A 144179-nucleotide genomic window follows, 5' to 3' on the forward strand; every position below is an offset into this window, starting at 1 on the left:
GACAATGACTTCTATTTTTTTAAAAAAAGAAATTATTTATTAATTATGCATACAGTGTTCTGACTGCAGGCCAGAAGAGGGCACCTGTTCTCCTTACAGATGGTTGTGAGCTACCATGTGGTTGCTGGGAATTGAACTCAGGACCCTTGGAAGAATAGCCAGTGCTCTTAACCTCTGAGCCATCTCTCCAGGACAGTGACATTTTTATGCTCTCTGGAAACTCCCATTACCTTCCCTTTAAACACCAGTGTGGTTATTTCTGTGTCCTGAGGAGGGTGAAAATCCAGGTGCTATGGGCTGGAGAGATGTCATCTGTCAGCAGCAGGTAACACTCTTGATCCGACACTTCTGTCCTCCTCGGGTGCTGCATTCACAACAACTTACCCACCCACGGACTTCCACAGAACTACAAAGAAATCATTGTTTAATTCCATACGCACACGCACACACACACATGCGCACACACACGCACACACACACACACACATACACACACGCACACACACACACCTTATTACAGTCTGGTACAGTCTGGTAGTCTAACAATGGCTGCCTCATATTGGAAAGACTGAGAATCTGGTAGTTCATCGGTCCCCATCTGGTGCGTGCTCAGTCCTGCAGGGTTCCCGAGAGCTGGCTACATAGAATCCAAAAGAGGTTGGTTGTAACATCAGGAAGAAACACTGTAACCCCAGGCTAGATGGACTTCCCAGTGAGGGCAAGCAGGTACAAAGAAAAGGATCCTCCTTCCATGTCCATTTATGTAGGTTGCAACCAGAAGGCATGGCCCGGGTTTAGGGTTGGTCTTCCTGCTATAAATATTCTGATTAAGAAAACCCTTCCAAGTGTGCTCAGCAGCCTGGGTTTTAGTTTATTCCAGACACAGTCAAGATGACACAGATAAAGCATCACAAATACCATTGTCTATTGTCTAGTTTTGTCTGTTGAAGAGTGTACCTGTAAATACTCCCCTACATCTAGTGTAATGTTTTGTTTTGTTTCTATCTGAAGTGACTTCTTACAAGTTTGCCTGTCATGTCACACCACTACATTCTAATGACTCTGATGAAGAACCTTCTCGGGTGATCTTATCAGTGTGAGCAGTTCCCTCTGTGGGGCCTCCTGCCCATCCCAGGTGATAGACTTCTTCCATGATTTGTGAAGTTTTCTCCTTGGCTTTTTCTGAATGGAAGCCTGGGGCATACTCTGAGCTATGGAGTCCTTCCTGGGGGCATGCTGGTTGAGTGCTTCAGCTGTAGCTTGGTAGATTCATTGTACTTTTTCACCTTGTCAAAAGCTCAGGCATCCACAGTATGCAAGCCAGTCTGCTTAGAGCCATCGCCTTCCTGGTAAACCAGACGCCACCATAGACCAGAACAATCAGGCACCATTCTTTTTTTAAGGTGGGGGTGTTACATCTTATGCTTTATAGTGGATTTTCATGGGAAGTCAAGGCAGGGGCCTGAAGGCAAGAGCTGAAGCAAGAGACATGGCTTATCAGCTTCTCGGGCATCTCTTTGCCAGAACTTTACAATCTGCCTTCTGACAAATAAATGTGAATTCATTTAAAGTCCCTATCTCATCCAGGCCTGGTGGATCATGCCTAGAATCCTTGCGCTGAAGAAGCTAAGGTAGAGATGGTCACCTGCAAGTTCAAGGCCAGGTTGAGCCACACAGTTCCTGATTGGCCAGGGCTAAGGGGTAAGATACTGTTTAAGATAATAATAAAATAAATAAAGATACAAATGTACACATAAGTAAAATGAATAAAATCTGCATCCTTCCTTTTACTCTAAGGTGATTATAACATAGCTACTTAATCAGAGGCACACTCAGAACTTTGAGAGATACGTTTGAATGGGCTGAAATTGTTTAAAAGTATATGTTTGTACATTCTTTTTTCCCTGAGGAGAGTCTACAGCTTTCATCAACTGACAGAAGAGAATCTAAGCCTCAAGGAAGCTTGAAAGCAATTGCTTCGAATAATCTTGAATGTCCCCTAAGTTATACCCAGCCTTCGGTGACACATCAGGAACTACACATTTAGGCCTTGACACATTGTCTCTGCTTCTTTCCTGCTGTCTGCCAGAGCTCAGAGGGAAGGGGCCAATCAGGGGCACCATAAACAGGGTATCAAGGAGCTTCTTTACAGTGATATATGTGGATATTGGGGGTTTAATGGAGTTGGGGAGAGGCTATTGAAGCAAGGATCGGTGTGTTAGTTGAGGGGAGAAAAATACCAGCTGGAATCTGTCTGTCCTCTATACCCACGCATCAGCTCTGCTCCCATGAACCAGGACAGCACAGAAACATAAACAGGATCCACACAAGAGTAGGACAGAAAGCATGACTAGAGGTCTGGTGGAGTGGGGTTACCTTCTGATGCAGAAAGGTTTAAGTCACCAGGAAAATACAGATATTTAAGACTTTATGCGCGCGCGCGCGCACACACACACACACACACACACACACACACACACACACAAAGTGTTGTGGCACAGCATGAAAACTTGCATGTGGATCACTGATGCATGCAAGGCAGAGACAGGAGGATTTCTGGGACTCACTGACCATCCCCTCTCACCTAATCAATGAGTTCCAGGTTCCCTGTGTCAGGAGGGAAAAACCAAGACAGACAGTACCTGAGAAGCAGCACCTGCCATTGACCTCTGACCTCCACACACAGGCATATACATATGAACATGTACACACACACACTGCTAATGTCTCAAAAAAATATAAAAACCCAACTTCATAATCTTAAAAAATAGAAATCAAACCCTGGCAGAAATAAAAGAATACTTGAGCAAATTCATCATCAAAAGAAGAGAATTATTTTTTTTAAACAATTGAAGAGTGATACGTGTCATCTGTGGGTGTGTTTTTACAAATAGCACCCAGTCAGGTGACTAAAGTCCCGGAAGCAAATGCTTCCCAAGCCACAGAAGGAGAAGGCCACCAGACTGAGATGCAAACCCAAGCTCATCTGGCCTCCAAGGCAACACTCTCCGGGGGAGCTTGCTAGCAAGAACGAAGAATGATATTGCAGTATCAAAATCTTTTTTTAATCCACATAATTCATTTTGTTGAGTATTTCTTTTCTCCTCAGTGGCAGCTCCTTGCTATTTTCCCCCACCTGTTAATTACTTGGGGCTCGTGTGGGGGCGGACTTGGCTTCCTGCAGCAGCCCAGGCAGGTTGTCACCCTGTCAAGGATCCCTTCATTAACAAGCTGTCAATATGCTGCCAACAGCCACCATTTGGTTTGTTCAGGGAGAGGAGCTGTGGTATGGAGTCTTGGCTCGATCAATTAGAGGAATTTAAAAAAAAAAAAAAAAAAAAGGCAAGAGGCAGATGTCTTCCAGTCTGTTCTCCGCTACAGACTTGGGATATGGCGTGGGCTTTTGCTGGGAGGAGGGGGAGTTGAGAGAAAGTGTCAAGGAGGAGGCAGCTAACAGAAAAGTATGGAAAGACAGAGGCAGGGTTCTCTCGTGCCACAGCTTTCTGGGTAATGCTAGCTGTGGTTGTGTCCTTGCTACAGTGGACAGCTCAAAATCAAGCTTTTAAAATGGTTCAGAAGCCACCAGTCCGATTTTTCAAGTGAAAGGTGCCATTTGCCTACAACCTTTTCAAAGTCACCCTAATGAAGCCGAAAAGATCCGCCAGTCCCTGGCAGCGCTTTCACCAGCCTGCAGTCTCTCTGTTAATTGGCACTGTCTTCCTCTGAGCCCCAGGGTCCCCAGGCTTTCCAGTCACAGCATGCCATCACACACATAGTTTTGTCAGAGGGCCTTATGTGAAAGAATGGCAGAAGCCTCGCTTTTGAGCGACTGTTTCCAAAGCTCGGGTCGAAATAAAAGTTTGTGCTGTTCCTGTGGTCCAAGGCCGGACTCCTGCATCTCTCCCCACAACGCTGAGCAGCTGTGCCCACCTAAAATGTACCCAGATCCTCTCCAACCAGGAAGACCTCGGGACAGAAAGCGGTTTCCAAATTGCTTCAGAGCTGTCTGTGTTGTTAACATAAGTGTGCACTACTCAAGATTTCAAGAACTGATAAAACACATTGTTATAAAGGTGCACACCTGTAATCCCAGGGCTTGAGAGAAGGAAAGGGGAGGGCCAGAAGTTCAAGGTCAGGCTGGAGAGATGGCTCAGAGGTTAAGGGCACTGGCTGCTCTTCCAGAGCACACAAGTTCATTTCCCATTCACTTCTACTCCAGTCTCAGGGGGTCCAACACCATCTTTTGATCTCCATGAGCATCATATGTGCATGCAGACATACACGTAGGCAAAATACCACATACATGAGAAAAATACAAAGAGTTCAAGGTCATCCTCAGCTACAGAGTGAGTTTGAGGCCAGCCTGGGCTACATGAGACCTTAGTAGAGGAGTGAGGAAGAAACTCTAAGATGTCCATTTCTATTAGACTCTTCCTATTTCACTGTGACAATAGGACATTTGTAGACCAACATTCTTGGAATGAAGACACAAGCACAGGTTGGCCAGAACTTCAGTGGTATAGATCGGAGAGCTAGGCAAGTGGTAAACATCAAATCCAAGCTTGAAAAAATGACAAAAAGTCCCCTTAGGGGCGTGTAACTATGGCAGAAGTCACAGCATCATCATACAAATTCAAGGAGATTATTTGGGGATTAAATATTTCAAGTTTCTTAACATCTAGAGGGAAAAAAATGATGTTTCGATTGGTTGTAGGCTTTATTTAAATTAATATATTCTACAGGTCCTTCTGGCTAAGTAAATGAAAAGAAAATCTTCAGAAAGAACAGAGGACAGTAGTAGAACGAGGAAGGGGTGGGTCTATTATTCAATCCGAGAGAAAAGAAAGTCTAAGCTGGACGAATGGGAAGTAGAAAATCAGAAAGAAATCCAAGTGCATCGGTAATCATGACAAGTGGAAATGTACTGACGTATTTAAAATAAAGATGATAAAATTAAAATCAAGCTGGGCTATGGGGGAGAGGCTCAGTGAGTGCCTACCACACCAGCATGATGAGCCAGGCAAAGCACTGGTCCTGTGAGCCTGTCTAGAGACACAGAACTAAAGCAACCAGGAGGAGAACACAGAAAGTCACTTTCTTTCCATCTCTCTCTCTCCGTCCCTTCCTCCCTGTTTTCTTCCTTCCCTTCTTCTCTTCCTTCCTTCCTTTCTTTCTGTATTATTTCTGTGAGGCAGCCATAAAACTGGACTACTTTAGAGGTGATAGTAGAGTAAAATTAATACAGATGATGCAAAGAAAGAAATATAAACAAAGGTGGTTGGCCCTGATCCCCAAAGACGAACATGCCTGCCTGCTGCAACCAGAACGAGGGAGAACACGTCTTGGAAGTGTACAGGTTGTCAAAAGCTGGGTATCAGTGTGTGGTTTCACCCACAACTCAAAGAATGAAAAGAATTGGTTTGATGGAGCAGAACTGGGAATCTGAACAAACTCACATCCAAACCGCAACCTTAGCGCTCCTCCTTCACCAGACGGTCCGTGGAAAACAGTATGTGTGACTGTCTAACGTGACCCTCAGTAGAATCATGACAGCAGGCAGATCCACATATGACAATATATGCAAAGACTGAGCATAAAGCCACAGTCCCCACTAGCCCCTGCAAGCTCAGCTCACTATACAGGTTGTAAGAGGACAGAAAAGGAAACATGGTGACTCTCTTTATGCATCATTTTGTCTCTTATGGGAAGTTTCATTTCCCCGAATACATGGGAAATATGTTTCCACCCACAGCAAATTTCTATTTCCCGGTTACACCACATAGCAAACTGGAGGGCTGGGGGAATCCTTAACCCTAGCCAACCAGTGACTGTTTCCGAACCAAGGCATGGGTTCCCATTGCAGAAATTTCTGTATTCTGAGAGAGACTCAGGGGACCCAATGTCTTCACCACAAGGCACATACGAACACCTTCAGTCCAATAGGAAAATAGAGAGCTTCAAAGAGGGAATACTCAACCCAAAATTTAAATAAATAATAAATAAATAGGGTCTCTTAGAGTTGGTGGGCTCATGGCTCTGGGAACCCTTCACTTATGCCTTGCTCTGAACTAGTCTTCTGTCTTCTAATTCTTTAATGAGCAGAGGGAAGGAACCCATCAGGCTAGTTGATGTCATACTTCCTGAATCCTGGCAAAACTCAGTCCACTCCCCAGGTCTCTGCAAAGCTTTGTTGAGGCTCTGGTATTCCATAAACCTGCAGATTTTAGGAATGTTCCAGTCTACAGCCTGCCACGCATTTGCAAAGACAAGTTTGGATGATGGCCCAGAGAAGGCTCAGAGTGGAGACCCAGGAAGCCCTAAGAGTAGGCTAAGGACAACAAAGTCACCTTTGAATGGCTCTGAGCAGGCTTTGCATGAAGTCTAGTGAGCACAGGATACTACTTGGAGAATGAAAAGGTCTGCAAGGGCCTCTTCAGAGCCAGAAAGTTAGCAGGGACCCAAAACTCATTCCTCCAGCCACGCAGACATGAGTTACGGAATGTCCACATGCTGCTATGTGTTGGGATATGGCAATGATCAAAGCAGGCAAATTCAGGGTCAGAGAGATAGCGCTCTGGTTTTTAGTGAGCACTGCTCTGGAAGAAGACTGGGCTCACTTCCCGGCACCCAAGTCAGGCAGCTCAGGACAAACTGTAACTCCAGTGCAAGGAATCCGATACTCTCTCCTGGCCTTTAAATAAAACAGACGAAGCAGCTGCTTTGAGCAACTAAGATTTGATAAAACATGAACATGCAGAGTAAGTGCTGTGGGGAAGAGCGAAGGTTAAGTCGGGGAGGGGAGACATGGGGACCAGCTCTATGTGGGGTAAACAGGAGAAGGCTTCACAGGGGGATGCAGAGGTAAGGGACTAAGAAAATCAAGGGCAGGAGCCACCTGGCTATCTGGAAAAGAGCACGCCAAGCTGGGGAAGCATCAATGTTGAGGCAGGCATGCACACAAAGTGGCCGGGCCCCAAGTTTTATTTACAATGACATGGCTACCATATGCATCAAGTTAATAGACTCCTCTCTGGCTATCCGCGTGGAACTCTGTCAAGGTCTTAGGAGCTATTCCCAGTGACAGGGATTCAGAGTACCCCTCCATCCTCACCCTCCTTGCCATGCACAGCCAGGGTCACGTGCAGTATACCATGTTTCCACCTATGCGAATTTATTGAAAGCTCACGTAGCCTCTAGCCATGGTCTCCCCAGCAATCATACTTCTCTTGTCATTATACTTTATTAGCTTCCTTTTCTTTTTACGGGATTAGTTGTGAAATCCATTTTGTTCTGCTAGAAGCTGCAGCGCAGTTGACACTGCCCAAACAGGCACCCCGGTAGAAACTTCTTGCCTTGCTGAATACATTTCTGACCCTGCACCTGCCATCTAGTCCCTGCAACCTCCTCTTTCTTGCTCATTCTTTCTTTTCCCTGATTTTATTTATGCCCTAAGTGACAAATTTCAGGAGATCTTTCGGAGCTCACTGGAAGCTAATTTTGAGTTGAAGGATGTAAGAGTGTTAAAAATAAATTCATCATGAGCACAGGGGTGTCTATTTAAAATGCTGATGTTCCCTCTATCTGTTAATGCAGCCAAGAAGCTGCGAATCTGCAGTGGTGAATGTCTGTCCTCACCCCACATTCTGCCTCCATCAGCACTAAGTGAGTAGTCCCCTGCCTTCACAGGAAGCCCATGCTCCTGTGCCGTGACTCTCCACAATCCTCAAAACCTCTTCAGGCCCTTAAGTCCCCATTAAATACCGTCCTTCACCACCGCCACCACCGAGCCGCTACCTTCTATTGCATGGACAGTCTGGATCATCGTTGACCTCAGCCTCCTTACAGATCTGTCTTGGTGCCCATTGGTGACATTCTTTACCACCCCTCTGTTTACCATGCCTCATCCGTGGGCATTTCTCTCTCGATGCACTCCAGTTCTGGTGTGCTGAGTTGGGTTCTAACTCTCTAGGCTCTAAAACTCCAAAAACTTTAAGGGTTTCTTACACACATTCTGAGGGCCCCCCAGGCCTGGCTGCCCATTCCTGTCACTCATTACCCACTGATATGGCCCTATAGCAGCTGTCAGAAGACTCACACATCCCTCAAATTGATGAGTCAATAGCAAATTGACTTGTTTCCACAGCCTGTGCACAGGATATTCAGGACTGAGTTTCTCTAGTTTTTCCCATTGGGGCCCTGATTTGCCCACTGTTCCCTTCACAGGCTTTTGCTCATGTGTGTCATCCAAAGCAATGCTTTCTGAGGCATCACTCATTTCTCCTACTACTGCAACTAAACTCTTTGTACGTCAGCTGGCACTAGCATATACTATCATATGAGTGCACTCTGCTGTCACTGGTCTCACACCTGGATCTTTGAAGTCGTCGATGGTTTTGTTGATCTGTGTTTCACTGCAACACAATGAATGTGCCTTAAATAACAGGAGGAGGGAGACAGGGAGGAGGGAAGAGATCCTGGTTTTATACGTGGAGGGAAAAGAGAAATTATAAAACTTGCCCGGATTCCATGGCTAGAAACAAAACAGCAGAGTCCAGGCCCAAGAGCAATGTGTGTGTGTGTGTGTGTGTGTGTGTGTGTGTGTGTGTGCATATGTGCATGTGTGAATATATACACGTTTGTATGCAAGCCTGTCTAGGCCAGAGATCGACCTCAGCCGCTCTTTCCCAGGAGTCCTCCACCCTGTTTTCTGAGACAGAATCTATCACAGTCACTTGGGATTGACTAAAAGGACTAGGCTAGCTGGCCAGTCACACACACACACACACACACACACACACACACACACACACACACACCAGCATCTGCCTGTCTTTGCCTCCCTAGTGCTGGAATTAAGCATAAGGACCACTGCATCCAGCCTTTTCACATGGGTTATGGGGCTGGAACTCAGGTCCTCGTGCTTGAGCAGAAGGCTCTTTCCAAAGTGAGCTACTTCTCCATGCACAGCTTTTAGATGTAAAAAGACCAGGTCTCTCCTCCTACAGCACAAGTGCCTTGTCCATCATTTTCCTCTCCATTTTGTTAGAAATGGCTTGAGTGTGCTTTAAAAGACAAGCCAAGAAGGAAAATTCTCATGACTTCCCACTGGGCCAGGGCTTTTCAGCCAACCCCTCCCCATGCTTCTCCAACAGAAGAGGGAAATGGTGTGCTGATTTCCCTGCTGAGCCAGAAGTCCTCAAAGTGCCCTTGGATGACTCACAGGACTACAGGTGCCACATGTAACTGGTCCTGAAGCTTCTCCACACCACTGCCTCCGGGTGCAAGGCTACAAGAGAACCTCACTGTGACAAGTCTGCTCTCAGTTTTGGAATCTACAAGGCTGTAACCCAAGGAAGTGCCCCCCACCACATCAGTGCCTACGATGGTGCAACGTGGTAGCCATGACCATTTTGTCAACAAGGTTCTGGCCATGGTTTAGAGACTCTTGGCTATATTCTCTTTCTAGAAAGGCCTGGCATCCCAACCAATGGGAGCATAGCTATATGATGACTTCTGCCAGCAGCCTTGCCATACCTCTATTTTCCACCCAAACTCAAGACCATGTTCCTCTAGGTCTGCTTCATGGCCTTTAGAGTAGACAACACTATCCCTAGCTACCCCGAGGACAGGCAAGACATTATGTGGCCCGCATTAGGGTAGAATTCTTTTTCTTCCATGCTACCATTTGCTGCCCAGATGTGTCAGGCCCTTCTCCCAGTACAGCCCAGTAGACTCAGGAGTTCTTTCTGGGCTCCTGCACCGTCTATTTGTTCACCCATGATTCCTATTCTCCATTTCCTATTCTGTGATATTTCCCTCTGGTTATTTTTACTCAATTGGAGATAGATTATGGAATGGTCAGGAAGAGGAGGCAGGACTTCTGAATATGATTTTGTCTTTGTTTACTAGGAGAGAAGTTAATTTGCTGAGAGCCACTGTTTAGATTGATGCTCTAGCCTGGTTTGCTTCCAATCACCTACACCCATGGGCACAAGCCTCTGAAAGGTTCCTGGTTCTTCAGCCATTTAATATGTCAGCTGTGTTAACTCCTTCTGGGCAGTTGACTGTCAGTGCTTAAAATGACTTAGTACTGGTACATGTACATAAGATTAAGTATAAGAAGGATTATTTCTTTCCAAAATGGATTTTTTTTTCCTGCCACCTTAATCTAATTGCTATCTAGATAGAGACTTACAATTCCTGAGTGAAAATAGAGCAAATTCCTTTCATATAGGAAAGTAAGTAAGTGGGAATTGAAGGGGGGTGGGAATGGGGCTAATTCCGTGTGCCAATTTACAACCTGTCTTTGCAGCTGGTGTTGTGAATTCACTCCATGTTCTTTACAATAGTGAACCCTCCCCAGCTCAGGTGCATGTTAGCTGATGGCCCCTTCTATGGAACTTCCAAAGCACACACACCGCTGACCTCCCCTGGTGTATTCTACTACCAGTAACACTGACAGAAGGGTGTGGTTAGCCCTCTCTTTACCCACTGTAAGCTGCTCCCTTCAGCCTTTGTCTCCTATAAGATTTCCCTACAAGTTAATGGCTCAGATACTGAAAAGAAAATAGCACTGAATCTGTGCGATGTAGTATTAGAAGACGAATCCATCACTAATCATTCCGTTCACAGATATTAAGGGTATGCCCCCATTAGCTTTATGCAAGACCCCAATAACCAAAGCAATCCTGAGCAAAGAGAGCAATACTGGAGAAATTACCATTCCATTCCATTACAAAACTACAGCTTAAAAAAACAGTATGGTGGTAGCATAAAAATAGACACATAGACCAATAAAACAAAGTAGAAGAGTAAACATGAGTACATGTAACTACAGCCATCTGACATTTGACAAAGACACCAAAAACATACACTGGAGAAAATAAAGCATCTTCACCTCGATGTCCATATGCAAAGAATGAAATTCAACCCTTATTTATTTCTACACCCAAAAGTAAACTCCAAATGGATCAAATACCTCAATGTAAAACTTGAAACTACTAGAAGGAAATATAGGCCATGCCCTATAAGTCATAGGGGTAGGAAAGGGCTTTCTGAGTAACACTCAATTTGCTTAGGAATAACGACCACCTTGACAAGTGGGACCTAGTCGGTCTTTGGTCTATCCTTTGTCAGAGTCCCCTCCCAGGGGAGATGCAGAGAAAGAAAAATAACTTTAGTTTAAGCTCTGACTCACTGATTTGGTCCTAAACTGAAAGATCTAAGACATTAAGATTCATGAGATATTCTATGTATTCATCCTGATTTTTTAAACATTTCCAAAGTTCAAAATTCTGTAACTGGCTCTATGGGGTTTTATGCTTTTTACATCAAAGGGACAGACAGCTAAAATACCTGGGAACATTTTTATCTCAACAAATACTCACCTTTCAAGCCGGTGCCTCCCATCTCTCCTCACAATAAGACTGCCTAATGAACCACTGGGAAATCCTCAGAACACACCAAAAGAGCCTTGGTTCAGCTCTTGGGACTGTAGGCTGGAGGGGTCAGCTAGGCTTGGGGAGAACTAAGGAGGATCCCTTGCATCACCAGGGATGTGGGTGTGGCCCATGTGGGCTGTTAGTCCCTGCTTTACAATTTTCTCTTCTGTCTCTGTGATAAACAGGGGGTCCTAGGCACATTATTCCCAGGGTAGCAGCAGAGTACAAGAGGAACCCAAACACATGTGTGTATTTCCATCCTGTGTAGGTTTCAGGTCTGCAGGCCCCCAGTAGCCAAATCAAGATATATAAGGAAAAACAAACAAACAAACAACAACAAAAAATGAATAGTCAGACAGGTAAGGTTGTTAGCAATTGGCAGGAGAGGGGGATGTGAAGAGCTGGACAGAAACACATGTCCAGAATGCCACTATCTCAGAATGACACTTGTAACACATCTTTTCCCAGGGTCTCACTGGTTACAGCTTGAATTGCTAGCTCTGTTAAGGTATGACCTACTTAAGGTCAGGGGTGGCAAATAGAAATGGAGCATGGCCCTGCCCCGGTCTCTACAATTTCCCAATGGGTATCATCGCATAGTCCATACCCCATGGTGAGGCTTTGAGTGACATGGGACACACTTCTAGCTTCAGGAATGACCACATCTCTCTGAGAGCTCTTGTGGCAATATACCAAGCACCAAGCTCATCCATGAATGATATTCTGCACACAGGAATTTGAGATGGTCTATCTTGGAAAAGCTCGGAGCATCTGCTGGCTTGAAGGAAAAGCCAGGGATTATTCTCAATATAAGTGAAAGGCCACCAAACCACAGCCCACTGGTGACACAAGGAGGGAAGCCAGTCTACCCCAAAGCTAGACAGCAGAAGATGGGGGACAGAACCAGGCTCTATATCTGACCTCTCGGTCATAGCAGACAACCCCATATGCCCACGGCATTCTTCACGGACCCCTCCTTCATCTTCCCCAGTGTTTAGTGTCTGAACTGTGTGTGCTGAGTGAATCCATACTCCCACACCAGAGTGCGAGCTCCCCGTGGGTAGATTCTGCTTTCTTTGCCGCCCCATCTTCATTAAATGTACTCAGTAAAAACTGTGTCGACCGCATGAACACACAGGTGAATTGTGGAGCTTGGGTTGGGTTGGATTTCTGCTTCTTACCACCTAAGGAATCCAGAGACACTGTCAGACCACAAAGCCTGACTGAATATGGCAGGTGGGGGAGGAGGGCTTTCCAGGAGAGCAGAAGACATAAGGGCTGCTATCAGCTGCTAAAGTCTTCATGGGGAGAGAGTGTGGGATTCATTCTTTGTGGTTCCAGAAGGGGAAGTTAGAATAGGGCTGGATGTAAGGGAGTGTTTTCTCAGAAGCTGTGCTGACAGTCGGCAGCAGGCTTCCTGTCACTGGTGCAACAGGTTAATCTAACCAACCAATGGAAACTAGGCAGGGCACGCTGCATGGTGACAAGTCAGCTGCGGGATGATCTATGTGGAATGTGTGGTTTCAGCCTTCTTTCCGGGACCCCCAGACTGTGTGTGCATCCTCAGACCTGAACAGGTGGGCTGTCTCTTCTTTGAATATAGGTTTTGTAAAGCCTTTATCTTGTCCCATCCTAGCTTTGGGGCTTAGAGTCCCTGTGTCTCTGGGAAAGGCAGGTTAGCTAAATTAACTATCCTGAGATTACACTTACAAGTGCCCATCTGTGACATATTTCTGGGCCAAAGCCTTCAATGTAATACAAATTTCAGAATGACAGAAAGCTTTACACCTTAAGGGATGCATTACTGTTGCCCTTGTTTTCCAGGTAAAGTAATAAACACTCAAAGAGGCTTAAGGAACATTTCTCAGTTCAAAAGACAAGGAAATTTTCAAGTCTGGAACCTGAACTGTTACCCATGACTCCAGTGTCAAGATACTGCTTATGTGAGATCTTGATAAGCTCTTCCAGATCTGGGGGACTAGAACCTCAGACTTCACAACCAAATGAGCCAGTAAGGAAGACACCCCATCCTGCAGAGTTCAAATCTAAGTACTGGAGAGTCTCCTGATAGGTTTGTTTCTCCAACATTCCTTGCCTTACCCTTGTCTTTGCATATCCCTGACACCAAGACAGCAAGGGAAGCTGAACCAAGGCAGATGGGCTGGATAAAAGCTCTGTTGTTTACATATTAAAACCAGGGGCTTATCACTCCTAGCTTGGATGGCTTGTATCAGGTAGCCCACAGCGAGCCGGTGTAGAAACCAAGTTCTTTGAACCGCATGTAGGGAATCAAACAGCCTAATCCATCTTTCTCTTTCCCTCTCCCAACTGCCACCCAGTGTCCTCCCACAGATATTGTTCTGGGAGAGACAGAATTGAGATTACAGTTCCACTTCATTAATATTTAAAGGAATATAGAGTCTCCTAATTAAAATTGTTGTGAGAATTATTAGAGCTACCTTTTGTTTACCTCCTCACATCCTGATTCCTAGCCACCACCACCCCACCCCTCCACCCACACTCACACCTGCCAGTGAATGATCACAGAAATGAAATGATTTTACAAAAACTCTGAAGTCTCCTCTTCTGATCTTGGTTATTATATTAGCTACTGTCGCAGTCATGCTGTCTCACAAAACCCCCCAAATCTCAGGAACTTAAGGCAATGAGTACTGACCGATGTGGGTATAGGGGGTCAGTTTTCAGGGGGAAGGAGGCTTCATCGTGAACTACTGTGTATGAGCGTTGAGTGACTTAGACTGGGTCCACCGAGCTCCCTCTGCTGCACGCATGGGACTCTGCTCAGTGCAGCTCATGCCTTTGGAGAAACCTCCTCACAGGCCTTCATGAAGCACAAGAGGATACACTGGGACACCTGAATACCATCCATTCTCTACTCACATAGGGGTGTTGACGTTCTTCCAACCAAAGCACACCATGTGATCAAAGTCAAGAGTGAGTAAATATGATCCATCTATGATGGTGGCACCATGTTTTGCTGGGGAGACCAACACCAAATGTCAGGTGCTGATAACTGAAGCAACAGAAATTTGTTTCCTTCAGCTCTCCAACTGTGAATCTAATATCAAGGTGTCAACAGTTTTGGGACCTCCTGGACCCTCTTTTCTTGGGTTGCAGAAGGCTACATTTATGCTGAGCTCTGAGGTGGCCACTTCACCATGGGCACTGGTAGGGTCTTTTGTTTCTTACTGGGTTTATCGTTGTTGCTTTTTTATTGCTATTTGTGTTGCTGTTACAGTCTGCGGTGCTAGGAATCAAACACAGGCTTTGCACACATTAGTCAAACACTCCACAGCTGAGCTAAATACACCTCCAACCTACTTCCTCATTAAAAGCAAGGACAGCCTTATTGGCCTTGAAAAAATCATATTGGATTAGAACACTACCCATGAGATTTCTTTCAATGGCTTCTATGGAGACACTCGTCCCAAAAACAATTACACTTGGCCCACTGCTCTTCAGCACATGGAGCTGAGGAAAATACAATTCAAGGCATACATGGTATTAGTGAGTCTCTCTGAACAATAAAGTTTGGCCTCCCTTTGTGCGGTTGTGCAGCTTGAAGTCTAACAAAGCACAGCTCCAAGTCCCGACTCTATCACTCATTCGCCATGTAACAACCTTAGAAAGATAACCTTTCCCCCACTTATCACATTAGAATTACAATAATAATGAACTCACACATTTGGCAAGATTGGAATAAAAGAATTAATTTTATAAAAGCATGTATCACAAGATTTGTTCTCAAAGTAATTGCTCAAGGAAAGTCACTGGTGTCAAGGTTCTTTACAGTAGAGGAACTTTCCTTTCCCCAGGGAGGCTGCATGGGCTGAGACACAACCCACGTGCCTTCCCTATCGAGGCCTGGATCCTCTCCTGCAGCAAATTCTATTTTCCCAAATTCATCTTTCCTCAATCTGTTTCTGCAATATGGTGACTCTTTTTCTATATAAAAAAAAGTCTACTTAACATTTCTCTGCCAATAAATTAGGGACCAGAAAGAGGGTAGCACTCACTTGCCTTTCTAGACACCCTACAGATGGCTTGCTGCCTGGAAGCCATGGCATGGCTCTAGTGACCTCCACAGAGAATCTCAACTTTTCTCTTGCTGTGAGCTCAGAGGATTGCAATGCTGGGACTAACTGTGCCCTTTGGGAGTCTCTGTGAGACTTTGGAGTTCTGGGTGTGAAAGCTACAAAGACTTTCAGGGCTTAGCATTGCTCCTCAGAATCACGTTGGTTGGGTCACTAGCTATGGACCATAGGGAGTCTTATGGTTCCATGATCATCCTCCAATGGCTTCACAAAAGGATTGCTGTCTATCCAACACTGCCAGCATCCATTCTTTAAAAAACCAGTCTTTGCATGTGGGGGTGGGAGGTATGCGGTATTGGAATGTGTTGGTGTGTTATGTGTCTATGTGTGTCTCTGTATGTGTATATCTATGTGTATGTATTTCTATGTGTATTTGGAAGCCTTAGGTCAGCTTCAAGTGTCACTCATCAGAAGCTGACCACTTTGTTTTTTGAGATAAAGTCCTTCACTGGGACCTGGGGCTCACTGATTAGGTTGGATGGCTAGCAAGACTCGGGGATGCTAATGTCTCTCTACCTTCCCAGTGTTGAGAATATACAGCATGTTACCATTGTGCCCATGCTTTACAGAAAATTAAATTCAAGTCCCCATGCTTGCACAGCAAGCACTTTAGGAACTGAGCTGCCTCTCCAGCCCCCAAATTACTCTTTACCATTATGTCCAGTGATCTTTAGGTTCATGGATCCCTCCTACCAACAAGCTCATAGGAAGGGTGGGGTCAGGAACACAGGATCAGAACATGACTTGCATTTCCTCTCTACTTTGCACTTGCACCTTAGTTAATGCACACAGTCTCCCTGAACAGTAGATAATGTCTAACAAGGCTTTTCCCCCTATAAACAAGATGTTTAAATTGATGTTTTTGACTAACGTATCAAAATACAAGGAGTATGCAGGCTGCAGTTAGAAACGAGAGAAAATACTGGGTGTGAAAGGAAATATTTGACAACAACTTCCACAGTGGTTAACTCCTACAGGAAATCAAGTGGAATGAAAAGATGTCAGGATATGGAAAGAAAGGATACGTCATGGAAAACAGGTCTGCAGGGTGATGGTAGTCAAAGTGCCGTCTCCAGACGGGTAGCACCAGAGGCTTAGGGACTTTTCTGGAATGTAAATTACAGGTACCAATGTGTTGGGTCCCTTGGTCTTCAGTTGGCAGCACGTTGGGAAGGTTGTAGAACCCGGAGATGCAGCCTTGCTAGAGGAAGTACTTCACTGCAGGGAAGGCTTTAAGACTTTGTAGCCACCTTTAGTGAGCTAGCTTCCTGCTTGTGAGTGAAATGTAATCAGCCAGCTTCCTGTTCTGTCTTCCCTGCCATGAGGGCACCATCATTCTGGAACTGGAACAGAATAGAAAGATTTCTTCCATCCCCATGGAAGGCCTTATCCTCCCTTGGGAGCAGAAAGGGGATGGGATTGGATTTGGGGGAGGAGGTGGGCAGGGAAGGAGGGGAGGGTGAGGGAACTGGGATAGACATGTAAAACAAGCTTGTTTCAAATTTAAATAAAAAAATATTATCATTAAAAGAAAAGAAAGACAGATTTCTTCTTAAATTGCTTTGGTCCTGGTGTTTTATGGTCACAACAGAAAAGTAACTGACATAGTTAAGGCCAGCAAGCCTCAAAGATCTACCTGTCTCCATGTCCCCAGCCCTGAGATTACAAGAGTAAGCCATCAGTCCTGGAAGTTCTCATGGACACTGGGATCAAACTCAAGTCCTTGAATAAGCCTTCCAGCGATCTGGATGCAGCTAGAGTTTGAGAACCACTGCTCTGGAGAGTGGCACACTCCCAGCACATCTGGCCCTCACCAGGGACTTTTTGGACTATGAAGAATCACTAGCTGAGGCCATCCAGGAAACTAAGGACTAATTAACCACACCCTTCCTCATGGTCTGCACACATCCATCCTGGCCACAGGGGGGATTATTATCTCTAAATCAGAGGATTTAGGGAAAACAGAAATAAAACCATGGTATCTCTCTTAGTCACCATGGCCAAGGCAGTTCTTATAAAATAAAACATTTAATTGCAGCGTGCATACAGTTTCAGAGGTTTACTTCATTTTCATAATGTCAGGAAGCAGCTGCTGGAGCAGTAGCTGAGAGCTACATCATGGTCCATAAGCAGAGGGAGAGGGAGAGGGAGAGGGAGAGGGAGAGGGAGAGGGAGAGGGAGAGGGAGAGAGAGAGAGAGAGAGAGAGAGAGAGAGAGAGAGAGAGAGAGAGAGAAATGCTAGTCCTGGCTGAGCTTTTGAAACTTCATAGCCCACCCCCCCCCCAGGTGACACACTTCCTCCAACAAGACCACACCTCCTAACCTTTCCAATCCTTCCAAACAGTTTTACTCCCTGCTGACTAAACATCCAACTCCATGAGCCTATGGGACCATTTTTAGTCAAACCACCACAGTATCTATGAGAAGACATTCAAGTTTGCTAAAGATGTGTGGGCTGGAAAAAGTCAAGATCTTCGCCCCTCCTTTCCCATACTTGTGTCCCTGTACAACTTGCCAAACCCAGAAGCATTTAGGATGGGCTCAGAACTCCTGAGGAAGCTGTGTAATGTTCTAAAGACCAGAGAAAATCTGTAGTCTGGCTGTTCTCCCCCAAGCCCTCAAGTATACAGCCTTGGGTTCAGGAATGAGGAGCACATCACATTCCCCTGGGACACTCAGTCTAGAGTGTGTGTGTATGTGTGTGTGAGAGAGAGAGAGAGAGAGAGAGTTTATGATAGCCACTGGACTCAATGCTTGTCCCTAAAGCTACAGAGGTAGGGGTGTAGCTCAGAGGTAGAACACTAGCCTAGTATGTATGAAGCCCTAGCAGCCTCAACATTGCAAACACATGCAGACATAATAATTAAACATATGAACCACAAATTTGCCTGGTGGTAATTAAATTCAAGGTACTGATAAATGAGAACGTATCCAGATAAATTGTCAGCATTTGGGTAGTATGCTTTCCATAGAAACAAGGTGTGTGGTACACAGATCAAACAAATAACTAAGAATGCACATGCTCTGCTGCATTCTTTTCCCAGCAAGCATAACAAATTGCTGTGACTTAAAAGAAAATCACTCACTTATCAGCCTGCAGTGATGTGAGTCAAAAGTCCAGGGGCAGCTGCCTGGGTTCTCTCCCCGGGAGTCTGGAAGAGCGAGAGAAAATGGGTCTGCAAAGCTGTTTACCTGTCTTAGTCACAGTCACTTCCTGATGAAACACCTTTATCAAAATCATCTTAGGGAGGGAAGGGTTATTCGGTTTATATGTGTATATCACCGTTCATTGCTAAAGGAAGTCAGGGCAGGAACACAAGCAGGACAGGAACCTGGAGGCAGGAGCTGGCTGGTGCAGAGGTCACAATGAATGTTGCTTACTGGCTTGCACTCATGGCTTGCTCATCCTGCTTTGTTATAGAACCCAGAACCACCAGTCCAGGGATGCCACCACCCACTTCAGTCACTAAGAAAAATCCCCACAGGCTTGCCTATCCCAGTCTTAAAGAGGTATTTTCTCAATGGAGGCTCCCTCCTCTCTGAGGAATATAACTTGTGCCAAGTCAACATAAAGCTAGCTAGGACAGCGGGGTCCCTTGTCAACTTTACACAAACACATTACTGTTAAGCCACAACCTTTTGCTTTCTTATTCATTGCCAGGATCACACATTAATAAAGACATCATAATATAAAACATTTTTACAAATTTAAGTTCCATAGCCACCAGGCAATGGTGGTGCACGCCTTTAATCCCAGCAGAGGAGGGAGGCAGAGACAGGTGGATCTCTGTGAGTGTGAGACAAGCCTGGTCTGCAAGAGATATTTCCAGGACAGCCTCCAAAGGGTACACAGGGAAACCCTATCTCAAAAAAAAAAAAAAGAAAAGAAAAGAAAAGAAAAGAAAACAAAAAAGAAAAAAAGAAAAGAAAAAAGAAAGGAAAAAAGAAAAGAAGAAAAAGTTGTCTCTTTAAACCCCCCCCCCCCTCTCTCTCGTTGAAAGTCTCTCAACTGTGGCTTAAATCAAAAATAACTTAAGTACTTTCTTACTTCAAGAGGGAAGGGCCAGCACACGTCACAATCTGAACCAAGCAAAACCAAACTCTAGCGGTGTAAATAACTCAATGTCCAATACCCGGGATTCACTCATGATCTTCTGGGTTCCGCCAGGGTGCTTGGATCATTTCTCCAGCTGTGTCCTCTGCAGCTCACACAGCTTGTCTACTAAGATTAGGCAGGCTCCTGACCACCACTGACGAGGCTGGTGGTAGTGGTCATCCCAGGGTACTGTCATCTCCAAAATGCTTGGGTCTCTTGCTACAACTGAGCTTCACTTTCCCCACTGATGTCTCCTGGGCTCTCTTCATGGTGCCAAGTCTTGAGTTGTGTGTGTGAACCTTTTGGTCCTAAACCTTCCACTGCTTCTGAGGCTGTACCTTCTTCACTGACGTTTTCCCCTGGCCTCTCCCAGGGCCAAGCCTCAGCTGCTCTCCAAAACGCCTTCATGCCTTCAAAAAACCAGTACCACCTGTGTGACTCATACACTACCAAGTCCAGTGCTAGTTTGAGGTACAACCTTACTGTCCCCAGAGCACAGTTTGTGTGCTGGCTCTGAGGAAAGACTTCCCAGATTTCACCTCAGTGACGCTGGTCTCCTCTAAATCACCGCCAGTTTCTTAGCTGCAGCTAACCAGCTTCAAAAGTCCCAGGAATGCAATGCTTTTTAACGGTGCGGGTCTCTTGTTGATCATGGGTGTTTCTTTAACTCCAGCTGACCAGAGTGACAGTATCTTAGCTCTAAATTGCAAACGGCCCTGATAGTCTCTAAACTTCCTTGGGAAACTTCACAGAGCAGGTCTCCATCTTCCACCTTGCTCTCAACAGTCTTACCTTCCAGGCGCCTTCAGAGCAGCCCACTGAGCTCTCCACACTCAGACTCTTCTAGTCCAAAGTTCCAAAGTCCTTCCACACTCCTCCAAAAAACATGGTCAGGTCTGTCACAACAATAACCCACTATGCTTGTACCAGTTTCCATCCTATTAGGGTTACTATTGCTGTGATGAAACAGCATGAGCACAGGCAAGTTGGGAAGGAGAGGATTTATTCGACCTACACTTCCACACCACTGTTCATCAACAAAGGAAGTCAAGACTAGAACTCACACAGGGCAGTAAGCAACCTGGAGGCAGGAGCAGACACAGAGGATGTGGAGAGTGATGCTTACTGTCTTTCTCCTCATGGCGTGCTCAGTCTGCTTTCTAATAGAACCCCAGGACCACCGGCCCATGGATGGCCACACCCACAGTGGGCTGGACCCTCCCCCATTGATCACTGATTAAGAAAATGCCCTACAGGTTGGCCTGCAGCCTGAGCTTATGGAGACATTTTCTCAACTGAAGCTTCCTCCCTCCAGGTAACTTAGATGTGTCAAGGTGACACAAAACCAGCTAGGACAATGTCTCTCCAGATGCTCTGGAGAAGATGCCCTTCCACAATCACTCAGATCATTAACCAAAATTGTTTTCCTGAGACTCTAGACTGAGCTCCAGGTGTCTTCAGTCCTACCAGTGAGGACAGTTGTCAGCTCCCAGAGACCTCCTACCTTCCTTATCCCGTGGCTCTTCTACCTTAAAAGGAGCAAGAGAAATCTCCCTTGTACTTCAGATCTGTGGCTTCCGCTCTCTGAAATCTAGATCCAGCTGCAAATTGCTAATGTGATTAAGTCAGCTGGAATGATCTCTGATTAACTGTTAATCAACTTACTAGTTAAGTAATGAACACTTAAGTATGGAGTGAACTGATTCTTTAAGTAGCATTAACTGCAGAGGAGAAGCCCCCTTTTTTTTTTTTTTAATGTAATATGAGGATCACCAAAAGTCAAATCCCATTATTTTCTTGGATTTTATTTGCACTGGAGGATAGGGTATCATTAGACCATTTTTTTTTTTAACAATTTAGCATATATATGCCATGCATACTGTACATTCTCATTCCTACATGCCTACCATCCTTGTCCAACCTCACCATTCTCTACAAATCTCTCTCTCATGTTCCTGTCTGTCCATTTTATTTTGTGACCCACTGAGATTAACAGGAGGATCTGTGTGACTGCAGATTGGAAGCTATCCATTGGCACTTGGGGAGCTCAGCAGAAGGTCTACAACTAAAGACAGAGATTTCTCCTCTGCAGAATACTGCAATAGTCAATGGTCTCTTATCAAGAAGGGGAAAAAAAGAACCCTGCCTGATAGGAAATACAACTTAGTAACAGACAGCTATGGACCATCTTTTGGAGGTCAATTATTTACAAAACAGAATCAAGCAAAAGGAATTCCCACATAGCTCATAAACAAGTGTTTCCTATGAGAGACAGAAATGAACTGGAAGCTCTGTTGAGTCCAGAAAGCAAGGATACAGAAAGGACCACGCTAGTTACTAGTGGCACAGGAATTTCTACAACCGCCATCACCATCCATCCACTCTCAACCACCATCACTGTCCACCCACTCTCAACCACCATCACTATCTACCCTCTCTCAACCACCATCACTGTCCACCTACTCTCAACCACCATCACTATCTACCCACTCTTAACCATCACTGTCTACCCTCTCTCAACCACCATCACCATCCACCCACATTCAATTATCATCCCTATCTATCCACTCTCAACCACCATCACCATCTACTATCTACCCATTCACCAGGTAAATGTTGGGACAAAATGGAAAAATAGTCATCATACTCTGTTCCCCACCGGAGGTTAGTACAAAGCACAAGTCTTAGATAAATGGGGGAAGTTAGAATTACAGATGTGATTTTGTTCATGAGAACTTATCTGTGAGATAGAAGAAAGCTTTTCTCTTGGGAATAAAAACTAAAGAGATAGTGGGTGTGAGAGAGAGTGGAGGAGCAGAGGAGGAGGTGAGCAGGAACAGAGGAAGGGGTGAGGAAGAGCAGAGGAGGGGTTGGGGAGGAGCTAAGGAGGGATTGGGGAAGAGCTAAGAAGGAGGTGGAGAGGAGGTGAGGAGGAGGAAATTACCAGTGTCAGTAGAATCAGCTCTACTGTGGCCCCACCCTAAGCATGAGTGCCCCTCAGATATGTGATTGCATTCTTATTTTGCCCTCCAGACTTAGAAACCTAGGGTGACTTACCCAAGACACAACTCATAAGGGTTGGGATTCAAAAGCAAGTCTCCCTGCCCCCAAAGCTACTTTCATCTCTTTACCACATCAAGTAGAATTTTGATTATAGGGTATCTTTAAGGTGGATAGAAAGCCAGCCTTCCTGAGTAAAGCTATAATAAACCTGCCTCAGTAAGTAGCTCCTACCATGCCCTTTCCTGCAGGAGGGTCCTCTTTGGGCTACAGGATCTAACAGAGCTTTTCAGCAAGGCCTCAACCATGCCTCTTAAGTAGAATTCCAGAGTCAGGCTTGCCTTTCCAAGGATAAGAATTAAAGACTCTTTGGTGGTGAGAAAAATCTAGTGTCTCTTGCTCAATCTGTTCATGACTCGGGGATAGGATAGGGGTTAACTTGAGATAACTCAGTCTCATTGAGTAGAAAATATACACATGCTCTCCACTTTCCATATTTTGACACAAAAGCATCCAAGTTGAGACAAGAATGAGAGAAGACAAAGAAAAGGCACCTTCTCAGTGGCCAATTCTCCTTTCTGCCTAGGAACAAACTTCCAAGAGGTAGGAAGTGAGATTCAGAGAAGGAAGGGGACAGTTGCCAGCCTCTCCCCAGGCACTGAGGAGCCAGGACATCCCAGGATGCTCTTCGGTTAAGTGATACTCAAGGGGAAACTGAGGAAAGAGAGCAGCTTAAACCAGAATCTGGAGGACAGAGGTGAGTCAGACATGTGGCCAGCAAAACTGTAGGGTTTAAATAGATTTCTGAAGACTCTGGAAAACTGTACTCATCAGAGTCCACAGCTCCCTAAGATTGATCTAGAAGATGAAATTAACCATATTTACAAAAATCTTGACATCCAGTTTGGTGTTTGTCCCTAAGCCATGCTCTATTATTTTATCATAATAATCTGTTCCCAAGAATCATACACAAAATGCAATAAGTCCATTGTGATATTTGGGGTTAGTGAAAAATCCATACACAGTGCCTCTGCCTCCTCTTACCCTGAGTTTGCATTTTATATGAGAAAAATAAAAGTCATTCACTAATACTGTTCATTAATTCTGCTCTCAGGCTGGCAGTTAATCCACATCTCCCAGAAGGAACATGGACCTTCTTCTGGCTCCCTCCTCCTTGGATTCCAAGCACAGAGTAAGAGGGATCAGGAAGAACCATGGACATAAAGGCTGGGTGTCCAATCCATGGTACCCCCAGCAGAAAGCCTCTAAGACAGTAGATCTCAAGTGGGTCATGACCCTTTTGGGGGACTGAATGACTCTTTCACAGGAGTTACCTAAGACCATCAGAAAACACATATGTTACATTATGATTCATAACAGTAGCAAAATTACAGTTATAGAGTAGCAATAAAAATAATTTTACAGTTGGGGGTCACCACAACATGAGGTTCTCACTGCTCTAAGAAGTGAGAGGAAAGTAAGACTGAAGTTGGCAGTAAACTATCTCTCACATGGGACAGAGTGACAGCATGTGAATATCCCTCTGGCCTGTTATCAGCAAGGTGATAATGTGTGTCTGGGCCCAAACTTCTGTCTGTACAAGCCTTATGTGAAAGGCTCTCAACTCTCCTTAGCTACCTGCCTTTAAAATATTCATTTTATAACTTTTAGTTGCATACACATGTGTTAATACATGTAAATGCATATGTGTACAGTTCCTGTGGAGGCTGGAGGCCTCAGATGCCCTGTAGCTGGAGTTCCCAGCATTTGTGAGCTACCCAACCTGTGCTCTTAGAACTCAATTTATGTCCTCTGGAAGAGCAAGCAGTACATGCTCCTAACCCCTGGACAGTATTGTAGGTTCATCATATGTTAAGAATATTCATACACGGGCAGGAGAGAGGGTTCAGTGGTACAGATCACTGGCTGCTCTTCCAGAGGACCCAGGTTAGGTTCCCAGAACCCACACAGTGGTTCAAAACCATAACTACAGTAATGACCAGGGGATCCAGGGATCTCTCTGACTTCACAGGTGCCGAATGCACATAGTGCACAGACATGCAGATGACACACACACATACATAAAATAACAATAAACATACTCTCAAAATGAGAATACTTATAGTTAACATGTGGTTTTATTCACAAAAAAAAAAAAAAAAAAGCAAGACCAAGACATGGCTTTAATCAGAGTAGTCAATAGCAGCTGCTTCAACAGACCCACCATTGCAGTGGTAATGCATGCATGGTTGCCATTTACCCTGGGAGTCCAATGTAGAACCTATTCCCTTCCTCTGATCTTCAGTTACAGTCTGAGACCCAGGGTCTTCCCTGGAGGACTGTATTATTTCAAGAGGCAGTTCTGCTCAGAACTTCTGCCCAGAGCACCTGGGCAAGAACTTAACTGTATGGAAATCTGGGAGATACAGAAAAGCACAGGAATGATTTACCAGTCTTGACATGGATAAACGATAGACAATGATGATGCAATGGGTTAAGTTCACTCTTGAGTTATAATAAAGGTATGACTGTTGCACGCTTGTAGTTTCTCCTTGGCAGGTCTAAAATCAGTTTCTAGGGAAGGAGATATATGAAAAGTCACAGGAAAATAGCAGCAGTAAGATATGTGGGCTAGTTCCACATCCTGTCTGCTGCTCTCTTTGGCAGGGTTAGGGTTAGGCATCTCCAACATCTCTGGGCCTCTATGCAGGAGTTCTCTTGCTACACGCCTGACCTCAGCTGCTCTCCTTAACTGCAGACAATCCTTTTAGTCCTGTATAAACCATTTCATGTGGTGGATGCTGTTGATTGGGGTGCAAAGTGGCCTTCTTCTGGGGTTACATTTGCTTAAGCTTTTCTTTGGAAACAGAGCTGGGAGGGCGGCTCTCTTTATTCCACTTTATATCATGCCTCTCCTTACCTCTTTCAGCACAAGCCTCGGCTCTAACATTACATTTTCTGATACTCGTTTTCTTCTCAGACTGTAAATTCTGTACTTTTTGCTCTACTCACTTCCCTTCATTGTAGATCTGCAGAAGAGTGATTGAAATCTCTTTTACCAACAAAATTAGCCCCCAAACTTTTCAGTTTTGCCTGAGGCAAGGTTTTAGGACAAGGGCAGAAAGCAGCCACATTCTTTGACAAAATATCACAGGAAAGATCTCTAGCCAGTTGATAATAATGTCCCCCTCTGAAAGCTACTGAGTAGGCCTCCACGGTTGGTCCACATCACTCTTGGTATTATTGTCTTCCAGGCTCCTATTAGAATGGCCCAGTAAGCTCCACTTATAACATTCAGTCATTTCCTGATTCCATGTCCCAAAGTCTTCCTCATCCCTCAAAAAAAATAACATCATCATAGTCAGGCCTGTCACAGCAATAGCCCACTTCCTGGTACCAATTCCTGTTGTAGTTACTTTTCTGTTACTGTGATATGACGCCATGACCAAGGCAACTTACAGAAGAAGGAGATTATTGAGGGGCTTACAGCTTCATGTGGTGTATCCATGACCACCATGGTGGGAAGCATGGAAGTGGGTAGGCAAACATGATGCTGGAGCTCAGGGTTTCTGTCTTATTCCCAAGTTGTGATGAGGCATCATTTATGATGTATTACAGCTGGCCTGAGGATTCAGGAAGCAAAGTCAGCCACAGGCCATAGAAGCCAGGTGCATACTTTTAATCCCAGCAGCCAGAATCTAGGAGGTGGTGGTATACACCTTTACTCGGGATTAAGAGATAGACAGATCGCTGTGAGTCCAAGGCCACCCAGGGATACACAGGAGTGAGTCAGTCTTAGAGAATTATAGCTCACACCTTTAATCCCAACATTATGGAAGTATATAAGACAGAAGCAAGGTCTCAGAGAGGCATTCATTCTCTAGACATGCTGAGGAGAGGCAGCAGTTTGAGGCTTGGTGAAGAGTTCGTGCCTGGATCAGCCCTTTCAGCCTGAGCTAGAGGTGAGAGCTAGTGGCCAGCTGCTTTGCTCTTCTGATATTCAGTTTGAATCTTGAATTCCAGTATCAGTCTCTGGGTGTTTCATTTTTCATGTTACACTAAGTAGGAGACAGAGAGAGATATTTGGGAATGACATGGGGCTTTTGAAAAACCTCAGTGTACCCTCAGCCACCTGCTTTTCCAAAAACACCACTCTTCCTATTTCTTCCTAAACAGTTCCACCAACTAAGGATCAAACCTTGCAGTGAGCCCATGGGGCCATTCTCATTCTTTACACCACAGCAGGATGCTGAGGCTCATCATTCATGAGCCCTTGTGATGCAAATCTGTAATCTCTTTAGCCCCAAACTCAATGCACCCACTGGGCTCTTGGAATCACCAGACCTCTCAGTCTCTTTCTGAAGGACACCTGACACTGGAGTCTGGAAGTCTTCTCAGACCCATTGTGACAACACATATGACAGTGATTTTCTGGAATACATACCACCATTCCCATTTTACAAATGAGAGAAACCACAGAGAGGTTTGCAAGTGGAGGCCAAATGTGCTCCGCTTACTTCAATTCAGCTGCCAAATATTGTCCTTGATAAAAGTGAAGAAGGGCTAACCCTTGCTTCCTGCCTTAAAATGGCTGTATGAAAAGATGAAGATACAGGAAATGTGACCACTCTAATGGCAAAATTGCTCTAACGGGTTTCTCTAGAAGCCAGGCTTTCTCAGGGCTCTGAGCTACGCACGCCCAATTGCAGAGATAAAGCATAGGAGCATGGAGAAGTGGGATCGCATCATCTTGCCCTGGGCTAAATGAACTGGACACAGATGACCACGCAAAGCAGCTCAGCTTTAAAAGAATGATGGGGCTGGGAGGGTGGTTCCGTGGCTAAGGGTACTGGCCGCACAAGCACAAAGATCTCAGTTTTGGTCCCCGGACCCAGGTAAAAATCCAGACATGGCTGTCTCAGTGCCATTCTGCCACTGGGGATGCAGGGAGACAGGGTAATTACTGCGGTGTGAGGGCTGCCGATGGGAGATGTCATTCTGTAAATATGTTTCTCTTACTGGTTAATGAATAAAGCACTGTTGGCCAATAGGAAAGCAAGATAGGCGGGACTAGGAGACAAGGAGGAAAGAGGAAGTAGGAGGGAGGAGTCAACATGAAGAGACTGGAGAGAGCAGAGGTCCCAGCCCTCTCTCCAGTAAGATGAGACCACATGGAAATACTTAGATTAATAGAAATGGGTTAATAATTAAGACAGAGCTAGCCAATAAGAAACTAGTACCTGGCCAACAGCATTATATCAAATACAGAGTCTCGGTGTGTTATTTGGGGCTGGCGCCACGGTGGGTCCAGGCCGGCAGGAAAAACCTACTCGTAACAGGCTGCCAGTCTAGGTTCAGTGAGAAACCTTGTCTCAGGGGAGTAAGACAAAGAACGGTAGGACAGGACACTTAATGTCCCCCTCCTGCATGCCAAAGTCATGCATACTTACATATACACATGTGCACACTGTGTACACACACATGAAGAAAGGGGGAGAGGAGGAGGAAGGTAGGAAAGAAGGAAGACAGAAGGGAGGAAGGAGGGAGGGAAAGACAAGGCTCTCCTCACTTGCAGTAGGAATTGTTCTACCCAGGAACCATATGTGACATGAATAAAATATGCAAGCACACATATCCATAAAGTTTTACATCCATAGCACACTCATTTACATACATGCAGAGTCCAATGGACACAAGCAACCTAAATGCAGTTTCCTATTTGTCCTTTAATTCGATGTAGTGGGAAGCCCCTGCTGATGATATCATTTGTATTCTACCCTGAAGCTGAAGCTTCCAGAAACTCATCTGGTAGCCACAGCAAACATCACATCTATTGTATGTCTATGTAAGCAACTCATTCATCATAACCAGAAAAAAATAAATAGCTCCTTCCACTTATCTGCTTTCCAAGTCTGCATGAGAACCTAACCAGGGACCCAGGAGGCCTGGCAAATGGACTCTTTAGCCTCTTATAAAATAAGAAGAGACTTAGAATCAACTGCTAATATCTAACATAAAGAGATAATGGAATATTCAATATATAATTGAAAGGATTGATGTTTAAGAATTAAATAACAGGGCTGGAGAGATGGCTCAGTGGTTAAGAGCACTGGCTGCTTCTCTAGAGGTCCAGGGTTTAATTGCTAGCACCCACATGATAGCTCACATTTGCCTGTAACTCCAGTCCCAAGGGCTCTGACAACTGCACATAGACATATATTCAGGCAAAACACCAATGCACATAAAATAAAAATAAATACATATTAGAAAAAACTTTTTAAGGAATTAAATAACTTTTTCCAGATTCCTTCTATTAATTGTCAGTAGAAATCATGACAGTTTGTTTTTGGTAGTATAATAGGATATATAACTTATAAATAATGGAAATTTATTTCTCATGGCCTTACACATTGAGAAGTTACAAGGTTGAGATTCTGAAGGTTTGGCACCTAATAAGGGTCCCATAGATGGAGGTTTATGTCCCTCCAGGGTCCGCCACCCTTCAGACCCAAATAAGCACACAGAGACATATCAATTATTAAACTATTGGACGATGGCTTAGGCTTCTTACAGGCTAGCTCTTTCTTGGTTATTAGCCCATTTCTATTAATCTATGTATTGCCACTAGGCCGTGGCTTACCTGTAATCTGGCACATTACTCCTTGAACAGCATGGCGTCTTTTCATGGCCCCTCTCTGTCTTCCTCTCCTCAGCCTTATCCTGGTCTGATAGCTCTGCCTGGCTATTGGACAATCAGTGTTTTATTCATCAACCAATAAGAGAAATATGTATACAGAAGAACATCCCCTGTCAGGGCCCAGTCTCTGCATCCAAGATGGTACTTTGACCACTTGACTTTCTCAGAGAACATGAATGGTGTCCCTCCCATTATAGAAGAACGCAAGAACCAATATACTCCCTAAGCCCTTGGTAGAGCAGAATTTTTCCATCATAAGGCCAGAGTTGTCACAAAACCTCCCAGCTGGCCCCACTCCCCAACTCTGGTACGTTGGAAATGACATTTCAACATGAGTTCTGAAGTAGACAAAAAATGTTCAAACCGTATGAAATAGAATATGAAGAAGCCTGGACCATTCAGCCTCTAAAATAACCCAAGAAAGTGAATGGCGTTTTGATTGATGTGGAGGCACAGACTTGCCCATCTAGATCCAGAGGGGACTTTTTCTGCACTTCTATTGCTGGCTCATTTGCCAACTCTGCCAGCACGAGGGAAGTAATTAAGGCATGTTCCTCATCAATCATGCTAACGTCTGGTAGATGTTCGTTCTTGGTAAATAGGAAACGTCTGAAGGAAACATTAAATCCTGAAAGACATTCAAAGGTAGGGAGCTAGGGAGACAGCACAGTTAATAAAATGCTTGCCACGCAAGCATGACGACATAAGTTCAATTCCCAGCACCCATGTAGAAAGCTAGGCAAGGTGGCACACTGGAGAAGTGGAGATGGGCAGACCCTGAGCTTTGGCTGTGCACCACCTGCACAGTTACCTGCATCCACACATACCCATACGTACACACTGCTTTTCAGATGTAACAAAGGGAATGTACATTAAAACCACAAGGATTACTTTTCCCCATTCATGAGATTAGTACATATGGAGTGCTAGGTAGGACACACTGCCGTGCTCAGGTCCACCACAGGTGGGCCATAGGAATTGATAAACTACACCGGAGAGCAACTTGACATTCCCTCTTCTTAAATGTGTTCACAGTCTATGCATAAGCCTGGTAAGAATGTGCCCAGTGGAAATTCTTGTTCTACTTCATAACATGAAACTCAGAGAGAAATGCATGGCACAGTGAATCCATAGCAGTTTAAAATGTAAAGTAAATATGATGGCCATTAACCCAGAAAAGCATAAATTAGAATGTATTCACACCATAACATTGAATTTCAGGACTCAGCAAGGCATAGTATAGAAGCTAAACCGAATCTCCTGCCCATTTTCTAAGTAAAGTTTTGTGTGAACACAGCCATGTCTGTCCTTTTCTGTGCTGCCCATAATGCTGCCACAGTATCATTCATGGTGAACTTGAAGCTACAGAAATGGCTCGGTGGTTAAGAGCAAGTACTGCTCTTTCAAAGTTCAGTTTCCGGGATGCCTTTGGGCCGCACAGAACAACCTATAACTCCAGCCTCTAGGGGATCTGATGACCTCTTGTGGCCTTCATGGGCACTGCACATATGTGCACATAACCACACATAGATACACATAATTAAAAATAAAACTTTAAAAAAGTAATGTAATGTAATCAACCCTGGCGATCAATGGGGTGACAGATGTTGCAGCCAGATCGCCCTTAACTTACTCAAAGAGCCCTCATCTAATACCTGTTGGAAACAGGAGAAAACACCCATACATAAACACTGAGTCGAACTAGAACCCAGATGCAGATGGAGAAGACAAGACCAGGCGGCAGAAACACATAGAGACAGCTGACCTGAACAAGGAGGAGCTAACGGGCCACCAGACTGATAGCTGGGAAGCCAGCATGGAACTGACTCAGGCCCCCCTGAATATGGATCTCAGCCAGAAAGACTGAGCAGTCTAAGAGACCTCAGACAGTGGAGCCAGGATGTATGCCTGGTGCACAAAAGGACCTTGTGGACACATTCCCCGTGGAGGGATAACTGCCTTAATCTAGAGACAGGAGAGAAGCCCTAGTCCCTACTTCACATGACCTGTCAGACCTACATGACCCCAACTGGATGGCATTCCCCTACATATGGAATTGGGGTGGGGGGATGGGAGGGGAGGGTGGTTAGGGTGCATCTGAGAGGGCAGAGAGGGTAAAAGGGAGGGAGGGAGGGAAAGAGGGAACTGGGATCGACATGTAAAATAATAAATAAAAAAAAATGCTTTGACTCCAAAATTTAAGTTCAAGGACAAGTTACTGGGGAAAAGGATTTCTATTTTTGTTTCCACAGAAAATGAAAAACTGTGGATTCCTTCCAGACTAATGTGATTTGATCAAGCCAGACCACCTGAAACAGAGTACCAAGTGATCCTACATTCAAAACAGCTGGACAAAGCAGCCTTGCAGACTACAGCCAGGATTTCTGCATCTTCTTTGAACCCCCCCATGACAGCGCCCCTTACCAGCAGGAAGTAGTTTGGAAAGAACGACGCCCAAATTCCCAAATATTGTCTATAAATGTTTGTTTTCATTTAAATGGACTTGGTTATATAAAATAAAATAAAATAAAATAAAACACCTTTTTCTTTCCAAAAAAAAAAAAAGTAATGTAATCACTTAACTTAAGTCTAGGAGACAAAGGTCACTAAGGTAGTTCCAGTACATCTATTAAAAAAAAAAAAAAAAATGTGTGTGTGGAGGGGGAAGGGGGAAGAGTTAAAAAAAAAAAAACAGGCAAAACTAAATACCATTCTGTTTATAAATTTTTTTTAGGACTATAAAGGAAACCAAGGAAAATGCTAACTAAATATGGAAATGATTCAGTTAATTAATGACAGTGGAATGGAATGGAAGCATACAAGTCTCAAGCAAGACTTTTGTGGGTTTAGTGATTACTTATTCCAAGTGGAACCGTGTGTTCAAGTGAGTCCGTTTTGCAAGTTTTCTTCCCGTTATATTTATATTCACTCTGCTGATGATCTAGAGCTCTCCGCCACTCTCTGCCTGTCCCCAGCTCCACCCACATAGAGTTTTGAGCTGAAGGTGGTGGATTTGCACAGTGTCCCCACCCTGCTCTGGCTTTCCAAATACCGTGTGCTTGATACAACAACAATCTTGTCCAGGCATGGCAACTCCATCCCTGGATTTCCCTGGACCACTTCTTACTTGCCAGGCATTTAATGCAAAATAACTGCACTAACATCCATCTCTGCCACTCACTAGCTTCATGAGTGTGGGAACATCATAGAGGCTCTATGTCTCCAGAAATTATTACACATGCCATTGGCTTTTATGAATGCACAATGTGTGGTACATGGAAAACTTGGAAAAGAATTGAGCACGCAGGGCCGCATCTTTAGTGGTCACCTGTCACTGATATTGGGATTCATCTTGTTGAATCCATTGATCACTCTCCCAATTCAGCTCACTACGACATGAAGGTCAAATCCATTTCACTGTCTTCCTGTTGAATAAAGTTTTTTGTTACAGCACAATTACATCCATTCCTTCCCAGACTTCCTGTGACTGTTGCCATAGCAGCAGGATTGAGGAACTGAGTCAGGCTATATGGCACTTTGCATAAGACGCTGCTGACTTCTGAAGAGTATTACCAAGCTCTGATAAAGTTCTGGTCTCTCCCCTGCCCGTAGCCTTCCCTACTGTAGACACAGTATAGACACCTGTGCCAGCCTTGGGTATAATGGCTGTTCTCGTCTCATTCTTGTTGCTCTGCTACCGACTGTGAATGTCATGTGACTAAGTTGTAGGGAAGTCAAGGCAGGAACTTCAAACAAGCAGTCACACCGCATTCGCAGTGCGTAGCAGAGGGAAATGGTTCACACGTGCTCACTTGTTTATTTGCTTTTGTTCAGCTTGCTTTCTCTGCTCTTACATAGGCCAGGAGTCCCTGCGTAAGGAACAGTGCTGCCCACAGTGGGCTGAGTCTTCTCACATCAACTAACCTTCTTTAAAAATTCCTTAGAGGCATGCTCACAGGCCAACTCAATATATACAATCCTTCACTGAGACTCAGGTAATCCTAAATTATGTCTATCTGACCATTAAAGCTAACACCACAGTGACTAATGAAGTCGATATAATCTTATGCCCTCGGGCTGAAAGAAACACACAGTGCTTTGTCTGTTGGCCAGTTAGCATGCTGAGTGTAACAGTGGGCCCATGCTCAGACCACTACTGATTGAACAGTGCATGTGACAGAGAGCAGATTCTGACTGTCTTGCAATCAAACTTTCTCATAGAAGATGGGGAATCACTTCATTCCGGGACAGAGTGCACAAAAGGCATCATGAACATGTCATTTGTGTATATATGAAACTCATCCAAAGACCAGCATTTCCAGTACTCACTGGCCATAACATTTTATTAATCTTAAATATCACCTACATCCTATCAGAAAAACCAAACAATAATTATGACATCATGCTCTTCTTGAAAATGGATCTTAAACTGAATGGTGCTGATGTGTAAATAAATAAAAGAAAAAAAAAGCATGCCCTCCCTGTCTAATCCCCATCCTGCTATCCATCCTCAGCACCTCTCCCCCCTGAGACGCCAACCACATCTACCTCACAGCACTGACAAATAAACGGGACACACAAAGACAGGGGCTTACAAAAAGAAACTAGAAGGGGTCAGAGACAAGCGGTTTTGACAAAGCACCCAGCCTGAGAAAAGGAAACATAAGAACCCTTTTCTTTGTCGTGTGCTATTTTGGCCACGTGTGATTAATAACCTGCCACACGTGGCCAAATAGCATACAAAGTCAAGCTAGCATGGCATCTCTCTGCACCAGTCAGGGCATATCTCTCTATAAAAGGTACCAGGGAGCAGTGTACGTATATAGAGAACACATTGCTGCCACACTGCATCCCTTCATCCTGAAGTTCGGCTAAAATTCTTTCCCCTTCACATTCCCTCAGAGAGAGAGAGAGAGAGAGAGAGAGAGAGAGAGAGAGAGAGAGAGAGAGAGAGAGAGAGAGAGAGAGAGAGGGAGGGAGAGAGGGAGAGAGAGAGAGAGAGAGGTCTCATTTCATTCAGCGGCCCCTCTGTAAAGGCTGTTATGCTGCCTACGTAGCCACAGAAACAGATCTGCTAAGTGTTGAATGAGGAGGAGGTGCGATGAAAGGATAGGGCAATTAAACTGGGTAAGTTAGAAAAGAATGAGATAATGAACATATCACCATGGAAACCAGGTCATCATCTACAATCTCGTACCGATCTATCTCTAAAGTGCTATGTCCTGAGAAATGGGGTAATCTTTTAGTTTTTATTCATGAATATTGTCCTCATAGAAATATTAAAAGTCTGGTCAGAGTACTTCAGTACCCCACCTAATAGAGAAGCAACATGTAAATGAGATTTTGTAATTCCCTCTGGAACAGAGGAATGCAAAAAACTCTTTGTGAATTCAAAAAGGGCTTTGATTTCTTTCCGATTCCTTATTAAACGGACTGCCACATTTCCCTTGGCTTCCCATAAACATCCTACATTCCAAGCCACTCTTTAATAAACATGCTTACAAGAGCACCCAGGAAATTGATGGCTAACTATAACGTTTGACTTACTAAGCACACGAACTCAACTGATTGCTTCAAGGAGCCCTTCAGTAGCTCTTCCCCTAAATGTTTCCGGGTTAGCTGATTCCCAGGTACGGATTTGTTTATAACCGTTAAAGTAACTTAAGAGTGTCTATTAAAAAGCTGAAATAAAGAAAACAATGTCGAAAGACACCAAAACCTAAACCTCAATGAAACATGAGCATGAGAGAAAGACGGCACAATTGCAACCATTTGACCGGGGCCTCCCATAGTCAAAACAAAAGAGAAAGGAAGCAGAGAGGCGGGTAGCTTAGAGGCATATAACATCCTTCGGAGCATCCCAACCACTGATAGTGTGGTGCAAAGGATACACTGGACGTGCATCTGTGGGTTCATAAGCAATTTGGGCATGCAGTTAAAGTGAGCGCCAGACGGAACAGCCTCAGAGAGTCAGAAGAGAGAGGTAACAAAGAAGGGACAACATCAACATGGATCTTCAGAGCACCACAGTTCACCCTACTTGGTCCAAACATTGTTAGCACTAGCTGTCAGAACTCTCACACACTCACTTCCAACATATTGATTTCAACTTCCTGTGAGGAAAGATCTGGAAGACTTTGTGAATCCCTGACCCAGAACTAAGATATATTCCAAGTGCAGTGTGGTAATGATGATGGCGGTGATGGTGATGATGGTGATGTGATGAGGTGATGGTGATAATGATGATGATGATGATGATGATATGATGAGGATGATGATGATGGTGGTGATGGTGATGATGATGATGAGGAATATGATGGTGGTGGTGGTGGTGATGAGGATGATGATGGTGGTGATGGTGATGGTGATAATGATGATGATGATGATATGATGAGGATGATGATGATGATGATGGTGGTGGTGGTGGAGGAGGAGGTGGTGGTGGTGATGATGATGGTGATGACACTATGTGAACAAGCAATGCTTTCATGAAAATGGAAGGCAAACTCAAGATTGTCCAAAGAACTCCCAAGTGAGAGAGGTATGATGAAAGCAATAGAGCAAATTGCTCTGGTAATTTTCAGGCATTCACGGTGCAACTGGGCAATCCCGGAAACCTGGCTCTCTTTCATGTACTAGCTAAATCAGATAGCATTAATGCTAACAAAACCATGATGGTTTCTCTACCTCTCACCTTCCACTACAGTATAGACTTAGGCCAAATGGATGTGAGCTTTCTTCCCTTTCTCTGACAACTGTAGCCGACATCATATGTTCCACACACAGGGGTGGCTGCATGCAGCTGTGGTATGAGCAAGACAGGAATTTTCACTGTGCTAAATCACCGAGATTTCAGACTCTGCCTCATGTGAGAATAAGCACCACACAGATGACTAATGGAACCCTGCCAACAAATGGCCGTCACCTAACTTTGTAATTCATTAATTTTATTGTGGCATTGTATGTTTTATTGTAAATATTTTTGTAAAACTATAAGCTTAAAGATTCTTGAGGTGAGAATATCTTTGTTTGTATACTTAAACAAATATAATATACACAGAGAAAATGGGAGGTCCTCTCTTCTGGCTCCCAAGCACCTTCTTTCCTAATGCAGAAACATGCAAATATGGTTAGACAGATAAATAATAAGTGCCAGGGATAGATAATGGACAGAGAATCACAATACTCTGGCATGCATGTCAGAATTTCATGTATACTTCCCAGGTGGCATAAATGCCACTCCTGATAATTTATAGACATTGGTGTTGGATAACAGCACAGAATAATCTTAGCCATTAGCCATTACAAAACAATGGAAGAGAGCTTTTTTTTTTTTTGTCATGAATACTTCTGCCCAGAGCCTGTGCCTGAATCTCTACTGCTTTGACTTATTTATCATTCACTAGTCAATTTTACCTACAGTTGATGTTACTTAAGCAGTGAGATGTTATTGCTTCTGTTTCCTGACAACTCATCAAAGGGATAGAGGACAGATGTCATGTATCACAGTACAGACTACCTATTTTCTTTAGGAACAATTATGTAGGGCAGGAGAGATGGTTCAATGGTTAAGGGCATTGTTGCTCTTCTAGAGGACCCAGGTTCCATTCCCAGCACCCACACCATACCTCAAAAACATCTGTAAATTCAGTTTCAGGGGATCTCACACCCGTTACTTGCCTTTGCAGGCACCAGGCACTCACATGATTTACAGACATAAATGCAGACAAAACACTCACAAACACATAAAAAAAGAAAGATAAACTTTTAAGAGAACAGAATATCCATTTATCGGTTTGTTATCAATCTTTGCAAACTTATCATTCCAATCGTGTGCCTCCAATATTTGTTTGCAAACATTTTTCTAGATTTTCCTTTTATGTTATGCTGATTTTCCTCTATTTTATTCCCTTCAACTTTTTCTCTTAAAATTTTCAACATGATTGCCAAGTACTGTTGACTGAAAACCATGTGAACATGCACTTACTCCTCCTGTGTGTTCCAAACATTTGGATTTCCGCCTTAACAACCTGTGTGTGCTTCGGACTCCTGCATATACACAGGCTGCTGTGTCCTCTTAAATTTTATTTAGTGGTTTTTTTTTTTCAGTCAGTTCCCCAAGAACACTAATGAATGTCTATGCCTTACCTCGATTCAAGTGCATGTTTCCCACACGTTAAATCAACTGTAGCTCAGCAAGGAGGGTGCAGAGTCTCCACTAATAGTGAGAACAACTTTAGTGCTTGCATTTCAAGTAAAACCAAAGTGTTCAGTCAGACCTAGTTCTACTACATCCAGATACATTAAGGATGAGACTTCATCCTTAATGGATTTTCCTGTGATGACTGTAAATGACCTCCTTCATGCCTTTTGTTTGAGTTTAGTTTGAAGTCTAATTTGTTAGATATTAGGATAGCTACTCCAACTTGTTTCTTGGGTCCATTTGATTGGAAAATCATTTCCCAACACTTTACTCTGAGGTAATGTCTGTCTTTGAAAATGAGGTATGTTTCTTGTATGCAGCAGAAAGATGGAGCCTGTCTTCATATCCATTCTGTTAACCTATGTCTTTTTATAGGCAAGTTAAGACAATTAATACTGAGGGAAATTAAGTACCATTGATTGTTAACTCTTATTTGCTTTGAATTTGTTAGTGGTGGTGGTACTGTGTGTGGATTTACCCCACTTTTTCTTTTGGTAAAGTGGGATTATCTATTGGCTATGTTTTTGTGAGTGTAGTTAATTTCCTTAGGTTGGAGTTTTCTTCCAGCACTTTCTGTAGGGCTTGTTTAGGGGTTTAAATCTGATTTTGTCATGGAATATCTTGTTTTCTTTGTCTATACTGATTGAAAGCATTGCTGGGTAGAGGTCAAGGCTGGCATTATGTTCTCTTAGTGTTGGTAGAATATCTATCCAAGATCTTCTTGCTTTCGGAGTTTCCATGGAGAAGTCAGGTGTAATTCTGATAAGTTTGTCTTTATATGTTACTTAGACTTTTTTCTTCACTGCTTTTAATATTCTTTCCTTATTCTGTATGTTTGGTGTGTTGCTTATTATGTGGCGAGGAGACTTTCTTTTGTGCTCCACTCTATTTGGTGCTCTGTAAGGTTCTTGTATTTTCATTGGCATGTCTTCCCTTAGGCTTGGAAAGTTTTCTTCTATGATCTTGTTAATATGTTTTCTGCAACTTTGAGTTGGATTTCTTCACCTTCTTCTATACCTCTTATTCTTAGGCTTGGCTTTTCACAGTATGTCCCATAGTTCCTGTATATTGTGTTACACATTTGTTGGACTTAAGATTTTCTTCAATCAATGAATCTATTTCTCCTAGTGTATCTTCAGTGCCTGAGATTCTCTCTTCCATCTCTTGTATTCTGTTGGTTATGCTTGCTTTTCTAATTCCAACATTCCCTCTGACCAGGTTTTTTGTTGTTGTTGTTATTTGTTTGTTTGTTGTTGTTGGTTGGGTTTTTTTGTTATGTTTTGTTTTGGTTTTTTGTTTGTTTGTTTGTTTTTTGTTGTTATTGTTGGGTTTTTTGGTCTCTATTTCAGTTTTCAAACCTTGCACTGTTTAAATTCTTTCTTGCAATTTTTGGTTTGTCTTTTCATCCATTTCTTTAAAGGATTTTCTCATTTCCTCTTTTAGGGTCTCTATCATCTTCATGAAGTTACTTTTAAGGTCGCTCTCTTCTACTTATCTGTGTTGGGATGGGTCTTACTGGTATAGAGTCCCTAGACTCTGGTGGTGTCATATTAGCTTTTCTGTTGTTGAATGTGTTCTTATATTGTTGTATTCACATCTCTTCTTCTAGTGGGTGCAGGTGGGGTCTCTTCCTTTCCTGGTGGGTACTGGTCCAAGGTTCTCTTACAGTGGGTGCAAGCAGGTCCAGTACTCCTATGGGTCTCAAGATGGGAGCAGGCGAGTCTGAGACTCCCTCTTCCTCTCCCTCTCCCAATGGGTGGAGACAGGATAGCATCTCGATGTCAGCAGACTCAGGCCCATGCTCACCTCCACCCTCCTAAGGATTGAATTTAAATATATCTTCTTGTGACTGCTTTTATGTTCTGTCTCTCCTTATCTCTCTGGTTACAAGAATTTTGTCTTTTATCAGCCTCAATTCTTTAAAGAGAGAGGGGTGGGGTTCGGGAGAAGGCTCAACAGTTAAGAGCACTTACTGCCCTTCCAGAGGATGGGAGTCTAGTTTCCAACACCCACATCTGGTACCACACCATGAGTAACTCCAGCTCCAGGGGATCTAGTGCTCTCCTCTTCTGGCCTCTGAGGGCACAGCATGAACATGCACAAATACACACATGCACACACACACACACACACACACACACACACAAACACAGATAAATAATAAAATAAACCTTTAAAATAATCACACACACACACAGAGAGAGAGAGAGAGAGAGAGAGAGAGAGAGAGAGAGAGAGAGAGAGAGAGAGAGAGAGAAGAAAGTGGAGCATGGAAGAGAGAGAACCAAATTCTACTGCATTGTGTTTACTGCTCTCAGATTGTTAATGCCTGCCTACATTTTCGGTCGTGTCTTCCTTGGATTGAATGCAACCCATCACATTCTATCACTGGCTTGTTTTTATTCCATTGCCTGTGTCATATGCCATGTTTTAAGTAATACTTTTTACTATTGCCTTTACTTTGGAATTTTTTTTTATTTTACTCTGTATATCCCTGAATAATTCACCTGGAATTTATAATTGTTCCATCTATGTTTGGACTTTTTTTTTTTTTAACCATTGCAACCATAGGCTGTTGCTGGCTACTTGTATGTTACCTTGACATAAGCTAAATTAATTTTGGAAGAGGGAACCTAAATTGAGAAAATACACTCACCAGAATAGCCAGTGGGTAAGCCTGTTATGCATTTTCTTGATTGAAGATTGATGTTGGAGGACCCAGATCACTGTGGGTGGTGCCACCCCAGGGCAGGTGTCCTGGATTGTATAAGAAAACAGGCTGAACAAGCCATGAAGAGCAAGCAAGTAAGCAGCCCCCTCCATGGCCTCTGCATCAGCTCCTGCCTCCAGGTTTCTGCCTCGATTTCCTGATCTAACTTCCCTTTGTTACTGGCTGTAAACTGTAAGCTGAAATAAACACTTTCTCCCCTCCGCCCCCAGCTTTCCTTTGGTAATGGTGTTTCTCACAGCGATTAAAACCCTAACTGAGATAACTGTCCTTTGAATACATTTTATAACATTTATTTTTGCTGATATCCACTCTTTTGCTTAAAATTGCATGGAAAATTGGGTGTTTCCCTTTGCTTAAAACTGCATGTAAAAAATGTGCATCCCATCATTTTTAAGATTTCTTCTTCAATTTATCAGTACCTACTGGAAAACTCATCTGACTGGATGTCACATATTCTAGAGGTTTTCACATTTACATTTGACAGATAGGTTTCATGGCCTCTAAACATCTTAGTTCCTTAGTATCCTGCAAGATAGTTTTTAAATGTGGGAAACAACAACTAAGATCAGAATGGAAATGCACACTCCAGTACCTATGCACACGTTTACATGCCCAAACAAGAATGTTAATGTGCTCTTGTGTGTGTGTGTGTGTGTGTGTGTGTGTGTGTGTGTGTGCTTGTGCATGGGCACGCACACACACAGATGTTATAGGATCCACACATGTGGATACAGTCTGCAGCCAAAGATGACCACAGTACTTCAAAGATGACCAGACCAATAAGGACTGGGGACAAAAATAAAACCACCATCCCCCCTGGACATCTTTATTGATTCTTCAAACACATGCTGCCTATTGGTGTAGCTCCCATAAGATACAGGGAGTGCTGTCTCCTATGTGGGAAGAGGCACAGAGGCAGCTTTGGGGTGACTAGCTCTGGGATTCCAAAGGATGGGTGAGAGAGTGTTTTAAATAAGACTGCAACTAAGAGGCTGAGAGGGTAGTTTGCTATATAAACATGGTCCCCTGTACCCCCAAAACAGCTGAGCATGGTGGTTCACATCTGCAGTCCTGGCATTGGAAAGGCAGAGATTAATCAGCTAATAAACACACACACACACACACACACACACACACACACACACACACATCACATGCATGCACTTGACTGTAATCAAGACCTATTGGCAGGATTATACTTCAAACGATGCAGAATTCTCTTTTACACCCTTGTCCCTTTAGGTGTCCATCATAGCTGAATAAATATTATAGCTTGCTGTGTCTTTAAAATAATCCAATTTGTGACCATACCCTATGTGTCTTTCAACTGCCTTCTTGGCCTCACATTCACAGGCTCATGCTGGCTCCCATCCTGTCCTGCCTGGCACCATGAAATGCTTCCAAGTTCGACCCGGCTGAGCTCCCTAATTCTTCTGAGGTGAGACTCGGAAGATTGCTGGCCACACAGGGTCACTGCCATCTGCCACACCCTGTGACTGAACTGAATTAACCTTCTGTTTGTGCTTGCAGGAAGAATGGTTCAAGAAGAAGAGGTAGAATCTGGGCTCCCAGCTGTGCTGGAATCCAGTACTGGACAGACAAGGGTTCTCTCCCTCCATTCTGCAGGGGACGATTGGGGACAGCCGATGCCCATCTGCTCCTCACTCGTTAATATACATTCAAAACAGGTATAAATGTATAAAATTGAGTCTTTTTTCCTTCAAGGAAAAAACACCCAGGTATGGCAATATATTCTATAATCTCAACACTCAGGATGTCAAGACAGGAGACTCATGAGTTTGAGGTCACCCCGGGCTTCCTAGTAACCCTGAAGTCAACACGGGCTGTACAGAGAGATCCTGTCTCAAAGAGTAAAAAAAAAAAAAAAAATTTAATGCAGGAAGACATATTGCAACATAGAACTGGATGTTATCACAGGTGTTTGAAAGTGGGTTCAATCTGCTGCCTTCATAAAGAAGTGTTTATCTTTTCTGCGCATTGCCGCCCCCTTTTTATGGTCCTCGAGTGGATCTTACCTGCTCCATAAGCTAGCACAGGTACCGGGAAAAACATGCCTAGATGGGTCATGAGTGTAAATGGCCACCATAGGAGCAGAGCATGATGGGTAAAAAGCCACCCTCGTGCACCTGTTTCCTCCTGAGAGATTCGCTATGACTTTGATGACAAGTGTCCTGGCAGCCTGGGGGAGTGTCTCCAATGGCACTGGCACATGTCATCAGCACGCTGCTGCTGGCAGCTTGAAGATCTAACAACCTACCATGGATGGCCCTGTTCCAAGAGGCCCCTGGAAATTCCATCAACAATGACTTTATGCACTAGTCTCTACTTCTTAATCGCTTTTTAGGCATGCAGCGTTGTAAACATGAAAACCAATAAATACGATAACGAGTGAATGAGACACAGGTGTCTAAGCACAATAAAACCAACCCATTAAAGAGATTTAAATGAGCTACCTTCTCCTTCTGCAGACTTTTATGTCTCACTTACACTCACAAAACAGAAGTCAGATGTGGTTCTGAGAGATGTGAGATAGCAGGTCCTAGCTGGGAAGGAGCTATGTTGTTCCAGGGGAGAATCCAGGCAGCTCATTTGCGTGACTCTATTCTTGGGGGACATAAACAGCGGTCTGCCAACCCCAGGTAGGGATGTGACCACCACACTCCAACCTGGAGAAATAGTGAGTAGAACTAGGGTTACCTACAGGAGTACAGACAGGCGAGGGGTTACTAATGGGGACATGACTGACACAGGGACAGGGGCATCACTCAAAAGACCCCCAACACAGGTAATGACTCATGGAAGCTGTAACCCTGACTCTGTGACTTTCAGTGAGGCCAACCACACTCTGAGAGTCTCCTCAGCCATCCTTTATGCTTACGGGATCTTGAAGATGGACGAACCTTGTGAATCTGGTATATTTCAGGAACTTCCAGACACTTCTGAGTTGTTTACTTCCTGAGTACCACAAGCCACCTTTAGAATCCCCTGGTTGTCAGGGCCTTCACTCCAGGATGGGGTGTTTCTATTCAGGGTTCACTGCTATCCAACAGATCTCTCAGGAGAGGATGGGAAAGCCACTCCATGTCTGAGTGCTGATGTCTGAGGGTGTCAGACATCTCAGAGGAGCCTGATTGATGCCTTGCTTTCTCTTTCTAAACCGTCTCTTCCAACAGTGGTGCCCATTTATAACTACAAAGAGAATCATTGCCTTTCCTAAGTATTACCTTCCCCTGGTCCCCTGATTCTCAGACAATGGACAATCCCAGTGCATTACTTAACCTAGCTTTGAAACACTGAACTGAGTCTGTAAGGCCCTTAAATGGCATTTGGACATTGTTGGATAAGGTGTGACCTGGATGTGAAGAATGGGTGACTGTTTCTCTGATCCATTCTGCCAACTGTGGCTGGTCATAGTGTCAGGCCAGAGGTCATGTCAAGCCTTCCCATAGTTCTTCAAAGGAGTCTCAGGAGGGAATGCTGGCTTATGGCTCTAAAGCCCCATAATAAGCCTCAAATGGGTCATTAAGACAGATGCTTTCAGAAGGACACCCTCGTGTGAGGTAGAGGACACAAATCCTGAGATGCTACTGGTCCCCACACCTAGAACTAGAACATTCATCCTTATACAGAGTTCATTACTCCATCTTGGCTATGATGCCAAAAGAGGAAAATAGGTAGAAGTCAAAGCATAATAAATAATCAAGAAATGAAAATTATTGATGAGACATCATATCTATTCTCTGGTTTTTGATTATAAAAAACATCCCATACAAAACAAAAATATCAACAGGATTTCTATGGTAGATTCACCTCACCTCTGAAGTCCATCATTCAGAACAGCCTCTCAAAGCAACCCTCCATGAATGAAACCTTATGCCACTGAACACACTGAGGCACAAGTTTCATGGTAAAAGCTAGGGGAAAGAGACAAAGACAAAAACTTGCTAGATTCTTTGTTGTTACTATGGTTACCAGCAGAGGCACCAAAAATGAGAGTGCTCTGAAAACATCAAACGTGAATACGAAAAGTATAAATAGCCTCTGCTATTTTCAGCCGAGGAATAAGCCAGCTATCACTCCTATCATTTCCTGACATGGGAGGCTCCAGGGTTCCAGTTGCCTCACAGCATGGATGACTAGTTCCCAGGAGGCATCCATCCTTTGAGACAGAAAATATAAAGCAATCATCACCCTGGCCTTTCTAACCTCAAGCAGGGTCTCTCCAAAGCTTGGTTTTTGCCTTCACAGCTCTTCTTGTAATGAGAAGGTAGGAAGTGACACTTTTCACAGCCCTGTCACACCTCAGTATTAAGGAAATCATGGTGCCAACAGTTATCAAAGGTAGCTGAGTGGGGGAAATGTTTGCAACAGTGTCATCATTGACTTTTTATTTTTTTAGATTTATTTATTTTATGTGTATCAATGTTTTGCCAGCATGGAGACATACCATGTGCATGCCCTGGTGCTCGCAGATGTTAGAAGAGGGCATCAGATTACCTAAGAACGGAGTTCCAGATGGTTGTGAACCATCATGTGGGTTCTAGGAACCAAACCTGGGCCCTCTACAAGAGAAATGAGTGCTCTAAACAACTATACCATTTCTCTAGCCCTGTGACAGTTAGTGTTGTCAACTTGGCACAACTTAAGAATCACCTGAATAGAGAGTCTCAGTAAGGGGTTGTCCACATTGGGTTGGCCTGTGGCCATGTTTGTGGGGGATTGTCTTGAGTGAGTGTGTTGATCTGTGTGGAAGACACAACCCAGTGTGGACAGTATCTTTCTCTAGGTAGGGGACCTTGACCTGCATAGGAGAGCAAAAATCAAGCCGAGCACAAGCAAGCATGCACACATGCCTCCATTCCTCTCTGCTCCTGACTATGGACACGTGTGGCCAGCTGACTTAAGTTCTTGCTGCTGTGACTTGACTTGTGCAGTTACTGATTAACCTGGAACTTTATGCTGAAATAAACCCCCTCATTCTCTACATTTTGTTACGGTATTTTTATCCAAACAACGGAAGTGAAGATAGTACATAGAGCGTGGACTGAAGACCAAACACTGCCAACACACACTCTGCTCTGACCAACACAGTTGTTACAGCACATTTAACTAAACAAAAGTAGCACCATTAAAGTCTATTGAACAACATCGAGTGAGTGGTGTTGCTAGAATGACCAAACAAAATGCCCATGCTCCAACTAGCCACATTGTTCCTTGCCATCTTCTGCCATTTGCTCCCACCAAAAACCAAATGAATTCAGAAAGTTTGGATTGATGTGTCCTAGGAAGGAAATTTGCATTGTGAATGGAATCTTGTAATAGCCAAAAGCCAGGGCTTTGAAAAATGTCATAAAAAGCAATTTAGATGCTTAGTACAAAGGGAAAATAAGCAATGTAGGGACTTGTTGGAAAACATTTAAGATAAAAATACTACTGCAAGACTAATAATGGTTCAAAACTCTATGAATAAGCTGTGAGCCTTGGACAGGACATTGACCTCCCTTCCCCAAGGCCCTGGGAACATCCAGGAAGAAAGAAGGAAAAGAATGCCAGAGCTGGAAGATTGAGAGGAGAGCTGTGAATGCTGTCCTCTGGACATGACATAGCTATTGAACTTCTGAATTCACAGACACTATGGCTACATTCACAAGATCCAGCCACCTAAAATCTCAGCATGGATGAGGGAGAAGCTATCAAAGGCCCTACTTCCAGCTGAGGAGCATTGATGGCAGCAGAGGGGAGAAAGGCTCATTTTACCTGAAGGGTGTGGTTGGTAAGCTTTTCAAACTCTAGTTGCTGTCTCCAAATTCATGCACATATGGGCATCATTGGCTGAACTTGGTGGGTTAGGGTTAAGGTGAGGGTTAGGAGAGGTGATGGGGGAGAATGAAAGAAATAAAGAATGAACAAAAGAGAGAGAGGAGAAGGGAAGGAAGAAAAGAGGAAGGATATGAGAGAGAGAGAGAAGGAGAGAGAGAGAGAGATGGAGAGAGAGAGGGGAGGGAGGGAAGGAGACCAGTTAGAGAAGTTGAAGGGGAGGAGGAAAGGAGGGTAGATATGATCTAGATATTCTGTATACATATTTGAACTTTTCAAAAAATGGAACTACCACTGATTTTTTTAATGCAATCAAATCAGTCATGTAAAAGGAGTAGGTAAAGCAGAAGTAAGCTGAAGTGTGAAATCCTGCTCGAAGAAGTGACCTGTGTGAGCTCCACCATGCTCCTGGCAGCCAGGGTCAACTACAGACATCAGTGTCCTCATGGTGAGAGCTACAGAGCAGGAGACAGGTCTGAACTGTAGAAAGGCAATGGGAGGATGGATAAGGCTGGGCCTGGCAGTGCTCAGATTGAAGTGTGGACCCTTACCCCTGCACTATTGTTTAACCAAGCTACAAGAAAAAACATGAAGGGTGTGGTTGACAAAGGTAAATTGAGATGGGTGAGTGTTCCATATCCTATAAGAGTACAGAAGCTGCTCTGTGAAGAATAAGCCAGAACCCAAGCATCAAAGACAAGGTAAAGGCTTTCATTTCAGGCAAGGAAGCTCAGACTGGAGCATTCTGGCAGAGGATGGGGTCCTCCCCAGAGGACATTGAATTCTCTTATTTTATTTGCTGAGATCAGCAGCTTCTCCTCTGACCTGTGGAGACGACAGAGAGGGCAAATACGTGCAGAGGGTGTAATGACCTTATATTTCAGGCTACTGCTTATTTTATTTTATTGATTTATTCATTTGGTTTTGATTTTCCTACTTCTACTTTGTATTTTATTATTAGTGATAACTTTGTTCTTTGTTTTGTTATATTTTGGTTGGAATGAACATGCCCATTAGTTCGTCAATTTGACACAACTAGAGTCGTCTGGGAAGAGGGAGCCTCCACTGAGGGAATGCCTCCACCAGATGTGCCACCATGGGGGCCATTGTCTTGAAAAATGATTGATGGAGGGGGCCCAGCCCATTGAGGGCACCTTTACCTTTGGACAGGTGACCTCAGGGTGTGTAAGAAAGCAGGCTGAGCAAGCCTTGAGAAGCAAGTCAGTAGCCAGCATCCCTCCATGCCTTCAGGCTCCTGCCTCTAGTTCATTCCTACGGGACCTCTGACCTCTCTCATAGATGACGCAATGGAGACCTGGGAAGCCAAACAAACATTCCCTCACTGAAGGCGCTTTTGGTCCCGGTGCTTATCCCAGCAACAGAGTCCAATGACCGTTCTTTCTCCACACGGGCAACAGATATAAATCATAGGACATAGTCAACCCAAGTTCAAGTAGGAATGAAAATCAGAGTTGATCTTAGGTTTATCCAAACTAATGTTCAAAGCCAAGGAGTAGAAGACAGGCAGGTGGTTTTGCAAATGCAAAGGAACAAAAGCAGCATACAAGGACTCCTTTGTATTTAGTATGTGAAGGGAACAGAGAGTGACAATGGCTTAAAAGCCAAAAGCACAAAAACCTCAAGGAGGCTACCAATTGGCTCAATGGGCAAAGGGGCTTGCCACCAAGCCCAGTGACCTGAGTTCAACACCAAGGATCCACATAGTGGGAGGAGAGTATTTGTTTTTTGTTGTTTTTGTTTTTGTTTTTCCCCTCCTCTGGTCTCCACTCAAGCACCAGGCATATGAACCCCCCCCCCCACTTAACATAGCCATAATATATACAATTTAAAATAAATTTTAAAAATTCAAACCTAAAGAATTAAATTCTACTAGCAAGGAAATACTTTTTAAAAAAATAAACAATACAGAAAGAAAGTATAGAAAAGGACTACTGGTTAATATGAAATTCACTTAAGGGACCAACAATATGGCTTAATGGGTAAAGGGGCTTAAGGTCAAGTCTGGTAATCGGGGTTTGATTCCCAGGCCTGCATGTTGGGAGAAGAGAACCCATTCCTCCCAGCTGTCTTCTGACCTTCATACATGCACTGTGGCACACATGTACCCCTCGACCCTAAATAAATAAATGTGATTTTTAACTTTTTAACTCACTTGTAAAACCTTAATCTGGCAATGTTGGACTCCACTAATACCACTGGAAATTTATCATTTCTTTTAGAGGGTTTTAACATACTTTTAGTAAGTTGGAATTGCTTGGTGATCCCAACATTCACACTGTTTCTGCCTTCCTGTCTCTGCCTCCTTATCCTTCCGTGTATTCACCCACTGAGCTAGTAAGGAAGAGACAACCGCAATTAGATTTACAAACATAATTGGTACTTTGGACATTTTTTTTTCTTCCTTGCATACCCCATTTGACTGCACTTTTATTAAAAATTAGCATATATGTTTATGAAATACAGTAGTCATTATTCTTTCAAAAATGAAAAACAGGAATAATGTAAACAAAACTACAGCCTGTACACAAAAGCCAGGGAAGAAAGTATGTTTCCCTTAGCAACACGGGAGCGGATAGTTAAACATAATCAGCATTCCATGAACACATAATTTAGCAATCAACAAATAACTGACAGTCAGCTTGTAAATTATTCATATTTTAATTTTTCAACTGTTTACTCTTCTCAAATATTTATTTATCCCTTCAACCAAACACATCCATTCAGAGGTCTAAAATTTTTAGAAGAAGAAAACTTTGTATCAAGCTGAGTTTAAATGACACTGGAAACTGAGGTCCAACAGGAAGGGGAGGGATGGTTGGAAGTTCTTAGGGAAAAGCCACAGCCACATTAAGCATTCGACAGGATAATTGGCTGATTAAAACTGTGGAAAGTTGGGATGTCACAGAACCAAACTATCTTTGGTTATTATAAGCATCCTAAATAGCCATTTCTTTCTCTCCTTTGTGTTGGACTCAACATCCTTGCGATTATTAGGAAAATCTTTTGGGGATGTGCAAACAGGACCCCTGTATCCACCAGCCCAAAATCTAAGAATGTCATCAGATAATCCCTGAAGCCTCCAACAGAGACCCACCCCACCCCCACCCCACCACACCCCCACTTTACTGTGTAACCTGCCTACCTGATGTTTCCGCCAATGTATTTTTACAGTACCTTAATTTACAACTTTGTTCTGTCACCATTACCATGAAACTGTACTGTGTTGGAACAAGGTATTGGAGTAGCCTGGAGTCTCCAGGGCATGACTGTCCATACTTGACTCCAGATGAGCTATCCTTTTCTCTGTGAGATAAGAGCTGTGTGTTCCTATCTGCAGAGAGGAAGCATCCAACTGTGGACAACAGCCCAAACTATCTAAATGGTTCCAGTACTATGTGCTTTACTAAGCTCAGTTTCTTTAAAGCCACATTTCCACTTCAAAGATTATCGCAGATCAGAAATGCCTGCCACTTAATGCTCCCTTCTAAGTCATTCATGGCATCCAGCCATGGCTGCTTGGAACCCATCCTCTTAAAAAAAAGTACCCAACAGATTCTGCTATGGCCCCATTGCCACAGTTCTGATGGTCTAGCACCCAGAGTGGCTCCCTATCCAAGCCATTCTCCTCTTGTCTCCTTTAAACTTATTATTAGTTGTGTGTGTGTGTGTGTGTGTGTGTGTGTAAGAGAAACAGAGAGAGCAGATGGTGCATCTGTAAAATGACAAGACGACTTTGATGCTGCCCATTCTCTCCTTGCCCATTTCCATAGGTTCTAGAGATCAAACCCAGGTCACCAAGCTCACACAGCAAGTGTCTTTGCCCTCTGAACCATCTCGCTGGCCCCTCTCCCCTCCTTTAATTCCACTTCTACTCTTTCCTGTATTAGTTACTTTCCTCCTTGTTGTAACAAAATAACCTGATAAAAATAACTTCAGAGTTTGTTCCAGCTCACAATTTCACGCTGCTTGGGGGTGGGGGTGTCTATGCATGGTACCAGGGATGATTGTGGAGGAAGGTGGGGGGTGCAGGGAAATGGGGATGGTTGTCTGTTGGGAGGTCTATGCATGGCACTCACAGTGATCATGAAGTGCAGGTGGAGGATGGTCGTTTGACCCATCTGAACTCCAATGTGTTAGGGCGTTTGGTTTTCTTTTTTGTTTTTATGTGTCTGGGTGTGTTTGTGTGAGTATGCACACATGAATGCAAGTGTCTGATGAGGCCAGAAGATGGTGTTGGATCTCCTAGAGCTGGAATCACAGGTGGTTATGAGCTGTCTGGTGTGGGCCTGATGTGGGTCTGCCCCAGGGCTGTTCCAGTGCTCTTAACCACTGAGCCAGCTCTCCAACCCCTGAGGTAAGGTCTTGGCATGATAACAAATGAGAGAAAACATCAGTGTTTGTATGATCCAACGATAAGTCAATAGACAATTGCAAAGGGAGTGATTGCAAATCAATAGGAAGATCCAAATATGCAAACAATCAGAAAAATACATTAACGCAAAGAACACTAAAATAAATTAAAATATAAAGTAGATATGTAAAACTTATGTGACTTTTTAATAAACAACGAAAATTATTTTTACACATGGAAAATTTAAACTGACAAAAAATGTGAGAGAATGGATAACCTGGGAAATATCGGGGTGGGAAATAATCTATCATTGCTAGTTTGTTGAAGAGTGAACTGTGGATTCTTTGTAAGTGAAGCTTGTGATACATAACACGGCTTTTTTATAAGCACATGGTGTGGACTGAAGATGTGGTCTGGTACTTGGGAGCACTTGTGCACACAGGGGGCCTGGGTTGGGTTCTCAGCAACTATGTTTGTACAGCTCACAACTGTCTGCAACTCCAGTGCCAGCCAAGAGATCTGATGCCCTCTCTGGCCTCCCTGAGGAACTGCATCCACACACACACACACACACACATACACACACACACACATGTACATATGCATCAATTAAAAAATTTGAAAACAAATCTCAAAACAATGCAGAGTCTTTAACCCTATCACCAAGAAATGGAGCTGACAGGAAAATTAGACAAGGTTGGAGACTTCAACCTCGCTGTTCTTTACCAGGCAAAACAGATTTCTAATGATCAATTAATATTTAATTAGGATGTAATCCTTAAATACTATAAATGGCAATTTAAAAACCTAAATGCATATTATTAATATAAGAGCATGACATTACTGATACATTTATAGTTTTAAAAGAAATATCATAGAAAAATTGATGTAATTTTAATTAATTTTATTAAGAAAATATGTATATAATTTCTCAAATTAATTTTCAACACCTATACTCAAATATTTTGATTTTTCTCCAAAACATGGGATTCAAAGTAATCTTAATCAGATTTTTTTATGTCTGATGTTTTTATGATTACTATTTATTAAGTTTTAAAATTCTACACTTGAAAACAGTTGGCTTGTCAGACAGCAAGGGAGAGAGGGAGCATTCTGATTTAGGGACTTGTACCCATTTTAAATGAAGTTGTTCTGTTTAGAACAAAATACCAATGTGTAATGCTAAGTTTCACAAGACAAAAACTGTTTTTAACTTTTGGGAAAAAAATACCTAAAACAGCTTTCATCTCAAAGGAGTAAAAGCTAGTTTATTCTAAAGTCAAATATGAGTGAACACTGAGAGTCACCAAAGTGAATGACAGCAGCCCAGTAACTCAGCCCAGATCCCACTGTGGGGACCATGTGGTGGTCTGAAGATTTTGTTTGTTTGTCTGGTTGGTTGGGTGGTTTCTCATGATAGGGTTTCTCTGTGTAACAGTCCTGGCTTTCCTGGAACTTGCTTTGTAGTCCAGGCTGTCCTTGAACTCATAAAAATCCACCTGCCTCTGCCTCTGGGATGCTTGGATTAAAGGTGTGTGTGTGCCACCACTGCCTGGCAGTGAGTTTTTAACAGTAACAGAAAAAGAAAAAGGAAGTCATAAATTAAGTACTTTAGAAATAATTTGGTTGGAGGTGGCAGGAGGATGAATGGATAGTTAAAGGGCATTTGGTGCTTTTTCAGAGGATCTGGATTTGGTTCCCAGCACCTCTATGATGGATCACAATGGCCTAACTCCAGTTCTAGGGGATCCAATGGCCTCTTCTGACTCCACTCCACTCCAAGACATCAGTCAGAAGCACATGGTACATAGATAGAATCATGCAGGTACTCACATACACAGAAGATAAAATAAATACATCCAAAATTATGGGATATAATAAAGCAAGAAACATTCCAGCTCTCTGTAACATCCAGAAGCTCCAATCAGTCAGCCTTGTATAATGGTTAACACAAATGTCTCTTTTCTCTACCTGGGAACGCTTGTTCTCAAATCCAAACCAATCTGTAGAAGTTTAAGGCAGATCTGAAGTTTCTTTCAAGGAAGCACAGATGTTCATCTTCCCTGAATAAGTGACAGAAGACTGAACAGGTCTAGAAGCTGAAATATATATCTCTTTTAAGATCTCCAAAAGAATGTTGAGAAAGCTGTAGGGTTATTGAAATGAACCCTCCTCTAGCTCCATACAGGGATAGACTAAGCACTAATTTAATTTAAAAACAAAGCCTTTGAAGTCTGCAGAGTACTTATAGATGCCTTCTCTCCAGTAAAGATATGTGCTGTGATTTTCTTGTATCCATTCAGGCATCTGTCTCATCATTTTGGTATTGCTTTCCTCACACAACTGTGATGTGTTGGATGTTGCAACTGGCCCTAAGGAAAAGACTAAAATGTCCTAAACTTCATGTGGCTTACTCTAGTTGAGTTACAGATATCGTCACAAGTCCTGCGACAACCTACTGTTCAGTGACCTGTTCATCCCTGTGCTGGTGGTAATAGAGAATTAGACATTAGCTCTCCAGAGTTAGACACAACAAAAATCACCAAACCAAGATAAAGGCAGATACCCAACCCTGGGATTGGAGCTGGAGTTCCTCAGTCCATCTGAAGATATTCAGAAGGGAATCGCCAAAGAGACGGGGGTTGGTCTAAATCTTGAAGATTGTGAGCAAGCCAGGCAGGAAGGCTTGATAAGTTCCACAGTCCGCTTTCTAGTGCTCTGGTAACCACCATCACCAAAAGCAAGTTGGGGGGGAGAGGGTTTATTTGGCTTATGTGTCCTGATCACAGTCAACCTCTGAGGAAAATGAGGGAACTCAAACAAGAACAGAGACAGTGATCATGGAGGAATGCTGCTTGCTCCCCCTGACTTGCTCAGAGCTTGCTTTCTTATAGAACCCAGGACCACCTGCCCCGGGTGGCACCACCCACATCAACTGTCAATCAAGAAAATACCCTGCATGAATTGTCTTTTGCTAATCTATTATGGTTTCCAATTTTGTGTTTTTGTGGTGGGGGGGAGGGGTGTGTGTGTTTATCTCTGTGTGTGTGTGTGTGCATGTGTGCATGTATGCACACACGTGGATCTACATGTGATGTGTTTCTCAGTCCTTTTCCTTTGCTTTTGTTCTTTCATTTGTCTGTTTGCTGTGCTTAGTTTGCTTGATTTTTATTGGCCTGTTTGTTTGTAAGATCTAGTGAAAGAAGGCCTGGAGTTGGGGGGTGGGGAGGTAGGGAGGATCTGGGAGATGACAGAGAGAAAACTTTGATCAGAATGCATATATGAAAAATATTATTTTCCATGAAAAAAGAAAACGCCCTCACAGACTTTCCCAGGATAATCTGAGGCAATCCCACGACAGGGGCTCCCTTTTTCCAGGTGACTATAGTTTGTGATGACAAAAATCAGCCAGTAGATTTTTTTTTTCATTTGCTAGAAATTTATTTGAAATAATTCTATTATTCTCTTAAAATCCCACATAGGTAAATAATGTATGTTGATTATACATACTCCCACTCCTCCCATCTAACTTCCCCACCCCACATATCCTCCGACAGTGGAGTCCAGTTGGTGCTAGCTACCCTTGCATATGTGCATAGCCATGAGGCATGATCAACCTACCAGTAACCTACCAGTCCCAAACTAAAATGCCTCTGCCCCCAACCGCCATCAACTGTCAGTGGGCAAATGATAATTGTATATTTATGAAGTCAGCATCATGTTTTAATATATGTGGTAAAATAGTTGAATTGAACCAATTAATATATTTGTGCTTACTCTCCCACACACCTTTTCTTAAATATTTTAGCATCCTCCTTTTTCTCTAAGCTCCAGCAGTATTTATTCCACAGCTAGAAGGCTCTCAAATCTATTTTCTGCAAAGAGTGTCATTGTTCCTTGTTTTATATAACATTTATTTAAGTTCCATTTATGATGATCTTACCCCGGGAGAGCGAGGAAAAAAGAAACCGTGTGTCAAATGGTATAGGACATTTTTCAGTGGGTTATTATTGCAGTTTCTCTCCTTAAGGAGAAATTAAAATAAAAATTATATAACCATGTGCATGTTAGATATTAAGTGTATTTCAGTTTGAACTGTGCAATAAATCAGTGAACCTGGCTAGGAATATGTTTTTTATTTTTATTATAAGTAGAGGGCCCTGTAATTCTATTTTGTTCTTTTTCCTAGCACAATTATTAATGGCTCTCATTTCCACTTTCAGAAAGCTCTTGTTTTGAAAAATAAATTATATGGTCATTCTAATCATTTAACTTTTGTCCCCTTATAAAAGCAAAAGGTTTAGAGTAATTGGGCTGTGTGCCTTTGAGGATGTGAACCATTGAGAAGTGATTCTTCAAACCTGATGTTACAACCTTGGGGAAAATGAACTAATGCAAATCTGACCCTGATGAGTTGAACAAGGGCAGAGAGGGGTATGTTATGAAACAGGCAGTGTGAAGCCAAATAGGATTGCTGCATCTGATGACTACATCCATACTTCCTCAGCCTCTTTAAATGACCTTATCCACCACCAGGGGATGGACTTGCTTTGTGTGGTACCCACCTGTGCCACTGGAGCTTGTCTTCCTTTAGTGTTGACAGCACCAACAGATGGGAGACGTTTTCTTTCGGTAGACTTTGCAAAGGCTCAAGGGAAGTTAAGTAGAGCGGTAGTAAATATATGAGTTTGTCTGGAATCTAGACTTCAATAACCTTCCTTAAGGATAGTCCTAAACTTTTATTCTTATCATTTATATTTTCAAATCTAAGCACTTTCACATTTGTATGAAAGACAAACGTTCCAAGATTCTCAAAATTTGTTTTCATTTTTTCTTAATGTTGACATTTTGTGACCTTGATAAATTATTGTGACTTATCCAATTAATGTAAACCCATTTGTTTAATTTTCACTACTGTTTTGATGAAAGGTTAGAAAGAGGTAGAAACACACACACACACACACACACACACCTTGTATTGGCAATGGTAGAAAAGAACTTTATGCTCACATTCTTCTTTAGCCCTAAGATCTACATCAGCCTGGTGTGGGGATACCCATGCCTCTGAGCACTCACATTTAACAGTGTCTAAGTATTTAGGGAAAGGTTAGAAGGAAAAGGAGATATTTTTCATTTATTAATAGCAGTCTTTTAAATAATGTAGAGATGTTTGGGTGAACACAGGCAGACTGGCTCAGAATGGGCAATGTACTGGTTAGCTTTGTCAATGTGACTAAACCACACTCATCTGGGAAGAAGAAGCTTCAGCTGAGGACTATCTCCTATCAACTTTATCTGTGGGCAAGTCTGTGGGACATTTTCTTGGTTGGTGATTCCTGCGGAAGGGCACAGTTCATTGTGAGTGGTGCTACCCCTGGCATCTTAGGGTTTTTTATTGCTGTGAAGAGACATCAGGACCACAGCAACTCTTACAAAGGAAAACAATGAATTGAGGGGGCTTGCTTACGGTTTCAGAGGCTCCCTCCGTTATCATCATGGTGGAGATCATGGCAGCACGCAGGTACATGTGGTGCTGGAGCTGAGATTCCGACATCCAGACTCAGAGACAACAGGGAAGTCAAACTGACTGTCACACTGTGGGAAGCTTGAGAAGAGAGAGAGAGAGAGAGAGAGAGAGAGAGAGAGAGAGAGAGACCTCAAGCCGCCCCCCACAGTGATGCACTTCCTCCATCAGGGCCACACCTCCTAATAGTGCCCCTCCCTCCCTTTGGGGCCATTTTTCTTTGAAACCAGAACACCTGGCCAGGTAGTTCCAGGTTGTATAAAAGGTAGTCTGAGCCAGGAGAGTAAGGCAGTAAGCAGCATCCTGTTTCATTCATGCCCACTGAGCTGCTGTCCTGACTGCCCTCAATGAGCAACTGTGATCAGGATGAGTTAGCCAATAGACCCTTCCCCAAATTGTTTTTGGTCATGGTATTTATCAAAACAATGGAAAGCAAAGTATGACAGATGGCGAATTTTCTCCAGATCACGAATCGTCTGTCCTTTCTCAAAATATTCCACCTAATCAAACAGAAGGAGGCCTATTTGTGCAGGAACGCTAACCCCAAACATCCCGGGTCATTTGTGAATCTCCTCTCCTGAAAACATTTCACTGTACAGAGTTTGTGGACAACCTAACATGGCCATACCACCACCCCCCCCCATACACAGGATTGCTAGAAACTGTTCTGGCTTGCAAGCCCTGTCGATTCCATGGAGAGTTCATAGTGCTTCTACTGGGATTGTTCGGCTCACCAGGAATCACTTCTAGTTCAGTGTGATGACTTCTCTCCTGGAGCAGTAGGAAAAAACAAAAACAAACAAAACATGTTTCAACCTTTAGCATTTCTGCTTCTAGAAATTTTGTCCCCCAAATCCTTGCAGCTTGACACCATTGGCTACTTCCAGCACATGAACCTCTTTGTTGGATCATGTCCATGGAAAAGTGGAAAACTGGACCGATCAGTCTTGGTGCACTCAGATATTTATCTGGGACTGGCTTCAGTGGAAGTTCACTAGTACACTCCAACGTGTTTAAGCTAATGCCTAACCCATCACAGTACATGGACTTCTCAAGATATTTATTACAAAAAACCCAAAGAGAATCCTTTGGTCAGGTATCATGGTGAAGCAGTCATTATTCCCCTCCCCCATTACTCTCCTCCCCATCTAAGCTCCTTAGCAACACTGCTTCCATTACTGTCAAGGCCACCAACAAAGAAACCATCCTGACACGAGCAGGTGTGGAATATACCAAGTGGAAGGGATGACCCTCTTGATGGTGGCCCTCTGAGCCTTGCTAGCTCTGGAACCAAGCCATCTTTTTATTGAAGGGCCTGGAGTTCCGTGACATGGTGTATGGAATGCAAGTCCCTAAGAAGCTCATCGGTGCTACAATCCTGTCGCATCCTAGCATCCAGCTCTGGGATCATTGGTAGAGTGGGCTCTGCTGTGACCATGACACTCTTGCTGCTTATACACATGGATTAATTCTTACCATGTCAGTGCGCTGTGATCTAGGAAGTTGGGTTAAGGCAGAGAGATGGAAGTATAATGTAGTCATTAGTGGCCATTGCTTTCGTTTCTAATTCCGTTGAACTACTGAGCAGATGCTGACAACTTAAGACCATCAACTTAGCAGTTTTGTTTTGTTTTTTTTTGTTGTTGTTGTTTTTTTAATGTGTGAGTTTAGTTACTTTTAACCACACCTACATACACCTGCTAAAACTGTGAACAACTGGAGGACATGTAGTGACAGTCTCTGGGATGAAAGGAGTGGAGGAGAAGCTTGAGGGCTCTGAGGTCTTCTGGAGGGAATTGCAAAATCTGCTAAGTGTTTCATCTATCTGGGGGACTTATCTCTGTTGTAAACATAAAAAAAATGACATAAAGCTGACAGCTACTTTAAATTTCCAGAAGGAAGCATAAATGTGTAGACCTTTGGACCAGACTGTCCCCACATGGGAAAATGAGCAAGGTGTGTATATTAACAGTGAAGGGATAAAAGCCTGATGACTATATGTATTTCCAGCTAGGAGACCAGCCAGTTTAAGAACTAAAGTAGAAGGTGGGTGGTAGTACTCCACTTCCCATGCTCTCATCACCACACTAACTTCCCCATGGTACCTTGCTGCTTAGCTTAGCCTATGAACCCCAGTTAGAACACTAACACACCAAAAGAAGGATTCTGTTCAAGCCCAGGTTGGGAAACCAATCAGTTTATGATGGCCGCATACTTAGGCAAGAGGTTACTTAGAGGGAGGGCCTGGGTGATGACACAAAAGTGGCATTCCTGTAGTCTCCTGCTCAGTTTGCAGGCAGTTACACCACTGAAGGGTCTCCTGTCACCAGCAGTTGCTTACCACTTACATAATCTCTGAGTTGTTTTTTGAGTTTCTGAGTCTTCTAAGCCTCCTCTGAGTTTCTAGTGAGTTTCCTGAGCCTTTTAAGCCTCCCTTCTCTTTTCTCCCCTCCCTTCTCCCCCTGGAAGGAAATGCTTCAATCTATAGGAGACAGTGTTTTATCTGTGGGAAACAATGTTTCTATCTATAGGAGACAATGTTTCGATCTGTGGGAAACTGTGTTTCACTCTATGGGAAACAGTGTTTTGATCTGTAGGAACCAATGTTTCAGTATGTAGGTCTTGGAAGGTATTTGTTCAGAATAGTCTTGCTAAGCATCAATAGGTCCTTGGGAAGGCTTCCATGTAATGGCCTCTGCCTTTACTGTTCCACAGATGCTCACTTTGGAGTCTTCAGCATTTAGTGGTGACTTCCACACAGCAATGAAACACAGTCTTTGCCATTCTATCTTTCACTTTTCTGGGTGTTTTAGTTTAGCTTGCAGGTTTTTGCTTTGGGCCTCTGTTATTATAAAACAGCAAAACACATTTAGAAAAGCCAAGCTTTGCCCTTTGACCATTCCCTAGAATATTGCTAGACAGTCCGATCATCCTTAGGATGCTGGGCGGCAGCAAGTCAAGTTTCTAGGTATCCACTCCCTCATAACTATGTGGTTAAGCCATGAAGTTGAGTAGGTCAGGCATTGTGAATGAGAATGTCACCCTGTCCCAGGCATTTGAACACATGGTCTCTAGTTTGTTGCACAGATTAGAAGTATTGGCTGGTGTAGCCTTGCAGGAGGAGGTCTGTCATTGGTGGGGAGGGTGGATTTTGAGTTGTTGAAGCCATTCCCAGTTCACTCTTTCTGCTTCCCGGTTGTTGGAAATGTAAGCTCTCAGCTTCTGTTCCAGCCTCCATGCCTGCAGCCTACTGCCTCCACACTGCTGTTGTGGACTCTAACCCTCTAGTAAGCCCAAATAAACTTGGCCTTGGTCGTGATGTTATATCACAATAGAAAAGTAACTAATAAAGGTCTGCAGAACTTGCTTTGAATTGCAAAGTTTTCTGCTTAAAATGAGTCTATCCAGACATAACCCCTTCATTACCGAGGATGTCTGTTCATCCTGTAGAGAGATTAAGATTCACTGCCTTCCTGAGCAACTTAGTCTGATTTATCTTCCCTACAGATTCCAATCTAAAGCTCCTAGCACAGGATCCTGGTGCTGGACTAGCCTGGAAGGAGCCTCATCACTCATGACTTCTCTTTGCCAACTCTGTATGTCTGGCTTTGGAGAAAACCAAGAAAAGAATAATGCAGTTATTTTCTAATGCCTAACACGTTGATACATAACATTCATCCTTCTGGGATTTTCCTTTCAAATAATAACAGTTTGAAAGAACATTTAAATAAGGGGGAAGGAATGAAGCCATAGTCAAAATTACTTCCTCCCATCTTGTTTGCTTGTAGTCTGTAATTTTCTGTTCCTGTATCTCTAGATTATTCATTAAGAGCAGGAATCATGAAACCTTCCATTGTCTCACACACCTTCTTGGAAAAGAAGCTTCTATGCCACTGTGCCTACTGTGACAGTCCATGGACATCCTCTGTGACTTAGATGTCACAGAGTCTCATAGCAGCATGCCCAGCCAGAGGAAAGTCACCAGGACATCATTATATCTGCTCAGTGCCTGCCTGCTATCATTCTTCTCCCCAAAGTGGATTCAAACCAAAGAAAGGGTTCTGCATCAGCTAGGTACAAGGCCAATGAAGGCATGCCTGGACAAAGACTAATACCTCATGGCCTGTCTGGGGGGCTCTCAGGAAAAGAAATCAAAAAGTCATGTGTTCATTCCCCCCAGAATTCTCCTGGGAACAGTTTAAGTAAATGTGCTTGAAAAATACAAGTCCGGATTGGGGGGGGGGGCTTTCTTAAGTGAACAGTCCAGATGAAAAAGTCTCCATAAAGGTAAGACTTGGTCAACAAAACCTCTTCCTGATGTCCATCTAGAATTCAACACTCAGCCAAAACATGCTCAAGGAATAAAGATAGAATAAAGACAAACAAAAACTAAAGGGATTCCTCAGTAACAGTCACATGACACTTAAACCAACAAAGGCTGTTCTCTAGTACAGAAGAAATGATCCCAAATGGAAGCTTGGAGACCAGGAAAAGAACAAAGAACGATGAAAAGGTGAAGAATATATGTCAACTTAAGTGCATATGTTTTGTAGAAAACAAGAATAGGGAGCAATAATTGGGTTCCTTGTGGTTTCAAGTATGGAGACAATTGCCATCTGCAACAAGTTTCATTGAAGCTTAGATGGAGTGAAACTTTAACAGTAGAAGAAAGACTTGGCAGTTCTTGACCACAGACTTCAGCAAGTCAAAATTACACATTGTAATCTCTAGAGGAAGCACAGAAATTATATGTAGTATTATGAAAAAGAGTCAATGGGTATTAAAACAGAAAGAGAAAGTTACATATGGTTCTCTATCTCTCTCTCTCTCTTTGTGTGTGTGTGTGTGTGTGCCCACACGTGTGTACTTAAATGTGCATTCACACATACAAGAAAGGATTCTGGCGAGGTGTCTGCTGATCTCAGTTTTACCCCAAGTAACAATATCAGAAGACAAGAGTGTGACACTCATAAAGCCCCAAGCTAAAGGAAGTGTGACCAGTGATTACACACCCCGCCAAGTCCTTTCTCAAAGAATGTTCTGAAATATGTGAGGACTCATGAGACATTCATGAAAAGTGTTATTAGGATAACATATTACATACATGTATATTTCCCATGCTTTAACAGTAGCTAGTGGAGATAAATCAAAATAAAGAAATGAAATTGAAATGCCGAAGTGAAATGCTGATGGCAGGTTTCAAAATAGAAACCGATAAACATAAAAACCAGCATTATAAATCTTAGCATTAAAATTTCAGGCAACTAAAACTGTTAGCAGCATTGAGAATCACAAAGAGTGTACTTGATTTTGCTTTTATAATACTGATTTCCAAAGATACATTCCAAAGCCAAATTATGCAGTTCAAATGTCATTTGAAACATACATTGAAAAAGGATCTGTTGAGACTAATGTATTTCATCCCGTATATCTACCATCACATAACAAGAGAGACATTTCTAATGAATTTATGTTGAATTGTTCAAAGCAATTCTTTAAAACCTCTATCTAGACACATCATTAGCTACCTGAGTAAGGAATGGAGGGAGAGATGTTTCAATGGTGTTAATCAAAATCTATTGTTACCTCTGGTTTTTATTGTATTTCTAGAAAATGGAATTTGGTTCAATTTGTATCTCTGGGTGATAAATATTTTTGGTAAATGCAAGCAGCATTTTAAAATAATAATAATAAAAGTTGGCCTGAATGTGGTGGCCCATACCTTTAATCCCTGCACCCTGTAGGCAGAAATTGGTAGGTCCCCGTGAGTGAGTTTGAGGTCAGCTTTATTTGTATAATGTGTTGAGGTCATCCAGGGCTGTATAGTGAGATCCTGTCTCAAAAAAGAAAAGATTTAAAGAGACATTGTACAAAATAAACTAAAACAAGCAAACATTTGAATAGTTCCAAGGAAGACTAATGTAAGGCATGTCAACATGAGGAAATTAAGCCACAGGAGTATAGAGAGATATTCACTTTGTCCACATCTGTGGCACTGACCACACCCATTGGAGGGGGAGACAGGGGCAGATGTGACCTGGAGAACTAGGTCTGAGGAGTGCTCTCTTGCAGGCTTGCAGACTGGACGCAAACAGGAGAGCATCCAGAGGAACCTGCTGGCATTCATCTATCTATGTTGTAAGTTATTTCTCCCTGAATAAACATATATTTGGCCTGTTTGCTTCTCCCAGTCCTTATTAAACCACCATATGGGAAAGAGATGGGCAGCCACAATCACTAAGGAACAAAAATAGAGCTGGGCAAGCAAGGAAAACATGTTCTCTAGCATTTTCAAAGCACAAAAAATGAGGAGCAATATACAAATACCAATTTGCTAAAAATGTCAATGTGATCTATCCCCTAGAGGAAAAGGGGCAGAGATGGCCCTGTGAATCCTTGAAACATAACTATGTAACACTCCAGGCACAGGCCTTACACCCTGCAGGTAAATAACAAGGGAAGATACACTGTGCATTTTCAAGTATGCTGAGTTCTAGGTAGAATCAGGACCAAGACATGCAAGAAATAGGATTTGGAACAGTAAAAATCCGTGCATAAGAAGTTGACGTATTAGGTCTCTCCCAAAACCGTCTATCTTGGCTTTTTCTCATGGGCTCAGTCACTTGGTTACATCAAATCCACACTAGCAAGCAGCACTTCATCCGCCATCAGTGGGAGTGTGAACTGATACGAGACCTCTGCAGAACTATGTGGCGGTTTCTAGAGAAGCTGAAATACACCCACACCAGAACCCAGAAATTCTATTCCAGACCATGTCCCCAAAAGACCTGAGTATGCCCAAGTTCACAAAACCTTGCGCAAGTGTACTCATAGTAGGTGTATTCATAATTAACAAAAACTAAGGAACAAAATCAAGTTTGGCCAACAAGAAAACATGCCTATTCAGTGGAATGCTACTCAACCATTCAAATGATGAGCCATGGAACCACAATGCAGCATGCACAACCCTCAAAGTGTTCTTTGATCAAAACAAGCCAGACCCAAAAGAGAAGTGCACACTGCTTAATGTCATGTATATGCAATTCTGGAATAGTACAGTGTGTGTACAGAAATAAACATCACAACAGTGCTCATCTTAGAGATCGTTTGTGACAGGAGAGGGGCACGAAGGAATTTTAGGACAGTTTTCACACACTCAGGTATGAGTATGTGCAAAAGTGAGATTTCTAACTGTGCATTCAAAATCTCTGCATTCTATTTGAATAACTTACATAGCACAAACACAGTGCTGGCTTAAAGGAAGGCCACCCATTTCCACATCAAAGGAACGCAATGCCAGCTGCTCTCTGCACCTATCCTGTGGCCCGTGTACGTGCTCTAAGCCATGCTTAGGAGGGTCTGAGGAGCTGTGTAGAAGGGGGCGGCTGACCTCATTTCATTACTTGGGTGGAGTGGCATCTATACTGTTCCTTAAAACAGCGCAAATGTAAACGAGGTGTAAACTGCCTTCACATCTCATTTAGGGAACAGATGAGCCGTGAAATGCATTTCACAGGCTCAAGTGCTGCAGGGGTATGCTTAGCAAGTAAGCACAGTCTCGCAGTACAGTGTTGAACATTTGTTCCTCTTCCCTCGGGATCCAGGATTATTTCTGTGTTCTGACTGCTGGCCGGGTGGGAGGGAAAGGGGGCAGGGTGTGAGTGTAGGAGGAAAGAGGGAGCTGCTTCTCCAGTCCTTGGGACTCCTTCCTTTCTCTGTGTGATCGACTCCTGCACATCTGTCCAAGTCCAGCTGAACTGTCACCTCCCTGTACAGCATTCATCCTCCCAGACTCCATTCCCCTGTCCTCCAGACAGACACAGCATTGGGCTCCTTCCCTCTGTCGTGATTTATCATGGCTAGATCCGTAGGCTCCCTGTAGGCTAATGTCTGACCTCAGCAGTTGCTCAATTAATCATGTGTCCAGTCTGTATATAGGTGTATTTGTGTGCTGTGTGTGCATATGTGAATGCCATGCGCCCACCCAGATATACACATGTAGACTCTAGAGATGGATGTCAAGTGTCTTCCTATATCCCACCTTATTTTCTGAGACAGAGTCTCTCATTGGACTGGAAGCTTGCTGTTGACCGTTGAGCTCCTGTCAATGTTGCATAACATTTGAGTTACAGGTATGTGTGGCTATGCCAGGCTATCTCATGGGTGCTGAGGACATAATCTGAGATCCTCCTGTTTTCACAGTATGTACTTTATCCACTGAATCATCTCTCCAGCTCCTCAGTAATCCTTAAGGAATGAATACAAACTGAGGCAGAGGAGATAGGCAGAGAGACTATCTAGAAATACCCTGTAGCAGCTAACCCACCCCCAATACAAAAGCACCACATACTTGAGTCATAAAACATGGATGTTTCAAGCTACTATAAGCCTGCGATTTTCATCCCTCCTGGGTAAAATGCCAGAAGGTGCTATGCATAGAAAATAGTGAACCCTGTGGGCTGCCATAACCATCAGCTTAGAAAGACATGCCCACTGGTGCAATCATAGCATGAATGTTGTAGGAATAACTAACCCATTTTCTGGCTGGATTCATGTCCTGTTCAACAAGATGAAGTCCATACCTGCCACCACTGTCATGCCAAGAACCCATGGTGAGTCAGGTCATAGGCCCTAGGGGAGAATTTACTGCTTTCATTCAACTAAATAGAGATAGTGTAGAATTGACTCCTAATGACTTATACCCATAGATCAATGTGACTCTCAATCCTCATTAGTTCAGCTTCTGTTTACAGTAATTGGTGATTAACCCAGAGAACCATATAAATGGTGTTTTTTCCCACCTGCCAGTTCCCTGAATAAACACTCAGAGGTTTAATGTTAATTATAATTGTCTGGCCAATGACTCAGGCATATTACTGACTAGATCTCTCAATTAAACTAACCCATTTAGTTTATATTTTACCATGATGCCCATGGCTAGTTGTCTCACATCTCGCTTCTCCAGTGGCTACATGGCATCTCCCTGATGCCACCTTCTTTCTCTCCAAATCTTTATTTGGTTTCTGGCCTGGTTCTATTCTGCCTGGCCATTAACCAAATGAGCTTTATTTATCAACCAATAAAAGCAACACATATTAACAGCATACAGAAGAACATCCCACATCAGATCCACAAGTGAACAGCATGCAGGGATGCTTAGCTCTGAATGGTACATCTGTATCATTATCCCTCCTCCCAAGACTCAGGGATGATTTTTAAAGAGGGAGTGGATGGAAAAAAGGAACCGTGTCTTCCCGATACAGCAAGGCAGCTGCACATATAAACCATAGCAACTGTAAATGCATGCACTTGCCTGGTGAAAGCTCAAGCCTGACCAAATCACAGTATGAAGAGGAAAAACAGACAGGACTTCCAAGCATAGCCAAGGAGCCCTTGGTAATTGATAACTGCTGGGAGAGGAGGAGTCTTTAGGAGCTCTGGCCCTGATCTTGCAGGACCTCATCCTTAGGAACTACAGGCAACTCACAGCTTCTGAGAGAGGGAGAATTCGTCTTCCTCAGGGAGGAGTTCTGTAATTGGCTACCCAATACCAGGGGCCAGCCCTGAAAAATTATACATACAAACAACACTAAATGGACTCAGCAGACTGTTTATATGTTTGTATATGTTATATTAATATATAACAAGAACATTTTTTTAAAAAGGGGTCATGAATTTAAGAGGGAGTGATGAAGAGAAACTTGGGAGGGATTGGAGGAAGAGAAGGAAGGGGGAGATTTTATGGTTCTATTTTAATTTAAGAAATAATTAAAAGTGAAAAAAAAGCATTGCCCCTCATAGGTCGACACGACTCAGCAGAAGGCCCACACATCCAAGCATGTATGAGCAGCACAAATTGCACCTGGAGGGTGAATTACCAAGAGCTGGATAGGTGAAGAAGGATGGGTCTAGGAGCAGTGGGTGGAGACATGAATATGGTCAAAACACAGTGTACAAAATTCTCAAAGAGCTAATAGTGAAAAAGAAATATGACAATTCAAAGGCTATTTAAGAGTGTTTAGACTATCTCTGTAAATTCATGTGTCATCAAGGCACGCATGGACATAAACCTCCAGGACAAGCTCGCTGAAGAAGGTCAGTGCAGAAGTTAGGGGGTTGATCACTGAGATATTACACACTGATGAGTGTCATGACTCCATCATCTATCCCCAGGCCTTTGCCCAATACTAAAGGCACATGTATGTACAGCCTCTGGGTACCACCTGATGGTGGTCTTTATGTCGTTCATATGTTATATGTTTTAAAGTGGCCAAAGCAAGGATGAGGCCAAGCTAAAAGACAACAAACTCAGTATGCTAGAGATGCTGTCCTTAAAAAATCCAGTGGCTAAGATGATATCTTTCTGTAGAATGGATAGATCATTAAAATTCAGACGATCCAAGACTGAGGCTTGTCTCAAACTTGATCTTGAAAAATCTCTTCAGATCCCAGGCTTTTACCTCCTTTGGCATTAAATAAATATGTCTGACTGTAGAACACATTTCAAGTCTGTCCTGTGACTCACTGCTTACCTGACTAGGGTGGATTTCATACAGATGCCCCAGTTCAGACGCACAAAAAGAAAAAAAAAAAAAAAAGATTCATTCCCAAATTGCTTCTAAAAGCAGAGCTGAAAACAATTCCGCTGCTTATTGGTGCAGGCATAGATAAACAGTATTTGCATACGAAATAGACCCACATATCCTAATTAGAGAGGTCTTAAGAACAGAAGATTGGAAAACAAAAGATGCACTTTGGAATTTACAGTCCAACAGCACTTAGGTAAATAGGAACTCAAGTAGAGGAGAATGGGAATGAGGTGAATGAGGAGGCAACAGAAACAGGAAATAAAGAATGGGCAAGGCATTTCAGCTGGCAGAGTGCTTGTCCAGCATACATGCAGCCCTGGGTTTGATCCCAGCACGGCCTGCACCAGGTATGATGGTTCCGCCCTGTGCTCTCAGGAAGGTGAAAGGGGGATCAGGAATTCACAGTCTTCTTCACTCATACTGCAAGTTTGAGGCCAGCCTGGGCTACATTTTATATAAAATGTTAATTATCAGAGCACCTTATAAAGCAAGCGATACACAAACAAATGATCATGGGATCAGCAAACAGGCAGAGAAAAATGAGGTATTTGTAGGTAGACATGATTTCATTTCAAGTGAAATCTCAGGACACTCAATATCTCTAAATGCAGCTTCATATTTCAACTAGGTCATCCAGTCTCTATACCAAAAGGCTGAGCCCCTATGGTGACCAGATAACACTTGCTGTGCATTGCAAATGATGGATTGTCACAGATTTTGCTCAGTATTGACAGTCAAGGCAGCTTTTATTGGTGATACAGTGTTAATTGGGACCATGCTAACATTTAATTACTCTTAAGTACAATAGATCATTTGTCAACAAAGGGGGGTAAAATATTAATTGAAACATATGTGAATGGTTATTTGCTGGGTGTAGGAAATATCCCACATTTAAAGTTAATCACAGTGTGATTAATTGATTCTAATTGATTCAAGAAGGGTTCCTGGGGGCATAACATAAGTCTGTCAATAAAACCTACAATTAAGCATCACTGCAAAAGGCAAAGTTGTTACAGCAAGTGGTGTGTGGCAGAGCTGCAGTGCGTTGCTTTCTTCCTAGTGCAAAAGGGAGGCAGCCAGTGGTCTGTGCGGGGCAGGGTCCTTGCAGGACAGCAGGGGCTCAGAGGCTGATGTTTGATGAAGGTGGAAGACACAAAGATAGAGTTGGAAAAGTCCTCTGCAAAGTATGGAAGTACCCTCAGGCCTGAGAGCAGAGATGCATTTGTGGAAGCTATGACGATGAGAGAGATGAGCAGAGTGCAGAGGCAGACAATGAGGAAAGACAATGGGCCAAGAAGTTCTCTCCACCAAGTACACAGATAAGTAAAGCGCAGATGCCACATTGAGGTACCTGCAATGCGCAGGGATGGGCAGGGCCTGCACGTTTCCCTCTGCGTAGAGATTCATTAGAATCCACTGCTAGTGAACATCCATGGGTTTTCGAGGCCTGCTGGGCACTAGGTCTCCAACCTGAGTGCTGACTATAACTGAAGCATCCCACACACAGCCCTTCAGGAAGGGAGAGGGAGTGCACATTAATGCTCACTTTTGTGTGTGCATGTGTCTATGGAGGGCAGAGATCAATGTTAGGAATCCTCTTCTATTGCTCCCCATCTTGGGTTTGGACATAAGCTCTATCACTGAACCTAGTTCTCATAGACTTGCTAACCAGCCAGTTCTAAGGAGTCTGTCTCTATACCCCAACTCTAGGTTTAGGGTTATAGGCACATTCTGCCACACCCAACTTTTTCCTAGGAGCTAAAGCTCTGAACTCAGGTCTTCATGTCAGGGTAGCAGGCACTATGCTGACCCAGCCCCAAGTCTTAATCAGAATCCCCATGCTGTGTATGGTCTTGATGGCCACTGTGGACAGCACATCCATTTTATGATTCTTTATTTTAGAAATCTCAGTGTCTGCCACCCATTGTCAATGCCACACATGTATCAGAGTGAGTATCAGCAACTCCCCTGACTTCTTATCTGCATTCCATAAGGTAAGCTTGGAACCTGCCAAAATAATAGCACTTTGCCCAGGTGCTGGATGTGAAAACTTCTTGTTTCAGTTTAAATTCTCCCCCGCCCCAAAATGGTGATAGTATAATAAACTCGGGTCTCTGTTCCTAGCTCCTGGTTCAGGACTTCAAAAGTCCTCAGAATGCACTAAGTAGTAAGAGGACATGGTTATGACAGTGAGGTGGCCTATGACAGCGGTTCCTGCAGACTTTCTGAATGAGAGCTGGCCACCAGAAAGACCAACACACAATTAGGAATTTTTGGACCAACCCAATCTGTGGGAAGGGAAAGGAGAGACACAGAAACTAAATCCAGTCCTGTGACCACTGAGTCTAGGATGTCTGTTAAAAGTTGTACATATTAGGATTCAGTGGATCTTCTGGTTAATAGTTATGTACAGGGATGTACCTCAAGGAGAGAGCATGGAGGGTCCTCACCACAGCCTCGGCCTTAGCAAATTTTCCATTGGACTGTTCCTGAGTGGTATCATTTATAAGAAAACTCTAATTATAAGTATGACAACATCAGTAAGTTCCAAGAACAGTTCTGAGGACTGCCAAAGGCAGGAACAGGCATCATGTGCCCCTTAAGGTCATCACCAGCATATCAGCCTATCAGCAACCGGTTGCAGGGACCTCTCCAGACCTGTCTCACATGGAGGCAGTCTCAGCAAGGACTCAACTCACAGAGTCTGCACTAACAGTAAGGAATGGCCAAATCAAACTGAGATACAGGAGACTCGGTTGGTAAGAGAGAGTTGGTATCAGAGCACAACAGCTTGAAGGAAAAAAGAAATGGATGCAGTTTTAAGGATACTATCACAAGAGACCAGGGTAGGCTGAGGAAAGTGAGAGAGAAGTAAACATGGAAAGCTACACAGCAAACTAGCAACTCATTACCTCTGTAGTCAGCTGGAGGAAGAGATAGAAAGGGCACATCTTCAGACAGGAAGGTCAGGCTCTCCATAGACAGGAAGGCCAGGCTCTCTACAGACAGGAAGACCAGGATCTCTACAGACAGGAAGGCCAGGCTCTCTACAGACAGGAAGACCAGGATCTCTACAGACAGGAAGGCCAGGCTCTCTACAGACAGGAAGACCAGGATCTCTACAGACAGGAAGGCCAGGCTCTCTACAGACAGGAAGACCAGGATCTCTACAGACAGGAAGGCCAGGATCTCCATAGACAGGAAGACCAGGATCTCTACAGACAGGAAGGCCAGGCTCTCTACAGACAGGATGCTCTCCCACTGAAATTCTCCCCAGTAGGTTAAGACTGGCTCTAGGGAGACAGACCATTCATTTCTCTACCACTCTATTGTGCCTGAGCAAAGCTAAATAATTCCCTTGTCTTCGTATAAATATCTTAAGCATTAGATAATATTAAATTATTTAAATTAAATTAAGGAGCTATAAACTCAATGTGTCATACCAGAGGCATAAATTAATCAGGACAATGGAGAGGATGTGGCTTGTTACATGGCAAGCATTAGCTCAGAAATCTCATTGTTCTCTGTGAAGTAGCCTCAGTTCCTTTCTTGGACTGGAGCCATCCACAAGTCATTTGCTGGCCACTGCTGAACCTTAAGAATGCTCTTTCTCCCCTCTCGGTTCCACCCATGGTCCTACAGAGGTCACAAATCTAAGATGTGCTGAGAACAACCAACCCTCATGCTCAACCACAATACATGAGTCCTCTTGCAAGAGCTGGTCAAGTAGAAACAATGTCAGTGTACAAACGAGCAATCTGTCGGGGAGCCAGTGGCCTGTGAAGTAAAGATGGGGCCATAAATAGAGGGTAAAAGAACCCTGCTAGGAAAGCATCCTTGGTACCATGAGGGGATGTTGTGGTGACCCAAGGGAAGAGCCACTTTGAACAGAACAAATGTTTGATTCTGGAATTATGATCCATTTCCCACACACACACCCATAAGGATAAGGTCTTACTCCTGGGACAAGAGTCATTACAATGCTATCGAATAAAGCCAGCCTAAATGAGTATTCTCAGCCAGCACAAGAACTTCCAAAACAACAGGCAACTTTCTGGTGGAAAATCTCTCCATCTTAGCTTTGTGCCCTGTTCCTGTGATCAGATACCATGACAAAAACAGCAGGGGAGGGGAAGAAGGGTCTTGTGTTAGTTCATGCTCCATCGGACTGCGGAAGTCAGGGCAGCAGGAACATGAAGCATCCAGTCACGTTACACCCACAGTCCAGAGCAGAGAACTATAAATTAATAAATGCATGCAAGTTCTCAGTTCCCTCTCTACTCATACAGTCCTGGATCCCATGTCCAGAGAATGGTGCCACACACAGTGGATGGATCTCCCAACCTTAACTGATATAACCAAGAGAACCCTCCATAAACTTGACCACAGGCCAAACTGATGGAGACATCCTGCTGAGAGTGTCAAGCTGACAATTAAAATTAACCATCATAGCTCCCCTAGGTGCACAGACTCAAACCGCCCATGTCCACCAGAACAGGTTTGTCTACCTTGAAAGTTAGTATTCACCATTCATTATCATCCTGGACCAACAAACAGTATCCCTGAGCTACTTAATGAGCCAGATTTTGAATAGACAAACCATAGCTACAAAGACTCCATTCAAATAAGAGCGGAATGTGATATGCAGGTGCTCATAGAAACAACAGGAGGATTGGCCGGAAATGTACTTTGGTCAGTTCTAAAGTGAATACATCTAATGAAGCATCAGAGTTGGCATCTAAAAGTCACTCCCTGAGACAAGTCACTATTTCCAACTTGCCTCTTTTGGATAAACCAATATCGCCTACCTATAAAGGAGTTCATATTAATGATGGGGATAAACTGAATCATAATTCCTAACCTGGTATAATAGTTAACTTTTATCCTACTGTGATAAAAATAACATGGCCAAAGGCAACTCGAGGAAGAAAAGTATTATTTGGGTTTATGGTTCCAGGAAGTACATCTTGGCAGGGAAGGCATGGGCCACCAAGAGCAGAGAGCAGGCTATCCCCACATAGGGGACAGAGAGCAGGAAGAGGGATGAGGCTATAAACCCTCAAAGCCCACACCCAGTGATGCACTTCAAGGCTCCCCCTCCTAAAGGTTCACTAACCTCCCCTAACAGCGCCACCAGGTGGGGAGCAAGTGTCCAGATACATGAGCCTATGGTGGACATTTCTCACTCAGACCAACACCACTGGTTTTATTTTATTCTTTCATGTTGCACTGGCGTTTTTACCAGGTAGTGGAACAATGGAGGAGAAACCCTGTATTCCTCCAACTTTGGAACCAACCACCATGGACAGAATGAAACAATACAATTGGTTCAGCCTGAGTCACTTGCCAGTCCTTGGGGAAAGACATGAAACAGAAGATGTTGCTTGGGATGAAGAGTAGAGCAAAACTGTGCCCAAGTTCAATGCCCCAGATCGCCTGTGTACACATGTGCCACTTCTCCATTTATTGCTGTGACAGTCCAGACCCTGTACCGACTGAGTCCTTAGGTTAGCAGAGCAAACCCAGCATATTCATGCACCTCTTAGCTGCATATCCAGGTAAATCTAATTACTCAGCTCCAGCTCCTGCACCTGTAAAATACAGATAATGACTTCTACCTCGAATTGTTGCGAGGAAAGTTAGTTTAGTTCTCAGGGCTCAGCACTAGCAGTTTAATCTGTGCTGATGTGCCCAAGAGTGACAGCAGCGGTGGCCCCATTACTTCGAAGTGTGCAGTGAGATTTGAGATATTATTTTTTTTTTCTGCCTGCACAGCTTCTAGACATCCCTCCCCCCCCACCCCCGAGTCTTCAGCCGTGGCAGAGATTTTGCACATTAATATCCCCTAATAAATTGCCCTTCTGCTCAAACTAGTTTTGATTGTGTGCTACGAAAAACATTAACTGATAAGGAATCTCCTTAATAAGTGGTAACTATAGTGACTAATCCCTGAGCTTTTTGTCCCTTTATTACCAAAGGCATATCTGGAAGCTGGGGAAAGTAAGAACCTAAGGAAGCTATCCTAAGAATAAAATCTGTCCCCAAAGCTGGCTGGGGCAGACATGGAGGGCAGCTCCCAAGTTTGATGGACAGGGAAGGTGAGGAGGCCTCTCTCGTTTCCCAGAGACCGCCTGCCTTCCACACATAGAGGTAAAATAATGGTTTCTCCGAAGAAGCTTTCATGCACCACACTGATTAAAAGTAATAAAGACGCTGCTGCTTCAACTCTGGATTTAATTTCAGACACTTAAATGCGTTATGGCTTTCCAATTGAGTTCTGTGTGTTCAGTGGCGCAGGAAGGTGGGAAACTAAGATTTCCCTTCATTTGGGAGACGTTGCGCAGGAGCCACATCCGCATCCCTGACCTTCAGAGAGCAGACATAAGGGACTCTCTTCTCTCACTGGCCACAGCCTATGTTGGCTGTCCCTGAGGAGGCTAGGTGGGCCCTTCTCTGAGCACCTACCTGAGGGGACGGAACTCGTGTCTTCCCTCAGATACACTAGCTGAAGTTAATTAATATGGCGACTTTTACCTGACCTCCTTTCATTCCATACTCGCCGATTACACCTTCTGTTACCAAGCACTTTGCCACTTACACCTGTGATACTCTGAAGTCAACTTTCCTCAGCCTCAGCTTCCTCCCCTTGGAAACATAAATGGTGGAGCTGAGGAGATGGCCCAATTGGTAAACTGTTCGGTGTACAAACAAGGGGATCAGAGTGAGCTCCAGGACTCACATACAAAGCTAGGGGCAGCAGAGACCGGGAGACCCCTGGGTACCCAGCCAGCCTAGCAGATCCATGAGCTCAAGCTTGAATAAAGGACCCAGTTACAACAGATAGGGTGAAAGAGTGATTGTGGCCAACACATCGACCTCTAGCCTCCACACGCATGCATGGGCATGGGCGTTCCCCAACACAAACGCATGCACACACATGCACAACACACATTAAGAGCAATACACATTAAATAAATGAATAAGAATGGTTTTGTCTCACAGGCTATACTGTAAGCCCATGGGAAGTGCTAAACATGAGTACTACACGGTTTAGATAATATAAAATAGTTACCCATAATCTCACTTTTAAAAAATTAATAATCACAACTAGCTATTACCATCACCCTAACCCTTGCCTTTTCAGAAAGTGGGAAAGCAAGGAATAGGAAGTCAGGGACGCCACCCCCTTGGTGACCAGGCTGTGATGGTCCTAGTTCTTAGATTCCACATCCTCAGAAAGAGAGAGAAAAGCAAACCGGAAACAATTACATTGATGCAGCCCACAGGCACAGTTTGCCAAGAGATGGGGAGACTCCTTTCCCTGGTCTAGACCCAGAGAATGGAACCCACTGGAAAGCCTTCTCTGGGCCCTCAGTGGCTGGCTCACTCACACTTCTCATTGGCACAGTGAGCAGCCAGCTTCTCACGATCTCTCCGTGATCCACCTACCGAAGGGCAGGAAGCACACAGAGAGAAGTCTGGACCCAAGAGTGAAAATGTTTCAGTGCACCCCTGAGTAGAGCTCATTCGGTGACTAGTGTGAGTTGGCTAAAATTTAATCTGCCCTGTGCCCAATTATAGGTATTTTTACTTCCCTTTTCTTATAGGCTTCACCTTAGAATACTTACTAGTATACATTCTGTCTTAGTCCCTTTACAATGTAAATCTTCCCTGTGTGCTGGCTTGCGGATATGATAACTGATAAATGTCTTTCCCAAGAACCTGAAAGCCATCCCTTTAATGTGATTACTATACCACTAGGGACACTATTTCTAGTCTCTGTGGGACTCTAAGATGCTAACTTTTCTAAGCACTGAATAGCATATGCTAATGGTGACTAACTTTTCAACTTCCCCATCCATATCCTCCACTGCTCTTCCACTGGCTCAGCCCAGGCATCAAACCCCTCTCCCTTTGATCTCAGAAGAGTCAGCTCCATCCTTCCTTTCTACTGAAATGGTCTCGAAGTCTTCACCTATTTAGCTTTATTTTCTAGAAACTTCCTCAATACTCCATAAAGACAAGGGGAAAGAAACTAAAGCGCAAAGAAGGAATGCCATCTGTCATTAGGACAAAGCACCTGAGATGCAACTTAAAAGGAGGACAGGTTTGTTTGCCCTGTGATCATCTGTCCCTGTTGCTTTAAGCTTGAGACTAAACATCATGATGAGGGGGAAGTGTAGAGAAAGGCCTCCTCATCTCAAGGTATCCAAGAGGAACGGGAGACACAGAGGGAAAGAAAGATCAGTGATCCAACCTCTTCCCTCCAGGACCCATCTCCTAAAGCAGGGGCTCTCAATCTGTGGGTGGTGACCCCTTTGAGGTTGAATGACCCTTTCACAGGGGTCATCTAAGACTGAACGCACAGATGTTACATTATGATTCACAACACTAGCAAAAATTACAGTTATGAAGTAGCAACAAAAATGATTTTATGCTTGGAGGGACACCACGACATGAGGAAGTATAGTAAAAGGTTGCGGCATTAGGAAGGCTGAGAACCGCTGTCCTAAAGGATCTGCCACTTCCCGGTAGTGCCACAGGCTAGGACCTAGGCTGTAGGTGGACTTTCTCCGTCCCTCCATCCAGCTTCCAGATAACCACACAGACACTTATTACCAATTATAAATGCTTGGCCAATAGCTTAGGCTTGTTACTAACTAGCTGTTACAAATTGAATCAAGCAATTTCTATTGACTTACATGCTGCTACATGGTGTGGCTTGTGGCTTACTACCTCATTTTCTGCATGTCCCGTTCCCTCTTTGTCTGGCTGGAGACTCCGCCCTTCTTCTCAGCATTCTCTCAGTCTGGCTCTCCTACCTAGCCTCTTCCTGCCTAGTGGTTGACCAGTTGGCTCTTTACTATTCCAATGAGAGCAACACATCTTCACAGTGTATAAAAGGTTTATCCCACAGCACTATGCCTCTAACACATGGGCCTTTCAGGGACAATTAATTCCCAATTGTGATAGTTAATATCGGTTGTCAACATGGCACACCTAAGAGAAAAATACCGAGGAACTGCCTCCATCAGGTTGGCCACATCTGGAGCATTTTCCTGATAGACAATTGATGTAGCTGGGCCTATCCCATGTTAGGGCTAGGAAGTACCATCTGAGAGAGCCAGGGGGCGCCAGCCAGTAAGCAGTGTTCCCTCCATGGTCTCTACTTCAGTTCCTGAGTCTAGGTTCCTGCTTGAATCCCTGCCATAACTTCCCTCGGTGATGAATTGTGACACGGAAATTTAACTCAAATAAACCCTTCCTGACCCCCGAGTTGCTTATGGTCATGGTGTTGGTCACAGCAACAAAGAAGCGAACCAGGAGAGCAACCAGAAGTAAAAGGAACTTTGTAATTTGAATGTTTATCTGCCTGGCTTCTGGACAATAATCCTGATACATTATACTTGCAACTGGAGTTCCTCAGATTCTCCCCAGGGAATATGGATTAGTAAATCAACTGTAGAAACAGTATCTACCAGAGCTGGATATTTGCCAGTCCTGGGAATGTCAATTCCTCTCACAAGCAGTAAAACAGCAGAAAGGGGACTGTGTATACAAAATGTGTGTAAAACGGTTTTAATCCCAGCAAAATTTGTCGTCCACTCAAGTTGAAAATAACCCAAATTTCTATCAAGAGGAGAATAAATAAAATGAGATATGTTCATTATACTGAGAGGGGAATAGAGGGGGAGAGAGGGCGGTTAGACGGACAGACTTGAAGGACATTTATCAGCTCTACAAACACTTCAGTGAGAGAAAGCAGCCTGATGTACAACAGCACGCATTGAACAACTGCATATAGATGACGTTTGGAGACAGTCACCATCTCCAGCTTTTGAGGTCAGGACAAAAGTAACCCCCAGTAACATGGACATAGTGAGGGAGCACCTGGAGATTTGGGAGGGTTGCTCATGCTCTGTTGGTGATCTCTAGGCTGATCAGCCCATCTCTTTGCTCTGCTGAAGGTATCTGAACTGTGTTTTCTGTGTATGCCCTACTCATGAGACAACATTGACATGAAACCGAATAAGAAAGGACTCTCGTGGCCTGGATGCAAGTTGCTAGGAAGAAAAGAGATGTATACACTCACCGCCCTGGGCTCCAAGATAGCTCATACAACTACACTCAAAGCCCAAAGCCTGTTGGCAATGTTTGCCTTAGCATTCCTAAAGCCCTGGGTTCAATTCCCAGCGCTGGATACAATGACCAAGGTGGTGCACCCTGCAATCCTAGACCTCAGTGATCAGGAGATAAGAGACAGGAGGACCGGGAATTCAAGGTCATCCTTAGATATATAACAAGCTTAGCTACATCCTCAGATACATGAGACCTTGTCTCAGAAAGGAAAAAAGCCAGAGGCTGGAAAGAAAGGTGTTTGCATGACAGATTTCCTCAGAGAGGAACAAGGGGCAGAGAGATCGGATATATCAAGGAGCACCAGCAGCCAGGGGGGCAGATGCTGATGCTGGCTTCATACTAGACTGGGAAGCAGATAAAGACAATGGCTTACGACCTCTCACACTTGTATTTTACAACTCTTGTATAAAATACGATACAAGCAAAAATGCCCAGATGGGATAACCCTGTCAGGAGTCTAGGTGCTCTCTAGACATTTGCGCAGATGGAGTCGGAGCTTCATTCTGAAAGCCACCCAGGCTTCTCATGAGATGTGTGTGTCAGGGTGTGTCAGGGCAGAGGGAGCAGTTCAGACTTCTTAGGCTGAAAAGCAAGCCTTCTGCCACCCCTCTTCCCCGACTTTGTTCCTCTCTCCGTCCTAGAGCAGCCACACCAGTCTGACCATCAGAACTCCATGTTCCTGCCTTGTGCTCAGATATCTTACTGGTTCTGACCAGAAGTTCTGGGTGGGGCAGGAGCAGGGGTTCCAGGTTTGGATGGAATTGGAGGGGGACCAGTAAGTTCCATCACAGCTGGGCTGGGATAACACTAAGTCATGCCCATAGCAAATGGGAACTCAGCTGTGAGGACATCAGAAAGGTCTCAGACTTGCCTGGCTGCTGATGACTCCCAGGAACTGCCTCTTTCCTTGGCAGCTAAAAATGCTTGCAGGCAGAGGTTGTGACAAGAAGGGACACCTGGTAGCTTTGGAATAGCAGAAATAGAGCTCACTCTCCACAGCATGAAGAGGGAGGTTTCCCAGAGTAAATACATAGGGTGACCGGCATTCAGATCAACAACAAAACCAAGAAATTGGGGGCTGTGGGAATACCTTGTGTAGACATGTTCTTGCTGTGCAATCTTAGGAACCTGAGTTTGTTCCCTAGAACCCACTTAACAAAGCTAGCTGAAGGAGTACATGCTTGGAATCCCAGCACAGGGAGGCTGAGCCAGGAGGGCACTAGGGGCTTGCCAATTTATCCCAATCAGTGAGTCCCAAGCAAAAGTGGGAGACCACATTGAAGAAACAAGATGGCTACCTACGGACAAAAGGCAGTCACAAATGACCTCTAGCATTCACACCCATGAACACATGAATTGTGCATCCACATCAATAGGTACCCATCCAACCACACACAGAAAAGGCTTCCTTCCATCATATGGAGACTTTCTGGCCCTGCTTGAGCCCATGGGTGGAGAAGGATGTATCTGTTGGCCTATGACAGTGCAGCTTAGTCTGGGTCGAGACTCCAGACAGGGAGTTCTCAAAGGACCATCTCCCGGCATGCAACCTCAACACCATATGGCACTGGTTATAAATTTCCCACTTTATACCCATACTCCCAGACCTTCAGAACCAGATAAGCAGCTGGTAGCCCAAAAGACAGGACGAGGCAAGCACCCATCAATTTGATGCAAGTTTGAGGCTAAATAAATAAAATCACCCCTGTGAATCCAATAGAGTACTGAAAACATAGCTTCTTCCTTGCCCTCCCCTCTAATGAGTTTGTTCTGAAGAAGAACACATTGGGCTTTTAGGCCCCAACTGTAAAGACTAGCGGAGAGCAATAGAATGGATGGGTGGACCTCTGGCAGCTTTAACTCACTCTTTTCTGTCTGACTTCATAGTTCACAGCTGGGGCAGAGCTAGGAGTTCGTCTGTGATTCAATCCAGGTGCTGAAAATAGTGTTCCAAGGAGCTGAGTCCATGCCAGAGCAATTGTGCAGGAGGAAAAAAAAAAAAAAAAAAAAAAAAAAAAGACCCAGCCGGGCGTGATGCCCAACAGAGACACAGCTGCTTCTGTATAACAACCCTTGGGTGGGTAACCCCATCATCATGGATACAGGAAAGCACCCTTGTCCTGCAGATATGAGGCTACAGGCTTCTAGGGTTCTTTACTTCTGTGATTGCAGCCATTTCTACCTTCCTGCCCTCTAGACCTGCAACATAAAGCTAGCCCATTTCTAACAAACCCACCACAGGCTGCTCTAGAGAGATTTGCTCTGAATTTCTCCCAGACTGAAAACTGCACACGTCGAAGGTTTAAAAGCTTATGTTGGGAGAAATTGAACATTATCTCCAGCTAATGTTTTCTTACCATGCTTAAATTTCCAGAGGCGTTTACAAAAATTAAACATCAATGGAAGCCGAGTCCTTTATTTATGAAGCCAGAAATAGACATTGATCCTGAGATAACGTTATTATTTTTCTTATTGCTCTTGTCAGTGTGTATTTCATTGTCACCGGGTGGGATGGGTGTAGGGTGGCATGGGAATAGAGTGTTTATTGACTTGCAGTTTCTTGATATTTAAAAAAAAGGTGTGGGCTTCTGTCTTAAGATCTTTGGAAAATTAGTTATGCACACGAGAGATTAAAATTTATCTCTAATTGATATTTTTTAAAAAACAATTCTTCAGAACTGGAGACATAGCTCAGTTGGGGAAATGTTTTCATGCATGAAAACCTGAGTTCAGTGGTCAGCGTCATATAAATTGGTTGTGGTGACACACATATCTATAATCCTAGGACTCCAGAGGCAGAGGCAAGGGGATCAGAAGTTTAAAGGTCATTCCTGGATACATGGTAAGTTTGATGGTAGCTTGGGCAACACGTGACCCTACCTCAAAATAGAAATAACAATGATGATGTTGACTATAATCCTAGAATTTTTAAAATATGGCACAATGGTCACTGCCAATTTTAGTAACACCTAAAAAAATGTAATTAGCTATCTTAGAGTTCTACTAAGTAGCAATTGGGCCATTTAGCATGGATGAGGAAGATGGGCTACTTAGATATTTCTGCCAGTTGGATGAATGGAAAGAGAAGCTTTATTTATAAAAAAAAAAAAAAATAACATTGGGGGCTGGAGAGACAGCTCAAAAGTGTGAGGACATGAGTTTAGATTCTAGAACAGACACAGAAGCTGGACATAGCAGTATTAAGTATTGATAATACCACAGTTCCTCCGGGAGACAGGAGGCAGGCAGGAGACTCCCTGGGAACTTGTAGAGCAGCTAGCCCATCATAAACATAAGACCAGGTCTCAAAACACCAACACCAGAAGTTGTCCTCTGACTCATATACAAGCACATGACATGTATGCATCTGCACTAACACACACACACACATACACACACACATACATACACACACACACACACACACACACACACACACATGCACACACTGCTGTTAAGAATAAGAACACTAACCAAAGGCATTAAATAAGAGAATATCCACCCATTCTTCACCCAAAGATAGAAAGGTCGAGACTAGAATAGATCATGAAAGACCATCGCGTGTCCTGCAGCTGCAGCTCATCTAGTTGAGCCCCTCAGGAAATCAGACAATGGGCTCTGGCCCAGCATGATGAAGATCTGAGGGGTCAAGAAAGAATAGATACTAGGGGTCAAGGCCTGAATGTCACAGCTGGCCAGACACTGGAATGAGAGGGTCTACGCGTGTAGGAAGTGGCAATAGACCTGAGACACACAAGTACCCTTTCCTTCCTGTTGCACACACTTGTCACTCCAGCCACCCAGAACCCAGGTCTAGAGAAAAGCTTGCAGTGGATTATGGATGAGAGAGGAATACCCACTGGCTTGGTAAATAAGAGTTGGTCTTTGAATCCATGAATACCCCTGATGGGACATTTGAGAAGCATCCTTTATCTTGGGTCCTGGGTCTCATCCCTGGTATCTTCCAGCTCATCTGTCTCTCTGCTCTCTAGTCAAGCTTTATTTTCCATTGCATCCCTCAAAAACAGACTCAAGCCTTCCCTACTTCAAAAATATCTTCCCACCATCCCACATTTCCTGCAGTTACAGCTCTACTCCTCCTCCTCAGACCCAGACTTCCCAGACAATTATCCATCCTACAGTCTCCATATGCTTCCCGCCTACACACGGCTCAGTTCACACCATGTTGTCCTCTATCCCCTCCACTGGCTGGAAGAAGGCACAGTGATCCCCAGGTGGCCTTGCTGCTGCTCAAGTACTGGACACTTTCAGCCCCTGTCTTACTGGAACCTCAAGTACAAGTGAGAAGATGACCGTCTTCTTCTGGGGTCTACCTTGGGCTCTCAGGCCCCAGTGTTCTCCTGGTGTTCCTACTGCCTGGGATGCTGTGTGGTTCCCTTCCCAGACTCCTCCTCCCACCCATCACATCAGAGTTCTGACATACTCTAGAGGTCATCCTTGACATAAGGGACCTCTCCCCTTACATTCCTAGCCAAACATCAGCACATGTTACCATTGGAGAGCACTTGATCTCTGTGTGTGTGTGTGTGTGTGTGTGTGTGTCCATCTGTCTCTCTGTCTCTGTGTCTGTCTCTCTGTCTGTGAGTGTGTGTATGTGCATGCACACACACAGATATGTGTGGATGAATGCATGAGCATATTCCTGTGTCAACACTGAGTGGCATCCCTCATCTAACTTACTCTTTGAGACTAGGTCTCTTTGGTTGGCCTGCAGCTTGTTAAGTCGGCCAAGCTAGCTGGCTAGCCCCAGGGAGCTTCCTTTGCTTCCTCAGCCCTGAGATCACAACTGCCGTGCCTGGTTCTTCGTGGGAGTGCTAGACAGCACTCAGGCCCTCTTGCTTGTGTGCCAAGCACTTAATGGCTGAGCCCTCTCCGCAGGCTGCCATCTGTTTCTTGGATGCACTTTCGTCTCCATTCCTCTTGCCCCCATCAGGAATGCAGTGACCTCCCCTAGAACAGAGATTTGCCTGCAATCACAGTTAGGCGTGCTGACTGAGGAAGCAGCCCAGTATGGAGGCATTTCCTCTCTACCTGATATAATCACGCTGTATACAGGAAAGTAGGACATTAGTAAGATATGTGTCATTCATCAGCACCATGGAATGGCTAAGGTGTGGGAAGTTCCTCTAAGCAACATTCTTTCCATCAGCAGGATCAGAAAAACAGAAATGAGATTCCACGAGTGACCTCAGAAACCCCCTAAGGACACAATCTCGGGAAAGTATTAAACTCTCTCCACCTCCTCAGAGTAACAAAGGGAGCTAGCTGGCAGCGGCTGAGGGTGGAAGGAGACCAGTAAGATGGGATCTCAAAGGCTTGGCTTCAACTGTCAGCAAGCGGTGAGAATGCAGAATGGACAGGCATCAGCCCACCGGACTGTCACACGAAATACAAAGCCTGCTCTAGGAGGCGGAGGGAGGCAGGAGAGAAGTTACCCATAGATGCAGTCCAGCCCAGTGAGAAAACAAAAGCACTATTGGCCCTGTCCAGGGCGCCAGGAGCAGGACGGGACCAGGACAGACCTCTGCATGCTGTCTGCTTGTCACTCTGCTGTGGCTGTTTTCAGAGAGTGAGAAAAAGCAAGCGCTGGTTTTCGCACCACACTTCATGGCTGGGACAGTACTCTCTGATTTGACCTTCTCAAGAGCACACGGAGATATCTGGAGGCAAGTGTGCTCTCTGCTGATGCACGTGAAAGAAGTCAGGCTCACGGAGAGTTTCAGAAATGGCTGTTCCAAGAAAAGACTGCATCGCACAACCAACACCATTTGATGGGTCCTAATATGTGCCCTGTGACATGAAAGACAGACAGAGATGGAAAAGTGGGCGGACCCTCTGGATGACTTTAGACTCCAGCCTTCCCTAAATGACCCACTGAGGTCACATCCTTCCTGGGTCACGCCTCTTTGCCTTTCGGCTCTTGTCTCTGATTTCCTCAGACTCATCAGAGGGGTCTCTGTCTTCATTTCTGCTTCTAAGACTCTCACTTAACCAAGCAGAAAGGAGACGGACACTGGGCTGAGATCGGCCGAAGCCCAGATGTGGGAAAGCGGAGGGTGACATAGGACAGCGGGGGGCTTAGAGGACACAGGCTGTAGTGTGTCCTGAGGGACATGAGAGGATGCAGTCCTGCCCTGACCACCTGGCTCAGCCACAGTTCCTCAGGGTACACCGCCTCTGACCCTCACCATCAATGCTCCACATGTGTTCCAGAGTCTATCCACGCCCTAACATGAGTTTACAGAGGTGGGGGTTACAAACTACTTCATTTGTTCAGTAGCATCTCTACAGTGTAAGAGAAAAATAGGCCCCTGGGCTTGACTGATTTAGAGACCACAGCCCACTATAGACTCCGTCTGAGGAAGAGCAGATTACCTCAGTAAGCTATTTTCATCCCCCCCACCCCTCCACCCCCTCCCTTCCCACTGTTTCCTTGGCTCTGTTTGGCTCTGCCCTCCTTCCTGGCCTCTACTCATAAGGTCTTGCCCCTGGGTCTCTCTTAGCACTTGGTTTTAATTCTAAAACTTTCCAAAGCCAATAAAGCTCTTTAGTCATAAAGTCTGGCTGCCAAGGAAAGAATGCTAATTGGAAACTTTCCTTTCTCGAGGTCCCGGGGAGTTTGGATGTGGGTAGTCTTCTTTTGTCTAGTTCGTCATTAGCACAGCATAGACTCCGAAGGGGCAGAACCCAAAACGGCCCCAAATATGAGAAGTGGAGCCAAGAATTGCCAGCTCCTATGCCAAGAAGAAATTTCTGCACTACAAATCCTAAAGAGAATGGAGGCTGTGGACCCTGATTCTACTTCATTAGAAAAGACAAGGTTATGGGGAAGAACACAGGGAAAATTAGAAGATCCTAGGTACCACGACAAGCTTCACTGTTTAGAACAAGCACCCAAGTTAGGCCAACCTTGCATCAGCAACTGGATTCAAAGTAAGATCTCAACCTCCCACAGTCTCTTAGTGTGAAGGTTTTTTTTTTTTTTTTTTTTAAGAACTCAGAAACAGCTAAGAACAGAGCTTCTGTTGAGAAACTGCCTAGACAAGCTTACCTATGGCTGTGTCTGGTGGGGAGGGTGTTGATTGTTAATTGATGTAAGAAAAACAGTCCTTTGTGGGCAGTGCCATTCCCTAGACAGAGGGTGCTGAACTACATAAGACACTACATAAGGCCACTGCATGGGTAGAATCATTTCTCTCTGGTCTTGACTGTGACAAGATACTTGGATCCCTGGTTTGACTTCCCCTCAAGGATGGAACTGTACCCTGAGATTATAAGCCAAGGAAACTCCCATTCTCTCCTCAGCTGCCTTTTGCTCAAGGTATTTTTTCACAACAACAGAAACGAAGCTAAAACACAATGGTTACTGTATGTGTGGCAGGCTCTTTAGTAGTCCCTAGAACCAGACAGGAACAAGATTTGAGCCTTGTTCTCAGTGTCTAGAAGGAAAACCATAGAGGCAGACCAGTGCAGAGCTTTGTAGGCAGCCCCACAGAGTTGCCAGAGCAGAAGGAAGGAAAGCCAACCTCTAGGAAGGGAGGGGGGTCCTCTTCCTTTCCATGGCTGTGCAGTAAGGCTGTGATTTCTTGGTACACACACACTAGCTGCTGATAATCACTCACCCACACCTTTCCAGATTTCTTGCTTCTCCTTTATCTTTGGCTTTCAGAAAAACTCGGACTGGTCAAGCAGCGATAACAATTTGCTTGAACACTCTGTGATTGTTTGCAGAATATATATGGTTAAAGGGCCTGGGCTTAAATAGAGCTTGGCTCTGAGAAGCCCTGGGGACTGTGATAGCAGGTATTAATGTCATCCTGTCAGAGTGACACTGAAGGATCAAGAGACTTCAACAGATTGCTTTTTATGTCTGAGGAAAATAGCATCTACTAGATTCCCCGGGGCATAAGAACAACTACTGTGCCCTTTTCTGCTCCACAGGAGAGAGTGATCCTGGGAGAAGGAGGAAGATAGCCTAGCACAAAGGGAGACTGGTGCCCTCCAGATCTTATACAGGTCCCACCCAAGACCCCTTGCCAAGAACTACTTCGTCAGTTTGCACAGGTGGTTATGGATCTATTGAACCACAGGACTTCCTAGTCCAAAGGTAGAAATTCTCTCCTTTGCTGGATACAGAGACTCAGAGGGTCTGAGGGAAGCCCAGGAATCAATATCTCAACAAGCAGTCAAGTGGTTCTGCCAACAGTTCCGTGAAACCAGGAGATCTCCTGGTGGGGTCTGCTCTTACTCTGTACAGCAGGCATCATCTTGAGAGGCCACTTATATTTAAATCCATTATTAGCCAGACTTGAGGCAAACAAAGAACAGGGCTCCTGCCTGTAACTGCTTTGTCCTGAATGTCATCTGAGTCTTTTTTGGGAAATAACAAAAAGATGAGAGCGAATATCCTCACTGCTCTAGAAAATTTCTGGGCATAACCAGCAGCTCTCAGAGACCCTGATTTTTAGGGAAGACATAGTCAATGTTGTACCTATACCTAATGTACTCAACTGCTGAGCCACACTAGGTTCTCTGTGAGAGAGGGGAAAGTAGGTGGGTGGGAACAGAACTTTCTGAGCCAATCTCCAAAATTCAACCAGATGAATGAATCTACTGAGAGAGTAACTTTTTGCCAGGACCAAGGAAAACAGAATAAAAAGACCACAGCCAACACAGCCCCTTACTTTAAGAACAATATTGTAACCTTTCAAAGGAAGGGTGATATATCAATCAATAAAATGTTTGTCCTGAAAGCATGAGGACCTGGGTTCTATCCCCCAAACACACGTTTGCTTGTTTGCTTGTTTGTTTGTTTGTTTGTTTGTTTTTAAGACAGGGCAGAGTTGTGAGAACATGTAATCCCAGCACTAAGGAGGTGGAGATGGGTCAGAGAAGACAGTAGGATCCCTGGGACTAACTGGTCAACCAGCCCAACCTTCTTGGTGGCTCCAAGCCTAAGAGAGACCTTGTCTCAGAAATTAAGGTAGGCAGTTGCTGAGGGATGATACACACACACACACACACACACACACAAGACTGTCTTACACTATGAATACAAATAAGAAATCAGGAAAACCCTTATACTTGAAACTCTTGAAATAGTCAAGTCTCCTGAGTTCCAGCCCGGTCTACAGCACAGGTAGGACAGCCAGAGCTACAGAGAGAAACCCTGTCTTAAAAAACCTAAAAAAAATAACTAAATAAATAAATAAAATAAAGAAAGAAAAAAAATAAAAGAAAAGAAAGAAAGAAGTAAGTCCAAACCAAATCAATGCTTGAGAATATCTTGTTCATTACTACATGGGTTTGGGAACTGGTAACTAAGGGACAATTCTTGTCCTTGGTCCTCTTCTGAGTTAAACCACAATATCCTGAGATTCAGGAATACATCCAATGGATCTTTGCAAGACTGCAAATAAAGAAGGGTGGGTCCTCAGGAGTGTTGTTAGAGTGAAGGTCTCTCAGCTCCTAAAGAGCATTCATTACCAGGTTCTCATAGAAGTCAGGACCAGATAGAAGTTGGCGATGTTCTCAGTAGTTCTTATGCAATCATCTCAAGGGGCTAATTAGAGCTGCTTTTGTAATTTGCCATCTATGAATTTCTTCTAATGCTCTCACAGTTCTGGAAGATTGGCCAGTGGGAGTCAGGGTTCTGTGCTGATATTGCAAATCTACCCAGTGACCCAGAGTTGGTGGCAGTCTCTTAGATAGCCATCTTGGAATCCACAGCATCCAGACATCTGGAGTAACTTTCTTATTTGCTTATTTCCCCACTCTCTGCAGATTGGGTTAAAAGACAAGTCCCCATACTGTGTCAGGCAGCACCTGCCTTATTCTCAGCTAATTTATTTCAAATTGGTTTAGTACAGACTTTTTGCCCCATGATGTCTACAAAGCTATGAATTCATTTCCTCATCTCCCCTCCCGAATTTGATCAAGGAATGAAAATAGCTATAAAGCTTTACAGCCAGTCTTTGGAAGTACAGTCAGAGAAAACCAAGCCAAGAAACTCCAAAACTGGAAAACAAACATTTCAAAGGTTTGTGTGTGTGTGTGTGTGTGTGTGTGTGTGTGTGTGTGTGTGTGTGTGTGTGTGTGTGGAAATGGCAGGGTGTGTAATTACACAAAACTTGACATCTGATTGTGTGGAAGGATGACTTATGACTTATCCTTAGTTATTAAATTCATGTGAAACACCTAGCCATTTCTATACATTTTCCTTTTTCATGTAATCCTCCCTATAACCCAGTGGGGATAAACATCAACTAATCTGATTTTTTTTTTATCCATTTTAAGACTTTAACTAAGTTGCCGAAGATGACATCAATAGTGGGATTTGAACCTAGGGCAGTCCAATTTCAAAGCCACAGAGAGTTTCCTCATCATCTGTATTCTGAAATCCCTCTGCTCTGAGCCACCAAGCAGCTAAACCAGGAGGGGATCTGGGGCATTAAAAAAAAAAAAAAAGGATTCTTGACAGGGATCCTTGGAATAGTCAACTCCCCTATTGTGCTGGAAATGTTCCAGCCACAGAAGTCTGTTTATGAGGAACATTTCTGCACCACAGCTGCTGTCTAAAGCAGGGCTGGCTGTTGGTACTGCTTTCTCAGCTATGCTGATGAAGGGCCTGTGAGGTCAAGTAGCCTGAGAGGATGGAAATGTTGTGATTGGCATGATGTGTGAGACACAATGAACATGCAAGAACAATCTGGCTGGAAAGACGGCATTTTTTTAGACAGCTCACAATCCAGTCTAAGAGAGATTGCAAAGACAGCCATAGATCCCTTCAGTCAAGACATACAACAAGGGGTGCACAGATGACTAAGACAATAGAGTACTTGCTTTGCAGGCATGAGGACCTGAGTTCTATGTCCAGAACCAATGGTTTGTTTTTTTTTTAAGTATTAATGATAGTAAGGCCAGATTGCTAACATGCTTGTAATCTCAGTGCTGGGAAAATAGAGACAGTGTACTGTGAGAGTTCCATGCCAGTGAGAGACCATACATAGATAGATAGATAGATAGATAGATAGATAGATAGATAGATAGGTAGATAGATAGATGATAGATAGATAGATAGATGATAGATAGATAGATAGATGATAGATAGATAGATAGATAGATAGATAGATAGATAGATAGATAGACAGACAGATAGACTGAAGAATGCTAGAGATTGAGAATTCTGATGTCAACAAGCACATACACCCATACACAAATACACACACAGAGAGAGAGAGAGAGAGAGAGAGAGAGAGAGAGAGAGATGAAATATACTTTGTCAGTATTTGACTCCCAACAGGTCACATACTTTGCCTTCCCAGTTGGATATTAGCAAACTAGATATAACCAGAGGTTTAAAAAGAACCTTGCATCCTGACTTGTCCACCTGAGCCTGGATGCCCAAGTCCACCTTCTGTTTCAGTCAGAGCCTGCCTGCTGGAGGACAAATAAGGCACCCCAAGCAACAAGCATCCGGACTCCAGCTGCCAACTGACAGCCACTGGACCTGCAAGGGGGTTCATCTAAGATCTCCTGGCTAATGCCGAAGTATCAGAGAGTCAGCCATGAACAGTGGAGCCAGCCCAAGCCAAGGCAGGAGAAAACATAGAGCTGTGAACCAAACAAAACAGCTTTGGTTTCCAGCCCCAATGGGAAAGGATGCCATTTAACATAACAAAACCTGACCAACACCAAGTCTTAATGCATTTGTTGTTAATTTTATATCTCAGCCTTCCAAATAAACGAGAAAGGCCTCAGACTGGCAAGCTGGGAAAAGTGTAGCAAAGAGAGAGAAGATGTGCAAAACGGGAACGAAGTCCCTGAACACTCTGGGGACTCAGAATGTGGCAGCCGTCATTAACATGCCCCTTTGCTTCCCTCTCGCCCGGTTCATTGATCTTTCCACTACACCAAACTCTTTCTCCGAAAATTCTAGCCTAACTGGACCAATTCCATGGTCCCCATTGTAGTCGCTAGCCCTGGGGAAAAACAAGTCAATTGGAGATTTGAGTTAATAATACATGAAGGATTTTTCCAGCATGCTCCTTCATTTCTCCTTCTCTCTCAGATCTCTCCTGCAGGTTACCGGAGTCAGCTCGCAAACGAGGAGGACGTGGATGAAAGGACAGACAGAAGGGACAGCGACGCTGTCTGACCGGAGGGTGTTTTTCACCTTCAAAGTACATTGACCATGAATTACAGGCGTACTTCCACGGCTCACATTCCTATGTAATGCCTACCTTTGAGGCCCTTGGCTGAGGAGAATATGTTAGTTTAAAAAAAAAAAAAATGTAACCTGAGGATAATGCATTTCCCTCAGAATGGGGTGCTCAGGACCTATGATTTTTTTTTTCCCCCTTTCTGGTCGGCATTAAAGATCAGTGTTCTACCTTCTGCACTGCAGAGAACTGAAAGTCTCCTCAGACGTAGGCTGAAAAATGGCTGCCATGGCTACTTTTGCTTTGCTAGAAGACATCATTTCAACCTGCGGGTTGCAAACCCCTTGGGGGTCAAACAGCCCTTTGCAGGGGTTGGTTAAGACCATCAGAAAACACGGATATTTATATTATGATTCACAACTGTAGCAGAATTACAGTTGTGAAGTAGCCATGAAAGTAATTTTATGGTTGGGATCACCACAACATGAGGAACTGTATTAATGGGTTGCTGTGTTAGGAAGGCTGAGAACCACTGACCTAGAACAAAATCCTACGTGATCACTTTGAAGGAGGAAGGCTTTATCTGGGCTCGTGATTTCGTAAAATGCAGTCCATCATTAGGGAGGACACGGTGAAGCAGGATAGCAGGGATCTCAGTGGGCCAAGAAACAAAGAAAGATGGGCAGTGCCATTGGACTGGCTTTCTCTTTTTCCCTTTAGTACGTCCAAGCCCTCATCCCACAGAGCGATGCTGCCCATGTTTATGGAAGATCTCCACCTGCCCCCATTACCACCCTTACCTTGGCTAACTCTCTAAAACTGCCTTCACAGACTTGCTCGAGGGTGAACCTCAATCTCCTGGGAGATTTCAGATCTAACCAAGTTGACAGTGGTGATGAACCAACATAGGGACACTACCTCCTCCAAACATACATGGTTACCTCGCCCACATGCCCATGGTTACCCTGCCTCTGTGCCCATGGTTACCCTGCCTCTGTGCCCATGGTTACCCTGCCGCCGTGTCCATGGTTACCCTGCCTCTGTGCCCATGGTTACCCTGCCGCCGTGTCCATGGTTACCCTGCCTCTGTGCCCATGGTTACCCTGCCTCTGTGCCCATGGTTACCCTGCCTCTGTGCCCATGGTTACCCTGCCTCTGTGCCCATGGTTACCCTGCCTCTGTGCCCATGGTTACCCTGCCTCTGTGCCCATGGTTACCCTGCCTCTGTGCCCATGGTTACCCTGCCTCTGTGCCCATGGTTACCCTGCCTCTGTGCCCATGGTTACCCTGCCTCTGTGCCCATGGTTACCCCACCGCTATGTCCATGGTTACCCTGCCTCTGTGCCCATGGTTACCCCACCGCCGTACCCATGGTTACCCTGCCTCTGTGCCCATGGTTACCCCGCCGCCGTGTCCATGGTTACCCTGCCTCTGTGCCCATGGTTACCCCACCGCTATGTCCATGGTTACCCTGCCTCTGTGCCCATGGTTACCCCACCGCTGTGTCCATGGTTACCCTGCCTCTGTGCCCATGGTTACCTCATCACTGTGTCCATGGTTACCTCATCACTGTGTCCATGGCCATCCCATCCCTGCATCAGTAGGTATTCAGAAGTTCAGGCAATATGATTCAACGTCCACATCTAGAGATTGCAGGGGGACACAGGACACCACCACTAACACTCGGCATGTACAGCAATGCATTGTAAATTATTCAAATGTTTTGATACTACCATATTAGCCAATCAATACAGGAGCCATAAATGGTAGTATGACAGACGGGTGATGTGGAGGGTGGGATCAAAGTGTCTACAAAAAAAGAAAGAAAGAACGAGAGAAAGAAAGAAAGAAAGAAAGAACGAACGAAAGAAAGAAAGAAAGAAAGAAAGAAAGAAAGAACGAACGAAAGAAAGAAAGAAAGAGAAAGGCCGCCAAGTAAAAGAGCATGAGCAAAAAAGGCAAACTATTCAAGCGGCCTGGGAGGCTCCCAATCTGCCGGCAACGGGGGCCACTGAGCCTTTGGCCTTTCTCCAGCCCGCTCACCCAACACTCTTCTCCCTCAATAAGCCACCTCTTAGGGGACTCTCCAGGTGTCTTCATCCAATTCCTTGTTCTTAAAAGGAAAAGGAAATCTGGAATTTCCATCTGTTGCCTACAGGACCTCAGTACCTGCCTGTCACTGTAGGTAATGATGCATAATTAGTCGTGTAAATCCTACTGTGTCAGTTGTTGAAGCCACAGACCCTAATGTCAGGTCACTGTCCTGTAGGGGCACAGGATTTGCTGGACTCCACTGTTCCGAGTTTAGTTTCATTTTTCACTGTTTTCTTACTTGACTTTCATTTTTGTCTGACCTAATTGTAGCATGGGCATATGGCATTGTTATTGTAAAAATGCTTCGACACATGGATCTGCTATTCATGGTCAAGTCAAGGTAATTGGTATATCTATCTCCTAAATATTTACCTGTTTTTGCAGTAAGACTGTTCAAATATTCTCTTCTAGCTAGGAAAGTTATTGTTCCATATGCATTGACTTTGGTTTACCAAAGTACATACACCAGAATATATACCCTTAATTAAGGATATTTTGTGTTAATTGACTAATTTCTTCCCATCTTCTCTCCTACCCACTTTCCTCAACCCCTGACAAATACTATTCTACCCTCAGATAAACTTTATAGTGTTTTCTTCTTCTTGCATCCATTCTTTGAGGGTTTCGTGTATATAAGCAATGTATTTTGATCACATCAACTCCCTTCCCCTTTCAACTCCTCCCCTCTCTCTTCGTGGCCCCTTTTCATGACTCACTGGTTCCAACCAGCATTGTCTGTATGTGCTTGGGTTACAGGCTGTCCCCTGGAACACAAGTGTCCAGCTAGGAGACATTTCCCTAAAGAAACTAACTCTGTCACCAGCAGCCTTTAGCTGCTAAAGCTCTCCACTAGGTAGCTTTTTGAAATTCTTCACGACTGGCACTGTGTTTGATATGTGTACTATATCTCTGTGTACATTCTTAGTGTAATGTCCCCTGGGCTCGCTCATACTGTCACCGGTAAGATTTCACCGTGTGTGTGTGTGTGTGTGTGTGTGTGTGTGTGTGTGTGTCTGTGTGTGCGTGTGATGTATGCACGTGTGTGTGGAGATTAGAAGGCAACCTGGGGTGTTAGTCTTTGCCTTCCATCTCACTTGAGGCATGGTCTCCTGTTGTTCACAGCTGGCTCCCTGGGCCATAGCTTATGGGGACTGTCCTGCCTCTACCTCTTGTTTGGAACACTGGGATTGCAGACCCTTGAATTACACCATCTTTACAGGAGGAGTTCTAGGGATCCAAACATCAGTACAGATGCTTGTGTGGCACATGTTTTGCCTACTGAGCAACCTTCCCAACCTCGTGACTTCATCCTTTTTACTGCTCGCTGTACAGTGTCCTGTTAGGTGTCTGTAACACATTCCCCTTCCTATCTACTAGTTCATTCCACTGCTTGGCTTTTGCGAAAAGCACTGCCATGGATGGGAGAGCATGGACCTCTATGCACCGTCCTGAGTCATTTCCTTTGGACACATGTCCAATAGTGGAATTGCTACATAGCATGTTCGTATTTATTGGGAAGCTCCATGCTGGCCTCTGTGGTGACTGTGTTAATTTACATTCTCACCTACAGTTCAGAAGTGTTCTTTTCTCCGTGTCCTTGCCGGGTTTTAATATGTTTTGTCCTTGTGATATTAGCTGGGATGACAGGGTATGTTTTGTGGGTCTCATTTGCATTTCCCTAATGGTTAATGTGTTAATCACTGCTTTATACACCTGATGGCCATTTGCAGGTCTCCCTTTGAGAAATGTCTACCCAGACCATTAGACAGACAACTTTTAATCATTATTTTGTTTGCTTTGATTCAATTTGACTTGATAATTAATTTGTCACAGTTTTATTTTGTTTTTTGTTTTGTTTTGTTTTAGTGACTGAATAATTTGCCTCTGAATCCCAACTGCTTTGAATGTGAGACATAGTCCAAGCCCAAACTGAACTTCTTAAATTGATTATCCTCATTTACAAACTCCAGGGGAAATAGAGTGGCTAGTTTATTAGTTGCCCCCTCTTTCATGAAAACCTCTCTGAAGTTCTCTAGACTTCAGTAATATTAGTACCAACAATTTCTCCAAACTGATAATAATCCATTAGTGCTTTAGTGCCCACAATGCAGAGAAAGGAGAACCGAGAAGGTAGGGTTCAGGCGGTGAGGTGCTCCCTCATAGGGAGGAGGCTACCCCAGACTGTCTGGGAGCAGGGATGAGACCTCATATCAGATTAGATACTGTGCCTGGAAGAACACAAAACCTTGAGGCAAACATTGGGGAACAGAAACCTTGCCTCTGACAGGACACCCATCTCTTCCTGCTAGGCAGTTGGATGGGACCAGCTAGGTTTTGTTTCATGCCAAGTGATTCTTTGGGAGACTGGATCTAAGGGGACAAACAGATGAGGAGATAAGAGTAGGGTCAAATAAGAAGGGGGCATGTTGGTCTCTTGTAGCCTCCAGAGCCAGGATATGGCGCTTTGGTTTGCCTTTCTGTGGAGAGAACTCTGAATGGCGATGTTGCCTGCCCTGGCCAGTCTCATGAGAATGGCCACCGTTACCTGAGGGGTAAATTTGTGGGTGTGCTTTCTACGGAAAAGAACAAGGCTGAGTGGGAGAGGCAGGGAACATGGGCAGACAGAGACAACCTTGACTACTCCTTGGCTGTTTGTGAGGGTTTGGTCTATGTTGGGTTACAGGCTGGTGGCACAGGCTGCTCTGCCAGGAGACCTAGGTAGGCAGAGAGGCTCATGTGACCACTTGATGGAGTTCCCTCTAAGACCCTTTGTATCAGTCACTTGATTGTTGTGACAACAAGGCTCTGTAATAAAAGCAACCTAGGAAGAAAATTCCTACTTTGGCTCACAGTCTGCTGTGGAAAGGAAGGTGTGGCAGCAGGGACAGGAAACAACTGGTCGGTCACATTGCGTCTGCCCTCAAGAAGTGGAGAGAGAGGGGTAGCTCTGATCTCTGAGTTCAGTCCTGGCCTCGCCTCACAGAACGCTGCTGCCCACATTCAGGGTGGACCCCTCCACCTCCGTTAACCCAATCCAGAGGCTTTCTCACAGACAGGCCAAAAGGTTTGTTTTCATGGTGATTCCAAATCCTCCTAAGTTGATAAGGGAAATTAGCAATCACACCATCTGTGATGTCAGGAATGGCTGCTCCCATCGGGACACAGATTGCCAAAGAAATCTGGGTTTTTGCCAACACTACCTAGGCATGAAAAACTATGCTAGCTGGGCCTGGTAACTGCAGGCTTGCAAACCTAGCTAATTGAGAGGCTGAGGCAGAAGGACTACAATCCAAGGCTTGCCTGGGCTACAAAGTGAGTTCAAAACCAGGCTGGGTTTTGAACCTGTCTCCAAATAAAAAGGGAAAGGGGGTTGGGGAAATGACTCAAAGGTGAGGGTGCTTCTTCCATGGTATGTGTGAAGCCCTAGATCCATCCCCAGTAAATAATAGAGGCAGGGAGAAAGGGAAAGGCAGAAAGAGGGGAAGGGAGAGCGGGAGGGGGGGGAAGGAAGAGAAGGGGTAGGACAGGCTGATTTGGAGAGGCATTGGGTGTTGCGTTATAAATATTAAAGGATGCCCACCAGGAAGAAGTGTAGATGTCTCTGTCTACAGAGGTAAATAAAACTCAGTTTTCCTCAGCATGGATGACATGCTGAGTTTAGAATGCTAAAATGTATGATTACAGAAAGGATAATATCTAACAAACCCACTGTCAAAGTCCCCAACTGCTGACTTGTCTTATTCCTTCCCAACTCTACCATATTGCCAGCCTCTAGAAATAGGATGAGAGACACGCCATAAAGATAGCTCTCGTGGGCTGCTGGAATGTATCTGGGCATCCTTCCTTCCTGCTCCTGCCTTCTTGTCTGCAGGAATAAGAATGAAAAAGAATCCGGGCAGAGGAAACAGCTGTCAGTCCTCCATGAAGACCTGAAGTCCATCCTCAGAACCCACATAAAAAGCCAGGCTTGGTGACCTGCACTTGTAATCCCAGTGCTGGGGAAGTAGAGACAGGCAGATCCTGGGACACATGGACCAGCCTGCCCAGCCAAGTCTCAGGATGCAGGTGGAAAATTAAAGGCCCTGTCCAAAAAAAAAAAAAAAAAGCAAGCAAGCAAATAAAAAAGGTGGAGGGTATCCTAGGAATCAAGACCTGAGTTGAGCCCTCTGCCCCCACATGTAAGTGTGTGCACCCCTGTTCATGCATACATACAAATGAAAAGAAAGCAAAGGCTCACCTAGACGACAAATGTCTAATCTAGTCCACAGACCTTTGATGTCTATAGCAACTGGGCTGTTGGCCACTGTATACACTCCTAACCCTACCACCACCACCACCACCATGACCAGTAACATTTAAATAAAGTAGGAACTGGCTTTACCTAGCCACAGCTGTGTTCTGGCTAGTCTGCACGTAGAATGGCTGCAGCCGCAGAAGGAAACTCGCTCCCCAATCTTTCCAAAACTATTCCCCCCAATACTCAAATTCAAGCTGTCCTCTAGATACCTGGGTGGACGGGTGACCTTTCCCTCAACACCACTGTGGGACCAGAAAGTGTTTTGCTGCCTGTGCCTTCTTCGGGGAGCATCAGGAACATTTCCGTTCTCTCTCCAAGCAGCCTTCACTCAGAGCAACAGGAACAAGCAAGGTGGATGAGCCCACCGCAGCCTTGCACACTGCACACCGCTAGATCACTGCCAGACGCTCTCCTCCATCTTCAGGACCAGATAAAAAGGGGAAAGTGATCTGCGCACCAGCATCCATCTCTCTCTGCTTCCTAACTGTGGAAGCCACACAGCCAGCTGCTTCGAGTTCTTGCTACCGTGGCTCTCTCTCCATGATTGACCTCACCCTCGAGCCTGGAGCCAAAACGCACCTTCCTTCCCCAGGCTGCTTCTGCTGGGCATCTTGTCATAGCAAGGAGAGATGTGATTCCTGTGCCGGCCTTAGCCCCTTTGGAACTTGATAGATGCTAGACTGAGTGATGATCCCAGGGGTGTGGGAGGGCCAAGAGGAAGGGCCCTTTTATTGGAATTACACAAGGTATATTAACAACTGCAAACTGCAGCTGGTGAGGAGCAAGGGGGGGGGAAGGTAACAATGAAAAGTTTTCTAGGCCCCTCCTCCAACTGATAAATTCCCATCTGCCCTTGAAAGCAAATCTTCCTGAATGTGTCTGTGACCTGACCGCAGTAGCCTGTGTCATTCAGGGCTAAGTCTGCTTCACAGCCCACCCTCAGCCCATGTCTGTCATCTTCATGATATTCACCACTGAGGGAAGGAAAGGTTCACCATTGTTTTCTGATGTCTGCAATGAGGACACTTTAGGGCAGGGTACATACCATTAATATCTTTGTCATCTCGCCCAGTATCTGGCACATAGTAAACCTGAGTGACTGGATGGATGGATGGATGGATGGATGGATGGATGGATGAATGGATGAATCATGGTACCCTGAGGTTGTCCCAACAATACTGAGGTAGTTGTCATGAAAATGTGTGTTCTATGCAGCCCTAGAGATAACCACCAACCTTGCTATTTGCAAACCAATCTTTAAGGTCTGCCTTAGAAAGCTTTTAACGGAGGCTTCTGACTGCTTCCTCTAGCACACCATGGAGTAAGAATAGTGGCTGGGTTGAGGAAAGCAGGAAGAATCAAGAGCCACTGTTTCCTCTTCATTGGCACCATTGAGGAAGAGACTGGTTCAATAAATACACACACACACACACACACACACAGAGCACGGACGGAGTTAATATTTTTCCTTTCCAGCCAACACTGGAATCCAGCAATTTCCTTGCTTGTTTGTGGCATCTTGTCCTATAGCTCCTCTTTACACTGAGCTTGTCTGGTGGTAACTTTCTTCAGAGCCACGAAGCAATGGAAAAATATACTCAGCGAGGAAAAAGACGAATGGATAGCTGGGCAGAAGAGCGGCTGGGTATTGCTACCCCTCTACTTGAGTTTACATTTCACTAAGCACAATGTCTTTTTCCAGACCTGGAAGACTCCTACGGAGGCTAACTAATCACACAGTGAACCAGCAATAAGCTGAACAATCACTCAGGGTAGGGGACGAATTTCACAGGACTGATGTGATCTGAATAGCTGAGGGTTTTTTAAATTCACCTCAGGCTGCTCCTGGGCCAGGCTGGTACAAACAAAGAAAATCCCAAGCCAACGGCACTCCCTCCCAGGCGAGGTGAGCATCACTCTGCTGTGTGTTTGCTGCTGTTGTTTGACATGCAGTGGGCATTCATATGGCTCACACGCTGTTCACACTCCACTGAGGTCACCCCTGCCTCCAGCCTGCTTGCACTCTGCAGTGACAAGAGGAAGTTTGGTGAGCAAAGGGTCCCTTCTTGACATGGCTGGAAACTCCCATTCAGGAAAGGAGAGGTCCCACGAACAAGGGACCACCATGTTTACACATCACACAGGTGAGTGCCAGAGACCAGGTGGGTAGGAGAGCCTCACCCCTGGTTAATGTAAGTCAGCAAGAGCAGGCACACTAAAACGGCAGAGTAAACGGTTTTGTCAATAAAGGAAATAAGGCAATGGGGTGGAAAAGGAAGCCGTGCTTATGTGGGCAGTGGGCACCAGGCAGAGGAGGGATGGCTGATCTGCCATAGGATGCCATAGATGCTTACTAAGAAGAAACACTCAGGAACTGGGGAGGTGGCTCCATGTATCGAGTGTTTACTGCACAAGTGTAAGGACCTGAGTGTGAATTCCCAGAACCCACTACAGCCAGATACTAAAGCACAAATCTATGATCTCAACACTCCTGTAAGGAAGTCCAAGACAGAGGCATGCCTGTGCAGAAGAAAACAAAGAGACCCCATCTCAAACAAGGTAGATGGTGAGGATTGATGACTAAGGCTGTCCTCTGACCTCCAGACATGCGCGCTCCAGCACACACACACACACACACACACACACACACACACACACACACACCATCCTGCAGGAAATCCATCAATATCTTCTCCCCCAGCTTCCAGCCCCCTTGATCCACAGCTAACTCCTGACCACACACTCTTAAATAAAAAGAAACAGCATGCTATAGGGAAGCTTCCCCAACTGAAGCTCCCTCCTCCTAAGAAGTCAACTTAGCAATCAAGATTAGCCAGGACAGTTGGTCTCTGAGGAGCCTGGGGACAAGAAAGCAAAGGGAACCCATTAACCGTTAAGAACCAAAGGTTATCTAAAACACTTCTACTCTGGTCCTAGCTCACTGAAAGCTAAACTTGACCCAGAACCGTTAAATCTAGGATTCCTCTCCTTAAAAGCCCACAGTAATCTGAACAGAATAAGTCTGGGGAGAGAGGAACTTTTCAGAAAGCTGTGAGAAGCCATCTCGTTCTGTTGGGATGTGAGAAAATAGAACATCAATGAATACAAGTGCAGGTCTGGTGGATGCAGCTCAGGAGCTAGGAGATACAGATCAAGGCTAGTGAATGCAAAAGAGGGGCTAATGAATGCAGGTCAGGGCTAGCAAAAGAGGAGCTAGTGAATGCAGAATAGGAGCAAAGTAGGCCACAAGAAGATTGTGGGCTTCCATTTTCCTGCATAAAAGCTGCAGTGCAACCCTTGATTGCAAGGAGTCTCTAGCTCTAGACATGTTCTTTCCTTTTAGCACACAGATATTACCTGACAGCATTTTCATTTAGGAAAACCAAATGCCACTGGTTTGATCCCCCCTAACATGTCAGGGAAAGAACACAGCTTGTTCTACATTATAAAGCCCCCCTTGAAGACTTTGTGCCTAGTCCTGAGAGTCCGCGTTGGCCAGCCTACAGCTCCCCACCTGACTCAGTGCACTGTCTCCTTCGTGCTCCGTCCCTTGCTCCTAACCCAAGGGCATCACGCCCCGACTTTTCCAAAGCACCATCCCTAAACATCGTGTGTGGCACACTCTCGCTGACTGCATAGAGTGGGCAGACATGGTTATTGCACTCCGTCACAGCAAAAACTAGCAGACAGGTGTGATTCCGAGTGCCCTGTTCTCACTGTGTGCTGCAGTACCTGCTGCCTCTCCAAGCATCATTCACCTACCCCAGGAGCTTCTGTCTTCAATTCCATCGTGCTTTTATTCAGATGCCCTTTGTCCTACCTGCTGTGGAATAATCTTTTTGTACACTGTGAAGATGTGTCTTTGACAAGGCTCCTTCTGATTGTTTTACTAAAGAGCTGTACGGAAAATAGCTGGGCAGGAGGTATAGGGGGGACTTCTGTAACGAGTATGGTTTTTTCCGCCCGCCACCGCTGGTCTTGTCCTGCCTCCACGCCACCAGCCCCAAATAACACACAGAGACTCTGTATTTGATACAATACTGTTGGCCCGGTTACTTGTTTCTTATCGGCTAGCTCTGCCTTTAATTATTAACCCATTTTTATGTATCTTCACATGGCCTTCTCTTACCGGGGAGGCGGCTGGCGTCCAGCTCTCTCCAGACTCTCCATCTTGACTCCTCCTTACTACTTCCTATTTCCTCCTTGTCTCCTAGTCCCTCCTATCTTCCTTTCCTATTGGCCAACAGTGCTTTATTATTAACCAGTATGAGAAACATATACAGAATGACATCTCCCATCATCTCCTCTTTTCTGTCTAAATAAAAAGAAGGGTTTTAACCTTAGCATAGCAAAATATATAACACAACAGTTATCAAATAAGAATCACAGTTAACAATATTTAGTCCATTAACATTTATCAAGATTTAAGAAACTATTCCATCATCTATTCCATCTTTGTGAGTCTAATGTCTAAGTAACTTATCTTTAATCCTAACTAATGAAAACTATAACCATAACTATCTGTCTTCAACTCCTTCAAAGACCACAGAAGGAAAATATATAAACTCTACAAATGACAGAGACAACTCACTGCCTGGTCACGTGAAGTTCTTTTGTAATCTTCCATCTTCAGCCCATAGGCCATAGTGTGTCTGGCAGACTCTTCAGCAACGCAGGAAACTTTAAACTGTCTTCTTGTATTGGCAGTTTGTCAGTCACTTTTGTCTGTGTCCTGCATACTGTCTCACAGACTCTTCCATGAAGCAGGAACTCTGTAGCAATGTCCATCTTGAATCAGCAGTCACTTTTCTGTGGGTCCTGCATGTCCAGTTTATACAGCATAAAGTCAAACAGTCCAGACAAGAGCTGTATCTTGTCCAAATGGCTAGTCTTGCCATACTGGAAACAAACTCCATAACGCGTTTCTTCCATGTCCATCTTCCTTTCTGACCCAGGTGGCGTTGCCAGGAGCAATTATGTCTCACTGTCAAGTAAAACCCTAAACCATTTTAAATGCCATATTCTGTAGGTCTTTGAAAGGTTTGAAGAATGCCTATCCATCTCAAATACATCTCTATATATCTAGAAAACCTAACTAAACTATAAGTTTTGACTATTATAGGTAACTATAAATAATCTGCACAAAATTATACATTACATTTCTAACTGAGCTATATAAACACAATACCTAAACAAGAGGAGAAATATACATATGACAAAATTGAACTTAAATTTGTGTCAGTAAATGAAAATCCATTCCAATACAAAGTATCCATATCTATATCATAATTCCCTTTTTACCTTTAAAAAGATATTGGTTGTGATCATTAACCATTTATAACCAAGTCCATTTAAATGAAAACAAACATTTATAAACAATATTTGGGAATTTGGGCGTCGTTTTTTTCAAACTACTTCCTGCTGACAGGGGGCACTGTCATGGGGATCCTAAGAAGTTGTAGAAATCTTGGCTGTAGTCTTCGAGGCTGCCTTGTCCAAGCTGTTTTGAATGTTGGATCATCAGCGACTGTTTCAGGGGGCCTGGCTTGATCAAACCACATTAGTCTGGAAGGAATCCACAGCTTTTCATTTTCTGTGGAAACAAAAATAGAAATCCTTTTCCCCAGTAACTTGTCCTTGAACTTAAATGTTAGAGTCAAAGCATTTTTAAAATATATAAATTTAATTAATCCAGCAGCATTTCCTTTATCAGTTGTTGTTATTTTCTCAGCAGTCAAACAATGTAGAGACAACACAATAGCATACAATAACCAGATTCTCTCTGAGCTTTTTATCTTTACGTGGCTTTATTATTACTCCATTTCTTTTACTTTTTATTCTTTTATTTTTTGACATAGGGTTTCACTGTGTAACTCTTATCTGTCCTGGAATTTACTCTGCATACCAGGTTTACTTTGCAAATCACAGAGATCTGCTTGCCTCTGTCTCCTGAGTGCTGGGATTAAAGGCGTGTGCTACAACACCCAGTTCCTCTTTGTCTCTTTAAAACCATTTTTTTTTCATGTCTACGTATATTTTAAGACACACTGTAAACCTTTAGAGGTTCTTCTTAATATGAATCTGTCTTTACTGTAAATCTTTGTCTGGCCCCAAGTCTTTTATCTGGTAAACAACAACATTGCTAAAATGAAAGTCATAGCTGTGTCAGCCGCAGTTTACCAAAGATGGTGGCGGGTACTTTTACCCGCCAGCACGGAAAGCTGTGCTCACCGCCTTCGTCTGCACTGCCACACAGAAAGCATGCCATTGCCATCTCTCATACACACCAATAAACTGTTAGTTAGCAGAGTTATTTAAAAGCTGTGAGGTTTTTTGCCTTTTATGCTGAGTCAGGAATCTTCCCTTAAAGGAGCTGCGCAAATATCTGCTTGTCTCTAGCAAAGCAGAGTTCAACTGAGAAAAATGCTGCTACCAAGAAACCTTGCTTGTCTCTGTTCTTTTGTTTCTAAAACCCTTTTTTAAGCTTTTGTTAAATTTTAAGTGTATGTAAGTTCTTACTAGCCACGTTGGGCGCCAACTGTAACGAGTATGGTTTTTTCCGCCCGCCACCGCTGGTCTTGTCCTGCCTCCACGCCACCAGCCCCAAATAACACACAGAGACTCTGTATTTGATACAATACTGTTGGCCCGGTTACTTGTTATTTATCGGCTAGCTCTGCCTTTAATTATTAACCCATTTTTATGTATCTTCACATGGCCTTCTCTTACCGGGGAGGCGGCTGGCGTCCAGCTCTCTCCAGACTCTCCATCTTGACTCCTCCTTACTACTTCCTATTTCCTCCTTGTCTCCTAGTCCCTCCTATCTTCCTTTCCTATTGGCCAACAGTGCTTTATTATTAACCAGTATGAGAAACATATACAGAATGACATCTCCCATCAGACTTCCAGGACAAAGAGGGCCCTGGGAAGAAGAAAGGCAAAGAAGCCAGACAAACAAGGAGTGAGTCAGATACACAATATAGGACAGAGGTAAAACCCATGTGGTAGAATGTGGATTAATAAAAATAGGGGTTAACTTAAGTAATAAGAGCTAGTTAAGAACAAGTCTAAGCTAAGGCTAAGCTTTCGTAATTAATTAGAAGTCTCTGTGTCTTTGTTTGGGAGCTGGTTGGCAGGACAGAGAAATATTCATTACACTTGCAGATTCTTTTCACAGCTATCCATTTATAGGGTTACTTCTACCACAAAAGCATCCTTTAACTTTGCTTTAATGAGGTATGTAATCAGATGTTTCCTGTCGTGATTGCCCAGTCCCAAATAACCAACTCAAGAGGCTGAATATGAATTTTAAATGCTCAGCCAATAGCTCAGGCTTGTTACTAATTAACTCTTACACTTAAATTAACCCATATTTCTATTTATGCTTTGCCACGTGGCTCATGGCTTGTTAACTCATTTTTTACATGTCCTGCTTGCTCAGCAGCTGACAGCGTCTCCTCTAACTCCACCGTCCTCCTGGGTATTCTCAGATTGTCTTTCCCACCTAATTCCCAGCTACTGGGCCATCAGCTCTTCATTAACTAATGAGAGTAATACATATTCATGGTGTAGAAAAGGACTGTTCCACATCAGAGGGTATAACTGATACATAATATGTATATTTAATGTGTGTACATTGATTATTTTGGATACATGCATACACCCACAATACCCTCACTATATCCAAGTGTGTTAGTCACTGTTCTGCTGCTGTAACAAACCAATGACTGAGAAAGAATTTACTTGGGGTTGCAGTTACAGAGGGAGCATCCATGATGGGCTGTGGAATATGACAGCAGGAAGCCAGAGTGGGAAGCTGGGGAGAGATTACATCTTCAACACAAAGCAGCACACTAGTGAGCTGGCTGTGGGACAAGCCTAAGTGATGAACTCCCCCCAGCAAGACCGCACTGCCTCCCCAAACAGCCCCACCAACTGGGGACCTACATGAGTCTATGAGGGACATTGTCATTCGAACCACCACAGCCAGTTATAAGGATAGTCAGCCGCTCCGAAAGGCTGCTGTGTCTGTGTGTTGAGAATAGTTAACATACAGCCTATAACGTTTTATGTACAGTAAGATTCATGACACTGTTCTGTTACCTACAGACACCATGTTGTATGTACAGCAGCTGTCTAGAACGATTCGTCATTATATTGTATTGAGACTTACATTGTACTACTCAAAGCTCTGTTAGCACTCCAGGGCGCCTATTCAGATATTACCTTCAATCGTTTCTAATACATTTTTTTCTAAGCTCTATTTTCCTTAATTCCCAACAACTACCTTTGCTAAAATTGCCCGTTACCCAGAACTGTAGTGGGATTCTCATCTTCCAGCCCCAATTGCTTTTAATTTAATATGGTACTAGCAAATCCATCTTCTGAAATCCTGTCTCCATACAGACCCACACTGTTCTCCTCCCAGACACCTTCAGATGCTCCTCGATGCCACTCACGTTTGCAAACACAATTGCAAGACTTGATATTCTAAAGCAAAGTCTTGAAAGGCATGAAAAAGCGTCTCAGGGTATTGCTAAGAGAATCGATGCTGATCATATAAAATAAAGCTATGATCAATGCGCCATTGAACAAGGGCTGTTAAGTACACGTGGGTCAAAAAAATCCAGATATATTTCCTGTGTAATAATTACCCCAAGGTATCTGCGGTACTTCTCAGGCTCAGAACACTTCATAGACATAAGCTAATTAATTACACAATAAAGATATTACTTGTCTCTCTTTTGATATCAGTGGGTTCATTAACTTCACCATTCAGTTAACAAACTAATTTCCTGAACTTCTGGATTCCTGGGTAGGGTGGGAGGATGGGAAGAAAGTGAAATGCCAGTCAAGACTTTTTCCTTCCTCCTCTCTGAGCCTCAGTGGGAAAATGTCCATGAGAGCCTCAGACACTCAACACCCTTGGGGAAGGAGACTTGAGAAGGGTTGCTCAGTTTCAGCCAACCTTTGCTTTATACCCCACCACCGTCACCATGACACTGAAAGAGACCCGGAGTGTGGACACCCCGGGTCCCTGCCCAGTCCACTATGAAAGATCGTCCATAGGGTAACAGTTCAGTCTCTGAGGGATCCATCTACATCTCTGCCGGGGAAGTCACCCCGCATGCAGAAAATCTGAGCTTACCTGACTCATCCAGCTCACATCCTGCCCTTCACTCCCTTAGATCCTTCTCATCTCCATTCACGCAGACCTCCACTAGGCAGGGACATTCCTCCCTGAACCCATGCAGGAACCCAGGAGATGGATATCCAGCTGTGCTGTGATCCATGAGATGGAAGCTCCAGACTGCTTGGGAGCTGGGCCTATTGAAGCCCAGTTTAGGTGCCAGAGTAGAATAAAACAGCAGACCTTCTTAATGTGAACCGGCGGGGACAACCCCACCACACCACACAAGAGATGTCAAGCCACACGACAAGGTTTACACAGTCCATGTACAGCACAACAGAGCCACCACAAAGGTTTCACAGACAGTGGCAAATCCCAAATGTGGCTGAATTACAGCACTAATGTCTAAATAATCCCCAAAGCCAACCTGGTTGCTATCCCATGTTTATTCCCTTTGCTGCGACAAAAGCAGCAAAGATGAAGGATGGATCCTCTGGTTTAGTCCATCATTTCAGGGGTATGAGTGCAGGAATTCCCACAGCTAGCCACATCCTGCCCATGGTTAAGGGCCTGGGAAAATGAATGCATCCGGGCTGCTTGCTGGTCTTGCTGCTTTCGCTCAGTTAGCTTCCTTCTGCCTTATCTAGTTCAGGACAGGTGTGGCCTAGAGAATAGTGCCGCCCAAAATGGGCTGGCTCAGTCTCCCACAGGCCAACCCGTTCTAGAAAATTCCTCACTGGGACCCTTCTCCCAGGTGATTCAAGGCTGTGTCAAGTTGACAGTTAAAACTAGCCGCTACAATCACTCTGGAGAAAGACAAGAACCTGGAAGCCACCTGGAACTGGACTCAAACCTACATCTTCCAAGATAAAAGGAAGAAACAGATGTGAAGGTCCCTAGCACATCATAAGTGTAAAGGAGGGTTACCACACATATACTGTGCCATCAGCTAAGGACACAATAACATGAATACAGAAAGTATTTGGTCAGTTGCCCTGACTGTGACCATAGCCAGTAATGAAATCATGTCACCTGCTGTCCTGTAGCTGCATAAGCTGACATGGATTTGGGGTGAGAGCATCAATAATTTATTTTATACCCACCCAAGACAAAGGTAACGATTTCTACAGGGTCTGCTAAGTGCCAAAAGCTCAGGGCCTCCCGCAGAAGCCCCCACAATTCTACTCCTTCCCAGTGCGGTTCTAGTCTCCCACGTGGAATTGCTAATGCTCTAAGAGAAAGAAATAATTCTTGGACACACCCTTCCAAACATTGTTCTTGTTCTAGAGAGGAAGAAATGTGTTTTGATTTTGTTGGGGTTTTCCCCCTTTTGTTTGTCCACCATTCCCCCTGGACTTCTGATTATGAGATAGCATAACTGTCTGCTTGCCAACTTCATTAATTACTCAGACAGTTCCTGAAGAGATATCAAAGCAGAAGGCAGTCTGAGAGCTTCAATGTTCCCCTGCTGGGTCCCTGAGTGTTATAGAATAATATGACATTGGACCGCTGTTCTGTGACAGGTGTCCTAGTTTGTTCTCTCTTGCTGTGACAAACACCATGGCCAAAAGCAAGTTGGGGGCAAAAGGGTTTACATGTCTTACATGTCCACATAGCAGTCCATTATCAAGGTAAGTCAGGAATGGAGCTGATGGAGAGACCATGGGGAAATGATGCCTACCGGCTTGCTTTCGTAATGTGAGCAGTTTGTTGTCTTATCTGACTTAAGTCTACCTGCCCAGGAAAGGCACCACCCACAGTGAACTGGACCCTCCCACATCAATCACCAACCAAAAAATACCCCCACAGGCTATCTGATGGAGGCGATTCATCAATTGGGTCCCTCATCCTCAATGACTCCGACAAAAAAGAAGAAGAAAGAGAAGGGGGAGGAGGAGGGGGAGGAGGAGGGGGAGGAGAAGGAGAAGGAGAAGGAGGAGGAGGAGAAGGAGAAGGAGAAGGAGAAGAAGAAGAAGAAGAAGAAGAAGAAGAAGAAGAAGAAGAAGAAGAAGAAGAAACAATACAATGATCCCCACATCAATACACAAACTTTGGGGGGGGCAGTCATGGTTTTATTTCTTGTCTTACAATTTGGAAAAAAACAAATCTAGGACAACAAAGATTCAAAGCCTATCTGAAAAGTGTACAATGAATCCATAACCACTAGACTGTGGAAATCAATCATGGCTGTTTCTCCTCAGCCTTCAGAGAGACCTGCTTACTGTCAGAGAGTGCTCCTGCTACTTGAGCAACTGTGGTCCCAGAGCTGGGATTGGCTGACTACAAGCAGAAAGACATGGGGCAAGGACCAAGGTGCCTGTCAGGGCAAGCATGGGTGCTCTGAGCCCCAAGCTTGAGGAAAGACCTAGAGACCACAAAGCCATTGGCAGAAATGAGGCAGTGGCTCCACCCACTGTGTACTAAGTTACATTACCCAGCATCCTCCTCAGCAGGGCAGCACCATGTGATCAAATGCTCTTCAGGAAGCTTCCCCAGCTATACTCAAATGTAAAACTATAAACAGTCCTCCCTCATAGTCTTCTACCCTCATGGCCATCTCCCTCCCACTCCTCTCCCCAGCAGAGTCCTCCCTCCTGCAGAGTCCTCCCTCTCACAGCTTTGTCCCCATCAGAGTCTTCCCCTGACATTGTCCCCAGCATAGCCCTTGCCCTCACATTCCTCCCTCACAGTCCTCCCCCTCACAGTCCTCCCTCACAGTCCTCCCTCACAGTCCTCCCCCTCACAGTCCTCCCCCTCAGTCCTCCCCCTCACAGTCCTCCCCCTCAGTCCTCCCCCTCACAGTCCTCCCCCTCACAGTCACTTCCTACAAGGCAGGTAAGGAGAGTCCCGCCAGGGGTGCTGATGCTCCCTAGGGCCCAATAACCCTGGATCCTGATGGCCGCATGAAGCCTGCATCCTCCCTTGGCTGTGCCTGAAGGAAGGCTGGCCTGTGCCGTGTTGAGCCAGGAAGACGTGGGGTCTGTGTGTTGCTGCACCTCATTCGCTCTTTGCAGCCTTCCCGCTTTGGCAGGGGGCGGACCCCAGCCCTTCTGGGATCCCACCTCCAAGTGCACTCTACCCACTGCTCGTTAACACTTCCTCCTCAGTCTGCAGTGAGCAAAGGAAAGAAGGTGAAAGCTAAGTCAGTCGCGTTCCTTGTTAGCAGCTCAGGCTTAAGGCAAGGGGGTGGGGGATAACAGTTCTGTAGAGTGGGAGATGAGTCTGAGAATGAGACATGAACACCACGTGACACTCTGCTCTCAATGCTACGGTCCTTTAAAAACCCGTGGCCAGCCCTGTTGCCAGGGAGCCTGCCTGCACAGGTACACGCCCTCATTCTGGGCTGTATAGGTTCACATGCGCCAGGAAGAATCTCCAAAAGGAATGTGACATGTGACAGCTGTTCCTGATGGACAGGTGTCTCCATGTGCCCCCTCCCCCACTTCAAAGAATTCCATCACTGACAGAAAATGTCCACACTGCACAGACGTAAATCCGGAGCCCAGAGCTTCATGGTGACCAGAAACTTACACAACCCCAGAAAAATGCTGAACACAGGATTTCAAATAAATACAAAAGAGACAGAGAAATAAAATTTAACATGTATTAAAGGGCAAGCAAAGCATACACTAAAAATATCTGAGCCCAGCTGAAAACTAGTCAGGTTTCCCTCAAATGGCATTGTTTAGAGATCTTTGGAAGATGGGAGGGGGAGGGAGAAAGGAAAGAAAGAATTCTCTAGAATTCCCTATTTCTCACAAAAGCGATGCCTGTGCAGCCAGGTCTCCTGGTGAACAGGCAAAAGCAGCGGGAGTTGGTTTTTCTCAAGTAGACTTTGTGCTGACAGCTGGGTCAGGGTCACTTTGGGTTCAGACATCCTAACGTTTCCAGAACATACCCTCAACCAAAAACACTATCCCATCTGTGGTAGAGGCACATGGCAAAGGACACACACACACACACACACACACACACACATACACACGTTTGTCTTGAAGCTTTGGATAGAGAGCCACAGAGGAATATGCATCTTTTTGTCCTTCTGTCTTTGCTCAATGACCAGTGCTGGCAGCTGGCTAGAACTCAGAAGAAATCACATGGATTGGACCTGCTTCCCTTCAGTAATCAGCCCTCGGGGCATCAGTGAGTCCTGCTGCCCAGAACCTGATCATATTTCTCTCCTGCTCAGTCTCACAGCTGGATAATGGGGCCAAGCACTAGAGAAGGCATGTTTTCAGGGCTCTTTCTATGTGTTTGTTTATTCATTATTTTTATGGTACATATGTATACTACAGTGTGAGCCACAGCTCAAGTGCCAAGATCGGGGGACAATTCTGCTGTGTCAGTTCTTGTCTTTTGCAGAGATATAAAAAGGCTTAATAAAAGATGACTGCTGTCCTCCTGGACACCAGCGGAGACATGCAAGGAGCCCAGGAGATGTGTTTCTTGGAGCTTAGCTGGGGCAGGAACCACACAGAGGGGAGCTGTGGTCATGGAGGACACAGACACAGCCAGGAGCAGATGGGGAAGAAGGAGGCAACGGGGGTACTATGACCCACCTCTCCCTGTCCTCCTATTCTCTGTGGCAGTGTTACAGCCATTGAGCTGACCTACCGGGAAGCAAAGGCTGAGGATGCCAAGTCCATCCCCACCCACAGCATAGCCGAATGCACAGCAGAAGTCACATGGGGTGGAGCCAAGGAAGCGCTGAGGCTCAGATTCCTGCTCCAGTGCTCCCTGGGGCTCCCTGGAGCTGCACTTCTCTTTCTGGACTCTTCTGGCTACAAGATCACTTGTCTCTCCTTTCCAATTTAAACCCTGCCTTCCCCCTTACAGTGGAGGAACCCAGCTGTTTTGAAGACAAAATTGATGAAATAATTCAAACTAAAATGAATATGCTTTCCTGTATATTTTCATTCCATGCCTATTTTACCTTGTTTTCAAACCCAGAAATGGAAAATGCAGCACATTAACTGCCTTCCCTTCAACCTCAATTCTCATTCCAGACATCACCAATCAATTACAGTGCCCTCTCATACTAAGTGGGTCTGGATATAGCATCAGACTCCTTCCCTGCAGGGTACTGTAGGCAGTCAAGACTAATCACCGAAGTTTGTATGAGAGCTTAAACCTATCAGGCTTCTCTAATAGAAATGTTTCTGTGGCTCAAACATTGAGTTTGTAAATAATTTAAGATTAGGAATAATGGCGGCTAAGGAAGCTTTGAGTGAATGTATAAAAGGTGGATGAATCCTGAGTGAAGGTGTATTGTTGATAAGGTTATAGCCAAGTCAAGGACCAGTGCCTCAGACCCACGGGAAATTGGCAAGTCTCCCTTCCCTATCTCTGAGTCAGACTCATAGGATTAGCAAAGTCTTCCTCTGGTTCGAGTTGCAACGTTGACAGTGTGTGCAAAAACAAGCAATTGCAGCTTCCTCCTTCTCCTCCTCCTCCTTCTTCCTCTTCCTCTTCCTCCTCCTCCTTCTCTTCCTCCTCCTCATGGATGTTTTCAACCTGAGCCTGTTCACCTACAGAACACTTCTACTCACTAGCTAACTTTCCCCCACTGTGCTTAATGAAAACTATGAGGTTCCAGGTTGGTATGGTTGTTGAGCGTGTGTGTACCTGGCCATAGCTTTACCATACGTTTGTCTATTTGGCTATCCTTTGTTCATTTCCTAGCTACCCAGTCAAGTCAGGACCTCACCGTGCAGGACACAGAAGTGAATGGTGCCCAGTGCTGAATAAATAATGACTTGTAAAGAGAAGCTTGGTCCCCTAGCTCATTGAGTGATGGAGACAAGGTCATCAGATAAAGCTCAGGAGAGGTCCCTTACCCAGTGTCTTCTTCCCATCATCATCATCAGAAAGGCTTACTAACTGCCGAAACCTGAGCACTCCTTTTCTTTCATAAATCCTCTGTACCTCCTCCCAGGAACCAGACTACACATAACTGGGTGGCATTGATCCCAAATCCCATCTTCTTCCAGTCATATCCTTAAAACCAACTTCACAGCCAGTGGAAGACCCCACACTGCACCAGTGTGCTAGCACTTCCCACCTTAACCAACATAAACAGAGAGCACAAGAGGTCAAAGGCTATAGCCCAATCCGGGTAGGTACCAAACCTACACCCTCCTCCTTCTGGCCCCACAGCTGGACTAAATCTCTGGTAGTGAGGTGAGCATATCCTAGTGTTGTTTTTGTAACTATGGAAAAACATCTTGACCAAAACAACTCAAGGGGAGAAGAGGTTCATGCATTTTGCAATTCCTGGTCACAGACCATCATTGCAGGGAATTCATAACAGCAGGGGCTTGAAGCAGACAGTCATATCACACCCAAAGCCAGGAGCAGAAGGAAATGAATTCATTTATGCATTTTGCTTAGCTAGCTTCCTCTACTCTTGTATATCCAGGGACCCACACCCATATTGAGGCTTGGTCTTCCCAAATCAATAAACAATCAAAACAATCCCTCCACAAACATTCCCATGGGCCAACTTGATCCAGATGATCCCTTCCTGAATCCCCCTTCCCAGATAACTCTAGGTTGTGTCAACTTGACAAACTAAGCATCACATTGAGTTACAGACAACGAGAAGAATTGAAGATGTGTCTAACATCCATTATGAACTCATCAAATCATCCAAAGCACAAACTTGGAAAGCAGGTTGAAGATGATAGGGCCCAGGAGTACAGGAGCCTAGGTCCATCCCTGAGACAATACTTAGAAGAGAGCAGCCCATCAATCAAAAGCATCTACCTGCACTTTAAGTAACTGAACAATGTGCATTTTTTTAAGCCTGGGATTTCAGGGATGTATCTATTATAGTGGCTGATACTAACACACACTGTATTCTCAAATGCATTTATGTCAATCAATTAAATTCTAGTCCCTAGGGTAATAATTCTGTAATATGATGACCATAAAAAAATCCATTCTTCTAAAATTAAATATTTGAACAGTGACAGGGTAGGTCATTATTCTCCATCAAGGGTCCATTAGCACCATATCGTCACCACGTCTGAAAGCATATAGGTTTCTAAGAGAAGGAACCCCTGTCTTCCAGAATGGATGCTACCTGACTATTTTGTTTAGCCTCTTAGTGGTGGTTTCCTCCTTCTGCAGAAATAGAAGTATAGAGATAATTGTCGCCACCATTGTGTCCCCATGAAGAGGTGACGTTGTAATGCATAACACATTCAACTATAGCTTAAATATTCCACGGGATGAAAAGATCATAGCGTCCAGCTGAATCAAGCAGCCTCCATATTTCCAGACTCAATGTTGTGCTCAAATTAACCCAGTGCTTGCTGCAGACCTTGCAGAGAGGGTAGCTCAGCAAATCAGCTACAACCACATCTGAAGGCACAGGCCCTGAATTGCTTCATGGTACCTGGAATGCTCTGACTCTGTCTCCTAAACAAGTTTCAGGGTGACTTATGTGAGTTTTGAAAAGCAGGTTATCATAGGTAAACGCTGAATCATTTTATCTCCTCTGTGTACTTAGAGATAATCATCTTTATGTCAACAAATTGTGTATTTGTATAGCACAAAGCACCTGGGCTTGTACACCCAGGCTGTTGGCATTCTATATGGAAGTTCTCATCATGAAGAATAATACCCAGTTCCAAATCAGGAGGAAGGAACGAAGGAAAAAGTGGACACCTAGCCTAGAGAGGCATTCTGAAAAAACCACAAGTCTTGGTCCCACTACCATAGGCTTCACAGCCCTTGCCTTAGTGTCCACTGATTACTCAGCTGACATGTTCACAGGAGAGGAAAGGGTGACTTCAGAACAGACTCATTAACATCACATACCCCCACAATAGAAACATGGAACACTCTAGGGACATTTGTTTAAAAATGATAATAATATCAGAGTTTGTTTTCAATAGCTTCGTCATAAGAAGACAAAATCACAATGTAGAATAAACCAAAATCAAGATGAGACATTTCATTTTTCTGTGTTTCAGTCCTGATGTAGGCTTTGCAACAGCCTGCTTTCAAGAAGACAAAAATCATATTGCAAAATGAGCTAAAAATCAAGAGACTAGACACATTTTGTTTTCTGTGTTTGGGGCTTGATTTAGGTCATCTGGGGTTGGTTAAGTACCTGTAAAATTCTTGCTGTGCTGTAGCATCTATTATTGGAACATGTTTATACCTTCCTGTTAGCCAGACTCATAAAGAAAATGAATTCTAAGTGAATCAGACAACCTCAAAGGACTCATGGAGAAGGAAAGAGCCTTTTGCTAGAGGGAACGAAGAACACCAATGCTTGGCTTGAGAGAAGAGAAGGAATTCCATCAAGGGAAAATAGGTGCTCGTGACAAGGTCAAAAAAAGGGACCTGATATTTTCCTTTGGTTCTTTGAACCTTTGGGACACTCTTTCACTTAAATCAGCTCCATACTTGTTTCCTGAGACAAGCAAACATGAATTCATATTGTCTCTACTGTATGGAAAAGTAAGTCTGAGATTCTATAAGAATATGCCCAGGTCATAGCTGGCAAGCAAAAGATGCTCAAGGTGCCTATGTCCTAGTGTCATATTGTTTTTAGTTTCTTCTTGGAAGAATGAAACCCTTGGGCTGGAGGCATACATACCTCAGCCAGTAAAGTGCCTGCTGTACAAGTCTGGAGACATGTCATCGGATACTCCAGAACCCACATAAGAAGTCAGCATTGTCCAGACACCCAAGATTCCTACTTGTAAAATCCTTCCTAGGAGATAGAAATAGACAGACCACTGGGACTCACTGGCCAACTAACCTAACCAAATTGGCAAGCCCCAGGCCCATGAAAAACAATGCAAGGAATGAGTAAGAAAGACCCTCAAGAGCAACCTCTGGCCTCTGAGAGAGAGAGAGAGAGAGAAAGAGAGAGAGAGAGAGAGAGAGAGGGTATAGCCCCTTTGTGTTCCTCTGAGGACCACAGATCTTCAAGCAGGCAGATTTATCGAAATTATTCCCTACTAAAGAAAAACAAATGATGAGTTTGGTTCCATCAATCTAATTTAAAGTTGACTTTGTGTACACAGAAAGGCAAAGAGATGGCAATCTGGATTCCCAGCCAAGAGGCTACATTTTAAATTGCTTTCCAATCACACTGTATTGATTATCTCAAAGCAACATCCACCCACTAATGATAACCACTGTGACGTGAAATTCATAACCATTGATTTGCAGCTCAATTGTTCATTTGTGTATGCACATAGTAGAGGGTATGAATGGCTGCCTAGTGCTGTCCTGTCACCATCCAGCATTCACTTTAGCTATGATGTGATGTGAAAGAGCTGTGGCACACGAGAAAGGTCCATGTGTGAGTATGTGTGTCAGTGTGTGCCTGTGTGTGTCTGCACAGAGATGGGGGGGGTACTTCAATGTGCTACTCATGATCCATTTTGAGTCTAGGTCTTCTCTAAAGTGAAAAGGTTAGAAGAAACACAATATGCAAAAGGCTGGGTTGGTAAAGTGCTTGCTACACAAGCACAAGGACCAGGGTTGGGATCCCCAGCGCCCACATGAAAAGCCAAGCATGGTGGGACATGGCCGTAATCCCACCTCCGGGGAGGCAGAGCCAGGAGGATCCATGGGGTTTGTTTGCAAGCCGGCCTAGCTAAATCGGGGAGTTCTATGAGAGATTCTGTCTTGTAAAACTAAGTTTGGGGATGATTGATGAGGATTCCTGATATCAACCTGTAGCTTCCACATGGACACACATACACAAGGCTGTTCCCGTACTCAAGGTCCCTGGAGTCAGGGGTCTCTATTGGGGTTCCGATGTGCAAGACACATGCAAGAGTTCAGACCTGTGCTCTAAGGAGAAGGCTGTGGAGCTTTGAGTGGGAATGGGAAGAGGAAGAGCAGAACAAGGCCTCTGCCGGGCAGGAACTTCCTCCTCAAGCCCCTCAGAGGGCTGGATCGTGTTGGTCTGCCCTTGAAACATGACACGTGGTGTTTACTATGACTCCAGTTTGCACTGTCAGCCTCAGGGGATTCAGGAGGACCCAAGCAACAAGAAAAGCATGCCTCTGGGTGTGTCTGCAATGGCCGTTCAAAAACTGATGACATCACAAGAGCTCTACTGACTCTGAGCATCGATGGATTCATAATGCCATGACATTATTGAGAGATGGGGAAAGGCAGGAAGTTGTGCTTAAAGGGAGGATGTGGGCCACGGGGGTTATCCCCTTAGAGCTGTATCTTGTCCTGGCCCCTTACTGCAACTTCTCTACATCCTACAGCCATCTTGTAAATTGCTCCACTCCCTTCTTGAAGGGCTGAAATCAGAAGACAAAATAAATACGCCCTCCCTCCCTTAAGCTGTTAAGCATTTCCTTTCTCTTAGGCATTTTGTCACAGCTATGAAGGAACAGACATACACTGTTCCTCACTCCCGAATCAGTCACTGCTTGCAGGCTCAGCTGTAGGACGTGGAGCAGGCCTCTCTCTCTTGACAGAGGGCCTGTTTCTAGACAAGAGGCCTCTGGGAGTCAGTTGCAGCCCACGTGAAGAGCCAGTCAGGATGGAAATACTGGGGACTAAGCTCGACATGACTACTGCCATCTTGCCTGTGGCGTGACACTTGCACTCACTCCAAACCCTACAGTATAACAAAGTCATTAAGGAAGCCAGCCAGGCCAAGCACTCCCTCCAGGCTCTGTCAGCTGGATCTGTTCCTTGCTGATGCCTGCTGTGTTCAAAGTCTGAGAAAACCCAGGTATACTCTGGTGAAAAACAGGCTACTTTTGTCTAGTCTACAAACTTTTCCCATCTGCCTCTGGGTGCAGAGAGCTTCCCGACTTACAAACTAAGAAAACCTTATTCCATCAGTCCCGTGCAAGGTGAAATTTCTACATCCTGGGCCTTTTTATCTCTGCCCTCCAGCTCTCAGAAGCCTCTGTCTTTGGTAACCATTTCTCATGTACCAGGCTTTCCAATCCAGAGAGAGAGCATCCGTACAGCTCACTAGACATTACGTTTGCTTGTGTGTTTTAAAACACAGTTGACCCAAGGACTGGGAAGATGCCCATTGGTGCAACCACCATGCAATGAGAGCCAAGTGTGGTGACCCATGCTGATAATCCTAGTGCTGGGGATACAGGGGCAGCAGATCCAAGCAGATCCCAGCAGATCCCTGGGGAGCCCTAGCCAGCCAGCCTAGACCAATGAGCAAACTCCAGGCCAATACAAGACCCTGTCTCAAAGGTCAAGATGGATGACTCCTGAGGAACAACACCTAAGACTGTCCTATGTGTGTGTGTGCATGCACACACACACACACACACACACACAAACCCAGAGTACAGTGTATGTCTTTCACTATTCTCCATCAACAGCTACCTTCGCAGAAGTCATTTTGATTGTGAGCCAATATGAAGGCCAGGTAGAGCCTGTAAGTCCACACAGCTTCATGCTGTATCCCAGAGACAAAAACCTGAGCCCCAAGTTGGGAGATCAGAATGCCATCTGCAGTCTGGTTAATTGAATTGCACCAGCGTTCATCCAGGGATTTGATAATGTCATGTTTCGAGATGGTGCCACTGGAGACGCTGCGTGGGCACATAGGGACATGTGGTGTTACTGTTACGCCTTCTTGAGAGTTTGTGCTGCAGAATTCAAAGGGGGGAAAAAGTAAAATAAAACTAAGATCCAGTATTAAAAGTATGGGTTTGGTAAAATGAAATAAAAAATAAAAAATGGGGAAAAATATACTAACCATATTATCTATTTTAAAAAAGTGTAGGTTTGAACCCTGGCCTTTGTAGTGCTGAGGTAAGACCTCACTACATGATAGACACTGTGCAGGACAGCTATGCCTTGTTCTCTGTGCTTCCTACCCTGTCACACAGCCTGGGGCACCAACAATGAAAAGGGAAGAAGTCATTCAGAGACTCCCATGACTCCACAAGTAAATAAATAACTGACCCTGGCAAATCTTGTAAGCTCCTGGTCTCGGCTTCTGTATCTGCGGGTGCCTGCCAGGGCAGGAGAGGGGCGGGAGGTGAGGGTGCCTACTACCATCTTGCTGGCCCCACCAGGAGCAGATTTAACCAGCCGACTCAAGTGACTACGTTTTGCAACAAGACTTGAGGCAAACTTGGAGATGCACTGTGCTTCTTACTAGCGGGTGATGATGGAAGGGAGGAAAGCAGAAAGAGATGCAGAAACAACACGTCGTCTGAGGCAGACATGTTTGTCATTCAACGTTAGGAGCTGCCGGTGTGTACAGGGGACAAGAACCCACAAAAGGAACTGGTGAAGCCATTTGTAGCCCAGTTACCTTTGAGCCCCAACTTTAAAGATATTTGATAGTCTCTTTACCCCAACTCAACTAGATACAAAGTAATTCTGACTTAGATTCCCAAATAATTTTCATTAAGGGCAGATAGTGCTGTAAATCTGTCATTATGGAAACATGACTCAAAGAAAGCTGAGAGAGAGAGAGAGAGAGAGAGAGAGAGAGAGAGAGAGAGAGAGAGAGAGAGAGAGAATGGCATCTGTGGGTAGATCAGAGGAAACATAAAGTACACAGTGCCTTCCTGCCCACCCGTATAAGCATACCACTGTCACCTTCTAGAGCCACCAAGAAATTATTCCCCCTCTACCAAGCTTTCTACAGAGAAAAGAGGGACAGGCTGCTTTTGGCAAAATCATCTTCCTTTTATATTGGTCAAGGACATTTGGTAAATGGTCCTATCTGGCCTTCAGGCTTTCCTCAGGTGTGTGAATTTGCCTACATTTCCATGTGTCTGTACTTGTGTGTCTATGTGTCTGTATTTCTGTGTCTCTGTGTCTGTACTTGTTTATCTGTGTGTCTGTACTGTGTGTCAGTGTCTCTGCCTGCAAATGTATGTGTCTGAATATGTCTGTATTAGGTATTGACCACATATGGTTCTGTGGGTCTGTGTATTTGTGTGCATATGTGTCTGTGCTTGTGTTAATATGTATGTATGTATGTCAGTGTCTCTACCTGCATTTTATGTGCCTGTAAATGTGTGTCTGTACATGTTATCTAACTATATAGGTGTCTGTGTGTCTGCACATATGTGTGTGTAGGCTTCTGTGTGTGTCTGTTTTTGCTCAGGTCTTTATGCATCTGTACATGTACATACATAACCATCGGTACATACATTGACATCAGAGTACATCTATATGCATGCTCTGCATGTGTGTTTGAATGCATCTATGCATATGTGCATCTTTGAGTGTGTCTGTTGATTTCTGTGCCTACATTCCTCTGTGTGCATCTCTTTGCAAGTGTCTGGGTACATCTGTACATGTGGACATCTTTGGGTGTGTGCATATGCATCTACACACGGGTATGCCTCTGTCTATGTTCATCAGAGTGTGTCCACACACAGACATGTGTCTGTAGTGCTGTCTCTGTGTGTGCTGTGAATGACCCCTTCTCTGTAGACTGAGGGAGGTCCCAGTGCCTCACTTGCTTCCCCAGGATCCATCTCTGCTCCAGGACTCATTGTCCCCCCCCCCAGTACTCTCTTTCACATCCTGAGATGTTCTGGGGCACATGAAAATGCTGAGTGCAGCAACACTGGGCTTGCTATAAGCAGATCTAGGTTCCAGGCTCAGCGTGAGAGTGGACAGATTGCTCAGCTGCCTGTGCCGTGGGTGGGAAGACCTCTCTCCTCCACTCCTTCTAAGGAGGTCACCGTCCCCATGGGGACATCAGGGAAGAAGCACTGTGTGGGCTCTGTAAACTCCAAACAGGACACAGATCAGTTACCTTCATCGTTCATCTCTAGGCAAGTCTCAAGCACTCTCAGCGTATAGGACCTCAGCCCCAAGACAAAGGGACCTCAGCCCCATCTCAAAAGGAGCCCCCGAGAATGCCCTTAGGCATCACTGCCAGGCCTTACACTGGGGCTTTGTTACCTCCCTTTCTTAAAAACAGGTCTTCAGGTCCTCATGAAGTCAGGGGAACCCCATTCCAGGAGCCCCTAGGTCTGTGCTGAATGTGAGCCCTTAGTGGAGTTCTCTCCAGTGACTCAGCACGACTTCCCTGGGCTCCTTTCCCCTAATGTTTGAGGCTGTGCAGGAGAAGGGAGCTCATGCAGACTGCCCTGGAGAGCTGCCTCCCTCTGCCAGTCCACACTGGCCAGCGGGCAGGCTCCTGATCCAATGCAGACTGTGTTTTCCAGTGTGGGTTAGGTGCCTGTGTTTGCCTGATCGCTGGGTCGGGGATAGGGGTGGGAGGGGTCATAGATTTTCTCTGCCTAATGGTTGGTGTGAGAATCTAAAGAAGTGTCCCTTTGTTCTAGAAACACAATTCAAGAAGTCTGAAGGAGCAAGCCTTCACATTAAGCTGGAAAAAAAAAAGCCTCTCAATTTGACAGGATGGTATGAGACACTGTTCATCTCCAAAACTTTGCAGAAATTAATTACTAATTAATCTAAAACTTTGAAGCATTATTTATTTACTTATTATCTGTGCACTCCAAACTCAAAATGTTTCCATCTAAAATTATGAGTAGTAAAATAACCTTTAAAGCAGGGGGAGAAAGAAAGAAAGAAAGAAAGAAAGAAAGAAAGAAAGAAAGAAAGAAAGAAAGGAAGAAAGAAAGAAAGACAGGCTCAGGCTCAAGGGATGTCTCTAGGAAGACAAACCCCAGATATGTCAGGAGAAGAGGAGGCTGCTGCATTATCCCAGGAACTGTTAGTATCGGCCTGGAAAGTTCCACATAGATGGAAGTCTGCTGGAAGCATCTCTCCAGAGCATGCTGCCAATCAGGGCGAGCACAAAGGGACACAGAAAGGGAGCTACTGTGTCCCTTCTCCCAGAGCTGAGGGGATTTGATTCATAGCTACTCCCTAAAATAGAACTTCACTGAGAGGAACCAAATTGGATTGTCCCAACAGACGGATGAATCATTAATCACAGTGAGGGAAATATGAGTGGGGAGAAAGAGAAAGGGAAGGGAGGGAGGAAGGGAGGGAGGGGAGGAGGGAGGGGAGGAAGGAGGGAGGAGGGGAGGGAGGAATGAGGGAGGAAGGGAGGAGGGAGGAGGGGAGAGAGGAGGGAGGGAGGAGGGGAGAGAGGAGGGGAGGGAGAAAGAGAGGGAGGAAGAGATGGAGGGAGGAGGGGAGGGGGGAGGAGGGGAGGGAGGAATGAGGGAGGAAGGGAGGAGGGAGGAGGGAGGAGGGAGGAGGGAAGGGAGGGAGAAGGGAGGGAGGGGAAGAGGGAGGAGGGAGGAGGGGGAAGGGAGGCGGGTATAAAGAGGCTGGGGTACAGGGGAGGGAACAGGAGAGTAGGAAGGCAAAGCGGAAACTGAGAAAGAGGTGAGGGAGAGAGGGAAGGGAAGTAAAGGAAAAACGGTGAGGAGGGAAAGAGAAGGGGGGAGGGGATGAACAGGGAAGGAAGACAGGGCTGAAAGGGAGGACAGAGAGAGGTAGGCAAACAGAAAGTACCATTACAACATTACAGTGGCTCCAGAGTAAGAAGACAACCGCCACCACTGCTAAAAGCCCATACCGTCACGCAGAAGAAACCAAGCTGTGGCATTTGCCAGCCTTAACTTGAAAAGAAAACCCTTCGGAGAGCACAAGCCTGTTGGCTACCCACTCCTGTGCAACAAGCCTCTCTTGAGCCCCACCTGGTGGCCCTTCTTATCAAACCAGAAATCAGGCTAAGAGCTGAAAAATGAAAGTTGCAGGAAAATCCACAAACAATCCCAGCCTTCAAGCAGCAGGTTTTGCTGGAGACCAACTGGAAGCCATGCCCACAAGGAATCGAGGTCTCTCCTCACCTCTCTTGTTCTCCCCTTCCAACAGCCCCCTCCCTTCTCATCTGATTGAGGTTACAACACATTTCAAAGCCTAGGGCCGGCCAGAAGCCTTGCAGACAGACACCCAGCGGGAAGGGGGTGCTGCAGGCTGAGCAGCTGTGAGTTCACCTCACAGCAGGAAACCAGGCTGTCTCCTTAGGCTGTGAAAGAGTTTGTGAATTTTCACAATGGAGGCGACACACTAGACCAACAGGCATGTTTTGGAGTGTGAGAGGAGATGCTTTCCACTCTGACCAAGGACCCTGACAGCTTCCCAGCAGAAACAGCAGAAAGGCCTCTTAGCAACCGCAACCGGAATGGTTCTGCGGGTGTGTTCAGGTTAGCTGTGGAGATTGATATTTCCCCACAGGGTTTGGTAGGAGGAAGGATGGAAACACCCATGAAAGTCTCCAGAGGTGCCATCTTCACAGATAGCAACAGCATCTTCTGAAGAGCCCGGACCTCCACTCCAGGGTCCCAGGTCTCTGAAGACTGTTGCTGTTGCTCTACAAGCATTGCTTGGAACTCAGCACACTGAGGCAGCTGACTGCCGGCCAGCTATTCTCTGCGTGGAGTTTCCACCAGCAATGCAGCTGTCTAGAGGGAGCTGGCAAATATCCTTTTAAATTAAGTAGTGTATTTAAAATGTGCTTCGCCGGTTAAAGGCACAGATGGCAGGCATTCTGGCCCAAGAGTTCAGCTGTACTGAGGAGAATAGGTATGGGTCAAAGTACCACTTCCCACCAGCTTTCTGACCTGGTCTCCTCTGAGCAGGGAGTCACCAGACCTGTCTCTGCCCTTGCTGATTAACTGGCCCGTCACTGGACCAGGCCAAAGGACCTTGAGCTGGAGACATTCCCAATTAAGAATATCATCATTGCAATATCATGTGTGTCTCTGTGTGTGTGTGTGTGTGTGTGTGTATTTGCGTGCACACACACGTGTGAGGGAGGGGTTGTATATATGTGTGTGATGTGTCTCTGTGTGTGCTTATTATTTTTAATTTTTATTTTATGTACATGCGTGTTTTGTCAGCATGTACATCTGTGTGTCATGCGGGTACAGTGCCTGTGGAGGTCAGGAGAGGGGCATCAGATCCCCTGGAACTGGAGGTACAGGTGGTGGTTAGCTGCCCTGGGGTTAGTGGGAATTGAACACAGGTCCTCTAGAAGAGCAGCAGCCAGTGCTTTAACCACTGAGCCATTCTTCAGCCTCAACTATTTTTCAGGATTGTTTCTATTATAATTTTTTTCTTTTAGTTGGCTTTACAGGAAAGCAATGGAAGAAAGAAAGAAGAACAGGAATGTAGTAGTACAAACAGCTCTTAACTAAATGCCCACATTTCCCATTGAACTCCAGCCTTTGGGGACCAAAGAGGTCATTCTTCACTCTGGACAACTAAAGGAAAAGCTCATAAACTCGGTGGCCCTGGATCCATAGCATCAGGGTTATCTGGAAGTATGTCACAAATGTAAACTCCAGCCCCAGCTCCAACCCACCGACTGATCAGAGTTTCAGGTGTGCAGGGGACCAACAATCTGCGTTTTGACAACCCCTCTGATGACCCTGAGGCTCCTGCTAGTGTGAGGGCCACTGGCTAGAGTGTCCAGTGCACATTTGTCCACAGGGAGATAGTGCCCTGATCTGGCCTCTTCCTGCACCCCAGCTTTAAACGGGGGTAATTGTAACTATTTGCTGGCCTTGTTCTTTATCTCTGGAGAATGCTTTTGTATTTCTCCTTTCCTAGAACTTTGGTTCTGGCCTGAATCTGCATTCCACATGTGTAGGGGCGGGTCTGAAATTGGTGCTGGGGGAGAGATTGCTGGGGTAGTGGCTCAGCAGGTAAAGCACTTGTCTCCTAACTAACCATGATGCCCTCAGTTTGAATCCAAAGAACCCATGCAAAACCACTGCAGTTAACTTACTTCTAGTGCTGTCTGACGAAGCAGATGTAACCCGGCTTCCCATGCCTCCCCTTTGGAAGACAACTCCTGTGCCAGGGTGGGAGATTGATTCCTGAAGGTAGTCAAAGGTGTACCTAGTCACCCCAAGAGTTTGAACTGGCTCTCTAGAACATTCTGGAAGGTGGAAAGAGGACATGACAGTGAAGGTTAAGGTGGGGGGGTGTGGCCACACGTATGCCTTCCTTCCCCTTCACAGAGGCACACGTGTGTGATCTCAGCACTCCTATAGAGAGATGGAACGCTGAGACAGGAGAAAGGGGCTAGGTAACATGTGGTACACAGTGGCAAATGATGAAAAATAGACCGTGTCCCTGGGAAGATAGGAAGCGAGGAGCAGCTCCCAAAATGGTCTCCTGTCCTCCACGTGTGCACCACAGCAGGGGTGCATCTTCACACACACACACACACACACACACCTGTGTATACAGTGTGTATATATATATATATATATATATATATATATATATATAATGTAATTTTAAAAGTTGAAGGTACAAGGGCAATGCCACCTCCCAGCTGTGCCTTCCAAGCCTTCTGTCCGACTTTCTACCCACGGGGTGCTCTACCCGGAGGGACAATGATTCAGACTTGACCCCTGGCTCTGGGGAGCCCACAGTGTGGAGGTGGTGACAGCCTTGGAAACAGCCTTGTAATGCAAACTGATCTGTGCTACCCAGGGGCCTGAGCCAAGCCTGGGCACATACTGCAGCCCTGGGGAAACAAGGACACAGCATCTCCCTTAATCTCTGCAGTCCTGGCAGAGGCCTAGAAGCCCAGGCAGGGAAATGGCAGACAGCCCCTGTATCATCCAGCTTGCTGTGCCTTCTTCCCTGAGGGAGACAGCTCCCATGCCCAGGCTGGGGGCGAGAAGGAGGCACAGAGTCATCCCCAGCCACCCAAGAGTGTGAGCTGGCTCTCCGGAATATTCCAAGACGTGGGATGGGGACACAGCAGTGGGGATGGGGGGGGTGGCAATCTGTGTGGGAAAGCAGTGCCTACCCTCGCTTCTACTTCAACGGCCATTCAATTGCTCAGGTTCCACTGCCAAAGTCACCTCACTATGAGATTTTGCCCTCTACTCTTTTCTGGCTTCAGTCTCCACTGTTTGTTAACCCTCTCTGACTGTCATCCTCTGGCCTCTGCCAGAAGCCCCAACAGTGGGAATCTCACCGCCGACCCCCGCCATGAGCCAGGACAGCCTCTTCTCCTGTGTCTACACTGACACGGCTTCTTCTCCACGCCACTCACCTACCCAGCATTCCATGGGATGGATGATTTGCTAGGAGACCTGCTTGTATAAGTCTGGAGAACTGGTCTCTCTTTTATTTCAATTTTCCTTTTCACCGTGCTGAACCTCTCTGTATCTGCCTTGGAAAGTGGAAGAGCCCATGGCTGCTAATCTAAGGACTAGGTGGGCAGCGGGCAGTGGGACAGGAAGAAATCAAGTTGGGGAAACAATTCCCAACAATAGCACTGATATGATAGATGTCTCTCTCTGATCAATGAACTAGAACCACAGCGCCATGTCCTTGGTAACACTGTCTCCATTCTCCTTCTCTCTCTTTCTCTCTCCCTCTCTCTCTCTATCTATCTATCTCTGTCTCTGTGTGTGTCTGTGTGTGTGTGTGTGTGTGTGTGTGTGTGTGTGTGTGTGTGTGTGTGTGTTTACATATGTAGGGATTTGTATGCACACAGAAGCCAGAGTCAACCTCAGTATTGTTCCTCGGGCACCATGCATCCATTTGTGTTTTTTTTACTTTTGTTTTGAGACAGAGTCTCTCACGGAGACCTGGCTCCCCCTGATTCAGATGGACTGGCTGACCAGCGAGCCCCAGGGATCTACCTGCCCATTGCCACCCCTGCCAGTGAGTGCTAGGACTACAAATACATACCACCGTGCCCAGATTTTTTTTTTTTTTTAATGTGTGTCCTGGGAGTCAGATTCATGTCCTCATGCTTGTTTAGCAAGCATATTACCCACTGAGATAACTCTCCAGCCACCTCTGGTCTCTTTCGTGAATGCAAGAGGGCCCCAATAGGGACAAAAAAAAAAAAAAAAAGAAAAAAAAAAGAAAAAACTAGACCTGGGCAATAATAAACCCCAAAAGGCGACAGGTTCAAGAACTGAAGAAATCAGCGTTGACTGTGACATGGGACAACAGGATGCCTGCTTCGTGGGACCTGTGTCACCCACAGACTCCCTGGTGTGGGCTCAGCTGAGGATGCAACATGGCTGCCCCATGTTTGCAATGTTGTGAACAGACACCATGACCACACCAACTCTTGCACAGAAAACGTTTAATTGGGGTGGCTCGCTTACAGTTTCAGAGGCTCGGTCCATTATTACGGCGGGGAGCATGGCGGCATGCGAGAAGACAGACACGGTGCTGGAGCTGAGCGTCCTACATCTTGCAGGCAACAGGAAGTCAACTCAGACACTGGGCAGTGTCCTGAGCAGAGGAAACCTCAAATCCCGTCCCCACAGTGACACGCTTCATCCAACAAGGCCACACCTTCCCATAGTGCCTTTCCCTATGAGATTATGGAGGCCGGTCACATTCAAACTACCACAGACTTAAACATACTAAAGAGGGGAGGCTACATCTTCTGGAATCACAATCCACAGCCCCACCCAACAGATAAGCCAAGGGTTCACTCAATTTCATCACCCTTCTCAAGTAACTATGTGGAAGACCTTAGCCCTCATCTTGCAAAATCCCCTTCCCGTGCAAGGTTTCCCCATACAATTTCTGAATGTCTTCACATCTCTACCTTACAGAATTCCTCCCCTTCTTTCCCTTCCTCTCCTCTCCCTCCCCTCCTCTCTCGTCCCCTCACGCTCTCTCTACCTTATTCCCTACCACTGGCTTCATGCCTAGACCACGAACTACAAGAACAAATCAATGCAACTAGAGTGTCACGTGACCGGAGCCCCTCAGCCTTGCTCATAAGCACTCAGTGTCTACCTGGACTCAGAGCCTCACAGCTGTCTGATTAAAGCTCAGAGGGAGGTTTGATCTGCAGGTAGTTTTTTATAGTGTTTGCTCAAGGGGTAGTTGCATGCTGTTTCCACACCAAAATGAAGCAAAGCGTTTTGGAAGAGGAAGGAGAAATAAAAGGCACAGCCAGCCCCTCATAGTATTGTTCTGTGTGCCAGCAACTTGATGTTTTTTCAGCGTGGGAGGAGAGAGGCTGCAAATGGCACCCTGTGCTCCGGGCCAGGCTTCCTCTGGGCCAGTGGCCTCCTCACTCAGCATGAGAAGGGCTGCTTGGAGCTGGAGAAAGGAGCACAATGGAAAAGCTGAGCTGGGAGCTTTCTGCCCAGAAGCCAAGGCTAAAAATGACTTCCACCCACTTGGGCATAAAGGGGTGGGAGCTAAAGGCTCTGCACAGAACCGGGGGAACGTTTATCTAATTCTGCAGCCTGTAGTCCACAGCCTTAGGAGCAACTCCAGTAGGGGCTGGGGGTGAGCAAGCATTTGCAATCCTATTTAAGAAGACAGAATTAAACCCCCAGATTAGGACAGGACAGGGAGAAGTCAGTGGCTTTGTCAGTGGCTGTGTTTACTTGCCTAGGTGACCCTTCCCGAATCAAGCAAGACCAGATTCTTCCTGCCTTACCATTGCCTCTTGCATCAGTGTGACAAATGGGTGAACAAAACTCCCTGACCCTGGCCATTTTCTTCAAAGGGAGTTTGAAACATAGTCCCATAGAAGTTGGGAAACTGCGGGAGCAGCGGGGTAGGAGGGGAGAGATCCGGATAATCCTTCATACCTTTGGGAAGAGAATGCCAGTCTCTTCCCTGTGCATCCTCTCTCTAAATGTGTTCTCTAACTTTCACTCCTCTTCTGGATGCTGTTTGAGTCCCTCCCCTCCCCTACCCATACATCTTTCAGCAGCTTCCATCATCAATATTTCCTGGTGTCTGGGCATGGTTTCCATAAATGCAGAGCTTGAGATAAGGGTTTAAGTGCACATAATCTATTTGGAAGAGTAAGAAGGGAAAGAAGCTTGAGAGGATGAAGGCAGTAAGTGAAGATGTGAACTTACATGAAGTCTGCCCTTGACTTGGTTCACAGAGGAATCTGGAAGGGGAGTACAGTACAAATGTGCCCCTTCCATTGCATCCCATGCTTCCAACCCTGTAATAAGTCCACCATTGGCTGTGGGTCTCCCAAAGATTGAGCATGTGCAAATTTCAAGGCCAGAAAATGGAAGATCTTTTGGAAGAAGTTGTCTACAGTCTTGAGTTGTCTTGAGCAGTCCACACTCCCAACAGCTGGGAGGGACTTCTCATCCAAGAAATGGCAGCTGAAAAGTTCCATGGCAGTTGGATCCTACGGTCTCAGTGTCTTCTGGCATCCCTAAGTCAGACAGGATCAAACGAGAGATGTCTGTTGTTCTACCCACCACCCTGATCCCAGAGCCTGTCTTAGTTTCGGGGTGGGGGAACAGGCAAGGAAGACCCCATCATGTACCGCTTGACCTCCATCCCCAGCATCCACTACCCCATACAGACTCCAGAATCTCTCACTTGGACCAGTCCACTGATCTCACCATCGGTTTCCTGGTGTCACCTCTTTAACCACCCCTAAGAGCAGCTCTGAATGGCCAGACCTTCACTTACCATGCTGTCTACATCCCTTTCCTCTCTAAGCATACCTAGATGCTCTGTCTTTACAGTGTTTCCCTGGTGCTGAAGGCTACCATCCCCTTATTTAATCCCTTAACATTGGTACCTTCTCCATTCAAGGGCACATGTTTCCTTCTGACTTGGAAATAGTTGAGAATAGAATCGAAGTGTATGTGAAGTGGTCCATACATTTATTAGCTCCAATTGGCCTTTCCACAATGTACATGTGTCACGACATCATGTTTAACACAAGAAATGTCTGCAGTGTTTACTTGATAAGTGAATGAATGTTATTTCCCTTGCCTAAAGCCTTGTTTGATAGCACTTGACCTAGTACAAGCCTCTATAGTACAATGCCTATGTTGTAAAGAGGTTATTATTTCACTAATGAGAGTCTTTCATAAACCATGAGGGTTCTGAAAGTTTGAGGCATGCCATCAGTGTGTATATCCTCTACTATGTCAGTATGTATCACTTGAATGACTGCCTTGTGTCTTCCTTGAAAATGGCAAGCAACCCTATCCACAGAGCTGAGTATTTCATCTGTTTTATCACTGATCGTAAGAAGCTAAGAAATGCAGTTTCCATGTGTTAGCATCCTTTCAACAATGCTTGTAAAGAAATAATGTTTCTAGGCTGCAGTAATGGTGCTATCCGTAATCACCTCTGTTCTTAGTTACTCCTTAAATCCCAGTGGCCTTGAGAGATAGTATCCAATTCTACCATTATTTACTTACTTAGACAGGGTTGGTCTCATGAAGCCAGAGCTGTCCTCAATCTTGCTATGTATGGGAAGATGACTCTGAACTCCTAATCCTCCTACCTCCACTCCCCAGGTTTACAGGCATATGCCACCATGGCCAGTATCTACCCACTCCCTGTCTAAATCCTATGCATTACTGGGTTATAGTGTGGTAGTTGCCCCATTACCTGTTAGATACAGTATTTTATTTGCATTTGTTGATGATGAATAACACACACACGCCCACACGCATGTGGCACAATCTTACTACACAAAGAAAAGAATCCTCAGAGTAATCTCCTTGGGAAGGGTTGGTTCAAAGTGAGTCATCCCAGCTTTCTTTTGTAAAAAGTAAACTCACACTCATTTGCAGTAAATGTCACTAGGGTTTACTTCTTCCCCTTCCTCCTCGGGACTTGGCAGATCACTCCTGCAAGTTCCCTGAAGGTAGAGTGGCCTTGTGACCACATCCAGCCAAAGAGAAGAGGGTGCAGAGGCTGCCCATCCCTTGGAGGAGAAGTAAAGAGGGGCCTTCTGCAGCTGCCCGGATGCCTTCCTGCCTCTGTCAATTCTAGTGAATCAAACAGTGCTACAAGCAAGTCCCCCAGGGAAAGACTGCCCTGGAGAGTTACCTGTACCTACCACAGACTGCAAAAACAGTCAATATGCTTCTCCTGTCTTAATTCACAAACCTTAGGGGACTTTTTCTCCCCTATGAGCTCCTGTATTCACTTTGAAACATAAAGTGTTGACTCCAGCAATTGTCTTGATCCAGTGGTCCTACTGACCATTTCCACACTGTTCTCAGTACCCAGAAGGCACTGGAATGAACCAGACTCCAAAATCCACTAAGAGAAAGCCCAAATTCTCCCCCCAAGAGCTGCAGGCTAATTACTGACCTCTGGGGAGCTTTGGGTCAAGTTCCATCAGCTCCCACAGAAGAACAAGAAGAGCTCTGGGCTGATCAGAAGTAAGCTAATTCTAGAACCTGCAATTCATTCAGTGAAACTATTGTTTGAACCTGTTGTGATGCAGGTAGCATTTTTAGGCATGGAACACTTAGCAGCAGTGACCAAAGCTCCAGTGTCTGCTGCCCAGGTGTGTGTACTCCGGAGCTGAAGAGACAGGTACACAGGTGACCCTGTCACCCAATGGTAGATGGTTCCAAGTGTCATAATGAGGACTTTCTCCCTGCAAGGAATATTCAGGGAATTTACCAAAGTGAATTACTTTAACCATCTTGACAGCTGCACAAAATTGACACCATCTACTGTCTCCCATCTACTGATGAAGTAGTTTAGGCAGAGAAGACCTCGTGGGTAAGGTCAGATGACGACAGAGAAAGGACACTGCCTTTCAGCAAACAGTACAAAGAAATATGTTCTAAAATAGCTTGTTTGTACTGTTTATAGCTGTTGTCTCCTCCCTCTCTATCTGAAAGGCTGTGATGGAGAAACGGAAGGCATTGTGAAGCCTGTGTCTCAGAGTTAACTGAAACGATTGCATCACTGACTCCTGACCTCAGAAGCAAAAAAAAAAAAAAAAAATCCACCTGCTCTGAAGGGTAACGTGAAATAAAAATTAAAACTAGGAAGCACATATCAGGAAGATTTCAGAACCCCAGAACAGAGAGGAGAGCAAGAATCAGCACCTGAGTCTAGAAAAGTCAACACCTGGGCCACATGAACCCTTGTTGAGAATAATCTGTCATTTCCATCCCCAACCAAATGCCAAACAACAGTTGAAACTGAAAGAATCTCCAAGGTCACTCACTAGGTTGCTTTGTTACCTCCCACAAACTCCAAAGATTTTCCATACCATGTGCTCTTGCTACCAAGCCCAATACAATTGCTCTCTGAAATATTGGAAGTCTGTAGTGGTGATTCTGCCAATTATCTGGGACCTTATGAAATCTAATATCATCTTGGCAACAATTCTTGCAGGATAAACATAAACCTCACTGCTCAAGAAAATCTTAATAGCATTCAAAATATGCCAGCAACTGACCAGGCCAGGCCTGGAGGCTCCATAGGACCTGATATGGTTTTAGTGTTTTGTTTTGTTTAATTTTAATCTGTGTGTGTGTCTGTGTGTCTTTGTGTGTGTGTCTGTTTGTGTGTGTGTGTGTGTGTGTGTTTGTGTGTGTCTGTCTGTCTGTCTGTCTGTGTCTGTGTGCAGGTATGTACATGCATACTAATCTTGGGTATTATTCCTCACTCATCAGCCACCTTCTTCTTTGGATAGGGTCTCTCACAGGGACCTGGGATGCACCAATTAGTCCTGCCTGACTACCATGAGCTCTGGAGAACCTCCTGTCACTGCTTGCCCAGCACTGGGATCTCAAGTGCCTGTTACGATGCCTGGCTCTCACATGGGTGACATGGGTGCCAGGAATGGAATCCAGGCCAAGCCCTCATCCTTGTATTGCGAGCACTCTACCAACTGAGCCATTTTCTCAGCTCCTTGACAGGTTTTGAACACATCATTTTGGAAAACACTTACTAATCATTAACATGCTGGACATGAAGTTCCCAACAAAATAAGATATTAATTAACAATATTCAGGATCCCGGCTTTGGAGTTTGCAGAAATTTCTGATGCTCTGCTCGACACACTGAAAATATACTCCTAGTTCCTAAAGAGGTGACAGGCTTTGGGGGCAGAAGGTGACAGAACAGCTTGCTGGAAGAGTACTCAAGATTTCAAGCCCCTAGCCCACTTTTCCATGCTAGCAAGGTAGCACCATTTCAAGGACCAAGAGTGCAAAATACAAAGGAAAAGGAAAAGCACAATAAAGCGTGTGCCCCATAATCCAGATGCAGGTCTACAGGAAAGCTGAAAGTACAGCTTCCTCCTCTGCAGGTCAAGGCCCCGCCAAGCGCTGAGCACCACAGGTGTGTTGCGTATGTGCAGGTGAGAAGAATAAACCAGCATCCCTGGGCCACCGTGAGGTTCCACTCCTGGGCCAGCATCTGTTGGGAATGCAAGTAGAAATTTTTGCTGATCTTCCAGTCTCGAGGCAGCTGGACCTTGTCCAGAATGCAGAGTAAATATAAAAGTGCATGGCTAAGAATCCAGTCGGTGAATCAACTGAGGTCAAAGTTTCATTCATTTCTGACTCAGTGGAGGAGGGGGCTTGTTCAAATGGGCCCATCGCGTGTAACATCGCGTGTAACATCTTAAGTTACGATGACGTTCACGGTCCAGGGACCGCTGATAGAAAACAGCTGCTCTGTCAAGTGGGGAGAGACAACCAAGGAAAGAGGGAATTCCAGAGGTGTCTTTCTCAGCTTCTCTCATCAGATGGGGTGGAAAACGGAGTTTCTGGGGACTCCATCCCTGATGAGTGGCCGCCCACAAATTCCTCCCAGCCTCCCACAGCAAGAAGCACAGCAACAGAGACCAAGGGTTTCCACAAAGGTCTTCATACTTTATATTTCCATTCCAGATGTGGATACCGAGGCCCGGGAGGCAGCCAGAAAAATCAAAATCCAAGTCCCTTACACACTACAGGACAAGCTCTCTCCTGACGTGCACTTGGCCTGCATTCTACACACACACACACACACACACACACACACACACACATACACACACACACGGATGAAGCACAGACAGGGTTCCAAGGCGTCTGCAAGTTCAGTAAAGCCCAGCTCAGCCTCAGAACTTGCTTTGTTTTTTGAAGCAGTAGTGGATATTCCAGGGGTTGCTAGGGTCCTGAGGACCCCAAAAGGGTCACTTGATCGGGTTTCCAAGAGGCTGGTCCAAAGCCAAAAGATGAGTTTGAAGGTTGGTATTCATGGTCAGCTTGATAAGGTCTAGAGTAATCTAGACACATTACCTAAGGATGCCTATGAGAGTTTCTAGATTTGGGTCACAGAAGTGGTGGGAAGAGTCGCCTGAGACTTGGGTGGACCCATCCCATGGCTTCAGTCCAGGACCACACAAAAAGGAGAAAAGCCAGTTGAGCATTGCCCTTCATCGCTCTCTGCTTCCTGACTACGGATGCCAGGTGACTAAAGGCCGGGTGTTCCTATGGCCATGAACTTTCCTGCCATGACAGACTGCACCTCACTCTGTAAACCAAAATAAGCCTTCCTTCCCTAGGGTGCTTTTGTTGGGTGAAAAGAAATTAATACAATAAGGGTACTCCAAAAACTTCAGCTCTCCCATAGTGACCTCACCGTCACATTCATGCTCAGCAATACTGTCAATGGAATGGCTGTCCTTGAAAATTAATACCTAATAGCCAAAACCCAGTATGTACACTCTCACAGAAGACAGCAAGGAGCTCTTCATGTTCTTATGATAGAGCATCTCATCTTCTCTGTTCACTCCTTTGCTGAAGCCTCTTTTCCTGACACATTTGCCCAAAGCAAAATGCAATGCATGTCAGGGCACAGGAAGGAAAATGACCAAATGCCTCATAAATGTTCCACACAAGGCACTTCAGAGCTCCTTCTACACCCATCTCTTGTCTTTTGTGTACCATTCCCACAGGCTCACATCCTTCCTGCAGTCAGAAAAGCCTGGGAAACCCACAGGCGGGAATCAGGGATGCCCCAGCTTTGTGCTTAGCAACTTTGGGAAAACTATGAGCTATCACTCAAATTTTTCCATAATTATATATTCTGTGGGTGATCTAAGCATGTGGTAAATGCTCTTTTAATTATGATTAGTGGGAAATTTCTGAGACTGGTTCTATTAAAATGGCCAAATGGCATTATAAGCTACCCAATTCTCTCTCTCTCTCTCTCTCTCTCTCTCTGTGTGTGTGTGTGTGTGAGAGAGAGAGAGAGAGAGAGAGAGAGAGAGAGAGAGAGAGATGTATGTTGTGTATGTTGAATATGTGTTGTGTGTTTGGCTCCTGAGATGGGTTTTCCAGATCACCTCAACCCTTCCCCAAAACATGTACAAATAAATGTATTCTGACCCATTGTCCCCCATTAGGAAAATTTGCCATAACTCTTGAAAAGCATTTTTACAGTAAGACTCTTAAAAACCTAAAAATGTTTACAGCTCGGGATCCAATAATTCCACTCTTGGGAATCTAGCATGAAGAAATAAATCCCATGTGTGAAGAACTTATGCACAAAGCTATGCATCATAACAACGAGTCAATCAAAACAAACTAAACAGCCAGGGGTGCTGGAAAGCACAGCCCTAATACAAAGCCTGTAGTTTCATCCTTCTTGGGAAATAATCCTCGAAACCTGAGTATCTAGATTTCCCACATTCAAATATGGAAATTGAGTGCGTGTGCTTTGAAGTGCCTTACCAACAAAACTAGTTTCAGAGTGTAATAATGTAAACAACACTTGCAATGTCTGAGTAGCTTTTCACGTGTTAAGAAAATGGAGGCTTTCCTGGAATAGTCAGAATATGTCCTGCAAAAATTACATGAAAGCTACTATTGTGAGTCTATGGAAAATAATTAAAGCTAGATGTAAAGATATTTGGACAGCTGTACAGCTGGTTAGCATCCTGTCCAAAACTGTGGTTAAGGAGTTGATCATTTATGTTATTGCTGGTGTGTGTGTGTGTGTGTGTGTGTTTGTCTCTGTAGTGTGCTTGGCTACGTAGGCAGGTGTGGTGGCCAGACTCTGATATTCAGGAAGTCTCCCTGGTCAATCCTCCATGTGACATTTTGAGATAAGGTCCCCCACTGAACCTCATGGTTGTGTTCACACTGCTTGGCCAATAAGGCCCTGGGATTGCTGCATCTCCAGTTTTGGGGTTCAGACATGTGCTGCTGAGGGTGCCTTTGCTTTGGGTGCTGAGAATCCATGCTCAGGAACTTACCCTTGCACGGCAAGCAAGCACTATACCCACTGAGCCATCGCCCCAGCCCCCAAAGGCTTGCTCTTAACTCACAATTCCACAGGGGTGGAAAGAACAAAGAAGAATGCATTTAAAACATTACTAACATTACTAGAATATACACCAGAAGTAGGTGACCTTCCAAACTGTAGAAGCCCAAATCCTTTTCAACGTCAGCAGAGAGTACAAGACCAATTGAGGCGAGAGGAGACTCACCCAACACCAGACCAGCTAACATTTAATTGTAGAAAGGGGGGAGAATCACCAGGCCCTCGCCTGGGATTTCAACCAATCCTTCCCTCCTCCTCCACCCCCAGCACATTTCATCCTGCTATGGCTGCTCTGATTTCAAGGCAGTTACATCCATGTTGTGTCTGAAGGATAGTGTTCCATACCAACCTTCTAAGACAGTCTCCAAGGTTAAATATAAAACCCCAAACAAGTAAGAGGAAAAGAAAATACAGAGGGAGCAAAGTCTTCCAGAAAATATCCTGTCAATCATTCCAAGGGTGTGTGTGGGGGGGGGGGTGGAGATAAAGCATCTATTGGACAATAATAGGGTACAAAGAAAGACAACACCAGAGAACAAGAGAAGTTGGAGAGAGAAAGAGAGAGACATAAATTCCATGGAAAAGTTAATATAAAGTTTGGGAAAGACCCCCGGATGGAAATCAAAGTAAAAAAAAAAAAAAAAAAAAGATGGAAAAAAGAACACAAGAGGAAGAAAAATTAGACGACCAGATCAGGAAGGCCATGAACAAAATGGAGACGAGAGGGAGGAAGACAGGAACAATGCAACGCAGGAAAATGGAGAGGAAAGCAGAAGCAATTGTAAACAGGATTCCTGCAGAATTTCTTCAGGGAACAAAGGGCACTGGGACATCGGCCACCACATCCCAAGGGATTCCCGAACCAGACATGTCCTGTGAGATTTTGTAAGTCTTATCAGAGAGGATTCTGGGAGGATGCAGAAAGAGAGCAGAGCACAGGAGATGGCTTCGGACTTGTAGTGCAGGAAACTTGGAACCACAGACAAAACTCAGAATAAAACTACCTCAAATCCCAAGTTCTATTCCAACACATTTCAGTTGTCAAATCAAAAGTTGAATAAAGCTCCTTCCCTCTTGGAAAAGATGAAACTGAACTGCAGATGAGTACATGCCTGGAAGGGGTATCCTGAGTCATGGAAAAAGGACACAAAACTGTGTACAGGAGAGACACAGAAACATAACAAGGAGCTAAGAGCAAGGCGTGTGCATGTTTCAGCTGCTTCTGGAACTGCTTCCCCGTTTCAACTCCAGGATTCTGACTTGGCCCATAAATTCCAGAACCTTTCGTATTTGATGTAGGTGACCTACCTGGCCTTCTGTGACAGGGAACATCACACTCCGCTCTCCCCGGTGCAGGCATGACAAGCCTGCCAGAGGATACTCCAGAGCTAAAGAGATTGGTATGTCAGAAAAGTCCCTGCCACGCAAGCATGAGGACCTGGGTTCAAACCCCCTGTGCCCACATAAAAACCAGGCGCAGTGGCATACCTCTGGACTCACAACACTAGACGGGGAGTAGACCAAGAAGCTGGGGGCTTATTGGTCAATTAATGTAGCAGAATCAGTGAGAATCAGTGTGCTGGATGAATAGTGAGGAACCTTATCTCAAAAGGAAGGTATAGAACAATAGAAAAAGACACCTGATGTCAACCTCTGGCTTCCACATGCATGTGTGCACAGGCACACATTCATGTACACACACACACACAATCACGTACACACTCCACAGACTGTATAAATGCAAACTCAGACGAGCCGTATTGACTCAGATTGACAACCACTGAGGACGACACAGCTCTGCAGCCTGTGTGCTGCAATACCGGCTATAGTTTGGTGTACAGGCTGTTTGTGAACTGCTACACTCATGGAAGGTGTTCTTGTTTGTTTACTGTTGCTGCGATAAACACCATGACTGAAAGCAGCTTTGAGGAGAAGAGGAGAAGACAGTTCCAGGTCATAGTCCATCATTAGAGGAAGTCAGAACGGAAACTCAATCAGAAAACATGGAGGAAGTACCAGCTTGCCTTCTGGCCCACTCAGCTGGCCTTCTTGTAAATCCCAGACCACCTACCTAGGGATGGTGGCACCAGAGTGGTCTGGGCCCTCCCATACTAAACACTGGTCTCTTACAGACAAGGCCACAGGCTAATGTGATCTGGGCTGAAGCCCACTAGACTCCAGATTGTATCAAGTAGGCAATAAAAACTAGCCAGCCGAGCAGGCAGAGGTGGAAATAAAGTATTAAGCAGAGCAAGACAGGTACATGGACATGTACCCTCACTCTGCGTGCTCTACAGAGTCTTACTCTCCCACCCTCTGTAGTCAGCTCTGTGGCTGAGCTATCCTAAGGATGGCGTAACCCTGGCTGAGGTAGTTCTCCACAGCTGAGGCAGACCTGAGAGCCATCCATCCCCCTGAGAATGCTGGGTAGCTCATCTCTGGCCTTGAAATTCAGCCCTTAGTAAATCAAAGAGATGAGTGCCAAATTCTTCCAAATGAAATATAAACATGCCTCGGAGAGGATACTGCTTTAGATGCAGGCTGTTGCAATAAAGTAAGTATTGCAATAAAGTAGGTCACACAAATTTGTTGGTTTCTCCGTGCATCTAAAAGTTATTTTTACATTACACAGCAGTCGATGGAGTCTGTAATTGCATGACGTCTAAAAATACCAACATGGATGTCTTTTTTAAACAAATGCTTTATTGCTAAGTTATGCTAACAGTCAGCTGGACCGTTAGCGAGACACAATCATTTGCTGGTGAAGAGTCTGACCTCAATGCTAATGGATTCAGGCACATTCAAATCCCACTTTTGCAGACTATAGTACCAGTGCAATGTCTTACCAATGAAGTTGGCTGTATCAAACAGCAAATCTTTTTCTAAAAGATTCCTCTGTGGTATGTGATGCTACTTGATGGCATCATACCCACAACAGAACGTCTCTCTATATTGGAGTCAGCCCTCTTAGATGCTGTCACTGCTCTGCCAAGTTTGTATAACACTTGGTGACACTTAGACAAAATACAACACGCTTATCTGTCCATTCCAGATGAAGACACCCATTCCCCTGCCCACCCAGGAAACGCCTTACTCAATAGTTCTATTGTAAGATTGCAGCAGCCTGGTCACTTTTGCCAGCTCTGCTCCTAATTCTAGTCTGCCTGCTTCTGAACTCATATCTATGATGACTTCCTCCACCGCAGCCCTGAACCCTTCAAGTCACTGGAGCTGCTGAAATCAATCCCTTCCAAACTCCCATTCAGTATTTCATCAGTGCCTATGAATCAACAATGTCATCCAGCTTGGTGACCCTTTCTAAAAGGTTTTGACTTTCCAGAAATGAGATGTGAGAGCCAAGTGTCTTTTCAGTCCATAAGCTGTAGAACAGGGTTTGTGTTAGGTAGCATGAAAACATTAATACTAGTATCGATAGTGTGCATTTGCATGACAGGCATGGTTGATGGCAGCAATGAGGTTAGGGAGACAGCTCTATCAATAAACTGCTGACTGTACAAGTATGAAGACCTGAGTCTGATCCCCAGAACCCACGTCAAAGAAGCCAGGAGTGGTAACTCACGCTTGCAATCTCAGCACCACCGGGGAGGCAAACAAAGGATCCTGAGGGGCATGTGTCAACAGGGGTAACCTAATGAGTGAGATCCAGGCCAAGTGAGAGACCCTGTCTCAGGGATCTAGGTAGATGGCATCCTGTCTGACACAGGTGTGTATAAAGAGGCACATATAATAACATCTACACACAGAAAGGGAAGTAGTATTTTGAAAGAGGAGTGGTGGGACTCAACAGCAGCCTTCAAACATTCTGTAAACCAATGTGCTGTCACCCAGGCTCCCTTGTTCCACCCATGAAGCACAGCCAAAGAAGACTGAGGGCCTTAGGATTTTCAGAAAAAAATATCATTGGTTGACTTTTAACTTAATGTCATCAACTGCCTTTGCCCCTAACAAGAGAGCCCGCCTATCCTTTGATGCTTTGACTCCCATTCGCTATGAAAATCCAAGAAGCATCTTCTTTCAAGTAAGACTTGTTCCATCCACCTTGGAAACCCATTGAGTGATTCCCGCTTTACCGGGCAATCTCCATCACATCTGGGTGTCTCAAGGCAACTTCGCAATCAGCACCCGCTGTTGGCTTTCACTCATGTGTGTTCACGCTGCTTCCCTTCCCTGAGACCATAAAACTGCTGACACCTCCCCACTGCTCCTGGGACTTTAGAGAGCCTGGGCCTCCCGTGGATGGAGCTTCAGACTAAGAGGATGCTGTGGCTGGCTTGAGCTTCTGTCCCCACCACTAACCCTTCCTCCCTATCAGGCAATGACTCTCATCGTTGCTTAGCATCATGTGCTCACTAGAGTAGCTTCTTAAATTTCCTACAAGAACTCTTCCTTTACCAGCTCATCATGGGTTTTTACTGCAAGAGGCCCAGCTTTGGCCTGTCTCGGTTTTTGACATGTCTTCCTCCTGGAGGCTTGATCCCTTTTACCCTTTGATACACAGGAAGAGACAATACCTTTCATTTGAACACCAAGAGGCCAATTGGGGGTTATTAACTGGGCTAACTTCAATGCTGTCTCAGAGGGTAGGGGATGAAGGAAAGAGAAGAGAGGCTGTGGAACAGCTGGCACTAGAACACACATGACATTGGTAAATTTCAGTCCTTTATGGGTGCTGTTTGTGGTATTCCAAAGCAGTTATAATGGGAAGATCAAAGATCGCTAACCACAGGTCACTGTATCAAGCATAAGAAGACGACATATTATGAGAATTAATAAAACATGACACAGATGCAGTCCATGCTGCCGTGGGAAACAGCACCTGTGAATTTGCCTGATGTACAATTGCCAAATCTTGACTGCAATAGTATCAGAGGACATGGGTCATTACTCCTTGTAACAGTTGAATAACAAACACGGGAGAGATCTGGTTGATAACAGCCAATTGAATATTTGAAAATGGCTACTGGGCAGGTTTTTTTTTTTTTTTTTTTTTTTTTTTTTTTTAATGTTTCCACCACAAAGAAGTGGTAGGTGCTGGCCAGGAGGTGGTGGTGCATGCCTTTAATCCCAGCACTCAGGAGGCAGAGGCAGGAGGATCTTTGTGAGTTCAAGGCCAGCCTGGTCTACAGAGCAAGTGCCAGGATAGGCTCCAAAGCTACACAGAGAAACCATGTTTTGAAAAGAAAAAGTGGTAGGTGCCTAAGATGATAAACATATTGGTTATACTGCACCATGTTTTGAAAGACCACACTGTACCTACAGATATGCACACTCACCATGTGTCAAAATTTAAGATGGATTTTAAAAGTTAAAATGGGTGTGGGATGTAACTCAGTTGGTAGTATGTTTGCCTAGCATGTACAAACCCCTGGGGTTAATCCCCAGCACTGTGTAACCAGACTTATAGGCCACACCTGTAATTCCAGCACCTGGGAAGTAGAGGCAAAAGAATTTCTAAAAGTTCAAGATTATCCTCGGTTCCAGTCTGGGATGTATAATATCTTTCAGGAAAGAGACACAAATCCTGACATGAGACTGGAAATGAAGGCAATGGCTAGAGGCAGCCGGAGCTTTTCCCAAACTAGATCTGCTCACTTAGCGAGGTTCACTGAAGCAAGCCTGCCTCTTCATCGATTCTCTGCCCCAGGTCATTGCCTCCCTCCCCACCTGGTGGGGCCTCCTTGTCTGGGATAATCTGTATTTCTCCACATATGGAAAATTACTTCTCTTCCGAAGCCTAATCCTCTATCTCCCTTATCCCAAGAAAAATTAAATCTATTTTTTTTCCTTTGTAGTCTCTGAACACAGGCTGTGTTATGACCAAGAGTTTACAAAGAGACCGTTTTGAAACCATAATCCCATGACCAGGATTCTGGGCTGGCACATACAGCTCTGTGCTATTAAACAAGGACCATGTTCTCATTTGTAAAATATAGCTAATACTTGCATCACCAGCTTTACAAACAGGGCTAGATGTGTGGTGTGGGGGGCGGGAGACTACTTATAAATACTCAAGCTTGTGGTTTAGGGTTTTTATTTTTGTTTGTTTGATTGATTGGTTACTTGACTAATTGGTTAGCTGGCTTGTTGATTGGCTGGCTGGTGGCTGGCTAGATGGCTGGCTTGTTGGTTAGCTATTTGGTTAAGTGGCTAGCTGGCTGACTGACTGCTTGGCTGATTGGTTGATTGGCTGGCTGGCTGGCTGGCTGGCTGGCTGGCTGCCTAGTTGGCTGGTTGATTTTGCCTTTCTCCCCTATATATGAGATGGAGACTTGCCTTATGAAGCTTTTGTTCTACTTGGGCCCTGTAAGGAACTTGCCTGCTAATCAGGCTCAGTGGGAGTTTGTTCTCAACAAATGGAAATTAAACCAATGTGGGACCTCTCATCCCCTGTACACAGACTTTCATCAGCATGCTTCTCTTTCCTGTCCTCTTCATATGCATTGTTACAGGCCTGTGTCTATACATGCTACCTCTGATAGGAGCCTTTTCCCTGAGCTATGGCATTTCAGCCCTGCAGAAGACTCCTGAGGGCCATTGGCAGCCAGACAATGACTATAAACAGTCTTTTCACATGTTCACATACCAAACCCAGATGCATTATTTTTCTACCTAGCCCTGCTGTATACAGTGGCCAGCTCTGGGCCTTTCCAACTTAGGTAGACTCCACCAGGAGGACAGACTCCGGCAGGCAACATCAACAAGATCCAAGGGAAGCTGATACTTAGCTAGAGGGTCAGCACTGCACCAGGATCCAGGGACCTAGCACAGTCACTCTACAGGGCTCTCTGCTCAAGCAAGGGAGAGAGGGTTCTCAAACAAGGCTGCCTTTCCATTCAGTGCTCATGTTCTCTTTAGAGTAACAGGAAGAAATACTCCCTTGTAAAGGAGAAACTTCTCCAATCCAGGACTTTCAAGGACACACACACACACACACACACACACACACACACACACACACACACACAATGACTCCAAAAGTAGAGAGATGCATAAGTGAGTCACTGGCAAGACATAATAGGCAATGGTCTGGGTAGATGACATTAGTGGGCTGGATTGTCTCCATTCCATTCATTCAAATGCATCATGAAGCTAGAAAACTATAGAAGTTGCAAAAACTGAGGCAGACTCTAACATAAACTGCCTGTGTGTTCTTAATGTGGGGTATTAAGCTCTCTCCTCTTCAGCCATTTCCTAAATGCTCATGGAGTTACTTCTGTAAACCAAGAAACAACTGTATTAAATGCTAAGAATAGAATGGAATAAGACATAATCCTAACATGAAAGTGACGGCTGCAGGGTGAATGACCTGTGGCAGGGTACATGGATATACACAGCAAGTGTTCGCTTTATAATAGCGATCCCCGTTCGCTCTTCTCCTTAGCGCCGTCCGAGGGTGATAGCTTACACGTTTCTCTTAAACCTTATTTCTTTCATTTAGGAGACCAATTTTTCCATCACTCAAACTTGTTTTTAATATTCCCATGAATCACATCCCTGACGGGTTCTTGCATAACAAATATTTGGAATGTATCAGTTCTTCTCCAGCACACATTAACTTCAATTACCACACTGAGTAGACAGCCTCGAAGTTCAAAGCCAAAAGCTTGATTTTTCTGCTACACAGATGAGTGTTTATTAAACTTGAAAACAGTTCAAGGATTTCCTTTACCATCTACACGGACGCCTGTGGCCGTCTCGGGGACTGTGAATTCATCCCTGTAAAAAGGCGCCCCTTGCTTGCATTCATCAGGTGTGATCACACAGGTGTAGCTTGGTGTGACTCAGTGTCAGATTCTTCTAAGAAAGCAAACTGAGATGGACAAGAGAGTTATACCAAGTCAGCAAGCTATGGGATCTTCAAAGGTTTGATGGCGGAGGAGAGGCAGAACAAGGATTCAGAAATGTAACCTTGACTAAGAGTAATTATTTTGAAGTCAGTGTTGCCCATGGTAATCTCTGAGAATGCATTAAGAGTGTCAGATATCACATTTATTGCTGGCTGGGAGAAGCTGCATAAGCTATTCACTAAAGCAACCCCAAACACATTCCCAATCCTACAGCAATGCCCATCACAAATCATTTAAAAGGAAAGCCTACGTGCACAAACACACACACACACACACACACACACACACACACACACACACACACACACACAAATGCATGTATGCTACATGCCCAGGACTCATAAGAAACATATAAGAACACATAAGGAAAAACTGAAAGGATGTTGACCACATATAGATATTAAGGAAGGTCCCTAGAATTTTCATGGTCTGGAGAATTCAAACAGGGCACGCAGGAGATGTGCACTCCAGCTTTGTCCTCTCTCGCATATCCACCCACTCACCAGGGAGCGGAGAAAATTTGTGTTGACTGTTAACCACGGAGTTGCTTTCTCAACAAGCAATACTCCCCCAGGGCTCTCTGCTGGGATGGTGGGAAGACTCTGAGGTACCCAGATGCACCCACTTGCTTGTGTCCAGGAAGAGCACAAACACTAAAGCTGACCTTTCTTCAAGGACAAAGAAACCAGCTTCCAGTGTCCGTGTGCTCCGGTCACAGCCAGTAAGAGGCTTCCCTGGCCACTGAGGACGGCAAGAGACAGATAAACTCACAACGTAGAGTCAACGGTTGGAACCCAAACTGTGCATCTCCCTCTGACAGGGACTGCTTCACAATACTCTGTGCAACTTGAGGGAACAGTGCTTTAGGCTCTGCGTTAGCCTGTTTTAAAAGAAATTTCCAGTTTCGCTTCTATCGCGAGCCATGCGTGATGTGTACCTAGCAGGTACTCGTCTTGGCTCTTTGTTCTTCAGCAGAGTGAGGCTACACCTAAGGAAGACAAGTTGGGAGCATGGGACACCTTTAACATCCTTTACGGTCTCCGCTGCAGCTCTTTTCCGAGAGGCTTGGCTCGACCGAAGTTTATCCTTTTTTTTTCCTAATTTCTTTTATAAGTTTTTCTTTTATATTCAAGCCAAAATGTTTGTGAAGGTCCTTTTAAATTCAAAAAAAAATGAAGTCAGGCTTTTTTTTTTTTTTTTTTTTTTTTTTTTTTTTTTTTGGCGCAGAGAGCAATTCCAGACCCAGCAGGGGAACGCTTATGACTGAACAACACAGCAACAAAAAAACTGCCTTCCCTCACAGGAAATTCGAGCTCCTGCCTGAGGTTCACACACTGAGGGCTGTGTGACTCATAATGTATGCCTCCGAAGCCCAGGCTCTCTCCTCCGCTGACCCAGGCTGCACAGTAAATGCACGAATGATAACTGTGGGACAGCAGGTGTGACTGAGATTGACTTTCTAGAAGTTTCCTCAGTCCGCATCCCTCTTCTGAGCCCCGAGAGCCAGCCAGCACTGATGAGCACAGCTACCCAGGGGCTTTAACTGACACTTGGCATAAACACCACACCTATTAACAAAATCACCCTTCTCCCCAGGAGTACAGCTTTCACCTCTTTGGCGCCTTCCAAATGTCAGATTTCTTTGTGAGTGCTGTGCGTCTTCCTGAGAGATAAATAGTGGCCTGGGGAAGAAAGTGACCTTGGAGAAGAGCTGCAGAGGTGTGGCCTTGTAGGCCTGTGTCTGCATCTCCTCTTGAACACCACCTCAAAGGGCTGTGGGTAGTGGGGAAACCACTCAAAACCTCCAGCTTTTTTTTTTTTTTTTCCCTCATTATGCGTGATAGGAAATTCAGATTTTAGAGTATCTGGAAAGACGGAAAAGTCCATGATGAAAGGTTTCTACATCCTGATAAGCCTCTCCACCGATGCAGCAATCCAAATCAGACCAAATCAAACTGAATTAGAAAAGGCCTACATTTAATGAATACAACGCTCCCGTGTGGCCTTCCAGTCCCCCAGAGAGGAGATGGGAAAGGGAGACCAGAAAAACTATGGGTCAATGTCAAGTTTAAATACCCTGTGGGAGTGGTCTTGAGCATCTCTGAGGGAGGAGTCATCATTTGGCAGGCTCTCTGAAATGCAGCATGGTTTGGAGGGAGTTGGAGGAGGGGGCTTGGATGGAACTTCCATCAGAACATTCCAGACTCTGGGTGTATGGCTGTCAGGGGCTGGGGTGAAGCTTCCACAGTGTCTTCATGCCGGAAGTACTCGAGTAGGTTTACACCTTCATCTGAATTTCTGCTCTCACCCTGTTTTTGTATTCTTTATGTGTGTATGTGTACATGTGTGTTCATGTGTGTGTGGGACACGTGTGAATGCAATTGTCCATGCAAGCATATGCATCGATATATGGAAGCTTGAGGTTGACATCAGATACCATCCTTTGTAGCTCTCCACCTTATTATATATTAAGCCTCTCACTGAACCCAGAGCTCTCCATTTAGCTAGCCTAGCTAACTTGCTCCAGAGGTACCCGGCCTCTGCTTCCCAAGTGTTGGCATTAAAGGTAGGAACTGTGTTTGTTGTATTAGCCACTTTTTGTTGCTACAATAAAACACCATGACTGAGAGTGTCTTGTGGGAGATTTCCTTTGGTTTATGGTGGAGGAGGAATGGCAGCAGGTTACATAAAGAGGTACCCGAGACACTGCATCCCCAACCACACAGAGAAAAGGAGTTCAGAAGGGCGGGCGGGGCTATCAACTCTCAAAGCCCGCCCCCAGTGATGCACTTCCTCCAACAAGGTGGCTCCTCCTACAAATTCCATGACCTCCCCAAGTAGCACCGCCAACAGAGGGTCAA

The sequence above is a fragment of the Phodopus roborovskii genome, unplaced genomic scaffold (assembly GCF_943737965.1).
Source record: "Phodopus roborovskii unplaced genomic scaffold, PHOROB, whole genome shotgun sequence".
Lineage (NCBI taxonomy): Eukaryota > Metazoa > Chordata > Mammalia > Rodentia > Cricetidae > Phodopus > Phodopus roborovskii.